The sequence below is a fragment of the Rhododendron vialii genome, chromosome 4a (genome assembly GCF_030253575.1).
Source record: "Rhododendron vialii isolate Sample 1 chromosome 4a, ASM3025357v1".
NCBI classification, from domain to species: domain Eukaryota; kingdom Viridiplantae; phylum Streptophyta; class Magnoliopsida; order Ericales; family Ericaceae; genus Rhododendron; species Rhododendron vialii.
Window position 1 is genome coordinate 27,415,844 of NC_080560.1, and position 144,179 is coordinate 27,560,022.

The following is a 144,179-nucleotide window of genomic DNA, read 5'->3' on the forward strand; positions in this document are numbered from 1 at the left end:
CGTACCACTTGTTCAAGCTCTATTTGAGTTTGTTCAGGAATACCGCCCTATAATTAAGTAACTAAGTGAAGTTAGTTTCCAAAAGTATTCACATCCCAACACATGAAGCATGCATGCTATTGTTCGGCATTTCAACCTGAAAAAGAATGATAGGTTGAGCTACATTAGCCCAGTAGGAAAATCTTTACCAATTCTATGTGCAAATATGATGATAAATGGAGAGGGAAGAAGACATGAAAGTATAGCTCAATCGATGGACAACAATCAACTCATAGGAATGCCAATCATTCATTACAATCATTCTACGATATCATTCTACGATATGCCACTATCACAAATTGACCACATTGTTCACCAGACTCAAGTGACTCTACGGTTTCGACATAACTCACTATCACTAATCTCCACAATCTATATTTCCACCCCTTACGTCACGAGAACCCAAACAACTTGGATCACCATATTACCACCCTTGCGTTACAAGACCTACTTGAGTCCCCGTATTACCACCCCTTATGTTACGAGACTCCCCATTCTAACTTTTGACCCAAACAACTACCTTCTTACTCCATATGCAAATTAGGACTTCCTCATGATCACATTCATGCATGAAACAATATACATTATACCAACTATACCATCAATATGCCACGAATACTCTCAAGTAATCCATCAATCAATAATTTTCATTTTAACGTGGTTTTAATCGAGTGAATTCCTATTTGTTCCTTACTAACGGAAGGCCAACGAATCAAGGATGACATCAAATAATCGAAGGAAGTCAATCGAACATGCTTAGAGTAGGTTAGAAGGTGTCTAAAAGGGTTTAGAAGTGATCGGGAGTCAAAACGGTTGAATTGTAGGCAACATGGGCAAAACTGCCCGAAAGCCAAGGACTATCGATACAATAATAATTGTATTGTATCGATATGGGAATGGTACGACAGATTCTGAAGCTACTAGAATTCAGATTTCTTCAGCGATACGGGAACGCTACAACAGATTTTGAAGCTACTAGAATTCAGATTTCTTCAGCGTATCGATACAATAATAATTGTACCGATACGGGGACAATACTAGCAACGATTTTGTGCAGAAATTTAAAGGCCAACACAACAAAACAACCAACAATCCAAGGTACGATTTCTACACTTAATCAACGTATAAATACATCAAAGAGGTAAAGAAGTCCCTACCTCGCAACAATAACAAAGATCCAAGCGATTTGGACGAGCCCTAGCTTCAAAGACTTCGAAATCCACCGAATGCTTTCCTTCGAGCTTAACCCAAGGAATTCCAAGCTCAAGAGCGTGATTGGAAGGTAGAAGAAAGGTTGATCTTTATGGTTTTGGTGAGATGGAGCAAGGTTTTGAGTGAGAGAATTGGCTGAGAGGGAGAGAGGGACAGATGAGAGAGAGGAAATGGGAGATACAATTATCTCCTACACCACACCCACCCACTATATATACCCCTATATCTTTATAGTACACCCACACTCCCTCAATCTTCTATTCTTTCACTTCAATCCTTAATCCAATTAACCACCAAATAAACCATATTTTCTCAATTAGACATTTAATAAGCATTTCAATAATTAAAATTATCCAGGTCTTTATAGTTATCATACGCTGAAATGTAGCCTCGATATTTTTTAGACTAAAGGGCATGATGAGATAACCGAAAATACCATGCGGGGTGAAGAAGGCTGTGTTTTCAACATCGCCTTCGCTCATCGCTATCTGATGATAGCCTCGATAGGCGTCCAGGAAATTGAGTCGGTCATGACTGGCGTTGGCTTCAACTAATTGATCGATCCGCAGAAGGGGGAAGAAGTCCTTCAAGCAAGCATCGTTGACATTGGAACAGTCGACGCACACACGCCACTTGCCGTTCTTTTTCTTAACCACGGTGTTGGCTAACCACCTGGGGTATTGAACTTCGCGGATGGCCTGAGCATTGAAGAGTAGGCCAACTTCTTTGATTATAGCCTCGGAATGGACCTGTAGACACCCCAATCTGGGCTTCCAGATTAGTTTACTTACGGTTTTTGATTCCCCGATGATGAAATGAATCAAGAACACCCCGGGAATGATAGCGTGTTTGAGCTTTGAGTGTTTGCAAAACCCTTGAACCTAACCTAGCCTAAGCCACTTCAAAAACCAAAAACTCTACTGATGCGCGCGAGGGCGCAACCATCCCACACCGGGGCGCACCATCGCGCGCCTGACTCACTCCATCGCGCGACAGAGCGCCAGGGCGCACCATCGCGCGACAGACTGACTCCGTCGCGCGACGGTCCAACCTACCACCAATCTTTCTGAAGGAGGACAGTTGGCCACCAATGCAACTCTCAGCCAGCCTCATGGACTGACTGAACTCTTTTCCTGGCACTAACCAGATCCACCATCTCCCCCTATATATACCCCCCATGGTTATGCTTTCAAAGGGTTCCAAGTTTTGAGGTCCAAAGGAGAATTACACACACCATCCTCCATACAAACCCAAATACCAAGCAACAAGCTATCTTGTTCCTTGCTTCTACCACTCAAAAAGCTTCCAACAATCAAACCTCAAAGTTCAAACACTCTTTCAACCTCAACCAAAGGTATAACTTACCTTTGTTCTGCTTTCTGTTCTGATCCCTGAGGGGGGCTGGCAGGGCCAAGGCCGGTAATCAATACCAGTTCTGGTCCTAAAGCTAGCAAGGTTTCAAAAACCGTCATGGTAGGAACCAGTGCGCGATGGTCCCACTCTCTCGCGCGACACTCTGGTGCTGCATGCGATGGACCGCGTGGGGATTGGTGTCCTACTGTTCATGCTTTATTTTGTATATAGATCACTGTTAAGCATGTTAAAAACCAGTTTACTGCTTTCCTTCGTTAGAAATTGCTAGCCGTAGTTCAATTTGCATGTCTCCTGTTTTGGAGTACCCCTTGGATCATTCTAGACCTGTCCCAGAACCCAGAAATGTGTAAACCAAACACTAGTCCGTGCCAGGGCGCACCCTCGCGCGCCAGACTCACTCTGTCGTGCGACAGAGCGCCAGGGCGCACCATAGCGCGCCAGACTGACTCCGTCCCGCGATAGTCTGCCTCTGACCAGTGAGTGGCCTTGCACAGGTAACTTGGATTGAGGCTGTTATTCTATCCCCACACTGTTTATGGGGTGCTTCATTCATTTGCATTGCTTTTAGCCTTTAACATTACTTAGGACTGTATATTATGCTGCTATATGAACTGCGTGGTTTGTCCTGGGTGTGCACTCGTCCTTCCAGAGCCCAGAGGGTTTGAGAATAAGAGCTGTGGGTTTGAGCTCACCGGCGCGCGCGTGTCTTGGAGTTGTGCGCGCCGGAGTGAACAGCATGCAGTGACTTGTTCAATGCATGCTGGTTTCTTCCTGCGCACGTCACTCCAAAATCGGGCCTTCCAGTTTGTTTAAACTCCCACAGCAGTCTGTTCTCATCCTATACTAGTTTCTCATCTGTGCTATCTTTTCACATCCTGCAAACTGTTACAGTTTTAATCCCCGATTAACTGTTCCCCCGCCCTAATTGGCTAAAAATTGATTAATGAAACAGAATCGCAAATAAACATTTTTCGCAAATGCCTAAGGAGAGACCGATCTCCGGATTGGGCGAGAGGGGTGCCATAAAACCCTTCCCCTCTCATAACCTGGCTCCCGAACCCAGATATGGTTATGACAGACTGGTTCCTTAACTTTTTCAAATCAAACAGCGCGGCAAATGCTTCGAAATATGGTTCCTTGGGTGTCGGACCTTCAAACCCGAGTGGCGACTCTGTATTTTCGCTCGCGCTTGCTTCCCCGCTCGCGCTCCCTCGATCTGGGCCCTTGCATTTTGGAATCCAAAAATTCCAAGGGCACGCTACCCACAGTGGCAATTCTACTAGGGATACAAATCAATATTGGTCTATACTTAGATTTTAATACGCTCGAGAACAATCCCACAAAAGTCTGTCAAAATAGTGAGCTTCGCCCTGCTAAAGAAAGGATTGGTGATTTAACAGGACCTCGTGTCCGGCCATCCGATCTGGGACTTTTCCGATTGTTCTCTCGTGTAGTTTTCTCTAAGTATTGATCAATAAAGAGAGCCAAATTTGAAAAGTCATTTGCGAATTTGCGATTCTATTTCATTAATCAATTTCTTTAGCATTCTCATTTGCATCGATGTGGGATAAGCCTCGTTGGATCGTTTTGGCAATCCGGCACGGTTTACCGGAGCCCGGGGACCCGAATGACCAACAACCTCCGACGATGATGGGTCATTCTACTGTTCGACTGTTGCTCTGCGGTTACGCGGGCAATGGGAGGAATATCTTTGGCCCTAGTCCGAGGAACCCGTTATAAGCCAAAACCAGCCTTTGCATATACAAAGCATTAGAACTCTTCAAACTAGGACAGGTACCTACAAGGTAAGATTACTTGCATCTAACTCCCATATACTGTCTACGTGTTACTACTTTCCCTATCGCATGTACTGTACATACACTATTTTGCATAGGAGCATGCTTAAGGTTGTTTTGTCTTTCAAGTTTGTCATGCGCTGTCTAAGACGTTGTTGGACCCGATGAGGAGTCGTTCATTCTGTTGAATGTTCGTTATCAATCGCAAAGTCTTTAGTTCAATGAGACTTTGAGAAATCAAAATTTACTACATCCTTGGCCCATGCCCAATTGAGGATTCAACCGAAAATATGGAACAACAAAAGTAGTGATGCCATGTCATTGACGCCACCCAGGTTGAAGCGCGAAGTCACTATACACCGCCTGTTCAAGGTTAAGGTGCCATGTCATCATTACCGAGTTGTTCCAAATTCAAAGTTGAACCTTTAAATGGGACTAGTCGAAGATTTAGTCTATTTTGACATCTTTTAGGATCTATCGATCTACTCAGGGACACATCGCCAAAAAGAATTCTGAGGATTCTGGCAACGTCTGAAATTCGTGAGGCAAACTCGTCTCTGTTTTTGTACATACATATCGTTTTGCGTAGGAGTATGTTTAGGGCGGCTTCTAGGTAGTCTCTCTTTTGAGTCTGTCTTATGCTTACTAGGATATTGTCATGACCCGATGAAGAGTCGTGCATCTCGATGGTGCACGTTGTCAATTTTCAAAGTCCTTAGATCAGCAAGACTTTGGGAAATCAAACCTTTTTAAGTCGTTGGCTCATGCCCGATTGAAGTTTCAACCAAAAATAAGGAACCACAAAGTATGGATGTCGTGTCACTGGCACTACCCAGGTTGAAGTGCGAAGTCACTATACACCGCGGTGTTCAAGGTTAAGGTGTCATGTCATCAATACCGAGTTGTTTTGATTCCAAAGTTGAAACTTCAAGAATGGAATAGTCAAAGGCTTAGACTGTTTTGACAACTCTTAGTGTTAGTCGATTCAAATAAAGATACACCCTCGAAAAGATTTCTGAGGATTCTGGCAGCGTTCAGACGTCATGAGACAGACTCATTTTTAATTGTAGAGTCTAGGAGGACACGGACAACAACGACGTGTACATTGCATTATTCTTGTACATAGTTTGCTGCAGGAATGTCACTGAGTTTTCAATTACTTTGCTATCTAGTTTGTAACCATTGCACTGAACAAGAGAGTACCGAAAGGAAGAGCCAAACCTACTTGGGAACGTCTTCAGAATCCGGTTCAAAGACTTGTCAGGCTAGATTCCTAGTCAGTCACAACGGAGGCTTCTCCAGGTTCACTGTTGGCTGCCCTACAGTCGGGTTCGCCATCGATTTTGCAAAAAGCCACACCGCCGGCTTCCCCATCTTCAGCTTCTTCATCAAGCTCCTCTGAAAAACTTGCGATGACAGATCAGCCACAGCCGCTCACTCTGGAAGCCATGCTCATGAACCTCTAGGATAGTATCACTGCTATGCAACAGAGGGCCACTCAGACTGATGCTTCCATCACTCGCTTGAGTGACCTTATCAACACTCGTCTTCCACCAGCACCAGAAGAGGAAGGCAAGGACGATGAGGATGTTCATACAGAACCTGTCTTTGTCGAGGATCCAAATCATGCAGGGTGTCTCATTGTTCAGCCCACTCCTACAGAGGCTCGTGCGCCTGCTTCAAACCCGAACCTTGTTGCTGTTAGGCCTGTTCAAAAACCCTGACATGGACGCTCTTATAGCCAAGATGGCTAAGCTAGAAGAAGTTGTTTCAAAATCTAAGAAGATCAGCGCAAGAGGAATTGACCTGGATCGTCTCTGCCTGTACCCTAATGCAAGGCTTCCTGACAAATTCAAGATGCCTGACTTGGTTAAGTTCGACGGGAGCGGTGATCCCAAGACTCATCTCGTTGGCTACCATGCTGCAATTTAACTGTTGGGTGTGGAAAGCGAGGCTATGTCTCAGCTATTCCCTCAAACTCTCTCTGGTCCTACTTTCCATTGGTTTCTGTCGCTTGACATCTCCAAAAGAAGAACTTGGGAGGATATTGGGGTTGCCTTTGTTGTACAGTACAACTACAACTCTCTGCTCAAGATGACTACTCGGGAGTTGGAGTCCACCAAAATGGAAGCAAAGGAGTCCTTTGCTGATTTTGTTAAGAGGTGGAGAGCCAAAGCCGCTCTAATGACTGAGCGCCCGAGCGAGAGGGATCAACTTCGTATCATCTCCCGCAATCTTCAGCCTGACTTCGCCAAGCACCTTGTGTTGGTTCAAGCATTTGCAAACTTTGAGACTTTCTTCGAATCTGGTTTGGCCATTGAGGATGCACTGCAGAGTGGAATTATGCCTAAGAGAGAGTCTTCCTCACAGAAAGCGAAGCCGCGACCCTACTCTAGAAATAGTAGCACGTTGTTCGGTAACAACAACTACTCTAATACTGCTGCAAGTGGGAGCGATGCTCCGGCTTTCGACTCCAATCGTGTTGCCGATGTCAACCAGGTTCAAAATGCCCAAAGCTACCGGGCCCGAACCCAGCCTTGAAATTTCTCTGTCTTCGAGGCATCTCTGTCCGCAGTGATGGAAAAACTCGTCAAGTCTGGGCATCTCAAACCCTTGACCCCAACTTCCCCGCCAAAAGTCCTACCTTCTAGTTACAAACCTCACCTCTTCTGTGCATTCCACCAAATGCCTGGCCATCCCACTGGCGCATGTTATCGTCTTCGACATGAGATTCAAGATCTCATTGACAATGGCACGGTTCAAGTTCCACCAAAGCCTAACGTCATTTCCAACTCCTTGCCTCAACACCACTCTGACCCTCTGGTTGGTCAGATATCTATCACCTCCACTCAAATCAACCCGAGCTCCACCATATTCAACCCTAGCCACTATATCGTCCCAGAAAGTCAACCTAAACCAATTGTATCCATCCCGTTTGAGCTAGAGATTAACATGATGGCTGTAGGTTGGGCAATTGAGGTCTTCACTGCCGACACCTGGATTGACAGTAATGAGGAGCTTACAAAGGAGCGGACTGACGGGCTGAGGTCCATTGTTCATGGGAGCACCGAGTAGGTTTGGTCAAAGAAGCTGAGGAAGCCAAAGTGTTGTTGCTTGGGCCTAACACCTGCTGGATCCCACCTCTTTTTTAGAAAGCCAAGGGTAGCTATCAAAATTGCATTTTCAAATCGCGTCTAGTTTGCATTGGTGTTTTGTCTGAGTCTAACACAAAGTCTTTTGAGTCGTCTAAGTCTAGCTCTGAGTCGGAGGTTGTGCCTCTTGGCCCTCCACATCGTAGCATTTGTTTCAAGTTTTGAGTCTGCTGTATTTGGCAACCCCGAGGGGCTTTCTTTTAAAGTATGTTCTATCTTGCTTCTACAGTACTTTGCTGGCTTTTGAATAAACTGTGTCGACTTTGACGACAAAGGGATAGATTTCGATGGGATCATCCCCAAGGAAATGTGTTCCCTCGCCGAAAGGGAAGATGAAAGGCATGCTCAGCCTTTAATTGAAATAGTAGTTTTCAAATAAAACTTGAAAGATGAAGTAAACCTCAAATGGTTCAAACTAGTTCAACACAGTCCCCAGAGGAGCATTGCGCCCGGTCAGGCAGGCTCAAAGAGTTCATCAATGTTTTGGCATGGTCTTTCAAATGACATGCCTAACATAGACCCTAAGATAAAGGAACATCAAATCTTGTTGCTATTAGGTGCCAAACCATGTAAAGCAAAGCTCAGAAGGTTCAACGCCTCATACCATGTTCAAGTTTGCAGGAACAGCGTTCCGCCAATCGTAAGTTCGAAAAATTAAAAAGTGGTCTGGAGCAGGGCATGTCAACCGAAGCACTATTGACCCTTCATCATCAAAGCCATTGTATCAGGGGCTGCGGCCATTTCATCAACCTCGGCGGCAATAAATTCAATACCTTGGTCAACCTAGATCATTTCAAAAGCCTTTTCCCTGAGAGAAGCTCGTTGGGCTGAAAACCCCAAGGGTGGGCAGTTCCAAGCAAAAGTTAGAGCAGCTTGCTAGACCAAGAACCTATGAAGGAGGTCTAGGCAAAAGTAAAGGCAACATTTGAAAGCTCGCTAGACCAAAAACCCAAATGGGCGGTTCTAGGCAAAAGTTAGAGCGTAAAAGGTAAGGTAAAATACTCGAGTGAACCTTGGCCTGAACTACGTTTTGACCTGATTCCCTCGCTTGGGATACGTAGGCAGTCTCTCTTTGAGACTCGGTCACCATCTATCAATTTGATCCAAGGTTTTAGTACATCACCATGGTCGAGAAGAAGACAAGCTTCATCTGTGCAAAAAGGGGAAAACCTTTTGTCTTTCAATTTTTATTGCAAACTACTTCTTCAATTTCAAAGCTGAGCAAAAGCCTTAAAAGATTTTAAGCATAAAAAATAGAATGAAATGCTGGCGAGGCCTAACGGCTCACAGTTTGTTCTAAGTTCAGCGAAGTCTGGTTTTAGCAGCTGCAGCAGCTTTGCAGTCAAACGCTTTACTTTGAGGTTTGCGCGCGTTTGTTCAAAGTTATACGCGTTGGTCTCAAACCTACGCACGCTTCTTTGATTCGAGTAGCAAATCTATAGCAGTTAGCTACTGCCTTCAAGTCCTGTTCAAGGGGCTTTTGTCGAGTTTTGTCATACCGTGCAAACCTAATGTGACTGCACGGGGGTGTCGGTTTCAGTCCAAGCCTATATGTGTCATCATTTGCGTCTTATGTCCCTTTTTGTGACACTTTTCTAGTTTTCAGTCCATTGTCGTTTCGGGATGTTTTTCCCAAATTTGTCTGTTCATGCAGGTCTTGGTACCTTTTGCATTTTTCGCAAGTGTCGGTTTCACCTGTTTAGGAATATTGTGAGTTTTGGCACGTTAATGTCCAAAATTTCATTCCATGTGTCTAAGGATCTGCATCGTATCCTGAAGATCTTTCTTCCTTTTTCGTTCGAGCTAGGCGAGTCGGTACATATTTGTGTCTGTGTGTCGACTCAATTCGCTTGTCAATGCAAATTAGATATTAGCGGTCAGTTTACGTCAATAAACTGGAAAAATGCAATTTTTACATTGCTAACCTAGTATCTATAATCCACAAGCTGTGAAATCTTATGGACGGCAAGGGCACCTCAGCCCAAGGCCAAGCAAAGCATATCTCTGGGGCTTATCTGCCCAAGCATCGAAGAAAGGGCATGCAGGCCCAATGCCACACCGCTATATGTCAACTAGGCACGCCAGCCCACTCAATGTCTCTTTGTCTGGATGCGCATCTCAGAAGCAAAAGACAGTAAAGTACTGCAGCTCAGTGATAGTCCTTAAGCATTGTTGTCCTCCTAGGAGCCGCCCTTAGCTTGCATCTACATTTTCAATTTGTGCATTTTCTTAGTATGCATCTTTGCATATTGTATATCAAATGTTTAAAGCAGGAAAATTCTATGACGGAATCGCTTCTGTGGGTTAGTGCAAGTATGGGGGAATGCCACACACCACTTTCCTTGTCTCATTTGCCATGGTAACCATCAAGCACACAACCTCGCTGTCCTGCTCTGTTGGCACTTAGAATGCACTTTAGGGAATCAGAATTCAATCCAAATCAACGACAGCCGGTCCTGTCCAATGTTCAATGGCTCGATCATTTTGTGTAGTGATCCGCCTTTTCAAATCAACGACAGCCGGTCCTGTCCAATCTCTAATGGCTCAATCATTTAGTATAGTGATTTGCCCATCCAAATCAATGACAGCTGGTCCTGTCCAAATCTCAACGGCTCGATCATTCTGCACACTGATCCGCCCATCTCAAATCAACGACAGCCGGTCCTATCCAATGTTCAATGGCTCGATCATTTATACTGATGATCCTCTCATCCTGTCTGTAATGGTTCGATCATTTATACTGATGATCCTCCCATCCAGACTGCAACGGCTCGATCATTTATACTGATGATCCTCCCATCCTGTCTGTAACGACTCGGTCATTTATACTGATGATCCTCCCATCCAGACTTCAACGACTTGATCATTTATACTAATGATCCTCCCATCCTGTCAACAGTTTGATCACTCAGCACATTGATCTCTCCATCCAATTCAACGACAGTCGGCCATATCGTCCGACTCAGTCATTCCCGATGGTCAACCATATCATCAACGACGGTCAGCCATATCGTCCTTCTCAATTTAGCGATGGTTAGCCATATCATCAACGACTGTCAGCCATATCGTCCTTCTCAATTCAGCAATGATCAGCGATATCATCGATGACAACCACATTGCCTGTCTCTGTCCATTCAGCGATGACAACCAGCCACGTCGCCTGTCTCTGCCCATTCAGCGACGACAACCATATTGCCTGTCTCTGTCCATTCAGCGATGACAACTAGCCACGTCGCCTGTCTCTGCCCATTCAGTGACAACAACCATATCGCCTGTCTCTGTCCATTCAGCGATGACAACCTACCACGTCGCCTATCTCTACCCATTCAGCGACGACAACCATATCGCCTGTCTCTGTCCATTCAGCGATGATAACCAGCCACGTCACCTGTCTCTGCCCATTCAGCGACGACAACCATATCGCCTGTCTCTGTCCATTCAGCGATGACAACCTACCACATCGCCTGTCTCTGCCCATTCAGTGACGACAACCACATCGCCCGTCTCCATCCATTCAGCGACGACAATCACCCATCGCCTGTCTCAGTCCATTCAGCGATGACAATCAGCCATATCGACCTTTCAGGCCCCAACAACGATCAGAATATCGTTCGATGGTCCGCCCATTCGCAACTAGTTGTTCCCCAGGAGAGTCCGCCTCGGTGTGCCCCAAACGACTACCTCTACATCAGTCTAACTTCACGCGCATCTTCCAGCAGGCTTATTGCTCTATCTCGGATGGTCTTTCATAAGGAGATTGGCTCTGATTCCCGACAGATGGAATTCAACCTGCCTGACACGACTTACCCGTGTTTGTTGGAATGCTTCGTGCCGAGGATAGCTTGATCCCCAGCAACGACAGCCTGTCCTGTCCACATTTGCAACGACAGCCAGTCCTGTCCAAATTCGATCAACAAAGCGGCGATTCGCTCGTCCACTTCTACTTCCATCCCCAGCAATGGACTTGCCTGTCCATTCCACCAATCAGGTTCCTTAAGTTTACTTGTCTACTTTGCTAGTATGCTTTGCTCTGGATTGCCTTGAGGGGTGTCTAGAATTCTTTGATGTTACTTGTACCAAGTCCATGGTGCTTCAAGTGCCGTCAAAGACGGGCTACTATAGACACCCCAATCTGGGCTTCCAAATTAGTTTACTTACGGTTTTTGATTCCCCGATGATGAAATAGATCAAGAACACCCCGGGAATGATAATGTGTTTGAGCTTTGAGTGTTTGCAAAACCCTTGAACCTAACCTAGCCTAAGCCACTTCAAAAACCAAAAACTCTTCTGATGAGCGCCAGGGCGCAACCATCTCGCACCGGGGCGCACCATCGCGCGCCTGACTCACTCCATCGCGCGACAGAGCGCCAGGGCGCACCATCGCGCGACAGACTGACTTCATCGCGCGACGGTCCAACCTACCACCAATCTTTCTGAAGGAGGACAGTTGGCCACCAATGCAACTCTCAGCTAGCCTCGTGGACTGACTGAACTCCTTTCCTGGCACCAACCAGATCCACCATCTCCCCCTATATATACCCCCCATGGTTATTCTTTCAAAGGGTTCCAAGTTTTGAAGTCCAAAGGAGAATTACACACACCATCCTCCATACAAACCCAAATACCAAGCAACAAGCTATCTTGTTCCTTGCTTCTACCACTCAAAAAGCTTCCAACAATCAAACCTCAAAGTTCAAACACTCTTTCAACCTCAACCAAAGGTATAGCTTACCTTTGTTCTGCTTTCTGTTCTGATCCCTGAGGGGGGCTGGCAGGGCCAAGGCTGGTAATCAATACCAGTTCTGGGCCTAAAGCTGGCAAGGTTTCAAAAACTGTCATGGTAGGAACCAGCGCGCGATGGTCCCACTCTCTCACGCGACACTCTGGTGCTGCATGCGATGGACCGCGTGGGGATTGGTGTCCTACTGTTTCATGCTTTATTTTGTATATAGATCATTGTTAAGCATGTTAAAAACCAGTTTACTGCTTTCCTTCGTTAGAAATTGCTAGCCATAGTTCAATTTGCATATCTCCTGTTTTGGAGTACCCATGGGATCATTCTGGACCTGTCCCAGAACCCAGAACCCAGAAATGTGTAAACCAAACACTGGTCCGCGCCAGGGCGCACCATCGCGTGCAAGATTCACTTTGTCGCGCGACAGAGCGCCAGGGCGCACCCTCGCATGCTAGACTGACGCCGTCGCGCGATAGTCTGCCTCTGACCAGTGAGTGGCCTTGCACAGGTAACTTGGATTGAGGCTGTTATTCTATCCCCACACTGTTTATGGGGTGCTTCATTCATTTGCAGGGCTTTTAGCCTTTAACATTACTTAGGACTGTATATTATGCTGCTATATGAACTGCGTGGTTTGTCCTGAGTGTGCACTGGTCCTTCCAGAGCCCAGAGGGTTTGAGAATAAGAGCTGTGGGTTTGAGCTCACCAGCGCGCGCGTGTCTTGGAGTTGTGCGCGCAGGAGTGAACAGCATGCAGTGACTTGTTCAATGCATGCTGGTTTCTTCCTGCGCACGTCACTCCAAAACAGGGGCCTTCCAGTTTGTTTAAACTCCCACAGCAGTCTGTTCTCATCCTATACTAATTGCTCATCCATGCTATCTTTTCACATCCTGCAAACTGTTACAGTTTTAATCCCCGATTAACTGTTCCCCCGCCCTAATTGGCTAAAAATTGATTAATGAAATAGAATCGCAAACAAACATTTTTTCGCAAATGCCTAAGTAGAGACCGATCTCCGGATTGGGTGAGAGGGGTGCCATAAAACCCTTCCCCTCTCGTAACCTGGCTCCCGAACCCAGATATGGTTATGACAGACTGGTTCCTTAACTTTTTCAAATCAAACAGCGCGGCAAGTGCTTCGAAATATGGTTCCTTGGGTGTCCGACCTTCAAACCCGAGCGGCGACTCTGTATTTTCGCGAGCGCTTGCTTCCCCCATCGCGCTCCCTCGATCTAGGCCCTTGTATTTTGGAATCCGAAAATTTCAAGGGCACGCTGCCCACAGGACCGAAGAGGATTGCCTTGCCCACTGCACAACCAGACGTCTGCTTTTGTCGATGTTGAGCTCGTGGCAGATGAACGAGGGGTCAATCCCGGGTATCTCATATGGGGTCCAGGCAAATACCTCGATGTTATGCTTTAGGAAATCAACTATCTGGTCCCTCTCGGCATCATTGAGGGAGGATCCGACAAGGAAGAAATGGGAGCCATCCTCGTTGATGGGGACGGTGACGAGGTCTTCGATTGCCTTTTTATCGGTCCTTCTGCTGACGTCTTCAAGAATGGGAGTGTCGAGGACCTCGATGAGGTTGACCCGGGACGTCAGTTTACTTCTTCGAATAGTGTTGACATAGCACCTTTTAGCAGCGGTCTGATCTTTGTAAGGTCTTCCTAACGTCTATAAGCGCTAATGAACCAAATCACCTGGTGATAAGTAGAGGCAATAGCCTTCATCTTGTGAAGCCAAGTGCGCCCGACGATGGCGTTGTAAAGGCTAGGTATATCCACCACGACAAACTCCATAACGTGCGTCACTGACCCGACGCTTAATGGGAAGGGTAATCATGCAAAGGGGCCATACTAGAGCCCCGCTGGAACTAATTAGGGGAACCTCGGTGGGACGGAGGTCGGACTCAGGCTGCTTCAGATATTTGAATAGAGAATAATACATAATCTCTGCAAAATTTCCCTAGTCAACGAGGACGCGCCGAACGTTAAAGTTTCTGATGTGAAGAATGACCACGAGGGTGTCATTGTGTGGGAGCTGGACGTGGTCTAGATCTTTCTCAGTGAACAAGATAGTCCATTTGGAGTCGTCGTCGGTTCGGGCCCGCTTTGGCTCGGGACCCACTAACATGACTTGTTTGGATGAAGAAGCATTATTGAACTCGGCACGGATGATGTGCGCAACCTCGATATTTATGGATAACGTGGATCGTTTGGACATCATCTTCATTTTGGGTCTTAGCTCGCTCTGCACGAGCCCTGGACTTTTTGTGGTCGATGAGATTATCAAGGTGGCCACCTACGACAAACTACTCCAAGAAAGCCTTGAAGGGTTTTTAAGTGGTGGTGAAGCGACCTTGCTCGTTATGGTAGCTACATTGGACGATCGAATTCTTAATCTTCCTGTTCTTAGTGTCAAGCTTTTGGTTCGGGAAGGAGAAGTAGGGCTAGTTCTTAACCTGATCAATAATCCAATAGATGGGGACGGTGAAGACGATTTCTATGGCGTTGAAATCGCTCGGCTTTGGTCCTTTCTTCGAAGATTGCTTAATGTTGTTAACCTGCTATTTAGGGGTCAAGACGTGCGTGGCGGCTGAGATAGCTGCCAAAACTGTGACGCCCCTGAATTTTGGTCAGTAAAAATTTCGTTAAATATTTGAATTTTATTTGAATTACTTATTTTCTCTTGAGTGGCTATATGATTTCTTGTTAATTTTCGTCGTAGTTAGATTTTGGTCATTGGTTAAACCCTAGACTAGAAACCCTACTTGACCAATTTAGTTAGTTTCTAACCAACTAGTTGGAGGAACCGAGCAACCAACTCACCTAGTTACTAGATGAACCTTTTGAACCTCTTGAACCTTTTGCCTTTACCCATTGGTCAATAGATGTTAGGATAATCTTTGTCTATTGGACAATAGGCCTCTCATTAAAATATTTTAATAGGTACAAGATATAATATTTTAATGGGGTATGTTCACATGTGCAAAGTACATATATTCTTTGTTTATTGGGGATTCTCCCACCCCTCATTTGTCCATTGGTTATTAACCACAAGGGGAATTATTATCCATTGGGTAATAGCCATAATCTTCCAACAAGGTACAAGATTTTATTTAAATAATCAAGATTTGGATTCTCATATACTTTTATGCATTAAAATATTAGGGTATATCTAAACCCCAGATTTCTAAAGTACTTTATTGATTAAACTAGTACTTGTACTCTATTATATTCTAATGGGGAGAATCCTAGCCTTTTTATTTAATTGGGGTACTTGGTACCACACCTATATTTAAATATAGGGCTTTTGTCACATGCTTTAAAGGACAACTTTAATTATTTTAATATAAAAGTTCCCTAGTTACTATTGTCCATTGGACAATAAAAGTTAGGGGATTTATTATCCATTGGGTAATAGAGTTATTCTTTCAACTAGTACTAAGGTTTATTAAACTAGTCTTTTTCCTAATTGCCCATGTGATGCTATACCTTTATTTTATTAAGTATGTACTTTTGACTTAATAGACCTAAGATTCTTAAAGTACTCTTTTATTATTTTATATTGGGGTTTTGTACCCAATTGGATTAGTTTAATGGGGAGATGATCTCCCAAGATTGCTTAGTACCTAAGTATACATAGATGTAGGTACTTGGTTGAATATTTAATTGTCTTAAGTACACATGTGCCCATTTATTAGTTTAATGGGAAAATCTTGATCTTTAAGACTACTTTTGATCTTTAGTACTAAAAGTACCTATATTTTATTTGTATTCTTGCACATTGTAGTACATTATTATATATATAGTGTACTTGAGAGAGAGAGAGAGAGAGAGAGAAACCCGAGAGAAAGAGAGAGAGGGTGAGCCGAGAGAGAGAGGGAGGGAGAGAGAGAGAGAGAGAAGAAGAAGAAGAAAGGAGAGAGATTTTGTGGTACCTTGACTTGATCTTCCTCATCCTTTCAAATCCTTGCCCATGAATATCCTTCCTAGCCAAAATCTATCTCCCATTGTACTTCTAGGATTGTTTAATACCCAAATCTTGTACCATTGTCTCCTTTCCTTCCAACAAATCTTCCAAAATCTCATCCTTGGTACAAATCTTAGCCATGCAAGCCTAGGGTTAGGCTTTGATCTTCCATGATTGCATGACAAGTGTCAAAATTTGAAGTATGGAGAGAGAAGAGGGGGCCGGCCTTGAGAGAGGAGAGAGAGCCAAGGTGTTTCCTATAAATAGCAAGCCAATCCAAGCATCCAACTCACACCTTCACTTCTTGCTCCAACTTCTCTCTAGAAATCTTGTTCTTTCTTTGTTCTTACTTTGTTCTTGAGTGTTCTTGAGTTCTTCAAGAAACTCATCCAAAGCCGCCACTAAACCGCCACCCGACCACCCTTCGATCCATAAAGTAGAGTAGTGTTAGTCAAGAAGAAGTTTCGAGAGAAACCATTCTCTTTCGAAGCTCCCGAAGGCATACCGTAGGAAGTTACTCCGTCCGACCACCGACTAACCTTCCGTAGCCGACTACCGCCAAGAAGTAAGGTAGGAATTCCTTATCTCTATTCCTAAGTATAATGTAGGTACCCATACATACTCGATGAATACGTAGGTTATTTACCATGTGAATCCAAGTATTCGTATTTTGATGTTTGAAAGAGTTATGAACGTGCTTACTTGAATTGCTAGCATTACTTGTGGTATATTATAGAATTGGATGATCTTGTTAGAATGTTTCATGATTACTTTTGTCCTACCGCGAAGTCTTTACATGTAAATGAGACACGAGAACCGAGAAAGTAGAAACATGACACCTAGGGTGTGGTTAATGAAAGAAAATGTTTTCCGAGGAAGGAAATATTTTGAAACTACATTATGACCGATTTTGGTTGCATAAAGTGAGTTGTGTGTGTGCGTAAGATTTGTGAAAAACCCATGGGAACCCGGAGTAGCGGAACCATGGTCAGGTATGGCTTGGTTATCCGCGGTACGGAGCCAATGCAATTGTGTGCCAATGGGAACCCGGCGCGGCGGAACCATTGTGAGGATACTCGGGAGACCAGCGCGGCGGAACCGAGGTTGGGTGTGTGGCTTGGTTATCTGCGGTACGAAGCCAATGCAATTGTGTGCCAATGGGAACCCGGCACGGCGGAACCATTGTAAGGATACTCGGGAACCCGGCACGGCGGAACCAAGGTTGGGTGTGTTAAACAAATGATTTTGGGAAATGATGATTTGGTTTATGAGAAACGGAAAATGGAGACATGGTCTACGATGAGTTGCGTAGGAGAAACTCGGAGAATCTTGGACACCAACGATAGTTATATAGCGATTGTGGATGTGTTATTGATATTATCTTTTGTAGCTGTGTATACACGTATCATGTGAAAATCGATGTTTTTTTTTTATATAACCTTTTGATTATAAGTTTAAGGTTGGTGGGTAAGATTTCCTATTGGGCGTTGTAGCTCACGGTGTTACCTTTTGGTGACCCTGACATATTATATGGGTGGCGACGCCAGTATAATGTGTCAGACTTCATAGATGAACAGGGTAAGATGTATACCTTGGAAGCTTTTGGAGCAGAGGAGCTTGCCAGAATGGAGGAGCAAGCGGAGCAGTAGTTAAGAACCCTAGCTATCTCCCATGTTGAGTAAATGTACCCTTTACTTATGATGTATTTATGATGTAATAATGAGCCAGACTCTCTTTATTATGTAATAAATGCCTCATTAACGTACCTAAAATTCGGGGCGTTACAAAAACAATAGGGACCTTCAGGCTCGCTAGCTTATCCATTCCCCACTCGGCCTTGGACTCGATTAGTTGGCACCATCATTCGATGCGGGTCATGAGCTCTCTCATGGATCCAAGTTTGTGTCGAGCCAGGTCGTCGTATACCTGCTCGTCTTGCGAGGTGAGACAGAGCTTAAATCCTCGGGCCAATATAACTCCGTCGCATCCATCGATTTTGTTAAAAAGCTCCCAATAACGACCGGCATATTGGCGGAGAGTCTCATCGCTTCATTTGCGTAGTGTGAGGAGAGAGTCGATTTCTTTTTCATGCTTGTTACTAGTGACGAACCGAGCCATGAAGGTGTTGCAAAAGGAATCGAACGTGAAGATGGACCGGGTAGGCACTTGGTTAAACAATGTGAGGCCCAGGTTCCCATGGCTTGTGGGAAATACTTTGCACAGGAAAGCGTCATCTGAGGGCTTGTTTCGGAGGAACAGAGACATAACATGCTTGTACTATACTAGGTGAGTGTATGCTTCGGACTTGCCATCGTACTTGGCAAACTTGGGTTGGGTGAATCCTTTTGGAGGGGGGGGTGACCGAATCATTCTCTCTTGTAAATGGAGAGGTCGTCAGTCTCTCAAGCCGGGCATTGCAATGAGGTCGGATCGAACGATCTAGACTCGGTCGCGGAACGCTTCTTTGGGATGGGATGGTCCAATCTTTCATAATCTTTTCTCTTCGGCAAAACGCTTCCCGACTTCTGGGGGAGTGTTCGTGCCGGTCCTTTTGCCTATTGGATCTATAGCTATCGCGAGGGTTGTACTCGAAGCGCTCGGTGACTAGGCATTTGTCATGACCATTTTTGGGGTGCTTGATGATCGGATTTTTTCACATCCATTTTTTAGGCATTTGCGGTACCCATTGGTTTGGATTTCCATGAAGCCGTTATCCTCCCTTATGATTTTCATGAAACTAGGGGTGGGCTCGATGTGCCCTTTGCCGTTTCAGAGAGAAAGGGTGGAAGAGGCAGAGACACTTCTGGCTTTAAGTCTCTCGAAGGCGGATCGCTTCCCAGGATGTCCATTGGGATTGGGGTTAGGGGAACGGGAGCGCTCTCTGTGCCGTGCACCCTTTTTAGTGCAGCATGCCTCCTCCGGTGGTTCGAGGCTATCTTTTGCTGAGGGCTGAGGTCGGTGCTCCACTAGAGGACCCCCTCCACGACTGCGAGGAGGGCTGCGCTGGCTCCTTCACCCGTCACGGCTTCCGATGGAGTGGGATAGGGAGATCTGGAGGAGGTGCTTGATCTCTGCCAGCTCATCCCTAACGTACCTGTCCTACTCCACGACCGTTGTGAGGTCATCGATCTTCCGCTCCAGGTGGCGGATGTAAGTATGGTGCTCAGAGGACGTCCCTGCATCTGGCATTGAGGTGCTGGCTCCAATGCTGATTGACATGTAATTTTTGCCCAGGACGTTAGCTCTGCCGGGGCCCAGGTGAAGGTCTCTGAGGAGGCCGAGTCCAAGGGTCGTATCGCTGGGATGTGGATCTTCAACCTCCACCATCTTGGTTCAGGAACTTTTTGAATGGAGTTTGGGAAAAAGAAGGAATCGGATGTTGAGAAGGTGGCTAGGTCCCCAGTAGAGTCGCCAATTGTAGGGGTTCGATTTATCGAGATATTGGCCGTGAGTCAGTTCTGATTTCTTCCTCCGTTGCTCCAAGCACCTGCCGCCAGACCTGCAGCAAGTCATTAGGGCCTCGGTAGCCTAGTGACCCTCCGACGATCAAGTTAGATGTAGGGAGAAGTATATAGGTCTAGGGTTAGGGTAGAATGACATACCTCTCTAGGTTAGAGTCCCTTTGTATTCATAGACCTTGGTTTGCTTGGCCTCCAACCTAGCGCGTGGAGGATACACTTAGGTAACCGCCTCGGGTGACATCATATGTGACAAATGGGATAAGGCAGTTAGGGAGCACATGGCCAGGTTAGCCCCCATTGATTATCCTTATGGTGTAACTATCTGGGGCCCTCCTGTTGTAATCGTCTTACTTCAAACGGCCTCGGGATATTAGGGTCGGGCACACTCGGTACCCTGAGATAGCGACAAAGCTCAGTCAGACTCCTCTTATCGAGTGATCTTTCGAGGGAACACCAACGGTCCCAGGGCCCTACGCAGAGCGAGGGGCGGGGGTCCTCTTGGTATCGCTCAGTGCACTGTGGCTTGGGGAATGGTCTGAGCCCCAGTTTTTAGAGCCACTACAACGGTCATAGGTTTTGATGTTAAACTATACATGACTGTCCATTTCCAAAAATCGAAAGTCAGTTTTTAATATACCTATTGACATCCGATAAATCTCATTTTTTGTGTGAATATACTATTTTGTGGACCCTACAAAATGGGCAGTTTAGATTATAACAAAAAAATGTCTTGTGGGGCCCGTAATGGGCCGTTGTGGAAAACCAATGGTTTCCTCCACAGGTGGAAAGAATTTTAACTCTTATTTATTTACATACAATTTTTTTTTGTCAATGTATTAACATACAAATTAAGCTTGTATTGTGTAGTATGTATAGGTGAGGTGATTAGATACATGAATGAAGGTGCTGTCACTATCATTAGATCACCAATAGGGGAAACGAGTGAATTTTCAATCACCGTAGGATTGCATCAAGGGTTAGCCTTGAGCCCGTACCTCTTTGCCTTAGTTATGCATGAATTGACTAGACAAATTTTGGAGGATATTTCCCATGGTGTATGATGTTTGCAGATGACATTGTCCTCGTAGATGAAACCACTAGAGGTGTTAATATGAAACTAGAAATTTGGAGGGAAGCATTAGAGCCAAAGGATTTTCGGATAAGCAAGAGTAAAACTGAGTATATGGTGTGCAAGTTTAGTGGTACCAGTAATGCACATGAAGAAAGAGTGATGATCCAAGACTAGGAGATACCAATGATTGATCATTTAGGTATTTAGGCTCTATTATTAGTAGAGATTGTAGGTGGACAAAATCCATTGGTGCTTTTACCGCATGTTGAATTTAACGACAATTCGTGCTGTCTTGACTGGAACCTTAATTCGTCGCCGGAACCCTAATCTGTAAAACAGACAAGGGGTGAGCGCACCTTTGCCTCTCCTGGCAAAGGCCCCTCCGATGCCTAAGTTAGTATCATGTACTGGAGAAAACCTTAATTATCAGTAGGAGATTGGTAAGAGTGCAATGTATTGCGTACCTTTTACCTCTAAGGTAACCTTGTTTATATGGGCATAAGTTTGCTTGCTGCCCAAGCATCCTTATTGCCCTAGGTTTCCTAGCACATATAGGAAACCCAGTATCCTCTGGATTCTCGTTCCCTTATCTATTTATTTCCTTAGTCCTTTTAGGAATCCTTTCCATGGCTGGCCGAACATTCCATTCTCGTCGGGTATCTTCCCTAGATCCTATTTTCTTGGGATCTTTATTCCTTACAGAATACTATTGTTCTAGATCCTTCTAGAGTACTCCTCTTGTTTTTAACACCCGAGGCTGCTTTCTTAAAAACTCTTGCTCTGTTCAGCCTTCTGTAGGGGGATGAAAACAATTGATGCCTCGGATCAACTGGACTGCGACGGCTTTCTCGGACCTCTTCACCGGAACCCTAATTCGTCGTCTGAACCCTAATCTGCAAAATAGACAGGGGGTGAGCGCACCTTTGCCTCTCGTGGCAAAGGCCCTCCGATGCAAAAGTTAGTATCACATACTAGCAGTTAAACCCTAATTCTCAGAAGGAAAGCAATAAGAATGCCCAGTATTGCGTACCTTTTACCTCTAGGTTTACCTCTTATTTTTAGATTTGCATATGCTTGCTGGCCAAGCATCCGTGTTGCCCTAGGATTCCTAACTCGTATAGGAATCCCAGGATATCAAGGATTCTCGTTTCCTTTATCAGTTCATTACCTTAACCCTTGTAGGACTCTTTTCCATAACAAGCCAAACATCCCATACTCGTTGGGTATCTTTCTCAGATCCTATATTCTCGGGATCTTATTCCTTAATGGAATACTATTGTTTCTGGATTCTTCCAGAATGTTTCTTATGCTCCAATACTTGACTGAAGTTCTTTCTTTTGTTCGGCCATATCATTGCCGAACAGACTTCCTGGACCAGTTACTTCACATGTAACTTGGTCCTAACATAATCAGAATGTCTCTATCTGCCGAACAGTTAGTTTACACCACTGACTTCTCATGTCATTGGCCTTTGATTAGCCGAATAAACTACATGGACCAAGGACTTCCCATATAATTGGTCCATATAGTTATTCACCGAACTGCCCGGCGGTAAGTCCTATCGTACTTACCACGTGCTTCCAAACATCTCGTGTTCGGCAACTAAATGTATGTGCTCGGGAATACTTCCCTACAATTGCTCCCCAGCTTCATCTTTTTACCACTGTTCGGGGGCAATATATGAAGCTTAGAAACAAAATTTTATTCAGACCAGACTCTTCTGATCCCATGCAGTCATAAATTCAATATTTCATTGATGCCTTTTGGCGCCTCCATCATTATACCATTTCGGGGTACGGGGTAATGACTCCACGTGGCACGTTTCGTATGCCTATCATTAATTTCGAACTGACGTTCTTTGAAACGGCGTCAGAATGGTCTTTGCTTTCCGTTACTTTAACCTATAACGGCGTGAGAGGAGACGTTTCGTCTTTGTCTCTTGCCCTTAAACCCCTGAAGGGGCTTCTTTTGGATTTTTACCCAAAACTTAAACTCGCTCCTTCTCTCTCTAAAAACCAGGCGAGAATATCCCATCATCCGCCATCTGCAAATTCGATTGCATTCCAGGAAACCGTCACAGTATCTTTGTAAGACTCTCGTTCTAACTCGATTTCTTCTGTTTAGGTTTCCATCTGAGATCTCATTCTCGGATTTTTAGGTCATTTCTAGGATTTCAGTCACGCCCATTCTTATTTTTACGTTTCCTTCGAGTATATCCATGGCGGATGAAAATGATAACCCTCCTAAACCCAGTAAGTTTAGGAAGCTCTGCGATACCCCTGCTGCCATGGTGGCATTTAGAGAAAAATATAACGTCCCTGAGAATGTAGGATTTGAACTCGCCCGTTTAGGTGCAGACAGGGATGGCGGTTCATGGGATAGGATGTGTATCCCAATTGTAGCCATTGTCGAAGGCGGGGTTCGTTTTCCCTTCACCCACTACTCCGCCAGATTCTAAGCTGGTACCGTCTTACACCCATGCAAGTTTCAACCAACGTTTTCAGACTGATAATGGGGACTATAGCCCTAAATGGGATTCTAGGGACCCAATTAGGAATCTGGGACATCCAATGGTGGTACAGTATAGTACTAAACCCCGAGTACAATACTTACTACTTCAAGGTTAGGAGGGCAGAGAAACGTTTCATACTCAATCTGCCAGATTCTGCTCGTGACCACGAGATCGACTTCCTCTATGTAACCGGAGCATTCGAGCCTTTAAGGGAAGATGGCCAAGTGCTAAGGCTCCATTGCCCCCACATATAGGGCTATCCACGTATGCTCTTGCTTTTATCTTTTGTAATTTCTTCATCTACTGCTTTCTCATAGCTTTTCTATATGTCTAACTTTGGTTGTTCAATTCGGATCTTGCAGCTGAAAACGCTAACCATCGTCCCAGACGTGTACCAAGCAACATCCGAACAGAGGACATTAACAAAGTCCTAAAATATACAGGCGAGCCTGGTACCCGAACAGCAGGTCGGGGTCGTGACGCCGACGTACTTCTGGGATATGATCCTGCGTACAGAGGTGTGATCGACAGGAGGCTTGCCCATCCCAACACGAGTGCCGCCTCTACTTCAACTGCTCCTCAACCAAGAAGTCAAAGAGCCAATACTGGAGTGACGGTGGCCGGACAGCTGGGTGAAGTCCCTATTTCAGAAGGTGTCCCATTACCCCGCTTGACACTCCGAAGACCCTCTCAAAGACAGGTCATTCATCATCAATCCGAACAGCCAGTATTAAATCTCGACACCAGCCAATCGTCCTCTTCTGGATATTCTCCTTCTCCAAACTTAGCAAGTATGTCTCGTCAACCTCTAAATTTAAGTTCTTTGCTTACCGTCTCAGCTAGAGGACGTGGTGCTGGCCGGGAAGCCTTTTCTGGTTTTGCTCCCCCACCACCCCGTCGTACCAGGGGTGGTTCTGCTTGGTCCTCCTCTTCTCCTCAAGAAGTGGACACCACTATAGAGGCTAGTGACGTTCATAGAGACAAACATCCTAGATCACAAGACCCAACTGGTACTGCTTCTCAAGCAGATACTGAAACACATCACCCTGTTTCACCAACTACTCAAGTACTTCTTCAAACATGGACTCCTCCATTCACTAGAGGCGACCGTCCCGTCCACGTTGGGGACAGTGCTGGTTCATCCGAAACAGCTCTTGCCCTAGCTTAAGGGTTGCTGCTCCCCGTTGACATGCAAAAGGAGTCCGGATCTGCACTTGACCGGCTTGTTTCCACTGGACTCGTCAGTGGTATCAAGGTAGTGTAATTTTGATCTTTCCTTCCAGTTACATGTGAGTTCGTATGTATATTTCGTATACTTCATATCACGAATTTGCTACACTCGTTACTTACTGTTCGGTGGTTTGCCAGTTTATTCAAAAAATGGTCACTTTGGGCAAAAAGTACCAAGATGCTGAGACCGAAAGGATCAAGCTGCTAAATGACAACACGCGGCTGCTTCGGACAGTTGCTCGTTTGGAAAGAGAGAGGGACAAAGCCAAAGCTAACTTTGAAGGAGCTAAAGGCAAGCTGGAGATTGCTGAGGAGGGCCTAAATCAGGCTTTGTTGGAGATTGATAACACCAAAAAAGCTTCTTATGAAGAAGGGTACCAGAAGGGTTTTGACGCCACAACAACAAATTACGTCGAACAGATGCCAGCTATACAGGACCAGATCTGGATTGCATGCTGGGAGGCATGTCTGACCAAATTAGGGGTTGCTGAGGATTCACCCTTCTGGGTTGACAATGATCTGCCGAGCACCCTTTCTCAAAACATTCAGGAACCAGGAGGACATCCAGAGGACGACATCGAACAGCAAATTGAAGAATTTGCAAATGCTGAGGAAGACACACCCACAGGCGTGCACCCTGCTCAATCTCTTGCTCGGGTTTCGACCCTTGAGCCCATAAACTTGGAGGAGAATGCAGTCGAAGATGGTGCTGATACTGAGATCAACACTAATACTCCAGAGGTCCAGAATGTGGACTGAGCTGGTGAGAATATGAACTGTTTTGGTTGCTGGTCCTGCATGACCATAAACTTTATTTTGGCCCTGTGAGGCATCAATACTTTGTTAACACAGGTATTCGGCCCTTCGTGGCATAACTTTCAAGTATTTCGTACTGTTGATCATTTTAATCATATAGGTTGCTTGTTTGCATAAGTATTTTGTACTTTTAGCAAATCCTACAAACATGATTACTTGTACTGAATCCAAGTTTCTCATACTTAAAATCATTTGCTTCTCAGTTTCTCGTACTGTTGACAAGTTATTTCATACTTGTATTTTTCACGTAAATACATACAAGTGTATTCATACTTGTTAAGTGTCTCGTACTGAAAATATGTTAAGTGTCTCGTAATATGGTAAGTGTCTCGTACTTAAAATTGTTGCAACAGACTGTTTACAAACAATCATACAGGTGTTAAGTTGCACGTACTCAACCAAATTTAAGTTTCACGTACTTGAATTAGTGTGGCTTAACATATATTCGTTATGCTTTAAGCCACACCAATAAACTTTTTACAAGTGTCTCGTACTGTAAATGCCATACAAGTGTTTTCATACATGTATTCGTTTAAGTTTCACGTACTTAAAGAATCATACTTGCGTTTAAGTTTCACGTACTTAAACAAGGCATACAAGTTTAAATTTCATGTTCGTAAATATATACCCTGCTCCCCAAAACGAATGAGGGAAACTAATCTCGTAGTTCGTATTTTTCAAACAAATACCAAGAACACAGTAGGTATACTAAAAAGTGATGTTATTCATAATCTGCAAAACTCAAGAGGGCGTTATTCGTACCCCTTGCAACTAGAATAATCAAAACTAGAACAAGGGAATTATATTCGTAATCCCCACACAAGTACGTAGTGCAAATCTAAAACAGAACTTAATGATTCTTTTAAACAAAGAATTTTCGTAGATTATGGACATTCCAAGGCCTCGGAAGTGGATTACCATCCAAATCTGCCAATTTGTAGGCCCCTATACCAACAATCTCGGTAACTCGATAAGGGCCTTCCCAATTGGCCCCCAACTTGCCTTCATTCGCCACCTTGGTGTTGCCGAGCACTTTTCGTAGTACGAGGTCCCCAACACCAAACTCTTGAGGGTGAACATGCTTGTTATAGCTCTTCATTAGCTGCTCCTGGTAGGAAGCCAGATGGACCAATGCCCTTTCTCTCTTCTCCTCGGCGAGATCAAGCTCGATTTTAAGGGCCCTGTCATTGCCTCCACTTTCAACCAAAACGGTCCTGTTGGTCAGCAAACCGACTTCCAAAGGTATGACAGCCTCTATTCCATAAGCTAATGAATAGGGGGTCTCACCCGTAGATCTCCTAGGCGTTGTTCGGTGTGCCCATAAAACCAATGGTAACTCGTCAGGCCATTTCCCTTTAGCTTTGTCCAGCCGTTTCTTGATCCCGTCAAGGATAGTTTTATTAGACGCATCTGCTTGCCCATTACTCTGAGGGTAGGCTGGGGTGGAATAATAATTTCATATTCCATACTGGGCACAAAAAGCCTTAAACTTCTTCTGAAATTGTGATCCATTGTCTGTGATAAAAGAGTAAGGGACCCCAAAGCGAGTGATAATACTCTTCCACACGAACCTTTCTATCATGGGTTCAGTGATTTTGGCCAATGGTTCTGCCTCAATCCACTTGGTAAAATAGTCAGTTGCCACAAGCAGGAATTTTCGATTCCCAGTCGCTTTGTGTAGTGGTCCCACGATGTCCATTCCCCATTGAGCAAACGGCCAAGGACTAGTCAAAGGCACCAGATCCTCGGCGGGTGTTCGAATCATTGGTGAGAATTTCAGACACTTCTCACAAATCTTCACATACACTTTTGCATCTTCCTGCATGTGTGGCCACCAATAGCCTTGGGTAATTGCTCGGTGGGCAATGGATCTGCCTCCAGCATGGCTCCCACATGTTCCCTCGTGGATTTCATGAAGAAATCTCTGCACCATCTCAGGGTGCACGCATAGCAAATATGGGCCTGTAAAGGATTTCCTGTATAACTTATCCTCTGGGGACAACCAGAACCGAGCAGATTTGATTCTAATCTTGTGAGCCTCCTTTTTGTCAGAAGGGAGTATCTCGTCTCGTAAGAACTCTATGATTGGGTCCATCCAACTTGGTCCTTGGTTCACGTCCAAGACCAAGTCTACGTTCCTCCCAATGCTCGGCTCATTCAAATATTCTACTGCCACCTTCCTTTTGAACTCAGTTGGAACAGCTGCAGCCAACCAAGCCAATGAATCTGCATGAGCATTCTGTCCAGAGCTTATTTGTTCGATATATACCCTTTCGAAGGTATCAAATAAGTCCTTGGCTGCCTACACGTAGGCCACCATTTTTTCATTTCGAGTTTCATATTCGCCGGACAGCTGGTTCACCACAAGCTGTGAATCACAATACACCCTAACCCGTCTTGCTTTTAGGGTTTTTGCACTCCTTAAGCCAGCTAAGAGTGCCTCGTACTCTGCCACATTATTTGACGCACTGAATCCTAGCCGAACAGATAGCTCCAACATTACTCCATCAGGGGGAAAAAGCACAACCCCAATCCCTGACCCTGAGTTACATGCTGATCCGTCGACATACAGTTTCCATTCTGAGGGATCCTGTTCGGCTGGGGGTTGAATCATTATGGGTGAAGTCTCTGTTGCCTGCTCCTTTCTCGTAGGAGGCAAGGGAGCTAAAGTGGGAGAAAACTCTGCCACAAAATTAGCCAATACTTGGCCTTTGATTGCCGTGCGTGGCTAATAATCGATATCGTACTGGCTCAATTCAACGGACCATGTCGAGATCCTTCCCGAGAAGTCTGCTTTTCGTAGCAGTGATTTCAATGGAAACTCAGTGTAAATCACAACCTTGTGGCTTTGGAAGTAGTGTGGCAGCTTCCTTGTGGCTGTCCTAAGTGCCAGGACAAGCTTTTCTAAAGGTAGATATCTCGTTTCCGCATCTAGCAATGTCTTGCTAACATAATAAATAGGGATTTGTTCCATCCCTAAGTCCCTCAACAGAACTGCACTTACTGCATGCTCGGAAACAGCTAAGTACAGAATTAAAGACTCACCTTGTTGCGGTGTTGACAAAAGCGGGGGTTCGGCCAGGTACTTCTTCAGGTCCTGGAAGGCTTGCTCACATTCTGCTCCCCATTCAAATCCCTCCCTCTTTTTCAATAACTGAAAAAAGGGTCTGCACTTGTCACTTGACCTGCTGATGAACCTATTAAGTGCTGCAGCCATTCCAGTCAGCCTCTGGACTTCTTTTGTGGTTTTGGGACTTTGTAGCCTCTGTAGGGCAGCAATCTGATCGGGATTAGCCTCTATCCCTCTCATTGTTACTAAATGACCCAGGAACTTTCCTGAACCAACTCCAAACGCACATTTCGAGGCGTTGAGTTTCAGTTTATATTCCCTTAAGATTTCGAAGACTTCTTTCAAATCAGCTATATGCCCCCGTTTCTCTTGACTTTTTACCACCATATCATCTATGTAGACTTCCATAGTCTTTCCAAGCAGCTTCTTGAACATGATGGTTGCAAATCTTTGGTATGTTGCCCCAGCATTCTTTAGCCCAAACGGCATAACACTATAGCAATACAACCCTCGTGGTGTGATAAATGAAGTCTTCTCTTGATCAGGCCCAAACATGGCAATCTGATGATACCCTCGATACGCGTCGAGAAAACTCATCCGCTCGTAACCAGCGGTTGCGTCAACCAATTGGTCAATCCTGGGCAGAGGAAAACTATCCTTTGGACATGCCTTGTTCAGGTCTGTGAAGTCTACGCATACACGCCACTTCCCATTCTTTTTCTTCACTACAACGGTGTTGGATAACCACTCTGGGTAGTAGACTTCACGTATTGCTTTAGCCTCCAATAAACGATCGACCTCCTCAATTACTGCATCCACATGCTGCACGGCTGCCCTCCGTTTTTTCTGAATGATCGGCTTGTGCTGAGGATCAATGTTTAAATGATGACAGATCACATCTGCATCCACTCCGGGCATCTCCTCTGGTACCCATGCAAATACATCAAGATATTCCTTCAGAAATCTTATTGATTTAGCTTTTTCCTCTGCTAGTAATGATTCCCCAATTAAAAAATATTTCTCAGCATCAGTCTCGTTGATCTGAATCTTTTCCAGGCCTTCAACCACCTTTTCAGCCGGGCTTCTTCCAACATCCTCGATAGTTGGTTGATCTGGTACTTCTCACGTATGAACATGGTGGACCTTTGGGGCTGTTTTAATGATGGAAATCAAACATTGTTGAGCCACTTTCTGATTGCCTCTGAGCACTTCAACCCCATTCGATCCTGGAAATTTTACCATCTGATGATAAGTCGAGGAAACTGCCCTCATCTTGTGCAACCATGTCCTTCCTATAATTGCGTTATAGGAAGAGGGAACATCGACTACTAAGAAATCTATCCTCAATACCACTGACCCAGCCCGAACAAGGAGTGTTACCTTTCCAAGGGGCCAAACTGCTCCTGCACCGAAGCCGATCAGAGGTGTTGTAGATTGCTCTAAATCTGTTTGGGCCAACCCTAGCTTCTTGAATGCATCGTAGTACAACACCTCTGTACAACTTCCTGAGTCCACAAGAATCCTCTCAATGTCATATTCCCCAACTCGTAGGGTTACGACCAATGCATCGTTGTGAGGTATTTGGACCTCTCCGAGGTCGTCATCTGTGAATGATATGCTCTTCTTGCACACATCATTCTCTCGTCCTCTTTTGCTTCCCAATCGCATCACGTGCTGACCGTGCTTGACTTGCCTTTGCAACAGCCTAACCTCATTTCTCGTATAAGGTGTGGCCAACCCATGTATCATATGGATTACTCCTTTAGGGTTTTGCTCGTAACCCAGCTCCTTAGCTTTCCCTTTCTCCTTAGGATCCTCCTGGATAAATTCCTTGAGATAGCCCCGAGAGACCAAATCATCAAGGTGCCTCTTGTACATCTCACAGTCCTCGGTCATATGGCCCTAATCTTTATGGTAACTGCAGTGCTGATTCGTAGCACGCTTTGCATCATTGTCTCCACCTAGACTTGGTGGCCATTTAAAATATGGCTGATTCTTTATTCGATAAAGAATCCTATAAATTGGCTCCTTCCAAACCGTAGTGATGGAAAAGAAAGATTTGGGGTCAGGAGCTTGCTTATCCTTTCACGGCTCTTTCTTAGCCTGCCTATACTCCCTTCTCTCTCTATAAGTCTTGGGCTCTGGCTTATCCACCTTTTTGGCGGATGCTTTCGGCTGTTCGGCAACCATCCTGCCATCCTCACGGAGTATGTCATCCTCCATTCTGGCATGTTGCTCTATTCGTTCCATCAATTTAGCCAGTGTGGCTACCGGATGTTTATTCAATGAATGACGCAACTCTCCCCGAACAGGCAAACCAGTCTTGAAGGTAGCAATTGCGTACTCCTCACTGTAACTTTCAATCTCGTTGAAAGTCTCCCAGTACTTCTTTGCATAATCCCTGATTTGCTCGTTCTCCTCATGTTTCATGGTGGAAAGACTCTCAAAGGTCTTTGGGGCTTTTCTGCTTGTCAAGAACCGAGCAGTGAATTCCTCGACCAACTGCCTCCATCCTCGTATGGATCGTGGGGCCAGTTTATGAAACCAGGATAAAGCCACCTTGCCAAGACTGGAGGGAAACATCTTGCACAAGATGGAATCATCCCCTTCATGCATAAACATAGCCTGTTGATAATGCTGTATGTGAGCCACGGGATCCGTATTTGTCTCGTAAAGTACGAACGCACCGTGCTTCACTCTGCTCGGCAACTTAGCCTCTTGTAACCTCTTTGTAAATGGGGAGGCCGCAATATTACTTAATGCCTTGCGTGCTGCTTCTCGTGCAGTCACTGTCCCATCCTCGAACTCCTTGGACTTGTGAGCCGTGGCTTTGGCCCAATCAGCATCAGGTCTCTCGTACCTGTCTCGATGGTGTTTCCTTGTTCCTTCCTCTTCGGGGGTGGAACTTCTGTCTCTGCTCCACCCTTTTCGTGAAGAAACCCTTCTCTCGGGTGTTCGGGTCTTGCTCCTCTCTTTACATGGAGAAGCCCTATGTCGCTTTGGGGTTGGACTTCTGTTTCTGCTCCTTCTTCCTTGTGAAGGAGCTTTTCTGTATTGTACCACAGCATACCCACTGCCTCTAGAATTTCTTCAAGATAGTCTGGAATCCTCCGGATGTTCCCTGATTCTTTCCAATTCTCTGATCTCATGCTCTCGTTTTTTAATCAGACGAGCGTACTCCTCGACTTCTTGCCTCTTTTTATCAAGAACGTCGTCACTACGGTGCACACTCCTGGAGTGCGCGATCGATTCATCCCTTCGATGGGATTTACTCCTTCTCGTGGATCTCGAAGCCGTCTCTCCATCTCTATTTTTGGAGTTATAATGGACGGTAAGGGGGCGGTCCTTACTCGTGGTCCTCCTATGCCCACCCTGGGGCTTTCTCGGAGCCCCAGGTGGTGATTTGTCTCTTCCTTCATCTAACACATCCTTTGGGTCGTGCGGTGTTGCTGGATTTACCCCCACCATGGTCGTATTTCAAAAGGGAACTCGTTCGTTTCCCACAGACGGCGCCAATTGTAGGGGGATGAAAACAATTGATGCCTCGGATCAACTGGACTGCAACGGCTTTCTCGGACCTCTTCACCGGAACCCTAATTCGTCGTCTGAACCCTAATCTGCAAAATAGACAAGGGGTGAGCGCACCTTTGCCGCTCGTGGCAAAGGCCCTCCGATACAAAAGTTAGTATCACGTACTAGCAGTTAAACCCTAATTCTCAATAGGAAAGCAATAAGAATGCCCAGTATTGCGTACCTTTTACCTCTAGGTTTACCTCTTATTTTTAGATTTGCATATGCTTGCTGGCCAAGCATCCGTGTTGCCCTAGGATTCCTAACTCGTATAGGAATCCCAGGATGTCAAGGATTCTCGTTTCCTTTATCAGTTCATTACCTTAACCCTTGTAGGACTCTTTTCCATAACAAGCCGAATATCCCATACTCGTTGGGTATCTTTCTCAGATCCTATATTCTCGGGATCTTATTCCTTAACGGAATACTATTGTTTTTGGATTCTTCCAGAATGTTCCTTATGCTCCAATACTTGACTGAAGTTCTTTCTTTTGTTTGGCCATATCGTTGCCGAACAAACTTCCTGGACCAGTTACTTCACATGTAACTTGGTCCTAACATAATCAGAATGTCTCTATCTGCCGAACAGTTAGTTTACACCACTGACTTCTCATGTCATTGGCCTTTGATTAGCCGAACAGACTACATGGACCAATGACTTCCCATATAATTGGTCCATATAGTTGTTCACCGAACTGCCCGGCGGTAAGTCCTATCGTATTTACCACGTGCTTCCAAACATCTCGTGTTCGGCAACTAAATGTATGTGCTTGAGAATACCTCCCTACACCTTCTCATTGCCGAACAGACTGCTTGGACCAATGACTTTTCATGTCTTTGGTCCTTATCTGCTAAACAGACTGCTTGGTCCAATGACTCCTCATGTCATAGGACCTCATCATCGACCACCGTCTTCCACGGCGGCTTAACTTATCTTATTTATTCTGTGATCCCACGTACCTCTTGTTCGGGCTCTTTTTGAGCCTATTCGAGAATACCTCCCTACAATTGCTCACCAGTTTTGCTTGTTAGTTTAACTCTAAATGATGGGCAAAGCTCCTAATAGCTGAGTGAAAATCATGTTGCTCCCTCTTTTATGCTGGTTAGTCTTTTCCTGCACTTACCTTTATACGTGGCATGCTTCGTATCGCCCTCGTTAAATGCGAATGGACATTCTTCGTGGAATGAGACACCCAAACGGCGTCTAGGGTGACGTTTCACTTACGCGACCCTACTCATTAAGGTATATTTGGGATTTCGTCCCATTTTGAGACCACATTCTCTCTCTAGACTCCCTCTACAGAAAAAAGATTTGTGCACACCCGCTATTGGAGCACTGTTCACCATCTCGAGGCCCCTTCTTTACTACATTAGGAACTCCAATCATTACTCCATAAGTCATTGCTCCCCTTTGCCCTATTTCTTTCATTGATTTAGCATTTTACTTTCGTCTAGGGTTTCTTCGCCCCCCTTACTCTCATCTGTACAACATTCCTTCCAACAACAGGGTGGTTTAGGCATCACTGCAATACCCCTCACGCTATGGCCAATTTCAAATCTCGTTATGAGATTCCTGAGGATATAGTCACTGTACTCGCCCCTGAGGACGTCGTCCGTGAGTGTCTTGATAACAACACTCTCCATATCCCAGTCGACGCCGTCGTAGAGGGCGGGGTTAGGTTTTCCCTGGCTCCTTTGCTCCGCCAGGTTCTGGCCCATTATAGGCTTTCCCCAATGCAGGTTTTAGCTAATTTATTTAGGGTTATTATGGGCATAAATGCCATCAATCAGATGCTAGGTACATCTCTAGGTCTACATGATATTCATCATCTTTATAGTATTTCCAAAACCAAGGATGCCCTTACTTACTATCTGAAGAGTAAGGATTCTAGGAAAAAACTTGTCCTTGAGCTTCCTAACTCTGCTCGGGGGGATGATGACAATTTTCTTATCATCATAGGGAATTTCGAGCCCAAAAATGAGGATGGCCAAGTGATAGGTTTCCATGCCCCTCACAGATTTGGGCGACCACATTAGTTTCTTTCACCTGTTTTGTTTTCAATACTTCAAAGTTTATTCATTCTTTGCTAATTTTATTCTGTTGCATGCTTCTTTGCAGCCACAAATGTCAATCAGGGTCACGATATCATCACCCCACAAGTTCATGTGACAGACATCAATCGTGCCTTGGCTTTCAACGGACAAGGAACACATCTCGCGGGCCGAGCCAAAGCAGCGCAAGTGCTCCTTAGCTACAAGGCTTCGTACAACGGATTCATTGACCATTGTACCCGTGCAACGGATAACCCGGAGCTCCTAGGCCCTTCCTCCTCAAATCTCGTTCAAGAAAGAAACAATCGATCTCGCACTCCCCTAATACCCTACGAGCCCATTCAACTTACCGAGGAAGCTTCCACTTCATCTTCCAACGGTTACACCCCTTCTCCTCCCCCATAAGAAATGAATCAGCCGATCAACCTTAGTAACCTACTCACCCTTCCCGGACACGGCCGTGGTCGTGGCACTATTCATGGCCATGACGGTTCTCAAGGCCATGGTCGTCGGGCCTTTGTTCAAACTAACGCTCCATTAGGGTTTTCTCCAAGTGAGGTTGCTGAGGGTCATCGTGACAAACATCCATGCCTTGATTCCTCTCCAACAGGGACTACTCCACCCGATGGTACCCTTACCACTCATTGATCTACTGCCACTTTTCTAGTATGGGCCCCTCAACTGTCCCACAGAAATCGTCCCGTAAGTGTTCGAGACAGTGCAGAGTCTGAGGACACTGCATTGGCTATATCTCATCCTTTCCTTGTGCCTGGGGACATGCAGAGGGAGGTGGAGAATTCTCCTGACAAGCTGCTCAGCTTTTGCATGGTCAACAGTGTTAAGGTTTTCCCCTTTTTCCTTGTTTTTCATGTCTTAGAACTTAATACATGTATGCTTGTCCAGTCCGTATAGAAAATGGTGGCAATGGCTTAAAAACTCGGCCAAGTAGAGCCTCAGCGTGCTATGCTGGCTAGTGAAAATACTAAATTGTAATGCACCATCATCAGACTCAAAAGCGAGAGAGACTAACCAGGTGGAATGGTGGATGAACTGAAGGGCAAATTGGACGGAGCCAAGGATAGTCTAAACAGAACTCTCACAGAGCTTGAGTCAAGCAAGAATGAAGCCAAAGCAGCGTATCAATAGGGTTACAATGAATAAATCAACATAGCTAAAAAGAGCTATAAGACCCAGATGCCCACAATTCAAGATGAAATCTGGGTTGTTGCTTGGGCAGCATGCCGTAAAAAGGTTGGTGTTGCTGAGTCATCTCCTCTCTAGACCGAAAATGACCTTCCAAGCACTGTTGTCATTCCAAATGAGGAATTTGCTGAGAAGGAGGAGGATAGCCTTGATAGGGAGCTAAATGCCAGTGTCTCAGAGCAGCAAGTTGCGGATGCCGATCAAGTTGAAGATACGACCAACCATAGCCAAAAAGAAGCCAGTGGTGGTCTAAATGATGAGAGCACTAGCTGCTGCACAATTTACTCCTCCCCGTGTTCTGAACCTGACTATTAATGAGTAAATATGATACCATTTCCCTAAGACAGTTAGCAGGCCCTGCGTGGGCATAGTTGCAGCCCTGCGTGGCAATAAATACATTTCTAAACAATAGTTTAACATAGGTATTTGGCCCTTTATGGCATAACACTGCTTTCATGCTTTTGGCACTGTGTTGGTTTTGCTCGACCCTTGGTTGGTGGCCCTTAATCTGTATAAGTACCATATTGCTTTTACTGAGCATTGTTCTTTGCTCCAGTCATGTCAGAGTCGAGTTAGTGACTTTGTGCACGTATTCATATGCTGTTCCAAAATATGTACTCATATGCCTCTAAGTGTGTTCATACTTTAGACGTAATCCTAAGTGTTTCGTACTTAGACAGTTTTGCATGTTCACGTATGCAACCCAAGTATCCTTAGACTTGGATAAATGCCTAAGTGTATTCGTACTATAGACAAACGCTCAAGTATTTCGTACTTGGATAAAATTGCATGCTCACGATGCTCCTCAATTTGTCATACTTAGTCAATTTGTGCGTGTATTTGTATGCACTAGGGTAAACGTACCCAATCTCTGCTCCCCAATTCGAAGGGCGAAAAGAAAGTACTCATGTTTGACTTCGTATTCAGATAATGATAATAAAAAGGGTGGAACAAAAAATTGCTAAAACAGAATGTTCTCTAAAAGCAAAATTTTATTCATAATCTGAGACTCAATGGGGCATTACGCGTACCCCTTGCAACTAACAAATAATAAAAACAAGGGAATTTTATTTATAACTCCCACATTATCACATATGCACCCTAAAACAGAATGAAAATAACTGAAGTCTTTCAAACAAAGAACGTCCTCAAATTGTGGACATTCCAAGGCCTTGGCAATGGGTTTTTGTCCAGGTCTGCCAATCTATAAGCCTCTATGCCTACAATCTCAATTACTCAATATGGGCCTTCCTAGTTAGCCCCTAACTTGCCTTCTTTCGCCACCTTGGTATTGCCGAGCACCTTTCGAAGTACAAGGTTCCCAATACCAAATTCTTGTGGGTGAACATGTTTGTTATAGCTCTTCATGAGTTGCTCCTGATAAGAGGCCAAATGCACCAGAGCTCTCTCTCTCCATTCCTTGGTAAAATCCAACTCAATTTCTAGGGCTCTGTCATTGCCTCCACTCTCGACCAAAGCGGTCTTGTTGGTCGTCAGACCCACCTTCAGTGGTATAATGACCTCTGTCACATATGCCAATGAATAGAGGTCTCTCCCATAGACCTTTTAGGCATTGTTCGGTGCACCCATAGGACTAGTGGTAGCTCATCGGGCCACTTCCCCTTTGCCATATCTATCTCTTCTTGATCCCATCAAGGATGGTTTAGTTAGATGCTTCTGCCTACCCATTACTCTGTTATAAGGAGGTATTCCCGAATAGATACAAATAAGGCCCGAACACGTGGTACGTGGGACCATGGTATAAATACAATAGGGACACTCGCCATGCAAGACGGTGTTCGGGGATGTGGACCGGTAACATGAGACGTTATTAGACCAAGAAACTAATAAAGGAACAGTGACACATGAAGTCACTGGTCCAAGTATCTTGCGCGGCAGTAAGAAGGCCGAACAGGAGGAAAGCTCCTAAAAAGACATTGGTCCGAGTAATTGATAAAAGACCAGATGCATGTGAAGTGACTGGTCCCGGCAGTCTGTTCGGCGCTGAGATAGCTGAACAAGGAAAGAACTCCAATCAAATGTTAAAGCAAAGGGAACACTCTGGAAAGGTCCAGAAACAGTGGTATTCTGTTAAAAAAACAAGATCCCGAGAATGTAGGATCTGGAAAAGATACCCAATGATAATGGGATGTTTGGCCAACTATGGAAACGAGTCCTAAAAGGACTAAGGTAGTGAACTGATAAGGGAACGAGAATCCAAGATATCTTGGGTTTCCTATACGAGATAGGAATCCTAGGGTGACAGGGATGCTTGGGCAGCAAGCATCTATGATTCTATAAATATGAGGTAATCTTAGAGGTAAAAGGTACGCAATACGTAGCATTATTCGATACTTCCTACTGTTATTTATGGTTTACTCCAGTAAGTGATACTAACTTAGGCATCGGAAGGCCTTTGCCATGAGAGGCAAAGGTGCGCTCACCCCTTGTCTATTTTGCAGATTAGGGTTCCGGCGAATGCATTAGGGTTTTGGTGAAGAGGCACGAGTAAGCTGTTGCAATCTAGTGCTGTTCTAAGCACCAATCGTTTTTCTCCACCTACAATTGGCGCCGTCTGTGGGGAACGATAGAGTTCTCTTTAAAAAAAACGACCATAGTGGAAGAAAATCCAACAACATCGCTCGATCCAAAGAATCTGCTAAATGGAGGAAGAGATAAATCTCCACCAGTGGCTTCAAGAAAGCTCGAAGGCGGACATAGGAGGATCACGAGTAAGGGCCACCCCCTTACTGTTCATAACAACTCCAAGAGTAGGGAAGGAAGGATGGCCACAGGGTCCACGAAAAGGAGTAAATCCCACCGAAGGGAAGAGTCGGTTGCACACTCAAAAAGTGTGCACTATGGTGAAGATCTCCTCAACAGGAAGAGGCAAAAAATCGAAGAATATGCTCGTCTAATCAAAAAACGAAAGCATGAGATCCGGGAGTTGGAATGGATCCGGGAACACCCAGAGGACTCTGGACTTTCACAAAGAAACTCCAGGGAAAATTGGTATGCTATGGTGAAACACAAAAAGGCTCATTCACGAGGAAGAAAGAGCAGGAGCAGAAGTCCCACCCTAAGGCAATATAGAGCTTCTCCACGAAAAAGGAGGAGCCGAACACCAGAGCGGCAGAGGGCTTCTTCACGAAAAAGAAGGAGCATGAGCAGAAGTCCCATCCCTGAGGAGGGGGAGATTAGGAAACACCACAGGGAAACGTATGAGAGACCTGAATCCGATTGGAACAGGGCTGGGGCCCATAAGACCAAGGAACGAGAAGATGGGACCATGTATGCACGAGAAGTAGCAAGGCAAGCCCTGAGTAACATAGCGGCTTCCCCCTTTGCAAGGAGGTTACAAGATGCACGGTTACCAAGCAGAGTGAAGCACGGTGCGTTCATCCTTTATGAGATGAATGCGGACCCCGTTACTCATATACAACATTACCAACATGCTTTGTTTATGCATGTTAGGGATGATGCCATCATGTGTAAGATATTCCCTTCAAGCTTGGGGAAGGTAGCCCTATCTTGGTTCCATAAGTTGGGACCACACTCCACACGAGGATGGACGCAGCTCGCCGAAGAGTTTACTGCTCGGTTTCTGACAAGTAGGAAAGCCCCTAAAACATTTGAAAGCATCTCCATGATGAAACAGGGGGAAAGCGAGCCAATCAGAGATTACGCTAAGAAATATTGGGAAACTTTCAATGAGATTGAAAGTTGCAGTGAAGAATATGCGATTGCTACGTTCAAAACTGGCTGCCTATTCGGGGAGAGCTACGCCGGTCATTAAATATGCATCCGGTAGCAACGTTGGCAAGGCTAATAGAGCGAATTGAGCAACATGCTAGAATGGAGGATGACATACTCTGAGAAGATGGCAAGTTGGCTATCGAACAAGCCAAGGGGCTGCAAAGAAGGCAGACAAACCACAGCCCAAGACCTATAGGGAAAGGAAAGAATACGGGCAAGCTAAGAAAGACCCATACAAAGAAAAGCAAGCACCTGATCCTAAGTCCTTCTTTTCAATAAATATAGTTTGGAAAGAACCAATTTATAGGATTCTTTATCGAATAAAGAATCAGTCCTACTTCAAGTCACCCCTAACCCTGGGAGGAAATAAAGATGCAAAGCAGGCTACAAATCAGCACTGCAGAGGATTGGGGCCACATGACTGAAGACTGCGAGATGTTTAAAAAGCACCTTCATGATATGGTCTCTCAGGGCTACCTTAAAAAATTTATCCAGGAAGGTCCCAAGGATAAAGAGAAAGCAATGGAGTTGGATGACGAACAAAATCCAAGGGGCATAATCCATATGATACATGGATTGGCCGACCTTATACGAGAAATGAGGTGAGATTGCTCCAGAGGCAGATTAAGCATGACCAACGTGTGATGCGGTTCGGGAAAAAAAGAGGACGTGATGAAGAAGCATGCAACGAGGGCATAGTTTTCACGAATGAGGATCTGGGAAGAGTCCAAGTACCACACAACGATGCTTTGGTCATAACCCTACGAATTGGGGAATATGATAAGGAAAGAATCTTGGTGGACTCAAGGAGCTGCACCGAGGTGTTGTACTATGATGCATTTAAAAAGTTGGGGCTAACACAGGCAGATCTGGTACAGTCAGTGACCCCCTTGGTCGGATTCAGTGCAGGAGCAGTTTGGCCATTGGGCAAGGTAACTCTGCTTGTTCGGGCAGGGACAGTAGTACTGTGAACTGACTTCCTAGTAGTAGATGTGCCATCTTCCTATAACGTGATTATAGGAAGAACGTGGTTACACAAAATGAGGGCAGTTTCTTCCACTTACCATCAGATGATAAAATTTCCTGGGTCCAATAGGGTTGAAAAAATCCAAGGCAATCAGAAGATAGCGCAACAGTGCTTAATTTCCACCATCAAAAGAGTCCCAAAGGCCCATCATATTCATAAGGTAGAAGTACCGGATCAACCAAATATAGAGGATGTCAGAAGAAACCCAGCAGAAAGAGTGGTTGAAGGCTTGAAGAAAATACAGATCAACGAGACCGATCCTGATAGGTATTTCCTAATTGGGGAATCGCTACTAGTAGAGGAAGAGGCTGAGTTGGTAAGTTTCTTAAAAGAACATGTTGATGTGTTTGCATGGGTACCAGAAGAGATGCCCGGAGTAAATGCGGATGTGATCTGCCACCATTTGAACGTTGATCCACAACATAAGCCAATCATTCAGAAGAAGAGAAGGGCAGTTGTACAGCATGTTGTCGTTGTTATCGAAAAGGTAGATCGTTTGCTGGAAGCCAAAGCAATACGGGAGGTTTACTATCCAGAATGGTTATCCAATACTGTGGTGGTAAAGAAGAAGAATGGAAAGTGGCGTGTCTGTGTGGATTTCACAGACTTGAATAAAGTGTGCCCAAAAGACAGCTTCCCTCTTCCCAGAATTGACCAGTTGGTAAATGCCACTACTGGATATGAGCGGATGAGTTTTCTCGATGCATATCGGGGATATCATCAGATTGCCATGTTTCGGCCTAATCAGGAAAAGGCTTCCTTCATTACACCATGAGAATTATATTGTTATAGTGTTATGCCCTTCGGGTTAAAGACCGCAGGGGCAACATATCAAAGACTCGCAACCATCATGGTCAAAAGGCTCCTAGGCAAAACCATGGAGGTTTACATTGATGATATGGTGGTAAAAAGTAAGACCAGACAGGGACACATAGTGGACTTGAAGGAGACCTTCGAAATCTTGAGGAAATATAAACTGAAACTCAACGCCTCGAAGTGTGTGTTTGGAGTTGGTTTTGGGAAGTTCCTAGGCCACCTAGTGACCCTAAGAGGGATTAAAGCAAATCCTGATCAAATAATAGCCTTACAGAGGCTATAGAGCCCTAGGACAACGAAGGAGGTCTAGAGGTTAACTGGAATGGCAGCAGCCCTCAATAGATTCATCAGCTGGTCAAGTGATAAGTGTAGACCCTTCTTTCAGCTGTTAAAGAAAAGGGAAGGATTTGAATGGGGAGCAGAGTGCAAGCAAAGCCTTCTAGGATCTAAAGAAGTATCTGGCTGAGGCTCCACTCTTGTCAACTCCAGAGCCAGGTGAGTCTTTAGTTTTGTATCTGGCTATTTCTGAACATGCTGTAAGTGCAGTGTTGTTAAGAGATAAGGGATCCGAGCAAATCCCTGTCTATTATGTGAGTAAAACAATACTAGATGCAGAAACAAGATATCTGACCCTTGAGAAGTTGGTCCTGGCATTAGGACAGCAACAAGAAAATTGCCACATTATTTCCATAGCCGTAGGGTTGTGGTTTATACTGAGTTCCCATTGAAATCACTGCTATGAAAAGCAGACTTCTCGGGAAGAATCTCAACTTGGTCCAATATGACATTGACTATCAGCCGCGAACGGCAATCAAAGGCCAAGTTTTGGTTGATTTTATGGCGGAGTTCTCACCGGCAATAGCACCCTTGCCTCCTACAAGAAAGGAGCAGGTGACTGGGCCACCATTTAAGAAGGAGAAAGCCCCAACCGAACAGGATAACCTGGAATGGAAATTGTTTGTTGACGGATCAACATGTAATACTGGTTCAGGAATTGGGGTTGTACTTTTTCCTCCTGAAGGAGTAATGTTGGAGCTATCTGTTCGGCTTGATTTTAGTGCATCAAATAACATAGCAGAGTACGAGGCACTCTTAGCTGGGTTAAGGAGTGAAAAGACCCTAAAGGTAACAAGAATTAGGGTATATTGTGATTCACAACTTGTGGTGAATCAACTATCCTAGAAGTACGAAGCCCGGAGTGAGAAAATGGCAGCCTTTGTGGAAGCAACCAGGGATCTGCTTGATACTTTCGAAAAGGTGTACATCGAGCAGATAAGCTCTGGATAGAATGGCCCATGCAGATTCACTAGCCTGGTTGGCCGCAGCTATACAAACAGAGCTCAAGAGAAGGGTGGCGGTAGATTATCTTATCGAGCCGACCATTGGAAGGAGCGTGGAATTGGTCTTGGACGCGAACCAAGGACCAAGTTGGATGGATCTGATTGTGGAGTTTTTACGAGATGATACACTACCCTTTGATAAAAAGGAGGCTCACAAAATAAAAACTAAGTCTGCACGGTTTTGGCTATCACCAGAATGTAAGCTGTACAGAAAATCCTTCACCAGTCCATATTTATTTTGTGTGCACCCCGAGATGGTGCAGAAATTCCTCCATGAAATCCATGAGGGGACGTGTGGAAGCTATGCTGGGGGTAGGTCCATTGCCTACCGAGCAATTACCCAAGGTTATTGGTGGCCACACATGCAAGAAGACGCAAAGGTGTATGTGAAAATTTGTGAGAAGTGTCAGAAATTCTCACCAATGATTCGAACACCAGCAGAAGATTTGGTGCCATTGACGAGTCCTTGGCCGTTTGCTCAATAGGGAATGGACATCGTGGGTCCACTCCACAAGGCAACTGGCAACAGGAAATTTCTATTGGTAGAAATGGATTATTTCACCAAATGGATTGAGGTAGAATCATTGGCCAAAATCACTGAACCTATGATAGAAAGGTTCGTGTGGAAGAGCATTATTTCTCGGTTTGGGGTCCCTTATTCGTTGATTACAGATAACGGATCCCAATTTCAAAAAAAGTTTAAGGCCTTTTGTGCCCAATATGGTATAAGAAATTATTACTCGACCTCAGCCTACCCTCAAAGCAATGGGCAGGCAGAGGCATCCAATAAAACCATTCTTGATGGGATTAAGAAGAGGTTGGATAAGGCAAAGGGAAAATGGCCAGATGAGCTGCCCTGGTCCTATGGGCGCATCGAACAACGCCTAGGATGTCTACAGAAGAGACCCCCTATTCTTTGGCATATGGAACAGAGGCAGTAATACCTTTGGAAATTGGTCTACCGACCAACAGGACAGTATTGGTTGAGAGTGGGGGAAATGATAGGGCCCTAGAAATTGAGCTCGACCTTGCCGAAGAGAGGAGAGAGAGGGCTCTGGTGCATTTGGCTTCCTATCAGGAACAGCTGATGAAAAGCTACAACAAGCATGTCAAACCACAAGAATTTGGTGTTGGGACCTGTACTACGAAAGGTGCTCGGCAATACCAAGGTAGCAAACAAAGGCAAGTTGGGAGCCAATTGGGAAGGCCCATATCGAGTAATTGAGATTGTAGGCATATGAGCTTATAGATTGGCAAATCTAGACGGAAACCCAGAGCCAAGGCCTTGGAATGTCTACAATCTGAGAAAATTCTTTGTTTAAAAGAATTTAGTTTTATTTTATTCTGTTTTTAGGACGCACTACATGATTGTGTGGGAGTTATGAATAAAACTCCTTTGTTTTTTATTACTTGCTAGTTGCAAGGGGTACAAATAACACCCCCTTGAGTTCAAAGGATTATGAATAAAATCATCTTTTTGCAATATATCAATCTTTCAGAAATTTTGTTTCCCGTTCTACCTACCTCTAGTTCTTTTTTCTGTAAATACAAACTTCGGACTTGTATTCCTTTTTTTTTTTGTATTGTGGAGCAGGGAATAGGCAGGAATGCTTATATACGTACGAATATATGTATCATGTGGCTGAAGTACGAGAACATTTAGGCTTCTATCTAAAGTATGATAAACTTAGACTGTACAAGTATGAAAAAACTTGTATTACCTATGCATATATGCATAGATTGCTAATTACGACAAAAACTTGTAAGCAACTCATAAGCAAGTACGAAACACTTGGCTAAGTATGAAATACTTAGGGTTCAGTTTAAGTATGAGAAACTTATACACATATGAAATACATGTTTCCAAGTAAGAAATACTTGGGCACAGACACAATGAAAAATGGAGGTATGAGATACCAGACAACATTTCAAAACAAGAGTTTTTGGCCATGAGGGGCCAAGCAAAACGCATTGTCATGCCATAAAGGGGCCGAATACCTGTATTATCCAAAAGTACTAGTACCACGCAGGGCTAAAAGAAAACTGCGGTCGCACAGGACCTACAAACCTGACTAGAATGTTTGAGAGGTTACACCATGAACTTACCATTCAGTCCAAATTTTGGACTTCTAAAGGAGTTTCGGATGGAACCTCTGTGTTGATTTTAGCCGTAGAATCACCTCCAACAGCATTCTCCTCCAGATTGATAGGTTCATTAGTTGTTTCTCAAACAGGTGATTGAACAGGATGAGCATCATGAGAGCCAGTTCGTGTATCCTCTTCGGCATCAGCAAAGTCATCAATCTATTGCTTCACATCACCCTCATGCTGCCCCATGGAATCTTGAGTATTAGGAAACTGGCTGCTCAGAAGAGCATTATTCACCCAAATGGGAGAATCTTCTGGGACACCAACCTTTGTTAGGCACGCTTCCCAACATGCCGCCCAGATTTGATCCTGAATTGCTGGCATTTGATCAACATAACTTGCCGTTGCCGCATCAAAACCCCTCTGACATCCATCGTCATAAGCAGCCGTTAATTTCAGACAAAGTTTGGTTGAGACTCTCCTCAACAGTTTCAAGCTTCGCCTTAGTTCCATCCGCCTCTAGTTTTGCCTTCTCTCTCTCTCTCTCTCTCTCTCTCTCTCTCTCTCTCTCTCTCTCTCTCCAGCCTTGTTATTGTTTGAAGTAGCGTTGTGTTATCCTTTAGAAGCCTGTTCCGTTCAGGTTCGATCTCCTGCAGCTTTTGGCCTAGTGTAACCATCTTTTGGATAAACTGAGGAAATCCAAGTATAATGGGAAGCATTCAAATAATAACACGAGATGTTAGGATTCGACTAAAAGTTATCGAAATACTTTACCTTTATCCTACTGACGAGACCAGTGGAGATAAGCCGATCAGGTGGAGATCCAGATTCCTTTTGCATGTCTACTGGAAGCAGTAGCTCTTGAGCAAGTGCAAGTGTCGTTTCTGAGGAACTGGCACTTTCTCCAACATGAACGGAACGATCCCCCCTAATGAGTAAGGGAGCCCATGTTTGGGGAAGAACTTGAGTGGATGGTGATTGGGGCTGATGGGTGTCTATATCAGTTTGTGCGGCGGAAGTAGTCAGGTCCTCGGTCCTAAACGCTTATCTCGGTGGGCATCTCCGGCCTCGAGAAGTATCGGACCCACGAGGAGATGAGGTGGACTGATCAGAGCCCCCCTGTTACGACGAGTTGGCGGGGGGGTGTGCCCAGTTGAAGCCGCACGATCGGTACCACGCCCTCGTGCAGACACAGTGAGGAGAGAACTTAGATTCACGGGTTGAAGAGTCATTGTACCTGAATTTGGTGGGGATGGGGAATATCTAGACGAGGAGGATTGGCTAGTGTCACGCCCGGAAGCTAGCTGTTCGGCTTGTCGTTGGGAGGCCCTTCTAAGAATCAAACGAGGCAATGGAATGCCCTCAGAGATGGGTACTTCACCTGGTTGCCCAGCTACTGTTACTCCAGCCCCGGATCTAAGGTTTCTTGACTGGGGAGCAAATGAGGTTGAAACAGCATTGGTGTTAAAGTTGCTGAGCCTTCTTTAAATAAAGCCTTTGTAGGCAGGGTCGTAGCCGAATAAAACGTTCGCGTCACGACCCCGACCAGCTGTCGAAGTACCAGGCTCTCTCGTGTACTTTAAGATCCTGTTGATCTCCGATGTTCGAACATAGCTGGGTTCTCGTCTTAGACGTTTATTAGCGTTCGTAGCTCAAAATTTAAGAGCCAAATAAAGGATAGAAGGTACAAAGAAATGGTAAAACGAAGATTTGAAAGCATATGAAACAAAATCAGGAGCATACGTGGGTAGCCTCATACGTGGGGGCAATGAAAGCCCACCACTTGACCATCTTCCCCCATTGGCTCGAAGCCTCCAGTGACGTAGAGAAAATCAATTTCATGATCACGAGCAGAATCTGGCAAATTAAGCACGAAACGCTTCTCTGCTTTCCTAACATTGAAGTAATAAGTGTTGTACTCAGGGTTTAACACGATGCTATCCTACCACTGGATATCCCAAATCCTAAGTTGAGTTCTCAGGATCCTATTCAGGGCTACAACCCCCATTACTAATCGAAAAACATTGGTAGATACTAGCATAGGTGTAAGTCGATACCAGTTTAGAACATGATGAAGCAATGGGTGGAGGGGGAAACAAATTCCTCCCTCTACGATAGCTACAATTGGGATACACATTCTATCCCAGGAACCCGAATCTTTATCTGCATCTAGAGGGGCGAGTTCAAGCCTTACATTCTCTGGAACATTATACTTGGTCCTAAAAGCAGCCATGGCTGCAGAGGTTTCACAGAGTTTCCTAAATTTACCGGGTTTCGGGGAACTATCGTTTTCATCCGCCATGGGTTTTGTTAAGGAAACTACTAGCACAGAACGAAAAATCTGACAATGAGGGTGATCAAAATAAACCAAAACCTGGAGGTGGGATCGAACGAAACCCTAAGTACATAAAGATTTGAGAATGAAATCTCAAAACAAAATGGAAAAAGAAAAGAGAATGAGCAACTTACGAGGATGTTGCAGAAGTCGCCCGGAATATAGTCGGGCTTACAGATGGCGGCAATGGTGGAGATGAGGTGAGCTCTTTTCATTGATTTTTACATAGAGAAAGACAAGATTTGGTTTTTTGAGTAAAAACCCAAAAGATCTAATTTTTAGGGGTTCAAAGGGAACGGATAGAGGCGAAACGACGCCTCAGATCCCATTACATGAAAAGTAATGGAGTAAGGACTTGAGAGAGAGCCATAGTAACGCCATTCTGATAGGACGTCAGTCGAAATTAAATGCAAAGTGTACAAAACACGCCATGTGGAGTCATTACCTCGAGAAAAGTAATGACCAAGCCCCAAAAAATAGCATCAGGTATAGATACTATATCTATATAGACCCTGAGGAGTTCAACCTAAAAATTTATTTCTAAGCTTTACCAGTTGCTCCCGAACAGTGGCAAAGGGCAAAACTGGGGAGCAATTATAGGGAGGTATTCCCGAACAGATACAAATAAGGCCTAAACACTTGATACGTGGGACCATGGTATAAATACAATAGGGACACTTGCTGTGCAAAACGGTGTTCGGGGATGTGGATCGGTAACATGAGATGTTATTGGACCAAGAGACTAATAAAGGAACAGTGACACGTGAAGTCACTGGTCCAAGTATCTTGCTCGGCAGTAAAAAGGCCGAACAAGAGGAAAGCCCCTAAGAAGACATTGGTCCAAGTAATTGATAAAAGACCAGATGCATGCGAAGTGACTGATCCAGGCAATTTGTTCAGCGCTGAGATAGCCGAACAAGGAAAGAACTCCAATCAAATCTTAGAGCAAAGGGAACACTCTGGAAGGGTCCAAAAATAGTGGTATTCCGTTAAAAAAACAAGATCTTGAGAATGTAGGATCTAGAAAAGATATACAACGATAATGGGATGTTCGGCCAGCTATGGAAAAGAGTCCTAAAAGGACTAAGGTAGTGAACTGATAAAGGAACAAGAATCCAAGATATCATGGGTTTCCTATATGAGATAGGAATCCTAGGGCAACAGGGATGCTTGGGCAGCAAGCATCTATGAATCTATAAATATGAGGTAAACCTAGAGGTAAAACATACGCAATACGTAGTATTATTCGATACTTCCTACTGTTATTTAGGGATTACTCTAGTAAGTGATACTAACTTAGGCATCGGACGGCCTTAGCCACAAGAGGCAAAGGTGCGCTCACCCCTTATCTATTTTGCAGATTAGGGTTCCGGTGAAGAGGCATGAGTAAGTCGTTGCAATCTAGTGATGTTCTAAGCACCAATCGTTTTTCTCCACCTACATCTGCGGGTAAGCTAGGGTGGAATAATAATTTCTTATCCCATATTGGGAACAGAAAGCTTTGAATTTCTTCTAGAATTGTGCCCCATTATCCGTAATCAACAAGTAGGGAACCCCAAACTGAGTAATAATACTCTTCTAGACGAACCTTTCTATCATAGGCTTTGTTATTTTGGCCAAAGGCTCTGCCTCAATCCACTTCGTGAAATAATCTATTCCTACCAATAGGAATTTTCGATTTCCAGTTTCTTTATGGAGTGGGCCCACGATGTCCATCCCCCATTGAGCAAATGGCCAAGGGCTTGTCAATGGCACCAAATCTTCAGCTGGTGTTTTGATCATAGGTGAAAACTTCTGGCACTTTTCACAGATTTTCACATAAACTTTTGCATCTTCTTGCATATGCGGCCACCAATAACCTTGGGTTATTGCTTGGTAGGCAATGGACCTGCCCTCAGCATGGCTTCCACATGTTCCCTCATGAATCTCATGGAGGAACTTCTGCACCATCTCGGGGTGCACACAAAGTAAGTATGGACCTGTGAAGGACTTTTTGTACAATTTTCCTTCAAGGAATAACCAAAACCGTGCAGACTTTGCTTTTATCTTATGAGCCTCCTTTTTGTCAATGGGGAGTGTCCCATCTCTTAAGAATTCCACAATTGAATCCATCCAACATGGCTCTCGGTTCACGTGCAAGACCGATTCCACACTTCTTCCAATACTAGGCTCATCAAGATAATCTACTGCCATCCTTCGTTTGAGTTCGGTTGGGACAATCGCTGCTAACCAAGCTAGTGAGTCCGCATGGGAATTCTGCCTAGAACATATTTGCTCGATATAAACCTTCTCGAAAGTATGAAGTAAGTCCTTGGCAGCCTCCATGTAAGCTGCCATCTTTTCATTTCGGGCTTTCCGGGTTTCGTATTCCCCGGACAACTGGTTCACCACGAGCTATGAATCACAATGTACCCTTACCCTTTTCACTTTTAGAGTCTTTGCACTCCTTAGGCCTACTAGGAGTGCCTCATACTCCGCTACGTTGTTCGATACACTGAAACCCAACCGAATAGATAGCTCTAAAATTACTCTCTTTGGAGGAAAGAGCACAACTCCAATCCCAAAGCCGGTATTACATGTTGAACCGTCAACGAACAATTTCCACTCTAGGGGATCATGCTCGGCTAGTGCCTTACCCTTTTCGGCCGGTGGTCCAGGTGCCTGCTCCTTTCTCGTAGGACGCTGGGGAGCTACTGAAGGCAAAAATTCTGCTACAAAGTCTGCCAATACTTGTCCTTTGATCGCGGTGCAAGGCTGATAGTCAATATCGTACTGACTTAGCTCCACCGACCAAGTCAAGATTCGTCCTGAGAAATTTGCCTTTCGTAGCAGTGACTTCAATGGAAATTCAGTGTAAACCACAATCTTGTGGCTTTGGAAGTAGTGTGGCAACTTCCTTGCCGCTGTCCTTAATCCCAAGACCAGTTTCTCGAGGGCCAACTATTTCGTCTCTGCGTCTAGCCATGTCTTGCTCACATAATACACGGGTATTTGCTCGGACCCCTTGTTCCTCAACAATACTACACTTACAGCATGCTTAGAAATTGCTAAATATAAACTTAAAGACTTACTCGGATCAGGAGTGGACAAGAGTGGGGCTGCTGCCAAGTACTTTTTCAAGTCATGAAATGCCTGTTTGCATTCTGCTCCCCATTCGTATCCTTCCCTTTTCTTTAGCAACTAAAAGAAAGGCCTACACTTGTCACTTGACCGGCTGATAAATCTGTTGAGGGCCGCAGCCATTCTAGTTAGCCTTTGGACCTCCTTCATGGTCCTGGGACTTTGCAGCCTTTGCAAAGCCGTTATCTGATCGGGATTTGCCTCTATCCCCCTTATGGTCACAAGGTGGCCCAAGAACTTACCCGAGCTAACTCCAAACGCACACTTCGAGGCGTTGAGTTTCAGTTTGTACTTCCTCAGAATCTCAAACACCTCCTTTAGATCAACTATTTGGTCTCGCTTTTCTTTTCTTTTGACCACCATATCATCGATGTACACCTCCATGGTTTTACCAAGCAACTTCTTAAGCATAATCGTTGCCAACCTCTGGTATGTTGCTCTGGCATTCCTTAAACCAAAGGGCATAACGCTGTAGCATTACAACCCTCTTGGTGTAATAAAAAAAGTCTTCTCTTTATTGGGCCCGAACATGGCAATTTGATGATACCCTCGATATGCATCGAGGAAACTCATTCGTCCATACTCAATAGTCACATCAACTAATTGATCTATTCTTGGGAGGGGGAAACTGTCTTTTCGGCATGCCTTGTTTAAGTCTGTAAAATCCCTACAGACTCACCATTTTCCATTCTTCTTTTTCAACATCACAGTGTTAGACAACCATTCTGGGTAGTAAACTTCTCGTATGGCTTTGGCTTTTAGCAAATGGTCAACCTCCTCGATTACTGCATCTACATGTTGTACGGCTTATCTTCTCTTTTTCTGCATTATTGGTTTGTGTTGTGGATCCACATTTAAGTGGTGACAACTCACGTTTGCGTCCACCCCAGGCATCTCTTCGGGGACCTAAGCAACACATCAATGTGCTCTTTTAGGAACCCTACCAACTCTTCTTCCTCTTTTTTGCTCAAGTTTTTCCCAATTGGGAAATACCTCTCTGGATCAGTCTCACTGATCTGTATCCTCTTCAAAACTTCGACCACCTTCTCAGCGGGGTTCCCTCCGACATCCTCAATGGTCGGCTGATCCGGGATCTCCATAGCTTGGACCAACTTAGCCTTTGGTGCTTTCTTGATTATGGAAATCAAACATTGTTGCGCCACCTTTTGCTTACCTCTAATCTTTTCAACTCCACTTGATCCCGGGAACTTAACCATCTGGTGGTAGATTGAGGATATGGCCCTCATTTTGTACAACCATGTCCTCCCTATAATTGCATTGTAGGAGGACGGTACATCCACTACCAAAAAGTCGGTTCATAGCACCACTATTCCTACCCGAACAGGCAGTGTTACCTTTCCCAATGGCCACACTGCCCCTGCACTGAATCTGACCAACGGTGTTGTTGACTATACCAGATCCGCCTGGATCAGTCCTAACTTTTTGAACGCGTCATAGTATTGCACCTCTGTGCAACTTCCTGAGTCCACCAGGATCCTCTCAATATCGTACTCCCCAATTCGTAGGGTTATGACCAATGCATCATTGTACGGTACTTGGACTCGTCCTAAGTCCTCGTCCGTGAAGATTATACCTTCGTCATATAATTCACCTTCAAGCCCTCTTTTCTTTCCAAGGTGCATGACATATTGGTCATGCTTGACTTGTCTTTGGAGCAACCTCACCTCATTTCTCGTAGAAGGTGTAGCCAATCCATGTATCATATTGGATTATGCCCCTTGGATTTTGTTCGTAATCCAACTCCATTGCTTTCCCATTCTCTTTGGGTCCCTCCTGGATAAACTCCTTGAGGTATCCTTGAGCCACCAAATCATCAAGGTGCCTCTTGAACATCTTAGATTGTGACCCCAATCCATGTGATAGCTGCAATGCTGACTCATAGCTCTCTTTGCATCATTTTCTCCTTCCAATCTCGGGGGCCACTTGAAGTAGGGGCGATTCTTTATTCGATAAAGAATTCTATAAATTGGCTCATTCCAAACCGTGGTTACGAAAAAGAAAGACTTAGGGTCCGAAGCTTGCCTCTCCTTGTATGGCTCCTTCTTAGCCTGTCCATAATCCTTTCTTTTCCTGTAAGTCTTGGGTTCTGGCTTGTCTGCTTTCTTTGCGGGCCCCTTGGCCTATTTGTCTACAACCTTGTCGTCCACCCGGAGTACGTCGTCCTCCATTCTAGCATGTTGCTCAATCCGCTCCATCAATTTTGCAAGCATATCTACTGGACTCATGTTCAATGACCAACGCAGCTTCCCCTGAATAGGCAGTCTTATCTTGAACGTGGCTATTGCATACTCCTCGCTGCAACTTTTAATTTTGTTGAAAGTTTCCCAGTACTTCTTCGCGTAGTCCCTGATCGGCTCATTCTCTCTCTGCTCATAGTGGAGAGGCTTTCAAAGGTTTTTGGTGCCCTTTTGCTCGTCAAAAACCAAGCAATGAATTCCTCGGCTAGTTGCCTCCATCCTCGTATGGAGTGCGGTCCCAACTTATGGAACCAAGACCTTTACCTTTCCCAAACTCGATGGAAAATCTTGCACATAATTGCATCATCCCCGTCATGCATGAACATAGCTTGCTAGTAATGTTATATGTGTGCCACGGGATCTGCATTTGTCTCGTATGGGATGAACGTGTCATGTTTTACCCTGCTCAGCAACCTTGCTTCTTGCAGCTTCCTCGCAAAGGGGGAGGACACCATATTACTGAGGGTCTTCCGTGCTGCACCATGGCCCACCTATCTCCTCTAGAATTCCTTCGTGAAAGTCTAGAGTCCTCAGGGTGCTCTCAGATCCGCTTTATCTCTCGAATCTCGTGTTCTCATTTTTTAATCAAACGAGCAAATTTGTTAATTTCCTGCCTCTTTTTATCGCGGATATCTTCATTGTTGTGCACACTTTTTGAGTGTGTAACTGAATCCCCTTCACCGTGGGATTTACTCCTCTGTGTGGACCCTGTGGCCATCCTACCCTCCCTGGTCTTGGAGCCATCCAAGACAATCAGGGGGTTGCCCTTGCATGTCGTCTTCTTCCCATGTCTGCCTTCGGGCTTTCTCGAAGCACCTGGTGGGGACTTATCTCCTACCCCACCTAGCAGGCTCTTTGGGTCGAGCAGTGTCTTTGGATTTTCTCTCACCATGGTCATTTTTTCAAAGAGAACTCTTTCGTTTCTCATAGATGACGCCAATTGTAGGTGGACAAAATCGATTGGTGCTTTTATAGCATGTTGAATTTAATGGCTACTCGTGCCATCTTGATTGGAACCCTAATTCGTCGCCGAAACCCTAATACGCAAAACAGATAAGGGGTGAGAGCACCTTTGCCGCTCCTGGCAAAGGCCCTCCGATGCCTAAGTTAGTATCACATGCTGGAGAAAACCCTAATTATCAATAGGAGATTGGTAAGAGTGCAATGTATTGCGTACCTTTTACCTCTAAGGTAACCTTGTTTATGTAGGCATACATTTGCTTATCGCCCAAGCATCCTTATTGCCCTAGGTTTCCTAGCATATATAGGAAACCCAGGATCCTCTGGATTCTCGTTCCCTCATCTATTTATTTCCTTAGTCCTTTTAGTACTCCTTTCCATGGCTAGCTGAACATCCCATTCCTGTCGGGTATCTTCCCTAGATCCTATTTTCTTAGGATCTTTTTTCCTTACAGAATACTACTGTTCTGGATCCTTCTAAAGTACTCCTCTTATTTTTAACACCCAAGGCTGCTTTCTTAAGAACTCTTGCTCTATTCGGCCTTCTCATTGTCGAACAGACTGCTTGGACCAATGACTTCTCATGTCTTCAGTCCTTATCTGCCGAACAAATTGTTTGGTCCAATGACTCCTCATGTCATCGGACCTCATCATCGACCATCATCTTCCACAGCGGCTTAACTTATCTTATTTATTCTGTGATCCTAAGTACCACTTATTCAGGCTCTTTTTGAGCCTATTCGAAAATACCTCCCTACAAAGATGGAGAGATTGCCGATGATGTGACCTATAGGATTCAAGTGGGGTGGCTCAAGTGGAGGAGCACTACTGGTGTACTAGGTGACAAGAGGGTACCCACAAAATTGAAGGAAAAATTCTATGGAACTGTCATAAGACCAGCAATGCTTTACGGGACAGAATGTTGGCCTATTAAGAAATAATAGGTGAGTAAAATGAGTGTAGCAGAAATGAGAATGTTAAGGTTGATGTGTGGTAAGACTATATGAGACAAGATTAGAAATGAAACGATCATGAGATGGTAGGTGTAGCACCTATAGAGGAGAAGTTGAGGAAAAATAGGTTAAGGTGGTTTTGGCATGTCTACCGTAGACCAAAACATGCAGTAGTTAAGAGAGCAGATAGGATAGTTTTGGGTAGCAATGCTACTGGGAGGGGTAGACCTAAATTGATGCGCAAAGATATGAGTATAATGGGTTTGTGCAAATAATTGGCCCTTGACAGAGCTCAATAGAGGAAAATGATTCATGTAGCCGACCCCAAGTGATTGGAACATAAGGTTCGGTTTGGTTTTGTTTGGTTTGATTTGTGTAGTATATGTAGGTAGTTACTTCAAGTTTTTTTTTTTTTTTTCTTCTTTTTCCTTTGAATGACAGTGGGTACTCCAAGTAATGATTAATAATTGTAGGGGTAGAAATATAAATTCTTAAAAAATGAATTTTTGTTCAGCAAAGTCTTGAGCCAAAAATAGAATGAGACCCAAATACCTTGTTGAGAAACAATTCCCAGATCTCAATAATGATGCGTACAAATTAGACAACAAAAAAATGCAAAATCTTACAAGGCGGAATTAGGATTTTACCACAACTCCCGCGTTACGAACGTTGGTTAAACTTGTTACAGCACACCTTGCTGTATGCCACGAATACTGCTCAATTGTACCTTATGGTCTTCTACCGTATTCCCAGCACGTCTAGAACACGAGCCAAGTGTAGACTCTATCGAGATTTGTTTGCTCTCTAGGTCTCTCTCTATTTCTTGAATAATAGAAAAAAACGTGTTTTTGACCTAGAGAGCATAACGTGTATATATAGGGCAACGATAGGGACCTAAGGAGTAATAAGTCCCGGCACCCAGTGTAAATAAGAAACCCTAATCCCACAAGGATTCTATTTCTTATTTCACTAATTATAATTCACCACACTACAGAATTATAATTGCACTCGTTCTTGTCTCAATTATATTACGAGCTCCATGATATTAAATACTTAAATATTTCTCCACGTTAAGATTATAGATACCCGCGTTGATTAAAATAAATTACTAACAATCTCTCACATAATTAACATCTTAAAAATACCATGAGACTATCCGCTTAACTTATTTGATATGTCGGATACAAACCTGCAGGGATTGACATAATCGAAACTTATAAGATTACTCAAGGGGTATCATCAATCCCTCCCTACTGGGACATGGATTTCATCAATAATTAATAACTGTCATATATATAATGTTGTGACCCAACTCACTGAGACTATTGACCATATAAAAATCTCACACTTTAATGAATGAAAGTCAACAACATTAAATATATACCTCTAATAATTATCTTTGGATTAAGAACATAAGCATTCATAATAACCATGAGGTCCTTATTGTCTTATGAAGTCAGTACAAAGATAATTACCTCAAAACGATCACGTTCAATACACACAAAATGTATTAGCACAATGAGTTGAACTAGTACCATATTCCATGTAATCAAGACAGACCTACTAAAACATTGTGCTTCAGTCCTACTGATGATGTGTTAAATTTCATCTAAGACTGTGAACCATAACTTATATTTCACAAGAACTGATGATCCAATCTTTTGTGTGTAAGCCGTACTCTACACACTGGATCATCTACTATGTAGAATAAAAGACACACCTACACAACATATAATAATATCATGCAAAGATTGTCCATAAAAGATTCTCATAAAAAATGGATAAAACTGATTAATAAATAACAATCAAATATTAATCAATTACATAAAAGCATGACTTTTAGTATAATTTTCTAAGGATTTCTCACTTAGACTTAAAGTCATGCTGCCAAACATCTCACTCTCATTTCCACTATGTTACCGAAAAAAAAGTCTTTGAGCCAAACGGTCTCTTTGGCTGCTTCAGAAGATGCCACATACTTGGCCTCCATGGTAGAATCAGCAATGCAAGATTGTTTGATACTCCTCCAACTAATAGCTCCACCTTTTAGGGTAACACATATCTCGAGGTAGATTTTTTGAAATCCTTATTTGTCATAAAATCTGAGTCTGTATACCCATAAGGTACCAGACTCTCGGACTGGAACACCAACATATGATCTCTAGTTCTTTTCAGATACTTGAGTATATGTTTCACTGCAGTCCAATGCTCTTGCCCTAGATGAAAACTTAAATCTGCTAACCATGCCAATGGCAAAGCAAATATCAAGTCTAGTACACAGCATAGCATATATAGACTTCCTACTGCCGAGGCATAAGAAACTACCTTCATTTTCTCCATCTCCTCAGGTTTCTTAAGACACTGATCATTGGATAGGTTGATTCTAGTTTAGATACTACGTAAGGGGTCTTGGTGGTTGGCTTTTGAATGTACAAAACCAACAAGTAATTGAGAAAATGAATTGTTCTTCAATAAAAGTTTTTTTTGTAACCGTGTACAAAAAGACTGTAGAAGAGGCCCGTTCAAGTATCTAATTCATCAATTCGTACTTTTTGCTGCCAAAACAACTAACGTCAACAACCTTAGCCAATTTATCTTTTGACCTCTGTTTGTCCAATCCAAACAACTACAACCGGAGTACCATGTTTGTTGACCTCTCTATTGAGTTAAAGTCTTTAGTTTATTGGAGAAATGTGGAAAAATCATTGCTTCTGTTGAAGTAGTTACCCCTACTTCTGCTGACTATATTCCTCCCACGGTTTAATTTGGTGCATCTGAATCAACAGTCCTCCCTCTTGAAACTTTCTAGATTTTTGGGGTTCAATCTTATTCTGTCCTTGCGAATTCTGCTCTTGCGATGGACCGGGAAAATAAAGAACGGAAATTAAAAGAATATCTCTTGTTATTTTGTTACATGATAGACAAGTCTGTGATGCTATTTCACTAACTTAACACTTCAACAAGTGCGTCAATTTTTCCGTCTAGGAATTAAAACTACATATCACTGTATTTACGGGCAGTTGCCTTATATTTGGATTAAAGGTCTCAATTTTAAATAAAATATTGTTAATTAATTTAAGAAAAAGGTGTCATATTTAGGTCTTCCCTTAAAAATATTCGCCTAAAAGTCCAAGACAAATGCAATATGATCAAACACATCAATCCTCGTGCTTTCTGTTGATTTTTTTTCTTTTGAATACACAAATTGGGATAGTCTTTCTGGATGCACCTATGGTAGTTCTAAGAATACGACATGAATCGAGCACACCTAAATAAGTGCATATTAAAATCAAGTGGCTTAATTAGTTCTAAGAATTCAACAGCAAATAAGAAGAAAATTAAAAAAAGAATAAAAAAGAATGCAATCAGAGAAAAATGGGACGCATGATCTTGATCTCTGAGCCGGCCAGGTGAAGCTCAATTTGGCAAAGCTACCACAAATAGTCTTACGTCGGCATGATGTAAGTTTGGAATTTGCGGATCTGCTAACACCAACCCCCTAATTCCTCTCTTGTAGTTGTAGATAGATCACCTTCCCAATCTGGGCGGGCCCCACAAAACTAAACCTATATAAATGGGTAATCTAGTCTCTCTCTATGAACATAAAAACACAGACAGACACATACTAATACCATTCCAAGGGCTACAGAGCCCATCACCATGGCTACGACAACTGAAGATTGTTGTCTAAAGCCCAGAGAAACCATATCATCAGATGCCTGCGACACGAAAAAAGAACAAGATGAGGAAGACGAGGAGCTTTTCGAGATCGATTTTGAGGTTTGTAGCAGCATCCCTCCACCTCATTATAACTGGGAGAGCTACGTCACTTCAACCAACAATATTGCCCTTATGGCCAACTGTTTGCTACCCATATCCGACCTCTCCAACGCTGTTCCGATGGTCTCTAAATCTCGCCATGCTTTCCCCTTGACAGAAAAGCCTGGTGTCCTCGTCTTCGCAGAGTCCATGGCAGGAGATTTTCTTGGGCTCCCGTCTTCTTTGGGTGCAATGAGTATGATATTGAATTGAACAGCATCCCCGCGAAAAAGCAAAAATATAAAAACAAAACAAAGAAACTGGTATTTAAGGACTCATGTTCTGCTTTTCTCTAGGATTTCTCTGATAACTAAAAATTAAAATGTTGCTTTGCTGGTATTTGTTTCTTCTTTTAGTGTTTCTTAAGACTGGGTAGTACATCTTCAAAAAATATATAAATGAAAGTGCATGGTGCAAAACTTATTATATGCGTCGGAGTGGTGAGAAAAGTTTGTTGAAGCTATACGTATAGCTACCGGTGTTCATTGCGAGACGTGTTTCTTGTGCTAATTTATTTTATTTTTTTTCCTTAATGGGATTTTTTTTGGCTAAGCGAAGTGTTATTGGATGAAGAGTAGGCAATTATAGATATGCAATTATACATTTAGTGATACACATCAGCTTTTGCCCATTGGTGTAAGGTTTTTTCATTACGAAAGATGGTATGTATTGTTTGGAGATTGTACAAAAGTATTCGAAGGAGCAATTAGATATTGTTTATCTTTTGAGGTGATTTTTGTGGAATTAGTTCTTTGGTTTCGAATTGGTGTGTCGTGGAAGTGGAAACTGTGGACACCTCTCCGAAAGGGCATCACCACACAATGATTATCACTACACGTTTTATCCTTATATGCCAAAATCATGGATACTCTCATAGCTAAGAATATCACCACACGATAATGGTTGCATTAGAAAGAGTCACCACTTAGTTTAATAAAATTAAAAAAACAAATAGAGATTCTGGGAACGGAAACCAAAAGTACGATACGGGAAAAATATTAGGTACCCTTCTTCGCCCGGTCGCAAGACCGGCCCATATTCATTTAACATACAATTATTCTTTGCTTTATTCAATCTTACAAATAATTGATTATTAGGGAAAAATTTCAAAATGGCCCCTGAACTTTGGATCAAATGTCTCATAAACACCTGAACTTTATTTTATTTCAATTAGGCACCTGTGCTTTACAAAACCACAAATTCAAACACCTGGCCTCATATTCCGTCCATTGTGTGACAGAAATTGCTTATGTGGCATTTATCTCCTGTTAAGTGCCCTTTGGCACACAAGAGCAGCCCCAATAGTTGTAGAGAATCAATTCCTTCATTTGTAGGGAGGGAGGGAGAGAGAGAGAGAGAGAGAGAGAGAGCAAACCTTTACCAACATAGCACAAGCTGAACCAGTCCGGTGACATCCACCAGCAGCTATGGTTGCAATTCCACCAGCAGCTATGGTTGCAATTAAAATCCTTTTCCTTCTGTAACATCGTCTTTTGGATTCTGTACTAGGGCTTTCTCCTTCAATTTTGTTGAACATTTCAAAATAGGTACTGAGCGTGGTAAAACCTAATCTATCTTGATCACAGTTATTTTTTCCCCTGATAAAAAACTGCTTTTGAGGTTAGAATTTCCCTTTAATCAGGTCGATCATATATGTTCACAAGCACACAAACATATATTTATGTGCCATGAAGCTTATGTAGTCGTGTATCGGTTTGTATTAATCACCAAACATGCTGGATTACGAAGTGAAGGGGAAACATGACGTACAGTGGATGTTGTCGGATCGGCTATGGTCGCCTGCTTCCCCACTCCACCACCTCTCCTCCTCCCTCCGCTCCACCCCGCCTGCCTCCGCTTCGACATCTCTCTCCCCCACCGCCAGATCCAGCTTAAAACCGTAACCCTAGACAACCTCCACTGGACCACCGTCCTCCTCGGTTTCACCACCTGCCTCTCCGGCAAGCTCCGCAAGGTTATGGATGTTGATGAGACTCTGGATCTCGCGAAGGCCGCCCAGTTTCTAGCATTCGTCTCTATTTTGAGCTCAAAAACAGAGCAGAAGCGGCAACAGCGCCGGCGAGCCAATTAATTATGTTCAAAACGTGAAGTAAAGTGTGGGGTTTTTGATTGGGTGCATCTTCCCCACTTCCTATCATGTACAGTGAGGACAATTAATGGGTAAAAGATGCCACATCGGCACTATTGTGAACAAAATAAACAGAGTATAACGGTAGGTGCCTGAATTTGGGGGTTTTTTAAAGCACGAGTGCTTGATTGAAATAAAGTGAAGTTCAAGTGTTTATGGGACATTAGGTTCAAAATTCAAGTGCTATTTTGAAATTTTTTCGATTATTAAACCTTTAAACAGCTAATAGGTGAATCAAGACAGTAAGTAAACCACATGCAACAAATTATAAAAAAAACGGACCTTATCCCAACAAATAAATTTCGCAGCTGGCAGATCCCACTGGATCGATGTATCGGCCGGCCAATCGTAGTGGCAACCGGTGTTCGTCTTCACACCAGAATACGAACAGTCATAGTAAAATAAAAATACGAGATTACAAATTAAAATACAAGATCACAAAGAGAGTACAATCACAAAGAAGGGATATGATCAAGAGATACACAAACACTAGAAATATTATTGCTTAAGTTTGAGTACATATATGGGGGTGTCTTCTTTTACAGACCAGGAGGAAACTCCCTTACATAAGATGACAAACACCACACCACCTTCCCAGCACCTTCCTAGGCATTATCATTTCTTCTGGGAAAGTTACAAGCATCATATTAATAAACCGAACCACATGCCCTTTGGCCTCACTATCTTGATCCCTCCAAATTTCTATAAATACCACCCTCTACCTCCTCCGAAATCACCACAGCAACACACCTCTCCCCTCTGAGTTTAGAACTAGCAGAAAGGTAGGAGAGTGAGAGCTTAAAGCACCGGCCATGGAGGATTAGAGAGAGAAAAATGGATTTTGCTCTTACACCGACCCAAACTCCAAATTGATATTACCAACGTTCCATACCCATCTCTAGCACCTCAGAACCACCACCAATTACCCCAGAACCGAGCCTAGCTGCCGTTCTCCGATTGTCTTCTTCGACGAACCGTTTTTACTGGAAACTTTTTTTTTAGCTAAATCGATTGGAGGAGAGGTAGATATCCTTTTCTTCATTAAATCCAAGTATATTTATCAAGTTTTGGCCTTAGGAGAGGATCTAAATCGATCCCTAATGTCAAAACTCAGTTTCGGAGGAAACTGTGCAAAACTAGAAACAACCTTGCAGCCGCAAGGTCGAATCTTTCGAGGCGCAACCTTTTTGGCTATCGGAGTTTGCGGCCGCTAACTTTAAAAAAAAATTTACTCGTTTTAATTAAATCTAAAATCTGATATTTTTAGTTTATTTAAATTATGTTTTGTTTGGAAAATATGATTGTTTGAAGCTCCAAATTTATTGTTATTGATTGATTATTATTGTGGGAAATTGATGGATTAATATTATGATGTGGTTTGATGATATTGAGATTCGAGATCGGGGAATAAGAAAGTTTTGAAAATAAGAAAGTTTTGAAAAAAAAATATTATTGATTATTTGTTTTATTTAGTAAAACTTAAAGAAGGGGAATTAGTTGATAAAAAAAAGTATTTGTATTATTATTACACTTAGTATATCATAAGCTAAGTAAAACTTTTAAGTTCTTTATTAAAGTATGGAATCAAGTAATTAAAAAATTTAAGGGTGATAACATATTAAAAAAAATAGACTTAAGACTAAAGTTTCAAAATTTTCTATTAAAATATACTCCCTCCGTTCCTAATTGATAGTCCCTTATTCTATTCTGGGATGTTCCAAAATGATTGTTCCTTTCCAAAAATAGAATTAGAAATTTGATAAAATTCCAAAAGTGCCCTCATGTGAATACAAATGGTGCAAAATAGGTAGAATATAGGGGTAATTGTGGAAAGTAGGTGTAATGATTACATGTCCCCTAAAAAAGTTGAAATTCCTAGGAGGGACTCTCATTTAGGAACGGAGGGAGTAGCACTTGGCACACTAACAGGAAAAAAAAATGTATTAAAGAAGTTCTAATTTTAGTGTATATACTTAAGGTAATTATTATCTAAATTTTTTTTAAATATATATACAATTATATTTTTAGTATAAAAAAGATACCTCTAAAAAGAAATTAAACTACTACGAAATTGGTTTCAAAAGAAATTAATTTTGTCAAATGAATTACTTAGTAATAGATATTTCATACCACAAAATGGTGAAATTACTATTTTGTCACTAGGATTAATAAATTGGTTATCTAGCTTTTGACGATTAAATTATTTATGGATTCTAATAAGGAGACGACTAATCAAATTAAAACGTCAAGGTTGCGACTATGGATTTTATGGATGTGTTTCTAGAATTCTGATAAATTGTTATGTCGTTGATATTCTACTATTATTGCTATGTAAACGTAGAAATTAGACAATAGGCTCTTTGGGGTTTTCGAGGCCAAATTGAAAATGTTTAAACGTTAATAAGGCAAGAGAAATAAAAGGACTTGACCATGTGGAGAGTAGCCTAAACGGAGTCCCTGAAATGAAGGGCGGCCGGCAGGTCAAACCTAAACGGAGTCCCAAAATGAAGGGCGGCCGGAAGGTCTTTGACAGAGAAATGAATGATTTAGTTCCTAAATAGAGTCTCTGGATAAAGGGCGGCTGGAAGGATTCTAGCCGAAAGAACGTGGTTTGGAAATTCTGATTATGACATGTCATGAATAACTTCGGTGGGACCTTTACCTGTTGCTATGGTAGTAGGTGAGTCCACTAGGTAGATAAATTAGATGTACTCACTTAAGACCCCATTGCAGGACAAAAAGAGAGAAGTTAATCATGGGATGGTCATAATTGGAGTTTTGGGAGGAGAGATTCTCGAAGGAGGAGAATCGTAGAAATTAAAGATAAGAAAGATTCAAAAAAGGCTAATTGCTCTTATGCTGACTATAAATGTTCATTTTTGTTTCTTGTCATGTTATTGTTTGTATGTTATGAATTAATGGGGTAGGGATATCTATTGGGTGAATCTCATCACTCACGGTATAGAGTACCTTGGCATCTGTGCCAAGACTTTTTGCAGAGAGAATGTAAGACGAACAAGTCCGAAGTTGTTTCTATCGCAGGAGGGTTTACAGGAATGGAGACCGAGCAAGAGTTCGCTTGTGATCCGTATCAGACTTAAAGTCAGCTCTATTGTTTAAAAAAAAAGTTAGACTTTAATCATTTTGTTAATTCAGTACTTCAAATTTAGATTTGTAATAACTTAAATCGCTATTTTGTAATAATCCTGGTTAATTAAGTTACTATCTTCTAAAGAAATTATTTATTAATGCTTCCAAAATTTCTTGAAAAATCGGGGCATTACAAGCACAATGATCTAATAGCCAGCAGATCAATTTTAACTTAGAAATTGTATTTATGTCTAAAAAGGCTTTTTGGCTCAGTATCGGGGCACTCTAAGTGGCTGCAAGAGGTGGTGGGTCAAACCTTCCCAGGCGGAAATGCTCAATACCCGTCCAAGCAATCATTTGATGTAGTACAAGATTCAAGAAAATTTTCTATTCTTATTTTTATTACTCTAGAACTATATTTTGGCTAGGAATATTTTTATTAGGTTAAAATTGTGTCTTTTCGTATTCGGTTTGATTTTGATTTCCAATTTTATTAGAATTTTGATCTAAAAGAATTCGAATTTTATTTTAATTAGGAATTATTTTTTCTTTAATGCCGTTTGTTTTGGCATGATTTAAGATTTTTTCTAGAAATTTTATTTCCTTTCCTTTTAGGATTTTATTAATTTTTTATTTAATTTTCTTTATAATTTCTTGACTACCGTGAAATTGTTTTATTAGATTCCTACCTAAGATAGAGGTATAAATAAAGGCAGTAACCTATTGAGTTTCACTGAGTTTCTCTCTCTTCTTGTGGATTCAAGAATTGCTTGTGGCTACGAGTACCTATCTCGTTTCGAATAGTACGTACATGTGGCGAGATAAAAGAGAAAACACCTCACCCTTGCAGGCGTGATAAAAAACTTTAGCACAGAAAAAAGTGAGATAAATGATCTCACTCTTGCGGCGAGAGAGAAAGCCTACCCATTTAGGTGCGCGGTCTGAATTTTCACATGGGCGGGCTGGTACTCATTTATGCGGACTTTGAAAAGTTATGTGAGGAAAACGATGTAACGCCCCGATTTTTCGGATATATTAATTAAATCCTTTTCAATTGATTTAATAATTCATAAAACTAATATATAAGAAATGAATTTTATTAAACAGATTTTAGCAACGAAAACCTCAAATACCAAATTCAAACCAATTTAATTGTCTTACAAACCAACAAAATGAAATAGAGTTTGAAAAATGTGATAACACTTATGGAAATTTAATTAAAAATACGTCAAATTAACAAAGCTTCTAAGGGTATGGGCTCTAAGGCTCAACAAATTCTCCTTCCTTAGTTGGGAGGTCCTCACCCTAATATTGATCATCATGAAGAAGATTATGTTCTTCGGTCTTCTGATTACCTGACATGAAATGCCAGCCCAATGACACTATAATGAGTTTTGAAACTCATTATATAATCTCAACCCTACTAACCCCTTACTTTACAGTTAGTAGTTCAATAATATAACAATTGATAATATACAGATGATACAGAATAATAGCACATCATTTTTTTCTTTATTATCCATCATCTTACATGAAATCTAAGGATCCTCTCATGGGTCCACCCTTCCTTTTGCTTATCCTGTACCAGGGTCCTAGGTGAGCGCACCTAAATTATGTACTTAGCACTACAAGAAAAATTGCATTGAGTGACGAATGAAAATCGTCACAAATTGTATGTTTTTCGTCACAAATAATATAGGTGACGAAAAAAAATTGTCGACTAAAAGTTGTCGAGGATTCCTACCTGGTGACGAAATCTATTTTTCGTCACCTATAGTGCCTTTTGGCAACGAAAATTTTCGTCACGGAAAAATGACTTGGTGATGAAATTTTTTTCGTCACCTATTGTGCTTTTTTTACGACAAAAAATTTCATCACAAATTATTCCCTTTGCCTTGTCAAAGGTGACCCACCGATGACGAAATTTTTCGTCGCAAAAGACATTCTTATATGTAAAAATGAATCTCACTTTCTTGCTCCTTTTGGGTTTCGAACCTGAGTCTCCTAGGTTTTGCAGGCAAGGTTTAACCAACTACACCACACAAACTTTTCAACAAATATTTGAAATATCTAATATATAATACATACATTTAACATTAAAATATATTTTGAACGACATTTTGAACCATTAAACATTAAAATTAGCAATTTTGATAAACATTAAAGTCGTAGCTCTTTATGTTATTGTTCAAACCCAATTTAAATTATCTCAATTGGAGTTCTAAGCAAAGAGTTATGCCCGAAATATATTTGGTGACAAAGCGTAATTCATAAATTTCGTCAACAAATGATAAATTTTTCGTCACTGAAAACATATAGAGTAGACGAAAATATTTTTCGTCGCCAAATTTGTTCATTTGGCGACAAAATATTTTTTTCGTCACCGAATAGTTATCTTTGGTGACAAAAAATAATTTCATCTCCTTTTTTACTCTTTTAGAGACGAAAATTTTATTTCGTTGCCAAATAGGTGCCTTTGGTGACAAAAATATCTTTTTCGTCGCTAAATAGTTATAATTGGTGACGAAATAATTTCGTCGCGGAAGGTATCAAAACAGTGACGAATTTATTTTTTCGTCGCCAAATATACTCATTTAGCGACAAAATTAAATTTTGTCGCCACTTTTTCGTCACTAAACATATTTTTTCTTGTAGTGTAGCATGTTCTCACTTAAGACCATAAAAAGAGGATTGAGTCCTCCCATGACGTATCGTACATTATGGTCAGACATCCACCACCCCACGCTAACTATAACTGTCTCATGGGACCCATTCTCTTCCCCAAAGAGAAACTTCCGAAGATGTATCATACATTAATGTCTCACTAACTACAACCATCTCATGGGACCCATTCCCTTCCTTGAAGAGAAATTTCTCATGACGTATCGTACATTAGTGTCACAACATATTTCATCACCGGGCCCCGCAAGTAACCCTTTTTCAACACTGGGCCCTATTGGTTACCCTAGCCATAGTAACACTTTATCAATTTTTCAATTAATTAACATCGTCTATGTAAATCAGTACTCGTAACCATTCCGTGAGTCTAAGTCAATTCTAACACATACAACATGATACAATCAATAACAGCTCAATTCATAACATAATATATTTCAATGATATAAAAAGTACATATCAAATAATATTGTGTGAGTAAGTAAAACACATAGTGTTTTATGAATGGGCCGATGCTGTTAAGTTATTTAAAGTTTTATCGCATGTAAGTTTATTAGTAATTATCTCCCTAAAAACATATCATCGTACTACTTTTTTTTTTGTTCATACTACCTATGGGCCGAACATTACACTTAATCATTTCCGGGGTATTGGTTGTAATTTATAATACCTGCATTATTAACATGCTAGAACATAAACTTAATTACTTTGAGGGCCAATTTTAACAAGTTATCCATGCATGAGGGCAAACTTAATACACCTAATAAAATAAAAGACTAAAGTGTAATTTATTTAAAAAAATTTGAAAACCCAAGTCGGATAAGCTACTGTACACACCGGAAAAACAAAGAAAAACGACCGGTTCCGGCCACGCTACATCGGAATCGATTTCTTTCATTCTAGAATATAAAATCAATACGCAATTACTTATAGGGGAGTGATTATTCTACCTCTGTCGGACAAAAAGCTTGACTGTGGAGTCCGGTGGTTAACATATTAGCGGTAAAAGTCTGTTTTCCATCGGCAATTTTAGACTGAATTATCCCAATCAAACGTCAACCGTTTTGGGCGATTATTGAGTCTAACGCGAAGCACTTGAAACGCTCTACAACTTTTGTGAAGAAGTTCAAGCCCAGAAACCACTCGAACTAGGAGAAAAGTGGGGGTTTCCATAAGTCCTGTCTGCTGTCTGGAAACAGAAATCTGAAAATTTCACTGAACTTTGGACGGCAATAACTCTATCAATCGTTGACCATTTTGGGTGATTCTTAGGTTGAAATCGAAGCTCTCAATGCTCTCTACAACATTCATGGTGAAACTCAGGCCTAAAAACATCATCAACAAGGAAGAACAGGCCATGAACAGAGGTACATGATACAGATGAAAAACGAAATGGTGTGATCCCTCTTTTCTTTTACTTCTCTTCTTCTTTTTCCATATTTCTTCTCTCGCTCTCTCTCTGGCCTTAACAGAGGTGCATGATACCGATGAAAAACGAAATGGTGTGATCCCTATTTTCTTTTACTTCTCATCTTCTTTTTCCAGATTTCTTCTCTCTCTCTCTCTCTCTCTCTCTCTCTCTCAGCTAAATAAAATGGAATGGGAAAGATGAGTTTGGTTTTGTAGTAGACGTGGAGTAATAAAGAGGGAGTAGTGGAGGAAGATGGGAGAGCGGGATGTTATAGAGATTACAAAGAGATATAGTTTAGGGAGAGTTTGAAGGGGAGTGGAAGGTTGATTTTGATAGAATTTTGGTTAGATATGATAAGAGATGAGTATGGATCCTTGTATATCTAAAGTATAAATATATATACTATACAAGTGTGTAAATAATATCAATTATACACATAATAATGTATTTTAATTATTCAATCTAATTAATTATTGAATTAAGAATTTAAAATTATAAATTTGTAAAAAATAAGGCAAAAATCCGGGTCATTACAACCTATCCCCCTAAAACAATTTCGTCCTCGAAATTAAATCGTATCTCTTGTGTTGAACATTCATTGATCGTTATCGCAAATGATATCCTGTTGCTTTCGGCTTGCTCACTTTTTGCTGAGGTTGGCTAAGAATTAAAACTATGTGAATAGTCTTGTCTTGTATGTTCTTCTCTTCACGATGGAATCTATGCTAGTGTCTTTCAAAATTATGTCGTTGTCCAGGATAACATCTTTGCAATTCGTGGCTGTAGTTTTAATCAATGAGTCACCTCTTCTCCTCTTTGCAAAATTTTGGCCTATCCAATGTATGACAACGGCATCTTCCCTTTTCTTTCCAAAATGAATGATATCTAGTCACCGCTTAATCTATATATATATATATATATATATATATATATATATATATATATATATCGCGTCAAAACTCAACGATAAGGTCCCTTTGTCGATATAGCTCATTAATTGGTCGAGTCTAAGTGGTTAGAAGTCATTGTCGTATCACCTTCACTTTCTCGGTCATCTCTTGAAATTTGGGTCCATATTGCTAAAACAAAGCGAAGAGTCCTCAACTTGAAAGCACTTTGATGTGAAATTTTTGAAGGCTAGACCATTAGTGCAAGGTGAACAAATTCTCTTCCGAAGAGTGCAGTAGGATTAGTATATTCAAGATTGAGTTGGAAACCGATAATTTAAAGGTGGCTATGATCAAGTTAATAAAAGACAACTGAATTGAAAGTTACATGACCATTATAGTGATTTCTCAAGGGTAGATATATGAATGAGGTAGTGACACCTTTGCTTGGAAGAACTCGACACTTTTGTAAGCAAAGGTTCACATTAAAGGAGCGAGTCTATTCCAACAAGATTTTGCAAATGGTTAAAGAGGTTAAGCAAATGAAAATTCGAAGACATGGTAATATTGAACAACATCGGCCAAGGGTTTCAGAACAAGTATCAAATTTTGGGTATCTGTAAAATGGTTTCAAATGTAGTGCTATGTAGGATACCAGCCCTTCAAAAGTAGTACAAGCCATAGTTATTTCAAAGGTCGAATCCCGCCAATCAAGAGTGGTCACACAACTCAAAAGGGGAGGGGCATCACCAAAATATAAGTATTCTGATAATTGAAAACTCCAACGAATGAAATTGGTTCGGGCTTACTAAGTTATGGTTTTGAATGGCATAGAGATATTTAAAGGTGCTGGCTTGCAAGAGAGTTAAGAGGAATGGGGAAAAAAGAAGAAGAAGAGTGTTCTCATGCAACACTTAATTGAGCAAACAAGAATCACCAAAATTGGTGCTAGTATTATAAATCATCGAAGAATTATGAAGTACACAAACATACGAGTGATTATGAATGTTATTAACATACCCAAATGGGCCAATAAGATCGTCACCATGTAATCTTATCTATAACAGAAAATTTGAAAGGGTTAAATATATACTTGCCCCCTAAACTATTCCGAAATTTTTTACTTCCCTTCAACTACCAATTGAACACTCTTGCCCCTTCAACTAAAAAAATGTTACACAGTGAGGACAATCTCTTCCTTTTGGACGGAAAACTTGACCCCCTCTCCTAAATGGGTTAGTTGAAGGATATAAATGTCTTTTTGCCTACCATATATGTATATGTATCCATCCTCTTCTTCCTCTATCTCACAATCTGGTCTACCATAACTTGGACTCTATTCTGTCCCTCTCTGCCCGACTCTCTCTCTCTCTCTCTCTCTCTCTCTCTCTCACTCTGTTCATCTCTCTCTCTATCTCTCTCTCTCTCTCTCTCTCTCTCTCTCTCTCACACACACACACACACACGGTAATGAGAGGCAAACAGCAGTGAGGATTTCTTCCGCAATTTCCTCCCCTTGTACAGATACAATGACAGTCATTCATTGGAGACAATATGAAAACCAAATGCATTCTTTTCTTCGGTCACAACAATCATAGCACAATCACAACATCTGAAAATGGAAAAATGCAGCACAATCACAAGCATGCATTATTCTCTCCAATTGCAAAAAAAAAAAAGAAAAGAGGCATTACCAGTAGCAACAACCACAAAAGTAGAACAAGGCATAACAGTACCAACAAATGTCTCCATTAACAGAATAAGGTCTTTCCTTAGGTTCAGCCCTAATAGTGCACAAGCCAAAAAAGGCATCAAGAGCCATCCCAAAAGCAGAATAAGCATCAATAGCTATGCCAAACAAGGCACCAAAAGCCAGGGCAATACATAACACCATAACAGTAGATAAAATTTGGTCTTAAACTTAGATAAAGACATTTAAAGATAGAAACTTAAGGGACACCTCCCCTTCTAGCTACACCTCCCCTTTTAGTTGGGGCCTTCGGAGCTTTTATGATTGTGGTTGTGGGCTGTGATGGCTGACTGAATGTTGGTTGTGTGATTACTTGACTGCATTGCTTTTCTTTGGTTCCATCTTCACATTGCTTTTCTTTAGTTCCACCTCCCTTTTTATCAGATGGGCAAGTCCTCACATTGTGCCCTTTTGCCCCACATCTTCTACAGCTCAATTTCTTAAGATACCTCCTCATTTTCTTGGTTCCATCTTCACTTTGAGCAGGTGGCTCATCTGCTTCCCTCCTCTTGCATTTCTTGGGTCTCCCAGACTTTCTAGTGCAATGTGGTGGCTGAATTGGCGATTTATCTATCTTCTCCCACCTGTCCATTCCATTCATAGGGTATATCACATGCTTATAGGTGTTGATGTATGCTAGCTTCTAGTAGTAGTCATGCACAATGCCTTGAACTTTCTGTTTTGATTCCCTAAAGATGGCAATTGCATGTGCACAAGGGATGCCTGTCAAACATGTAATGAGTTTGATTAGAAGAGCATGGATAAATGTAACTTAAAATGTAACTTAAAATGAAAAAAAGAATACCTGTCAACTCCCATCTTCTACAAAAGCATGTTTGGGCATTCATGTCAATGTAGAACTGGTTGTTCCCAGAAAAACCCCTAGCTTCATATTGGTTGTCCCTGTACACACCCTATTCTGAACTGTCCAGATTAGTTTACTTACAGTCTTTGATTCCCCAATGATGATTACGGTCAAGAACATTCTAAGTTATTGGTGTGTTTGAGCTTTGAGCGTCCTGAATCTCATTCAACCTAGTCGAACCCAATTTCAAACCCTTCAAGCCAGAACCAAATGGCCTCAGCAAAACCATACTTGCTTACGCAAGTATTGTGCTGGCGTGCGCTGGTAAACTGTCACGTGTCAGTCATCGACCGTTGACTCAGTTACCACTGGCGCACGCAAGTGTAATGTGGGCGTATGCTAGTCAAAGTCAGTCAAATGTCACATTCAACCACGTGCTTGAGACTTTTGTGGCCATCCTGACGTAGTCTACAGTCCCCTGATGATTACAATTGTGCAGCCGTCTCCCCCTCTCTCCTACACCACCTTTCAACCCAAGTCCCATGCATTTAATGCATGGAGACCTCTCTTCTTAACCTAACCAGCCCTTAACCAGCAGGTTACTGGCCCTCTCTCAGTCATTCTTTGCCTATAAATACCCCCCTTGCATTCATATGTAAGGGGTTCACATGTTTAAGATCATAAAAAGCATTCAAGCTCTCTTTCTCCTTGTTTTTGCTTTCTTACTTCCCGCATCAGTTGGAAGAGGAAGCAAACACTTCTCCTTACACTCACCACACCCCCACACTCATCATCCATCCCTTAAACTTCAAGTTCAAGCTCAAACCTTCCATCAAAACCCATCATAAAAAGGTATACCACCTTTTATTCTGCAACCTGTTCTAACCCCTGAGGGGTGTTAGCAGGGTCAAGGCTGGTAATCAATACCAGTCCTGACCCTAAAGCTGGTAGTATTTCAAGGATCGAGTATGGTCATTAATGGCACACGCCAGTAATAATGAGCCGTACGCCAATCATGGTGATACGTGCAGTACTGGCATGGGGATCATTGACTATCCATCATTCTGCTTTCTTTTCACTTTATCACCTTTCAGCATGATAAGAACCAGTTTACTGCTTTCTTGTATTTTTAGAGCTATGTAGTTATCATTCATTATTTCTGTTTTAGAAGGCCTCTGGGATCCTTCTGGTCGTGTTCCAGAGCCCTGATCATGCAAAGCCAAACACTGACCAAATAGTGTATCTGGCGTACGGGGTCTTTGGACTGGCGTACGACAGTTGTAACGGGTCCAGTGGTTGGCCCTTGCATGATAGCTAAATCCTGGCCTCTGTTTGTTTCCCCCACACTGTTTATGGGGTATGTTTGTCTATTTTGTTTCCTTAGATTCATTTATGCTGTCTGTAACCATACATATGCTACTAAACTAACTGTGTGGTTTGTCCTGGGTGTGTACTGGTCCTTCCAGAGCCCAAAGGGTTGAGAAATAGGAGCTGTGAGTTTAGATTCACCGGCGCACGCCAGTGGTCCTATGGTGCATGCAAGTAGTCTCTGTATGCAGTGGCCTGGCCAGTGCATACAGCTTCCTCTTGCGTGCCTCCTTCTGGATTGGTGTGTCCCCAATTTGTCTAAAATGCTCATAGGTGCTTATTCTCAATCTATATTTATTGCTTCAATCAATCATCCATCATACTTTGCAATAAATGTAAACTTGTTATAGTTTTAATCCCCTTTAATTGTTCCCCTGCCCTAACTGGCTTAAAAAATGATTAATGAGAGAAAAATGCAAATGTTTTACAAAATGCCCTAGTAGAGACCGATCTTCGGATTGGGCGAGAGGGGTTTCATAAAACCCTTCCTCTCTCGTAACCTGGCTCCCAAACCTCAGATATCGAAGGTGACGACGGTCTAGTCTACAAGCCTTTTTCAAATCAAACACGTAGCAAACGTTTCAAGTTCGGTTCCTTGGGTATTTTACCCCTAAAACCCGAGTGGCGACTCTGAATTGAAAGCATTTCGCCGCGCTTCCTAAAAAGGACGCATCCAATTTTATGCACACAAAAATAGAATTTTTGGGGCATGTGCCCACAGTGGCGACTCCGCTGGAGACTCATTGCGTTAATCAAAATTTGGCGATTAATACATAAATGAACAATCTTTCAAAAGTCTGTCAAAACAATACGCTCCGCGCTGCTGAAGAACGGAATGGTAATGTAACAAGATCTCTGCATCCGACCAATCCAAACTGGGGCTTTTACTATCGTTCGCTTGTGTAGTCTTCTCCAAGTGTTGGTTAATAGAAATGAGCCAAACTTCAAAAGGGATTTTTCAAACATTACGTTTCTCTCTCATTTAATCATTTTTCGGCATTCTTCCATTCGCATCAATGTTGGTCAGCCCCGTTGAGGTGTTTTGGGTAACCGACACAATTTATTGGAGCCCGGGGTCCTCAAACACCCAACAACCTTGGACGATGATCAGTCGTACTACCGTTCGACCATTGCTTTGCTCTACACGTTGCAATGGGAGGTATATCGCGACTCTAGTCAGAGGAACCCCCTAAACCAAAACTGGCCTCTACATGCGTACAAAGCACTAGAACCTTTCAACCTATAACAGGAACCCGCAGGGTAGGATTATTTGCATCTAACCCCCATGTGCTGTCTATATGTTACCACTTTCCCTATTGCATGCCTATACATACATACCGTTTTGCGTAGGAGCATGCTAGGGCTGCTTTTAGGATGCCTTTTGTCGAGTCTGTTTTATGCTTGTTCGACGTTGCCTTGGCCCGATGATGAGTCATGCATCCTGATGTTGCATGTTATCAATTTTCAAAGTCCTTGGATCAACGAGACTTTGGGAAATCAATACTTTCTAAGTCCTTGTCTAAAGCCCGATCAAAGTTTCAAACAGAATACAAGGAACAACGAAAAGAATGCCGTGATACTCACACCATTCAGGTTAAAAGTGCTAATCACTTACACCACTCAGGCTCCGGCACAGTGCTGCTTATGTCGCATAGGTTAAAAGTATCACGTAATCTATACCGAGTTGTTCCGATTCCAAAAGTTGAAACTTCGAGAGTGGAATAGTCAAAGGCTTAGTCTATTTTGATATCTCTTAGCACGAGTCGATTCAAATAAGGATACATTATCGAAAAGATTATCTGAGGATCCTCGGCAATGTCCAAATGTCATGAGATGGACTCTCTTTAGTTATGGAGTCCAGGAGGACACCGACGACGTTGACATGTACATTTTCCATCCTGACAATTCTTTTGAAATAAATTGCTGCAGGCTGTCACTAAGCTCTTATACTTTGTTGTCTAGCCATGCCACTATCAAAGCAGGGGTCTGAAATCAAGAGCCAAACCTACTTGGGATCGTCCGCCGGGTCCGTTTGAAGATTTGATTTGGGGTTCATCGCTCAGTCAGTCACAATGGAAACTTTGGCATGCACTTTGTTAAGGGAGGATTCGCCACCGACCACTCCACACAAGTCCCCTCCATCTACTCCGTCTCCGCCTGCATCACCGAAGCTTGTTAAAATAGAAGCTCTAGCCATGGCAGATGTTCCACCTCCGAATCTCGCTACTATTTTGGCAAATCACTAGCACAATCTAGCCATCATGCAACAAAGGGCCGACCAGGCCAATGCCTCTGTGGCCAATCTTCGCACCCTAATCGATGAGCGACTTCCTCTTGCAGCAGGAGGGGGAGGCGGTGAAAGGCGCGAGCGGGAAGTCGTGGCCGAAGAAGTTCCTTTGGTCGAAAACCCTGCTCCGAAACCCAGAAATGGCTTAGTTGATCGCCAAAATGGCAAAACTGGAAGAAGTAGTCTCTAAATCTAAAAAGAAAAGAGCAGGAGGGCTAGACATGGATCGCCTTTGCCCATTCCCGAATGCAAGGTTTCCCGAAAGATTCAAGATACCCGACTTTGAGAAATTCGATGGAACCGAAGATCCAAAAACTCACCTTCTGGCTTATCATGGTGCAATGAAATTACACGGGGTCAAGGAAGACACGATGGCTTAACTGTTTTCGCAAACCTTCGCTGGGCCCGCTTTCCAGTGGTGCTTGTCGCTTGATATTGCCAAAAGAAGAACATGGGAAGATATTGACACTGCCTTTAATGCTCAGTACAGTTACAATGCTCAGCTCAAGATGACCACCCAGGAATTGGAATCAACTAAGATAAATTCAAAGGAGTCTTTTGCGGACTTTATAAAGAGGTGGAGGGGCAAGGCAGTTCTCATGACCGATCGCCCGAGCGAAAAGGACCAAATTCGCATCATCTCCTGCAACCTGCAGCTGGATTTTGCTAAAAACCTTGTATTGGTTCAGGGGGCTAACTTCGAGACTTTCTTTGACTCTGGCCTAGCCATCAAAGAAGCTCTCCAAATAGGTGTTCTACCCAGAAGTGACACCTCATCCTCTACCTCAGCTCCAAAGCCAAAACCCCGTGTGTACACTGGAAACAGCACTGCTCTATTTGGCGGTAACAATTATGCCAACGCAACCTCTGCCAATAACAACGCCTCTGCCCAAAGCTCCAATCACATCGTCGATGTCAACCAAGTTCAAACCCTTCAAAAACCCCGAAACCGCAACCAACCCCGTAGCTTCGCCAATTTGGAGGCACCACTTTCCTCGGTATTGGAGAAGTTAGTCAAAATCGGACATCTCAGGCCTCTAGCCCCGACTCCACTTACTCAAAATCCACCCCCCAGCCATAACCCTAATGCTTTCTGTGTTTACCACCAAATGCCCGGCCATTACACTGACTCTTGCTATCACCTTCGTCATGCGATACAAGATTTGGTGGACAATGGTACCCTTCCAACTCCACCTACTAAACCCAATCTCATCACCAATTCCTTGCCCAAACACGACTCTAACCCTCAAGTGAACCAGATAACTTTCAGCTCCACCATATTCAACCCCATCGACCATATTACCTCAGCCAACAACCCTAGATCAATCGTACCATTTCCCTCTGAGTCAAGCATAAACATGATGGTAGCCGGATGGGCCATGGAGGACAGAGCTAAGAAATGGGAGGAGCTTTGTACCGATTGGATTGAGCAATACAACATGGGATTCCCTGCCCACCCTCAGGTCAATCAGGTATGGTTAGACCAATGGGAAGGTGAATGGAATGTAGCACAGGCTGACCCTTGGATGGTCTCTCCTTATTCATGCTTTTCTACCAACCTGAACTAGACCAAGTCGAGTTAGAAGCTGAAGAATCCATATGGGATCCGCAGCCTGATGCATGGCAAATGGGTCAAGGTCTTAAGGCTGATTTGGATCAGAGTGATATCAGCGAAGAGTACTGGGGCTACTATCAAGAAGGGGAAGTTATACCTGACGTCCGTCGCCCACTCGGTGACATGCTATCTCAGGTAAATTCCATCGCAGGCACGGTCGATCGCCGTATCCATGAGTTTGACCTTACACTTGACATCGTTTCTATGGAACAACCTCGCCCTATCGTTTTCGCTCCTGGGGATGATTGCTCGATCATGGTTTTGGATGCACCTTCCGATGATCTGTGGGATGCAAATGAGACTGTCAAAATTCCATCGCCTGCCGATATTTGGGATGTGGACAACATTGTCGATTTGAACATGGGAAGCGAGGTGTGGACTATCAACACCACTCTTGTCGATGGAGGATTTTGGGACGTTCCATTTGTCACCAATCCAGGAACACCCTTTGAAGAAGATGCTGCACAAGATCCTACTTTTTGGGAGGGATTAGTGATGGAAGATTTGGAGTGAAACTCAGCTCTGGGACCAGACTCGTCCGCAGCGGTTGCATCGATTAACAAAGGGAATTGCAAGTTGGAGGATGCGCCAGCTGATCTATGGGATTTTGTTGATTCGTCTTCCTGGTGGGATGTTGCCAACGTCACGAGGAGTGGCCGAGTATTCCAGCCATCTAATCTGTAGGCCGGAAGCTCGTCCAACCCATTTGCTCAGAAGACCACCACTCCCGCTGCTTAGAGGAGTGATCCAGTTGTTCCAAGTGGGGCTCCCGAAGAAGACATTATTCTGAAACAGCTCGAACGGATCCCTGCTGTTGTGTCTATCTAGGGGTTGATATCGTCATCAAAGGAGCATCGCGAAAAGCTGTCCTCAGCATTGGCCTGGCTCATGGTACCAACCGACATTACCCTCGAAGCCATGATCGCTCTTGTACTACCGCTTCTCTCCAAACACTCCATCACGTTTAATGCAAAGGACCTACCTGTCGAAGGAACCGCTCATAATCGCCCCCTGCACATCACCGTCAAGTGCCGGGGGCATTGGGTGCTAACTTTGCTAATTGACAATGGCTCTACCATTAATGTTTGCCCAATCAGGGTTGCCTACCGCTTGGGACTTACAAAGAATGATTTGACACCTTCTAGTCTGGCAGTCAAAGCATATGACAGCACTCGCCGTGTGGTGGAAGGGACTCTGATTCTCAAACTCGATGCTGAGGGCTTTGAAATGGACGTAGAATTCCACGTGGTCGATGTCTCTGCTACCTTTAATCTGCTGCTGGGCAGGCTGTGGCTTCATAGGGCCGACATCATGGCTGTACCTATCTTTCCTTTCACCGAAGGCCGCTTTGGTTTAGGTTACATTCCACCGGCCAAAGGCTCCAAAAAGAGAAAAGATACGGGAAAACCTCGAACCCTTTATGGTAATCCTGACAGCTACTTTGTTCGGGAAGGAGGAGGCTCCGCTTACTCGGGACAGAAAGAGCCGTTCTGGGATTCGGAAACTTGCACTTGGCTACCAGGTTTAGAGATCTTTGCTGCAGATATCTGGTCTGACGACGAAGAAGAGATAGCCAAAGAGAAGCTCGCTAAGGGGGAGTTTAAGAAACAGCCGGCTCGGATCAAGGAAAAGGTTGACTGGATGAAGGCTTTCGATCAGGGAAATTTGGAGATGCTGTTCTCCCAAGTAGGTTTGGTTGGCGAAGGCAAAGAGGCTGAAGTGCTGATGCTTAGGCCCAACTCATCGGACGTTTTCGAGGATCTTACTTCTCTCATCGCGGAGGCGAAGGGAAGTATTAATAACTGCATTTTCACTCCATGCCTGACATGCATTGATGATATGTCTGAATCTGACATATAGTTTGTCAAGTCTAGGTCTAGCTCAGAGTCGGAGTTTGTGCTTCTCGGCCCTCCACGTCATAGCTTTTACTTCGAATTCGAGTCAACTGTACTTGGCAACCCTGTTGGGCTTTATGAAATGCATGATCCTGCTTCTGATTACTTTGCTAGCTTCTATATATACTGTGTCGACCCTGACGATGAAGGAACAGACTTTGACGGGAACATCCCGACTGAGTTGCGTTCCCTCATCGAAAAGGAAGACAAAAGGCATGCTTAGCCTCTAAAAGTAGAAGTAATTTTTGTAAACTTGAAAGACGAGGATGACCCCCGCGTGATGCAAATTGGTTCAAATCTGTCCCCATATAATCACGCTGGAACAATCGAGTTGCTCAAAGAATTCCCCGAGGTCTTCGCATGGTCTCATAAGGATATGCCCGGCATTGATCCTGAAATGATACAGCATTGAATTCCACTAGAGCTCGGGGCTATTCCTGTCAAACAGAAGCTTCGCAGAATGAGGCTGGACTGGGTTCAGAAAATCAAAGAGGAAGTTACCAAGCAGTTTGATTCAGGATTCTTGAGGGTCGCAGAGTATCCCAAATGGGTCGCCAACATCGTGCCCATTCCTAAGAAGGACATGGAAGAATCCGAGTCTGCTTCGAATTCAGGGACTTGAACAAGGCAAGCTCTAAAGACAGTTTTCCCTTGCCACACATCGACGTGCTCGTGGACAACACGGCGGGGCATGCCTTACTCTCTTTTGTCGACGGATTCTCAGGATACAACCAGATCTCTGTGGCACCCGAGGACCAAAAGAAAATGACGTTTGTTACAGAATGAGGCACCTATTGCTATGTGAAGATGTCATTTGGGCTGAAGAACGCCGGATGCATTTTTCAAAGGGCCCAAACGACCTTGTTTCATGATTTTATCCACAAAACTGTTGAGATCTACGTCGATGACATGATTGTGAAGGCAAAGGAGGAAAAAGATTATCTTCCTTCACTCAGGCAGTTTCTTGAAAGGCTTCGCAAATACAACGTACGTTTGAACCCATAAAAGTGCACATTTGGGGTCACAGCAGGCAAAATGTTGGGGTTTCTGATCACTGCGAGAGGTATCGAAGTAGATCCTTCCAAAATCAAGGCGATTCTCGAGATGGAGCCATCGAAGTCTGAGAAAGGCGTGTGAAGCTTTCTGGGGAAGGTTTAGTTTATCAGCAGGGTTATCGCCAAGCTAACCCTGACTTATGAGCCGCTTTTCCGTTTTCTCAAAAAGGGTGTCCCGTTCGAGTGGACAAATAAGTGCCAGGCCGCTTTCGAGTCTATTCAAAGATACTTGCAGAATCCACCTGTACTAATGCCGCCTACACCGGGTCAACTGTTGATTCTTTACCTGTTGGTCACTCCAACGGCCATGGGATGTCTACTGGCGCAAGAAGGGAATAATGGGGTCGAGAAAGCTGTTTATTATCTGAGCAAGAAGATGGTGGGGTCTGAGGAGCGCTATACCTGTAGAGACCCAGAAATTTTGTTAATTATTGAAATGTTTGTAGAAAAGGGAAAATTTGGAAAGCATGGTTTATTTGGTGGATATTTGATTTGAGGACCGAAGTGAAAGAGGTGAGATTTGAGGGTGTGTTGATGTAATATAAAGATATATGGGTATAAATATGTGGGTGTGTGTGTAGAGAATCATTTTGATCCCCTCATTTCTCTCTCTCCCTCACGTCTCTCTCTATCTCTCCACCGATCTCTCTCTCTTGCTCCTTCACTCAATCACTCAAGAAATCCAAGAACCAACCTCCCTCTGGCCTTGCAATCTCATTCCTAAGCTTGAAAATCCTTGGGTTTCACCGTGTAAGGCTCGAATCGAAGTTTTGAGGTTCGAAGAAGCTTGGGCTTGCTCAAATCTCGTAGATCTTGGTGTTCGTCGCGAGGTAGGTATTTCTTTACCTCTTTTATGTGTTTATATGTTGATTTGATGCAAGAATCGATCATTGTTTGTCTCCCTTGGTTCATTCGAAAGTTGTCAGAAATCTGTAGAAAATTGCCCAAATCGCGTAGGGATCGATCCCCCCTTTCATTTCTGGTCCAGCAAGCCCAGGGATCGATCCTTGGTGATGGGGGGATCGATCCCTCCCTTCTCTGGAATTTCTGCTCGTCTTTTGGGTTTCAGCCCAACTTCAAACGGCCATAACTTTCTCATCTGATGTCGGAATCATGCAAACTTTATATCGATTCGAAGGCCTTGAAGTTAGCTTTTCATTGCTACCAAAATCATCTTAAAACTCTTAGTACACAAAAAGTTATGACTGTTAGAGTGGGAGTGTGTTAGTCTCCTAACATCCATTGGCTACTCCTACGATTCTTGTTTTGTCATTTTGACTTCCTATGATTAGTGGATGTTATTTTTGACTCATTGGCCTTCCTTTAGTAAGGAATAAATAATAGTTTACTTCGTTAAAATGTCAATAAGATGCAACCTGCGAATGAATGATTGCTTGTGAACGTTTGTGGCATATTTGTGATATTGTTTGCATGTCGTGACATGTTTCATGAATGGATGAGGTTCTGAGAAAGTATTAACTTGTATGTTGAGTGAGGGAATAGTCATTCGAGTCGGTGGTCGATTTAGGAAGTCTCGTAACGCAAGGGGTGGTAATACGAAGACTTAGATGGTCTCGTAACACAAGGGGTGGTAATATGGAGATCCTAGATGTGGTGCACACCATAACGCTAGGGGTGGTAATACGGTGACTCTTGTAATGCTATACGGTAACGCAAGGGGTGGAAATACTGATGGTGGAGATTAGTGATAGAGAGTCGTGTCGAACCGTAGAGTTTGTCGAGTCTTATGAACAATGTGGTTAATTGGTGATAGTGGCAAGTCTTAAAATGATTGTTATGAATGATTGGCATCCCTTTGAAATGATTCCTATCTATCAATTGAGTTATACCTTTATGTCTTCATCTCTCTGCACTCATCTTCATGTTTGCACATAGAATTGGTAAAGATTTTCCTACTGGGCTTGTAGCTCAACCTAATCTTTCTTTTCAGGTTCAAATGCTGGTTAATAGCTCGCATGCATTGTATGCTTGGAAGTGAAAGACTTTTTGGAAGCTATTTGTATTGAGTTACTTAACCATCTTTGTGATTGATTTTTTTTTTGATAAAGATGGGTTTGTAACTATTTATTCAAGAATTTCCTTTTGACTAAACAGTTTGTAACTTAACAACTTGTTCGTACTTGTTTTAAGCTTATTTGGGCCGGAGTGCCAATGTTGTATTTCCTTAAAATTGGGGACTTGTTTGTAAAATTAAATAGGTGGGGACTCTTTTGAGATATTACTAATGATATGCGATGACCTTTTATTGAAATGGCATATTTATTTATGTTGAAAATCGAGGGCGTGACAATACCCCTCTAGAAAAGACATGTAGGGCGCTGGTTTGGGCTACCAAAAAGCTTAGACACTACATGCTAGCCTATTTGGTGAGACTGATTTCTCGGATGGATCCTATCAAGTATCTGTTCGAGAAACCGGCGCTCACCCATAAGCTAGCACGTTGGTTGCTTCTGCTGGCTCAGTTTGATCTCCTACACGTCACGAGGAAGTCTGTGAAGGGCCATGCTGTGGCAGAATTCTTGGCTGATCACCCGATCAATGGCCCGGAGGACGTGGACTTCACTTTCCCTGATGAGAACGTGCTAACTGTAGTCGAGGAAGTTTGGACACTCTATTTTGATAGGGCTGCTAATCAAAAAGGGTTCGGGATTGGAGTGTTGCTAATCACACCTGCCTGCGCTCAGATTCCACTTGCCTTCAAATTAAACTTCGATGTTACCAATAATCAAGCTGAGTATGAGGCCTGCATTGTCGGAATGGAAGCTGCTATTGCTCTAGGGGTCATGAAACTCAAAGTAATCGGAGATTCAAACCTGGTTGTCTCTCAAGCCAATAGAGATTGGAAGGTTCGTGAGGAAAAGCTGAAGCCTTATCACCAAGATTTGGAAGAACTGATTCCTCGCTTCAATAAGGTGACTTTGACCCATAATCCACGCTTGAAGAATCAATTCGCCGATGCTTTGGTGACTTTCGCTTCAATGATCGAACTTCCAATAGGTGTTAGGCTGCGGTCGATTGTGATTGAGCAGAGGGATTTGCCTGCTTATGAGTACGTCAACGCCATTGATGATGTCGATGATGGCCTGCCCTAATACCATGACATTTGGAGCTTTATGGAACGTGGGGAATTTCCTGCTGAGGCCACGAAGAAAGATCGGATTGCTTTGCAAAGGTTGGCTTCTCAGTACATTATCTGTGGAGGGAAACTCTATCGAAGGTCTCATTGTGGGATGCACAAGCTTTGCGTCAACGGTGCCGAAGCAACAAGGATAATGGAAGAAATTCATGAAGGAGTCTGCGGACCTCACATGAGTGGTGTCATGCTCGCTAGGAAAATCCTCAGACAAGGTTATTACTGGTCTACGATGGAATCACAGTGCATCGATTACGTGCGGCGCTGTTACAAATGTCAAATCCATGCAAATCTGCAGCATGTTCCTCCGTCTGAATTGTATGACATGACCTCACCATGGCCTTTCTCTGTTTGGGGCATCGATGTTATCGGCATGATCAGACCGTTCGCTTCAAATGGCCATAAGTTCATACTGGTGGCGATAGACTACTTTACCAAGTGGGTCGAGGCTGAGTAAGTGGGTCGAGGTTGAGTCCTACAAAACCCTGACAACGGTTCAAGTTGCTCGGTTCATTCGAAAGAACATCATCTATCGGTACGGTGTTCCTCAGGCATATGTATCGGATAATGGAAGTCATTTCAAAGGAAGGGTTCTGGAGCTCTTTGAGGAATTCGGCATCGAAATCGATCGTTCAATGACCTATCGTCCACAAACAAATGGAGCAGTCGAGGCCGCAAACAAGAATGTCAAGATGATCATCAAGAAAACTGTTGAGTCTGCAAGGGATTGGCACGAGTAGCTACCTCTCGCCCTTTGGGGATACCGAACGTCGATCCGCACTTCAGCTGGTGCAACTCCCTTTTCCTTGGTCTATGTGATGAAGGCAGTACTCCCTATCGAGCTTGAGGTTCCATCGCTGAGAATCATGGCTGAAAGTGGTCTCGAGGAATCTGAATGGTTAAGTAGAAGGTTTGTCGAACTGATGTTGTTTGATGAGAGAAGGCTCTGAGCTTTGTATCATGTTCAGGGGTATCAACATCGAATTGCTCGCGCGTTCAATAAAAAGGTCAAGTCCAGAGGCTTAGTTGAAAGGGACATGGTTACAAAGGAAATCCACGCCCCAGTGTTTGATCCTCGCGGGAAGTTCAGACCGAAGTGATCTAGGCCTTACATTATTAAGACCATCCTATCTGGGGGTGCTGCTAAGCTCATCGATCTCGACGGCAATGAATTCAACACCCTGGTCAACCGGGATCAACTCAAGCGTTACTATCCCTGAGAGATGCTCGTTGGATCGAAAACCACAAGGGTGGGCGATGCCAAGCAAAAGTTAGAGCAGCTTGCTAGACCAAAAACCTAAAGAGGCGGTTTAGGCAAAAATAAATGGGCAAAAGTCGAAAGCTCGCTAGACCGAAAACCTGAAAAGGCAGTTCTAGGCAAAAGTTAGAGCGTAAAAGGAGAGGTAAAATACACGAGTGAACCTTTGCCTAAACTACGTTCTGACCTGATTCCTTGAAAAGGGATACGTAGGCAATCTCACTTTGAGATTCGGTCATATTCTATCAACTTGATCCAGGGTTGACATTTTTGGGTCCACATCACAAGTCGAAGAGGTCAAGCGCGAGTCGAAGCTGTATTGAAGGAAATCAAAAAAGGGGAAACCCATCGTCTTTCGATTTTATTACAAATTACTACTTCTGATACATAAGCTAAGCATAAAAGCCTTAAAACAGTTAAAGCATGAAAAACAGAACAAAATGCTTGAGAAGCCTAACGGCTCACAGCTTATTTTAAGCATAGCAAAGTGGTCCGGAGTCAGCCAATATTTTCTCTTGTGTTTACATCTGCTCTTAACCACTGTTAGTAGCGATTCCCCAGCCCAGTGGTAAAATCTGGCATTTCCGCCTGAAGGACTCTGAGGCCCCAATGCCCTTGATAACCATTAAGTGTTTGAGCATTGAAATTGGGGACATGGAAGTTCCCAATACTAATACGGTTTTTCTCTTGAGAAACGCCCAGTTGACAAAGGATGCGGCCGGGAATGTAGAAAGTGAAACTTGTCAATCCTGCAATCACCATTCTATCAAATCCATCAGAATGAATAGCCATGTCCGGGAGGTCCAGCCAGGAACACCTCCAGACGATCTCGTCAGGCTGCATTTGCTGCATGAATTCATACCAGCCTTCTATATCCATGTTAGGATACCGCATATCCCTTTGGTGAATCCTTTTTGGAAAGAGATTCCAACCTTCTATCGGCGGGTGCAGCGACCCAAGCTAGTCGGATAGCCACAACTACATGAGCGAAAAGACAAGTGAGAGACCAGATATAGCCTGAGCAAAAAAACAAGCGAGAACTAGGAAGCGACCTCAGCCGAGTGTCGAGGTAAAATGAGAAAGTGCAAAAAGCCAGAAAAAGGTGAGCTGAGTGAGTTTACCTGAAGTAGAAGCGGACTCCCACTAAAGGTGTTCGTTTGACCCGTGTACACCAAGTCCAAACCTAGGAGCGTCTCCGCTAAGACAAGGGGCACCACATTCCTCCGTGCCCCCATTTGAGCAGCAACGCTCACCAACGAGGGACACACCTGCCCATCGGCAGGAATGAGCAAGTAAGCAGCTAATAGGCAGATTACCAAGGCAAACCGGCGTCGAGCCTGCACAACATCGTCATCCAAATTGCCATCTGGGCTGTAGCGCTCGATCAAGCACATGATGTTGATTTGGCCACCTTCAAGCAAAGTATTGGCCAAACCCCTGGAAATGTTGAGTGAGGACACCAAAAGGCCTGGCATGCTAACCTGATAAGGAGGAACAACGAGTGTCGGGGACGCGAATGTCCAGAGATATGCCTGAAATTCCTCAACGGTCGGACATATCTCATCGTTGCCAAAGCGGAAGACATGGACATCAGGATCCCAAAATCGAAGAGCGGCTCTTAAAAGTGCTGGCCGGAGCGGCACGTGACGAAGATACCGGAACGAGGCGAGGCCGTGGTATTGGAAGTTTAACCAGTCAATGCTCAAAAATTGTGCTAGCCAAGGCCTGAGCAAGGTAGGGAGTGGGTTTTCCATTTGGAAATACAGTGGGATGCAGAATGTTGAAATGGGAATGGTGTGTGGATGGAGCATACGTGCATCTCCTCTTTATTGGCTAATGAATCATCTTGTTTCCTGTGTCACATTCAAAGCTAACCACTAAAAGTCTAAACATCCTTACAAGCAAGGACTCTGCCTCCTGAAAGCCCAGAAACCATGTTCAAAACGTGTGAAAATGAAGGCAGGGAGCTCCCAGAAAAAGGACAGTTGGTCAGACAAGTGGATCTGCATTAGAACTGACCGGCACACGCCAGTTATCTACTGGCGTATACGTGTCCCTCAATTTTGGCATATGCCATCTCAATAGTGGCGCACGCCAGTTAGAATACCAGAAACAAGTTCTGCAGCAGCTACTATCGTCGAGGGCTCGTTTTCGATCCCGGGGCCTGTTTTGCAAGTTTGATGGTTCACACAAGTCATAAAAGGTATATGGGGCTATGTCAAAGCACCGGATACCAAACGTCGCGTTTAACGAAGATTTTAGGCTTCCAGCGGCTCATTCCAAGTTCAAATCAAGGTTTCGGGAGGTCGAAATCCGTTCCAGGGACTTTTGACAAGTTTTGTCATATCGTGCATGTCATATGAGCCTAATGTGACTGTACGGGGGTGTCAGTTTCGGTCCAGGGCTATCAAGTCATCCTTTGTGTCTTATGTCCATTTTTGTGACATCTTAGCATTTTTTTTGGTGGATTTCTCCCCTCGGAGCATCTTTGCCGGTTTTGTCGATTCGTGCAAGTCATTGTACATCTATAGGGTCTTATAGAAGTGTCAGTTGCCCTTGTTTAGGAGAATTTTGAGTTTTAGCTTCATTAATGCCCAAAATTTCACTATTTCCCGTGTGTCTTAAGGTGCGTATCGTATCCTGTGGCTCTCTTATCCTTTTTCTTTCGAGCTAGGTCAGTCTATACATATGCGAACGTTTGTTTGTCGATTCAGATCATTCATCAATGCATGTTAGCTATTAGTGGATGGTTTACTCTTTCCCTTTGCCAAATGCTCATCAAAAGGAAGCCAATAAACGGAAAACGCAGTTATTATATACTAGCAAGTCGATATCCACAAAACAAAAGGTGGAAATGTACTAAAGCGGCACAACGGCCTAAGCAGGACTAATATGTACTAGGCACATCTGCCCAAAAAGTCAAGAGGCACGCAGGCCCCATATCCAAAAATGAAGTATCAAATATCAAAGTCAAAAGACAGCAAAGTAACTGAAGCTCGGTGATAGCCCTCAGTCATCAAAAGGTCCTCATCGTCGTTGTCCTCTCTCTCCCTTAGGTCTCTCTTGTACCTAGGATCGTTGGCGGAGTCGTCAGAGCTGCTGCTGAAAGGCGAGTGCACCTTGTCTTCCTCCTCCTCCTTTTCTTCCTTTTCTTCCTCCTCTTCTCTTCTCTTCTCCTCTTCTGTGATGGCCCCTTAGCTGGCCTTTTCTCTGCAGGCCTCTTCCTCAGCTCTCTGCGGAACTGTGGCTCGTCGCTCCCTGAGGCAATCACAATTCCTCTGGTCCCTGGCCATGTAGCACTGGCCTGCCTCTGAATAGTGGCCGTAGTAGAAGAAGAGCCAGCCGTCTTCTTCTGTGCGAGAGGCCGCATGCTCTTTCTCCTAGGAGCCGCCCTAGTCTGTCCCTGCGTAGTCATAGTCATTAAGCATTTAGCATGCATTGTACATATTGTATATATTGAAATGCTGAAAGCAGGAAATATCAAGAGTAGTTCCATCAAGCATGTGGCCTATCTAAGTATCGAAAGCAAAACAGAGCAGAATTTGGGATATACCTGGGGCTGTAGAACAGGAGCCGGATCCGCTAGTGGGTAATGCAACTGCAGAGAAGCGCCGCCCGCTATCTTGTGGAATTCCTTCTCCATGGCCAGTATCAAGCGAACGGCCTCTCGCACCCATTCCATTGGCGCCTGTGTTTCATTTTAGGATCAAGATCAAGTCAGTTTCAAAAGCAGCTCAAGCAAAGTGTGAGGATAACAAGCATAACAAAAAGCAAATCATACCAGTCCTCTGATAGCCGCTGGCTCTGTCTTGGCGGGCTCAAATTGAACTGTGGCAGCCTCCCCCTGTGCGTCCCGCACTGCTAAGGTCCAAGAAAGCCGAGGTAGCCCAGTCGCTGTGGCACAGTCACTCCTTTCCTTTGAGCGAGCTGCCCTGCTCCCCCGGCTCCGCCTTTCCTCACTAGCCTCCAGCGCCTCGCCCTGCACGGCTATGTGCTCTAACACCCCAAGTGGCCTCGCCAAGTGTTGCCTCCGGTAAACGGCATAGTCATGCTTAGGCCTAAAGAAAGCAGTGAGGCCAGCCGGAACGGTGAAGCGTCACAGCTCAGCCAGAGTGTACCTATCTGTATGTGAAGCGTGAAGCAGAAGTGGCCCCGGAACCTGGTACTCAAGAAAGCCAAGTGACTGTCGCGTCACCCGGTCACCTAAGTACCACTGCCACCCAAAGGCCGACTCCAGCAGCACTCGGCTCACGGCCACCACCCTGCTCCTCGCTAAGTACTCAGGCTCAGGCTCTGCATTTCTCCATGGGTCCCACTCCACCTGCGAAACAATCAAAGGTTCAAAATCAGATAGACATCAGCGACAACATTAAAGCAATTCGAAAGGCAAAGTGATTGATTTAAGCGTTGTTTACCTAAACACCCGACAGCTCGTCGAGGTATGACCTGAAAGCTAGGAGGCTCCCTCTCGATTTCTTCTTTCTTCTATGCAAAGGGCCCTAAATCATGGCACGTGGAAGCATCCTCAAGTTCGGGCATTTATTCTCAGGCGGGTACATCTTCAACACTTCGTAAGCCCACAGCTATAAGTATTTAAACAATCAAAGCATCAGAATACGGTTCATATGAAAATCAGAGACAAGTGCAGAATGAAATGGGAAGTGAACTACAAGTTTTATTTCTTACCTCCCACACCCTCCAATAGCCGGCGGTCGCCTTCTTCCCTCGCGAGAACTCCCCCATAAAGCCATAGCACGTCCCTAGAGCTACTCCTTCTTAGTCAAAGCATGAAGCTGTGCGTAGGTCGCAGAGAGACGGCAAGTAGGATAGGTGTACTGTAGCTCGCTTGTTCGGATACAGCATAGCCCCAAACAAGCACAACAAGTAAGCCCTCGCCATCTCTTCCACCTCTTGCTCTGAGTCCGGTACCCTCCCCTGTAAGTACCTCTTGAACTGGTCGTTATGGATGGTCTCTACTTCACCTGCCGGTGCCTGCCCCAAGAACCACTCTAGTGCCCCGGTATCTCTATGAATCTTTGAGTCGAACAGGATAGGCTCTCCTCCTACCCTCAAGCTAGTGAAAGCTGCAAAGTCAGCAGGAGTCACCGTCATCTCCCCGAGTGGAAAGTGGAAGGTATTCGATGAGTCCCACCACCTCTCAGCTAGTGCAGTAAGTAGGGCATGGTCACTCTTCACTACCGTCAAAGTGAGGATGAACGACCGGAACCCTGCAGCATCCACCAAGGCTCTAACTCACTCAGGTAACCCTCTGTACAGCTCAAGCGAGCTTGCTGGACCGCCGTGACCCGAGTGCTGGCTACTCTTCTCTGCGTACAACAAAAAACAACACGTGAAGAGGCTTATCAATAAATGCAATTCAAATCCAAGAGACAGTCAAATCTAGAATCTTAAAGCAATATTGCGGTCGAGACAAGCATTATAGGAGTCGAGCAAGATACCAGGTTTTCGTTCACATGGCTATTACTTTCGATTCTACCACCAGTCGAATCAAATCAAAGGCATTTCTCAGTCGAGTTCCAAATTACAAGGCATTATTTTGAATAGGATACACTTTTCAGTCGATTGCAAGGGCATTCCACTCATCGGCTAGTTGGTTCAGGCCATTGGGCACGCTAGTCCAACATCTATTACATCGTGGCACCTTACCTAGTCGAATCCAAGTTCAAAAGACTATGTCATCAGTCGAGGTAGCCTACAATTGATTCAAGCTTGGCCTTAGCAATTTTCGTCGAAGTTATTGGTGCTCTACATTCCAATTCAGCTATACCAAGTGTTTTATCAAATCGAATCAAGTTCCAAGGTCGAGGTATATTATCAAATTCTATTTACTAAGTCGAGCCATAGTTCAAGGTTTTAGCCTACATGTATTGCAAGCTATACTATGTCAATTCAAGCTACGTGCAGTTACAATGATACAACATGAATATCAAGGCAAGTCCAAAAGTATACCTGTGCCCAGGCCACGGATAGGTGTCTCTCAGGATCCCTCAGAATGAGCTCTGCATCATAGCTATCTCACAGAGGCGTGTAGCTCTCAACCCTGAACGGTATGAACAGGTGTGGCTCTGGTAAGGCATACGTATCTGCAACAAACCTGGCATGGGGTGCCTGCCGTAAGGACTCAGCAAGTGTCACTACGTGCTCGTATGACCATATCTCCTCCCCCTGAGCCTTCTCAGTTGACTCGGTCTCTTGCACAAAGGCCTCCTCCTCCTGAGCTCTCTCAATTTGCCTTTGCCGATCCTCTCGCGCTGCTATCATTGCAGCCACCACCGTCGAATTCTCTCGGAGCAATCAGCCAAGCTCCTCCTCCGTCACAAACTCTGTGAAGTCTCCGCGCGTGATGGGAACGTGCGCCGAAGACCCCGCTGCTGGCCTGAACTCAACCTCCTCTGTTGGTACCCCTTGAGCAATCTCCTCCTCAACAATTGACGCTTCGGATCAACTGGATTGCAACGGCTTATTCGTGCCTCTTCACCGGAACCCTAGCTCGACGTCTGAACCCTAATCTGCAAAATAGACAGGGGGTGAGTGCACCTTTGCCCCTCGTGGCAAAGGCCCTCCGATGCCTTTGTTAGTATCACGTACTAGCAATTAAACCCTAATTATCAGTAGGAAAGCAATAATAATGCAACGTATTGCGTACCCTTTACCTCTAGGTTTACCTTTTATTTATAGATTCGCGTATGCTTGCTGGCCAAGCATCCGTGTTGCCCTAGGATTCCTAACTCGTATAGGAATCCCAGGATATCAAGGATTCTCGTTTCCTTTATCAGTTCATTACCTTAATCCTTGTAGGACTCTTTTCCATAACAAGCCGAACATCCCATACTCGTTGGGTATCTTTATCAGATCCTATATTCTCGGGATCTTTATCCCTATATGAGACATGACTATTCTGGAATCTTCCAGAGTATTCTCTCTGCTCCTACTCTCGATTGGAGTTCCTTCCTAGTTCGGCCGTCTCATAGCCGAACAGACGGCTTGGACCAGTTACCTCACATGTAACTGGTCCTTGAGCCCGTACAACCTTCCTGGACCATTGACTTCTCATGTCACTGGTCCATATTGCCGAACACTGGTTTAGCACGATGACTGTCCTGTCTATATTCAAACTATGGTCCCACGTACCATTTATTCGGATATCGATTGCATTGCTTTCAACCCGTGATCACTCGTATCACGTGCTAAGTTCTTTACATCATCTGTTCGGCTGTATCATAACCGAACAGTCTATTTATAGCCATGACTTCTCATATCACTGGTCCATATCGCTGTTCACCGAACTGCTCGGCGATAAGTCCAGTCGTATTTACCACGTGTTCCCAAACATCACGTGTTCGGTAACTAAATGTATCTGCTCGGGAATACCTCCCTACAATTGCTCCCCAGCTTCATATATTTACCACTGTTCGGGGGTAATATATGACGCTTAGAAACAGAATTCTATCTAGACCAAACTCTTTTGATCCCGTGCAGTCATAATTTCAATACTTCATTGATGCCTTTTGGCGCCTATGTCATTATACCATTTCGAGGTAAACGACTCCACGTGGCACGTTTTCGTATGCCTAGCATTAACTTCGAACTGACGTTCTATGAAACGGCGTTAGAACGGTTTCTGCTTTCCGTTACTTTTTCCTGTAACGGTGTGAGAGGAGACGTTTCGTCTCCGTCTCTTACCCTTAAACCCCTGAAAGGGCTCTCTTTGGTTTTTCATCCAAAACATTCAAACTTTCAGTTTTTCTCTTTAAAGCTTTCCGCCATTGCCGCCGCCTGCAAACTCGATTGCACTCCAGGGAATCGTCACAATATTCTCGTAAGATTCTTGCTCTCATTCCCCTTCTTCTTCTTAGGTTTCTGTCTGAGATCTCATTCTCAGATTTGGTGGGTCGTTTCTAGGGTTTCAATTCGTACCCATTTCCATCTTTTCCTCTTTTCTGAATATACTCATGGCGGATGACAACCCTCCTAGACCCAGTAAGTTTAGGAAGCTTTGTGATACCCCTGCTGCCATGGCGGTATTTAGAGAAAAATACAATATCCCTGAAAACGTAGGGCTTGAACTCGCCCCATTAGGAGCGGATAGGGATGCTGGATCGTGGGATAGAATGTGTATCCCAATCGTGTCCATTGTCGAAGGCGGGGTCCGTTTCCCCCTTCATCCACTCCTCCGCCAGATTTTAAGCTGGTACCGTCTTACACCCATGCAAGTTTCTACGAACGTTTTCAGATTGATAATGGGGACTATAGCCTTAAATGAGATTCTAGAGACCAATTTAGGAATCTGGGACATCCAATGGTGGTATAGTATAGTACTAAACCCTGAGTACAATACTTACTACTTCAAAGTTAGGAGAGCAGAGAAGCGCTTCGTGCTCAATCTGCCAGATTCTGCTCGTGACCACGAAATCGACTTCCTCTATGTGACTGGAGCATTCGAGCCTTTAGGGGAAGATGGCCAAGTGCTGGGGCTCCATTGCCCCCACATATGGGGCTATCCACGTATGCTCTTGATTTTACCCTTTTACAATTCTTCATTTACTGCTTCCTCGTAGCCTTTCCATGTACTAAATTTGTTTTGTTGATTTGAATTTTGCAGCTGAAAACGTTAATCATCGTCCCAGACGCACCCCAAGCAACATCCGAACAGAGGACATTAACAAAGTCCTCAAATATAAAGGCGTGCCTGGTACCCGAACAGCTGGTCGGGGTCGTGACGCTGACGTGCTGCTGGGATACGATCCTGCGTACAGAGGTGTCATCGACAGGCGGCTTGCTCATCCTAGCACCAGTGCTGCCTCTACATCAACTGCTCCTCCGACCAGGAGCACAAGAGCTAACGCAGGAGTAACTGTAGCTGGTCAACTGGGTGAAATCCCAATTTCTGAAGGAATTCCATTACCACGAGTGAGAGTTCGAAGATCCTCACGAAGTCAGGCCTCCTCTCTTCAACCCGAACAGCCAGTAGTGAATCTTGACACCAGTCAATCATCCTCTTCAGGTTATTCTCAATTTTCTCCTAACTCTAGCACCATGACACGTCAGCCTTTAAACCTCAGCTCTCTCCTCACAGTCTCTTCTCGGGGACGGGGATCTGGTCGGGTAGCTTCCACAGGGAACGCCCCTCCTGCACCCCGTCGTAACAGAGGCGGTTCGAGCCGCTCCACTTCATCTCGTGAAGTGGAGACTACCATAGAGGCCAGTGATGCTCACAGAGACAAACGGCCTAGATCAGAAGACCCTACTGGTACTGCTTCTCAAGCAGACATCGAAACACATCACCCCGTTTCACCAACTACCCAAGTACTTCCTCAAACATGGACTCCTCTACTCACTAGAGGAGACCGTCCCGTTCACGTCGGGGATAGTGCTAGTTCGTCGGAGACAGCACTTGCTCTGGCCCAAGGGTTGCTACTCCCTGTTGACTTACAGAAAGAGTCTTTGTCTCCCCCTGATCGGCTTGTGTCCACTGGTCTCGTCAGTGGAATCAAGGTAATAAAAACTTCTCTTTTTTAAAGCTTCATCTTTGTAAGTTTTAAGAAAAAAGTTACTCACGTTTTGGTATTTGCTATAGTTTATCCAAAAAATGGTCGTACTGGGCCAAAAATTCCAGGAAGCTGAAGCCGAGAGGATCAGGCTTTTAAATGACAACACCAGGCTGATCCGAACAGTCACGAGATTAGAGAGAGAGAGAGATAAAGCTAAAGCTGATTTGTCTGAGACAAAGGGCAAGCTTGTGACCACGGAGGAGAGTCTGCATCAAGTTTTGGCCGAGATGGACAGTACCAAAAAGGCATCCTTTGAAGATGGTTATCAGAAGGGCTTCGACGCCACAACATCAAGTTACGTCGAGCAGATGCCTGATATTCAAGATCAAATCTGGGTTGCCTGCTGGGAGGCGTGCCTTACAAAGGCAGGAGTTGCTGAGGACTCTCCCCTATGGGTTGAGAATGATCTACCAAGTCGCCAAGTTGCAGCTCAAGCAGATGATGTTGATCAACAGATTGACAATTTTGCAGATGTTGATGAAGAAATACAAGTTGAATCACAAAATGACGTGCAACCATCTGTTCAGGAAATGACCACTGAGATAGTTATCCCAGAGGTACAAACTGCTGCTGCTGTTGCTGAGGCTGCCGTCCCTCCTGAGGTTCAGAACCTAGATTAAGATAAATCATCCGGCTGGTCTTGCATGACCATAGCTTTCTTTACCCTGCGTGGTACCAGTACTATCAATACTTTATTTTAAAACAGGTATTCGGCCCTTCGTGGCATAACTTTTTTTTTGCTCGGCTTCCATGTTTGCTGCATCTGTTCGTATGCAATTGCAATCTAAGTATTTCGTACTGTTTAAGCATCGTTTATGTGCATAAGTATTCGTACTTTAAGCAAATCCTACAAACATGACTATTGTGTACTGAGTCTAAGTTTCACGTACTTAAAAACATTTGTTTCCCAGTGTCTCGTACTGTTTTAAGTTCAGTACTTTACAAGTGTATTAAGTATCACGTACTCACACAAAATTGCCTAAGTATCACGTATTTAGAACATCACACAAGTGTTTCGTACTTGTGTTTAAGTTTCACGTACTTAACGTTTTGAAAATCTTACAAGTGTTTCATACTTGAAAATTTTACAAGTATACTTGTGTTTCAGTTTCACGTACTGAACTAAATGTGGCTTACATTTAAGTCAAGCCAATATAGGTTCTCAAGTATCACGTACTTAAAACACCATATAAGTATCTCGTACTTTGAACGTCCATACAAGTATTTCGTACTTGTATTTGTTAAAAGAAAACACACAAGTATTTTCATACTTGCTAAGTATCATGTACTTTAAGAAAATACATACAAGTGTGTTCATACTTGCATTCAAATGTATACCCAGGTTTCACATACTTGGGATTCTATACAAGTGTTTCGTACTTTAAGTGCCACGTACTTAAAAATGTATAAAACTTTTAAGTTTCACATACTCAAAAGGTATACCCTGCTCCCCAATACGAATAAGGAGAACCAAACTCGTAGTTCGTATTTAAATACCACAACAGTTATTCGAAAGAAGTGATTTTATTCATAATCTGCAAAACGCGAGAGGGCGTTACTCGTACTCTTTGCAAAAATAATCAAAACTAGAACAAAGGGATTATACTCGTAATCCCCACACAATCACGTAGTGTAAATCCAAAACAGATTTTAATACTTCTAAACAAAGAACTTTCGTAAATTATGAACATTCCAAGGCCTAGGAATTGGATCACCATCCAGATCTGCCAATCTATAGGCTCCTACGCCCACAATCTCAGTTACTCTATACGGGCCTTCCCAGTTGGCCCCCAGCTTGCCTTCATTGGCAACCTTGGTGTTGCCGAGCACTTTTCGTAGCACAAGGTCCCCAACACCAAATTCTCTAGGATGAACATGTTTGTTGTAGCTTTTCATCAGCTGTTCTTGGTATGAAGCAAGATGTACCAAGGCCTTTTCTCTCTTCTCCTCGGCAAGATCAAGCTCGATTTCAAGGGCCCTGTCATTGCCTCCACTTTCAACCAAAGCTGTCCTGTTGGTCGGCAGACCCACTTCCAGAGGTATGACAGCCTCTGTTCCAAATGCCAACGAATAGGGGGTCTCTCCCGTAGACCTCCTAGGCGTTGTTCGGTGAGCCCACAAAACTAATGGTAACTCATCAGGCCATTTTCCCTTTGCTTTGTCCAGCCTCTTCTTTATCCCATCTAGGATAGTTTTATTAGACGCCTCTGCTTGCCCATTACTCTGAGGGTAGGCTGGGGTGGAATAAAAATTTCTTATTCCATATTGGGCACAAAAAGCCTTGAATTTCTTCTGGAATTGGGATCCATTGTCTGTAATCAATGAATAAGGGACCCCAAAACGAGTGATGATGTTTTTCCACACGAACCTTTCTATCATAGGCTCAGTGATTTTGGCCAGTGGTTCTGCCTCAATCCACTTTGTAAAATAGTCAGTTGCAACAAGCAGGAATTTTCGATTCCCAGTTGCTTTGTGCAATGGACCCACGATATCCATCCCCCATTGAGCAAAAGGCCAGGGACTTGTTAATGGCACCAGATCTTCGGCGGGTGTTCGAATCATTGGTGAGAACTTTTGACACTTCTCACAAATCTTTACATACACCTTTGCATCTTCTTGCATGTGTGGCCACCAGTAGCCTTGAGTAATTGCTCGGTGGGCAATAGATCTGCCTCCAGCATGGCTCCCACATGTTCCCTCGTGGATTTCATGAAGGAACTTCTGTACCATCTCAGGATGTACGCATAGCAAATAGGGACCCGTAAAGGATTTCCTATACAACTTACCCTCTGGGGACAGCCAAAACCTAGCAGATTTGACTCTTATCTTGTGGGCCTCCTTTTTATCAGAAGGGAGTATCTCGTCTCGTAAGAACTCCATTATTGGGTCCATCCAACTTGGTCCTTGGTTCACGTCCAAGACCAAGTCTACACTCCTCCCAATGCTCGGCTCATTGAGGTATTCTACTGCCACCCTTCTTTTAAACTCTGTTGGTACTGCTGCAGCCAACCAAGCTAAAGAATCTGCATGAGCATTCTGTCCAGAACTTATTTGCTCAATATATACCCTCTCGAAGGTATCAAGCAAGTCTTTTGCTGCCTGCACGTAGGCTACCATCTTTTCATTCCGAGTCTCGTACTCTCCGGACAGTTGATTCACAACAAGCTGGGAATCACAATACACCCTGACCCGTTCTGCTTTAAGGGTCTTCGCACTTCTTAACCCAGCCAAGAGTGCTTCATATTCAGCCACATTATTCGATGCACTGAATCCAAGCCGAACAGAGAGTTCTATGAGAACTCCTTGAGGAGGAAAGAGGACAACTCCAATTCCAGAACCAGTATTGCACACTGATCCATCAACGAATAACTTCCATTCTTTGGGATCCTGTTCGGCTACGGGTTGATCCTTCAAGGATGATGTCTTAGCTGCCTGTTCCTTTCTCGTAGGAGGCAAAGGAGCAACAGTGGGGGAAAACTCTGCCACAAAATCAGCCAATACCTGGCCTTTAATTGCTGTACGTGGCTGATACTCGAGATCATACTGACTTAACTCTACGGACCATGTCGAGATCCGTCCCGAGAAATCTGCCTTTCGAAGCAGTGATTTTAATGGATACTCAGTATAAACCACAACCTTATGGCTTTGGAAGTAGTGTGGCAATTTCCTGGTTGCTGTCCTAAGTGCCAGGACAAGTTTTTCTAAGGGCAGATATCTCGTCTCTGCATTCAACAACGTCTTGCTAACATAATAGATGGGGATTTGTTCGATCCCCAAGTCCCTCAACAAGACTGCACTCACTGCATGCTCGGAAACAGCTAAGTACAGAATTAAAGACTCACCTGGCCGTGGAGTTGACAACAGTGGGGGCTCAGCCAGGTACTTCTTCAGGTCCTGGAAAGCTTGCTCACATTCTGCTCCCCATTCAAATCCCTCCCTCTCTTTCAGTAGCTGAAAAAAGGGTCTGCATTTATCACTTGACCTGCTGATGAATCTGTTTAGTGCTGCTGCCATCCCAGTCAGCCTTTGGACTTCCTTGGTAGTTTTGGGACTCTGTAATCTCTGCAAAGCATCAATCTGATCGGGATTTGCCTCTATCCCTCTCAAAGTTACCAAATGGCCCAGGAATTTTTCTGAACCAACTCCAAACGCACACTTCGAGGCGTTGAGTTTTAATTTAGATTTCCTCAGGATTTCAAACACTTCCTTCAGATCAGAAATATGCCCTCCCTTTTCTCGACTCTTTACCACCATATCATCTATGTAAACTTCCAAAGTCTTCCCGATGAGCTTCTTGAACATAATGGTTGCAAGTCTTTGGTATGTAGCCCCAGCATTCCTCAGTCCAAAGGGCATAACACTGTAACAGTATAACCCTCGTGGTGTGATGAACGAAGTCTTCTCTTGATCAGGTTCAAACATAGCAATCTGATGATATCCTCGATATGCATCGAGAAAACTCATTCGCTCGTAACCAGAGGTTGCATCAACCAATTGGTCGATCCTAGGCAAAGGAAAACTGTCCTTAGGACATGCTTTGTTCAGATCTGTGAAGTCCACACAGACACGCCACTTCCCATTCTTCTTCTTTACCACAACAGTGTTGGATAACCACTCTGGGTAATAGACCTCACGTATTGCCTTGGCCTCCAATAAACGATCGACCTCTTCGATCACAGCATCTACATGTTGTACGGCAGCCCTTCGTTTCTTCTGAATGATCGGCTTATGCAGAGGATCAATGTTTAAATGGTGACAGATCACATCTGCATCCACCCCAGGCATTTCCTCAGGTACCCATGCAAAAACATCAATATATTCTTTCAGAAATCTTATCGACTCAGCCTTTTCGTTTGCTGGTAATGATTCCCCAATCAAAAAATACCTTTCAGGATCAATTTCGTTGATCTGAATCTTGTCCAGGCCCTCAACCACTTTTTCAGCCGGGCTCCTTCCAACATCCTCGATGGTTGGTTGGTCTGGTACTTCCAATGTGTGAACATGGTGGACCTTCGGGGCTGTTTTAATGATGGAAATCAAGCATTGCTGTGCCACCTTCTGGTTTCCTTTAAGGATTTCAATCCCATTTGAACCTGGGAATTTTACCATCTGGTGATAAGTCGAGGAGACTGCTCTCATTTTGTGCAACCACGTCCTCCCTATAATCGCGTTGTAGGAAGATGGGACATCAACCACCAAAAAGTCCGTTCTCAACACCACAGATCCAGCCCGAACAGGTAAAGTCACCTTTCCTAGGGGCCAGACTGCTCCTGCACCGAACCCAATTAGAGGTGTTGTTGATTGTTCTAAGTCTGATTGGGCCAGGCCCAGCTTCTTGAATGCATCATAGTACAACACCTCTGTACAGCTCCCCGAGTCTACTAGAATTCTTTCGATGTCGTATTCCCCAACTCGTAGGGTTACGACCAATGCATCATTGTGGGGTATTTGGACCTCCGCCAAATCATCGTCACTGAATGCCATGCTCTCGTTGCATGCATTAGTCTCTCGCCCTCTCTTGTTTCCCAACCGCATCACGTGCTGATCATGCTTGACCTGTCTTTGCAACAGCCTCACCTCACTCCTTGTATAAGGTGCAGCCAACCCATGTATCATATGGATCACGCCTTTAGGGTGTTGCTCGTAACCCAGTTCCATGGCCTTCCCTTTCTCTTTAGGGTCCTCCTGGATAAACTTTTTGAGATAGCCCCGAGAGACCAAATCATCAAGGTGCCTCTTGTATACCTCACAATCCTCGGTCAAATGGCCCCAATCTTTGTGATAACTGCAGTGCTGATTCGTAGCACGTTTTGCATCTTTGTCTCCACCTAGACTTGGGGGCCACTTAAAATAAGGCTGATTCTTTATTCGATAAAGAATCCTGTATATTGGCTCTTTCCAAACCGTAGTGATAGAAAAAAAAGACTTAGGGTCAGGAGCTTGCTTGTCCTTGTATGCCTCCTTCTTAGCCTGCCCGTACTCCCTTCTGTCTTTGTAAGACTTGGGTTCAGGCTTATCCACCTTTTTGGCAGGTGCCTTCTGCTGCTCAGCAATCGTCCTGCCATCCTCTCGGAGTATATCATCCTCCATTCTGGCGTGTTGCTCTATCCGTTCCATCAATTTAGCCAAGGTGGCTACTGGATGTTTATTCAATGAAAGGCGCAGCTCTCCCCGAACAGGCAAACCAGTTTTGAACGTAGCAATTGCATACTCTTCACTGCAACTTTCAATCTCGTTGAAAGTTTCCCAGTACTTCTTTGCATAATCCCTGATCTGCTCGTTCTCCTCCTGCTTCATGGTGGAAAGACTCTCAAAAGTCTTTGGGGCCTTTCTGCTCGTTAAGAACCGAGCAGTGAATTCCTCGGCCAACTGCCTCCATCCTCGTATGGATCGTGGGGCCAACTTATGAAACCAAGATAAAGCCATTTTGCCAAGACTGGAGGGAAACATCTTGCACAAGATGGAATCATCCCCCTCATGCATAAACATGGCCTGTTGGTAATGCTGTATGTGAGTTACGGGATCCGTATTTGTCTCGTAAAGTACGAACGCACCGTGCTTCACTCTGCTCGGCAACCTTGCTTCTTGTAGCCTCTTAGTAAAGGGAGAGGCTGCAATATTACTCAGGGCCTTACGTGCTGCTTCTCGTGCAGTCACTGTCCCATCCTCTTGCTCCTTTGACCTGTGGGCCGAAGCCTTGACCCAATCAGCATCAGGTCTCTCGTACCTGTCTCGATGATGCTTTCTCATGTCCTCTTCCTCGGGGGTAGAACTCCGGTCTCTGCTCCTCCTTTTTCGTGAAGAAGTTTTTCTCTCCGGTGTTCGGCTTCTACTTGTTCTTCCCCTTTTTCGTGGAGAAGCTTCGTGACGCCCTCTAACAGGACTTCTGCTCCTTCTTCCTCGTGAAGGATCTTTTCTGTATTGTACCATAGCATACCTACTGCCTCTAGAATTTCCTCGAGATAGGCCAGAATCCTCCGGATGCTCCCTAATTCTCTCCAATTCTCTGATCTCATGCTCTCGTTTTTTAATCAGACGAGCATACTCCTCGACTTCCTGTCTCTTCCTATCAAGAACGTCGTCACTATGGTGCACACTCCTGGAGTGCGTGATTGATTCATCCCTTTGATGGGATTTACTCCTTCTCGTGGATCTTGAAGCCGTCTCTCCATCTCCTCTATTTTTGGAGTTATGATGCACGGTAAGGGGGCGGTCCTTACTCGTGTTCCTTCTGTGCCCACCCTGGGGCTTTCTCGGAGCCCCGGGTGGTGATTTGTCCCTTCCCTCGTCTAACACATCTTTTGGCTCATGCGGTGTTACTGGAGTTACTTCCACCATGGTCGTATTTCAAAAGGGAATTCTTTCGTTTCCCACAGACGGCGCCAATTGTAGGGGGATGAAAACAATTGACGCTTCGGATCAACTGGATTGCAACGGCTTATTCGTGCCTCTTCACCGGAACCCTAGCTCGACGTCTGAACCCTAATCTGCAAAATAGACAGGGGGTGAGTGCACCTTTGCCCCTCGTGGCAAAGGCCCTCCGATGCCTTTGTTAGTATCACGTACTAGCAATTAAACCCTAATTATCAGTAGGAAAGCAATAATAATGCAACGTATTGCGTACCCTTTACCTCTAGGTTTACCTTTTATTTATAGATTCGCGTATGCTTGCTGGCCAAGCATCCGTGTTGCCCTAGGATTCCTAACTCGTATAGGAATCCCAGGATATCAAGGATTCTCGTTTCCTTTATCAGTTCATTACCTTAATCCTTGTAGGACTCTTTTCCATAACAAGCCGAACATCCCATACTCGTTGGGTATCTTTATCAGATCCTATATTCTCGGGATCTTTATCCCTATATGAGACATGACTATTCTGGAATCTTCCAGAGTATTCTCTCTGCTCATACTCTCGATTGGAGTTCCTTCCTAGTTCGGCCGTCTCATAGCCGAACAGACGGCTTGGACCAGTTACCTCACATGTAACTGGTCCTTGAGCCCGTACAACCTTCCTGGACCATTGACTTCTCATGTCACTGGTCCATATTGCCGAACACTGGTTTAGCACGATGACTGTCCTGTCTATATTCAAACTATGGTCCCACGTACCATTTATTCGGATATCGATTGCATTGCTTTCAACCCGTGATCACTCGTATCACGTGCTAAGTTCTTTACATCATCTGTTCGGCTGTATCATAACCGAACAGTCTATTTATAGCCATGACTTCTCATATCACTGGTCCATATCGCTGTTCACCGAACTGCTCGGCGATAAGTCCAGTCGTATTTACCACGTGTTCCCAAACATCACGTGTTCGGTAACTAAATGTATCTGCTCGGGAATACCTCCCTACACTGTGCCCAGGCCACGGATAGGTGTCTCTCAGGATCCCTCAGAATGAGCTCTGCATCATAGCTATCTCACAGAGGCGTGTAGCTCTCAACCCTGAACGGTATGAACAGGTGTGGCTCTGGTAAGGCATACGTATCTGCAACAAACCTGGCATGGGGTGCCTGCCGTAAGGACTCAGCAAGTGTCACTACGTGCTCGTATGACCATATCTCCTCCCCCTGAGCCTTCTCAGTTGACTCGGTCTCTTGCACAAAGGCCTCCTCCTCCTGAGCTCTCTCAATTTGCCTTTGCCGATCCTCTCGCGCTGCTATCATTGCAGCCACCACCGTCGAATTCTCTCGGAGCAATCAGCCAAGCTCCTCCTCCGTCACAAACTCTGTGAAGTCTCCGCGCGTGATGGGAACGTGCGCCGAAGACCCCGCTGCTGGCCTGAACTCAACCTCCTCTGTTGGTACCCCTTGAGCAATCTCCTCCTCAACCATTGGGTCTTTACCCCTTGCCAAATCTCTCGGTGGTGTCTCTGGTCGATCATCATCGCCACCACTACCGCTATTGCTACCGATGTCGGCTCCAACCGAGCCCAAACCAGTGACTACTAGGCCTTCTACACCGCTCCGGGAGTCCAACCGTCGAACCCGTGGACCCCCTGTACCGACGACAGTTGGCGTACGCCGCTCGCCGTCGCCACCAGCCTCCGCTGCATGGCCACCATCGCCGCCGCCGCTGCCGCTGCCAAAAACCTCTGCACCAGTAATCGACGACACTCTTGGAGTCGCTTGATCGTCGATGTGAGACCTCAGAGTCTCGATTTCGCCCCTTGGTTGGCTTTCCTTCTCTCTGACACCACCATTGCCACTGCCACCGCTGGATTCTGCCACGGATGAGTATGGGTGAATGAGTTTTGGTAGAATGGGGGTGAGATTGAAGAATTTGAGGGATTTTTGGAGTTTTTGGAGTTCAAAACTGAAGAATGGCGGTTTCAGAACTCGTGTAGGAGTTTATGCGACATGGGAGAGTGATTGGGCCAGATCTAGGCTGGATCTGGGCTCGGGTCTATTCAAATTTTGGCACACGCCAGTATTGTGGTGTCGTACGCCAGTAAATCCTGGGCCTGAGGCCCAAATCACTCCTTGCGACAGAATCCACTCTCGAATGGTGTCCTAAATTGCCATGGATCACATTGGTACCCGTGCTAAAATTATCCCCAAGCAGAGGCCCGTCCAATTTCAAATCAATGACGATGTATCCGTCCAATTTCAAATTAACGACAATCTATCCGTCCAATTTCGAATCAACGACGGTCCACCCATCCGATTTCGAATCAACGACGATCTATCCGTCCAATTTCAAATCAACGACGATCTATCCGTTCAATTTTGAATCAACGACCGTCCACCCGTCAAATTTCGAATCAACGACGGTCCACCCGTCCAATTTCAAATCAACGATGATCTATACGTCCAATTTCAAATCAACGACGATCTATCCGTCCAATAGTTCCTTCCCCAAAGGAGTCGATCTGCTTTCAACAGATTATTCCCCAGGAGAGTTCCCCTTTCTTCTGGGACAACCCGTTCTATCCTTTCTATTTTTAGCCCTACAGCAGTCTATATCAACCCCAGCAGCGATGATCACTCATAAACATTCAACTGAGCAGGTTCTTTAAATTTCATGTATGTCCTGTTCTAGGCAGCTCAAAAGGGTGTCTAGAAAACCTTTGACGTTACTTGTACCAAATCAATGATGTTTCAAGTGCCGTCAAAGGGGGGCTACTGTAGACACCCTATTCTGAAGTGTCCAGATTAGTTTACTTACGGTCTTCGATTCCCCAATGATGATTACGGTCAAGAACATTCCAAGGTTATTGGTGTGTTTGAGCTTTGAGCGTCCTGAACCTTATTCAACCTAGTCGAACCTAATTTCAAACCCTTCAAGCCAGAACCAAATGGCCTCAGCAAAACCATACTTGCTCACACCAGTATTGTGCTGGCGTGTGCTGGTAAACTGCCACGTGTCAGTCATCGACCGTTGACTCAGTTACCACAGGCGCACGCAGGTGTAATGTGGGCATACGCTAGTCAAAGTCAATCAAATGTCACTATTCAACCACGTGCTCGAGACTTTTGTGGCCACCCTGAAGTAGTCTACAGTCCCCTGATGATTACAATTGTGCAGTCGGCTTCCCCTCACTCCTACACCACCTTTCAACCCAAGTCCCATGCATTTAATGCATGGAGACCTCTCTTCTTAACCCAACCAACCCTTAACCAATAGGTTACTAGCCCTCTCTTAGTCATTCTTTGCCTATAAATACCCCCTTTGCATATAAATGCAAGGGGTTCACAAGTTTAAGACTCATAAAAAGCATTTAAGCTCTCTTTCTCCTTGTTTTTGCTTTCTTACTTCTCCCATCAGTTGGAAGAGGAAGCAAACACTTCTCTTTACACTCACCACACCCCCACACTCATCATCCATCCCTTAAACTTAAAGTTCAAGCTCAAACCTTCCATCAAACCCCATCATAAAAAGGTTTATCACCTTTTGTTCTGTAACCTGTTCTGACCCCTGAAGGGTGTTAGCAGGGTCAAGGCTGGTAATCAATACCAGTCCTGACCCTAAAGCTGGCAGTATTTCAAGGATCGAGTATGGTCATCAATGGCGCACGCCAGTAATAATGAGCCATACGTGAGTCATGGTGATACGTGCAGTACTGGCGTGGGGATCATTGATTATCCATCATTCTGCTTTCTTTTCACTTTATCACCTTTCAGCATGATAAGAACCAATTTACTACTTTTCTGTATTTTTAGAGTTGTGTAGTTATCATTCGTTATTTCTGTTTTATAAGGCCTCTGGGATCCTTCTGGTCGTGTTCCAGAGCCTAGATCATGCAAAGCCAAGCACTGACCAAATAGTATATCTGGCGTACAGGGTCTTTGGACTAGCGTACGACAGTTGCAACGGGTCCAGTGGCTGGCCCTTGCATGATAGCTAAATCCTGGCCTCTGTTTGTTTCCCCACACTGTTTATGGGGTGTGTTTGTCTATTTTGTTTCCTTAGATTCACTTACGCTGTCTGTAACCATACATATGCTGCTAAACTAACTGTGTGGTTTGTCCTGGGTGTGCACTGGTCCTTCCAGAGCCCAAAGGGTTAAGAAACAGGAGCTGTGAGTTTAGATTTACCGGCGCACGCCAGTGGTCCTCTGCGCACACAAGTAGTCTTTATATGCAATGGCCTGGCCAGTGCATACAGCTTCCTCTTGCGTGCCTCCTTCTGGATTGGTGTGTCCCCAGTTTGTCTAAAATGCTCACAGGTGCTTGTTCTCAATCTATATTTATTGCTTCAATCAATCATCCATCATACTCTGCCATAATCGCAAACTTGTTACAGTTTTAATCCCCTTTAACTGTTCCCCCGCCCTAACTAGCTTAAAAAATGATTAATGAGGGAAAAATGCAAATGTTTTACAAAATGCCTGAGTAGAGACCGATCTTCGAATTGGACGAGAGGGATGCCATAAAACCCTTCCTCTCTTGTAACCTGGCTCCCGAACCTCAGATATCGAAGGTGACGACGGTCCAGTCTACAAGCCTTTTTCAAATCAAACACGTCGCAAACGTTTCAAGTTCGGTTCCTTGGGTATTTTACCGCTAAAACCCGAGTGGCGACTCTGAATTGTAAGCATTTCGCCGTGCTTCCCAAAAAGGGCGCACCAGATTTTATGCACACAAAAATTGAATTTTCGGGGCGTGTGCCTACAGTCCCTAGTTAAGACAACAATTTACTAGCTCTTTGCACAGTGCAATGTTCTTGTCCAATAACTTCACTATCTTTGGAGCTATCTGACCAGGCCATTTCTCAACAGAAGCCCTCCTCCTCACTAAATGCCTTATCAAATAAACCCTAATCCTCTCTAGCATGGTTAGTATTGGCTTATCCCTAGCATCTAGTATGGCAGTATTAAAAGACTCACATAGGTTATTCAAGAGCATGTCACATTTGGGAGCCTCACTGAAATGAGACCTAGACCAGTGGTGGGCATCATGCTTAGCAAGCCACTTGAATGCTACCCTCATCCTCTTTCTTGAACTCTTCCATTAGGCTTTTAAACCTCCCCATATAGGTGGCTCTTGCAAGACTCCACAACCTATCTTTAACTGCTTGACCGGTATATCCAGCTCTCTTCATATTGCTGTGTAGAAGCCTAACACAATGTCTGTGTTCCACACAAGGCAACAAGTTATTGATTGCATTGATTAGGCACTGCAAGAAACAGAGTAAAATCCATTTACAGCAGTAGTTTACACTAGCAGAAAAGCAATAAGAGAATAAAAAGATTGAATACCAATGGAAATTAGAGTAACAGAAATATTGGAACTCAAATTTACCTTTTGTTTATTTGAAATGATTGTGAATGTTGGTTCATTTGGTATCTCAAGATCATTCTTCAAATGCTCCAAGAACCAACTCCAACTTGCCTCATCTTCAACCTCAACCATTGTATAAGCCATTGGATATATCTGGTTATTCCCATATATGGCAACTGTAGCCAACAATTGCCCACAATGGGGGCCTTTCAAATGACAACCATCTACTCCAATGATAGGCCTACAACCCTCAATGAACCCCTTCTTTAATGCAATCCAGCAAATGTACATCCTTTCAAACTTATAAGTGGTTATTCCATTCATATCTTTCTTAAAATGCAAGTATACAGAGGTCCCTAGATTTGTTCTAACCATCTCTCCACAATAATCCCATAACTTCCCACATTACTCAACATAAGAACCCTCCATTTTCTTTGTTGCCTTCCTCCTAGCATTGAAATCCCTGATGATATTTTCACATTAAAATCCCCCATTACTTGTTCCACAATTTCATTGAGAGGCCATGAGGCTTGATCTTGAACTCCTTAAAATAAGCGTTTGCCAACCAACTTGAATTTAGTAGCTTGTTAGTCCACATCTAGCCACAATCATGGTTGGGGTTATATGTCTTAACTTGCAGGGTTATTCTATCAGTGGTGATGCTTGAGGCTAGTATCTTCCATGGGCAATTAGTAGCACAATGAGCTCTAACTCTGTCTGTGTCATTCTTTTCAAATGTGATTTCTTTTCCATTGACAATTGCATGTTGCCTGATTGCTTCTACACATTGAGCTCTATTCTTAAAAATCATTTTTCCTTTATAATAGGTTGTACCTTCCCCAGTACAGGCCTGTATTTCCTAAACTTTGGCTTTTTTCCCCGTCTTCATCAGAAGAAGCTGAGTCAAAACTCATGAAACCATCTGAGGAATCCCCCTCCTCAAACTCTATTTCAGACAAACAATCATGGAGGATATCACTTCTAACAACCCTTTTCTGCCTTACACCAGTTCACTCTATTCTTTATCCATATTGGCATCAAACAAGGCATCATCATCTTCACTGAGGTCATAATCACTATCTATAAAGACATCAAAATTAGAATCAGATTCTGAATTAGAGTCATGGTCAAGATGCCTTCTTCTTCCTCTAGTGGTGGGTGGTTCGTTTTGTTTAGAGGTGGGTTATGGTTCATTGGTGGGAGGTGGTCCTTTGGTGAGTGGTGGGTTTTGTCTAGTGGAAGGTATGTGAGTTGACAAATCCAGACAAGTATAATTATCCTGGGAAAATGAGCCACAATTCCATTCCCAACTGGTGATGTCAATATCTAGTAGGGCCATCCTCCACATCCACATATTTATTGTGTTCAACACTAGTGGACCCCTCTAAATGACTATTAACTAAGTACAATTCCAATAAGTCATTATTAAGGGACTGAACCATGCTTGTAACATCACTATCTATTTGGATAATGTTAAAAACCCATTTCCCATCTAAATGACAAACCTTGTAGTACAAAGACACTTCTTCCATGTAACCAACTTCCTTACACATTGCTCGCAACTCAGTTATAGAAATTCTACCATTATCACAGAAGTCAAAGTAGTTCACAGTACCCCTACATAATACTCCAGCATATCTTCCTTAACTAAATTTCCATCATGATTCAACTTAATAGTAAAATACTCATGACTGGAATCTGCAAAACTATGTCATAAACAAAACAAAAAAGAAATAAACAACCAGTTTGTGTTGACCAAACAAACAAATTGGATAGTTGAAGGGACAAGTATACAAAAAAAAAATGGTCTTGTATTCACCAAACAAAACGGACATACAAAAACATACAAAATAGGACCACTTTATACTTAAAAAAAATGAAAAACGCCAAAATTGGTAGGGTATACTTGCCCCTTTGACAGCAACAAACCACAGTTATCACTTTGCAAACCCATATTTTAATCTGTAAACGGTAGGATTAGTATATAGCAAGTAATTATTATATACAAAGTGGATCAGTTGCAATAAAAAACTCATATTCAATAAGAGAAAACGACTTACATTTCGGCTTGAATCCATTTAGTGCTCTCAAGATCCATGCCATTCCAGTCGTGCGCAATGGAGCGCGCTCTCTCTCTCTCTGGTTCAGGAGTAATCCAGTCGTGAGTTGAGGAGTTGAGGTTAGGGTTTGCGGCTCAAGTGAGAAAACATGGATTGAGTAGGTTTGGGAGTAAATTGACTAATGTACCCTTCTGTTGGCGCCGAAATAAAAAGGGTTGGGTTGAGTGTTAAGTTTTCCTTCCATGGTTTGGATGGAATGGAGAGATTGCCCTCACCGTGTAACATTTTTTCAGTTGAAGGGGCAAGAGTGTTCAATTGGTAGTTGAAGGGGGAAGAAAAAAATTTCAGAATAGTTTAAGGGGCAAGTATATATTTTACCCAAATTTGAAACATGAAAATTGTGAGGGATACTCGACTTACCAAAGCGATGTGTCACAAAGAATTTAGTATTTGGAATATATAAAAATCTCAATAATTTATGTTCTAGTTGGATTCGTAGCTCTAGAAATGAAGGGTCACTACAAAGGTGATTTTGAAAAGAATCCAGCGAGGTTGAAAATCGTGATCGATTTGAATAGGGTCAATTGAGTGAGGATTAAGAATTATACAATCTTCGGTTAGCAGTCGCTTCTATCCCCCTTAAATGAGTAAGACCTCACTTGCGGAAAATAATTCTTCGCTTCTCTGGTTACAATTATTAATAGCGCGATAGGCTAATAGCCGATCCTTGACATGAAAGTCAATTCTTTTTATGACCTAAGAGACACAAGCCAAATGTAGGCCTAAGACTCCTTCTCCCGTGGTCTATCCGTTCTCAGGCAGAGGCATTCGGAGCTTGAGGTTGGAGTGTCAAATAGTTGTGGTAGCGATGCTCGTAGTAGTTGTTAATCTTACGAATTCTTGATGCACGTTAACTGTAACATCGATGACAACATTGTTGTAAGGGTGGCAGCATTCCGGTCAACGTTGGCGTCTTAGCCATTGATTTGAGCACAAATTCTTATGGCGAGGGGGTTTCTAACTCTTTGGTTCTCCAAAGGTATTGCGTGCAAGGATTTTGAAATCGAAATGGTGAAGTTTTGGTTTCACGTCTAATGACAAGTAATGATTTCCAAAAATTAAGAAAATAATAAAAAAATAATTAGTACAAGTAGTCAAATCCTATTTAGCACAAATATACAATAGGCACATAACACGTAAAGCCTAAGAGTTAGTCAACATGTAGAGCCTATGTTTTCTCACGATACGTTCTCACAATGAACCTACCTTATTCGACCTATTTTCAATCAATATCTACTCAGTAGAGACCCGTATTTTCAGAAAATATTTAAAGGTTTTATAAATGTCGAAATTGAGGATAATATGAAAAGAGTGTGATTATTTGGATTGAGGATTGAAGTAAAAGAATAGAGACTTGAGGGAGTGTGTGTGTGATTTAAAGATATAGGGGTATATATATATAGGGTGTGTGTGTGTGTAAAAGATCAAAATATCTCCTAATCTCTCTCTCTCTCTCGGCTCAATCTCTCTCTCTCTCTTCTCCTCTCACTCAAAACTTCTCTAAGACCTCAAGAACTTCAAGAAGCAACCTCCCTCCGGCCTTCTAATCACGTGTTCGAGCTTGAAGTTTCGTGGGTCAAGCTTGGAGGGAGGCTCTCGTCGATTTCAGAGTTTGTGAAGGCTAGGCCTCAACCAAATCATTTGAATCTCGGCCATTGTTGCGAGGTATGGATTTCTTCATTTCTTTTATGTGTATAAGTGTTGTTTTGATGTAAAAAGTAGGCTCTTGGTTGTAGTTTTTTGTCTTGTTGAAATCTGTCAAAAATCTACAAATCGCCTGCTGTAATGCATTGGGACCGATACCAACTTTTTGAGGTATCGATACCTTAGTACTGATACCTACTTTTTGAGGTATTGGTACCTTGATTCCTGATTGATCTCTAGATTGATTTGGTACAGATACATATGTTTTGTGGTATCGGTACCCTGAACTCAGAAAATAGTTTGAACTTTGCTGATCTCTCATTGATTGTTTTGAACCCCGGATACTTCTAGCATCTCTTTGACACCTCCTAACTTATTTCAAGCATGCTTGGTTGACCCTCTATGATTAATCGATATTATCCTTGCTCCGTTGACTTTTCGTTAGTGAGAAATGAACAGGAAATTACTTGGTTAAAGCTGTGTTAATATGCGTCTTGTTAATTGGTTGGTTATTTGAGAATATTCGTGGCATATTGGTGGCATTGTTAGCATAATGTATGTTGCTTCATGTATGAATATGATCATGGGAAGCCTTAACTTGCATATTGAATAAGAAAGCCGGTGTTTGGGTTAGAAGTTAGGATAGGGAGTCTCGTAACGCAAAGGGTGGTAATATGGGGACTCAAGCAGGTCTCGTAACGCAAGGGGTGGTAATACGGTGATTCGAGTTGTTAGGGTTCACTTTAACGCAAGGGGTGGCAATACGGTAACCCTCGAGGTTTTATACTGTAACACAAGGGGTGAAAATACAGACAGTGAAGATTCGTGAAGGTGAGTTATGTAAAAACCATTAGAGTTGCATGAGTCTTGTGAACTATGCACCAAATTGCGATAATGGCATGTCTTAGAACGATCATCGTGAATGTTGGCTTACCTATGAGTTGAATGCAATCCATCTTTATATATATATATATATATAAAGGGGGTTTCCCTCGCATGTTGATTTCATATTTTCGAACATGAGAGTGCTTTGACATGAAAATTCAAGTTGCAAAAAGACAAATGGGGAACATTATAACAAGTATGCATGTTTAATGATCTAGTATTGTCTGAAGTGTTTATTATGAATATGTGTTCTTTATATCTCACAGATGAGTGTTATTCTGTCCTAGTGAGAAACTGCAAGGTTTACAAAATAAATTGGAGAGAGAAATTGTCAATACAGACTTTTAGAAGTTTGACTCAATATTAGGACTTTTTGTAAAGTGTTACATCTCTAAGTTAAAGGAACTCAATCATTCTTTTTCTTAAAGATTAGTTACTCTAAAGGTTTTAGTTAAGTAGGTGTTGATTTTGAAGGGCAGTGTTAGTGCTGAAGGGGCCTAGTGCTTACTAGGAACTAAACTAGAGTTAGTTGATAGATTGGTGGATTATTTAAAAAATAGGAGATGCTTTTAAAAATCACCTTGTCTATTTACCTTTACGAAATCGAAAAAATAGTAGGATAAATTACTTTTATGATAACAAGGATCCTTTGAACATCTCTAGTCTTGAACCTTGAGAGGAGAGGACTTGGTCTCTATTGTATGTCCTGTTAAATGTTTGACTGACACCTGTCTTTGTAAGTAATGTGCTTATATGCCGTTTGCTGAACTCATACATGCTTCGTGCTATGTAGATTATATGTTTATATGATCTTACTTGCTTGAGAGTGAATCAGCACCCCTAGGTGCTGCATGCTATTAGATCTAGACCTAGGCATAAAGTGAGTTGTTATAGTGCTATGACAAGTGATCTGGGCCCGAGTCAGAAATTTTATGAGGTCGATAAGCATACCAAAGTTTGTAAGATGAAATGCAAGGAGGCTTGGGGTTATAAAAAAAAAAGGTGGAAATTTCAATTGTCTAGCTTATTGTTTTGGGTGACTACACCTAGAGGGTGGCCAGGAGCACCTTAAGTTTTACTTGTTAACCCATTTTATATAGGCGATTAAGGCTATAGTGTTGTTGTCAGTTGAGCGCCTTGTGTAGTCTTGGGACATTCAAATGCATCTATTCTTCTTAAGTTATTTGACTAAGTGTGGTTAAATTATAGTGTTGGATAACTCATTTATTTATGTGAAAGCAATGTGTGATAACTATATGGACCTTAAAATGCAGGTAGATGAATGTGAAATGGTTCTATGTCACTTTTATATGATTTGTGTTCGAGAAATGAGATGTTGTTTTTTCTTATGTCCTGTAGAAAGACAAGAGGGTTTAATTGGTGGAGGGTTATTATCTATTGTGGAGTTTGCAGTTTAAAGAAGTATAAGGGAGGTTGCTATTGCAATAAGAGATAGAGTTCTCCAATGGGTTGAGTCATAGTGACTATTAGAGTGGGCAACCTTGACTAAGAGTAAAGGATTTGGGTCAATCATAATGTATGAGTCAGGTTCAAAATATCAGAATGTGTTATATTGTTATCGTAAAGGTTTAGAAGAGAACACTTATGAAGCATTAAAGTTGTTATTACTCACATGAAGGAACCAGTGAGTGACAAATGTTGAAATCGTAACTTACAGTTTTCTGGATTAGCTTGTAACACGAGACGAGATTAAAAAAAAAACTCCAAGAATATGATTTGATGGTAAAATTTTGTAGATCTAGACAATAATTAAGTTGGTTTCGAGCTTAGAGGATGATTGTTTGGGGATATACAAATTACTTTGTAAATTATCGTGACGGTGGACGTGTATCGCATAAAGGTGAGTGGGGTTAGGTTACTTTTCAAATTTTGAAGATAAGTTGGTTACATAACCAGTTGTGGAGAATAAAGATAAACTACCTGGTTTAGAATATTTTAGCTTTTGGTACTAGTAGTCGAGAATGGTGACGAACTGAGGGAGTAGTAATGAGAATTAGCGGTTGGAGGAGTCTTATTATTGTTGTTGTTGTTGTTGTTATTGTTTCTTCTGATATTATCTTACAATAGGGCTCTTGTGACATGTCTTAAGGGGTTATGGAAGCATCTACTTGATTACCTCATTGTGGTGTTTATGTGTCATTCAAAAAAAAATTCAGTAACCCTATCCTGTAAGGAATTTGTATTTGTATTTGTATTTGCAACAATGGATTGAGCATATGTGAAACCTAGGCCCTAACGTGATTAAGATGAACTATGTCATGAGGAAGAGGGAAGGAGTTCATAGTTTAGTTGAAAACTTTTATGATGATTGAGGATACTTGCGAGTTTCGTACAGTAATCGACAAGGACCTTGTGTGTGATAGATTTGGGGTTGTTCTTGGGATTTGAGAAAAGTGGATTTCGGAATCCTAGAATTGAATAATGAGTTAGATTTCAAAACCTGAGGTAGGATAGTTGAAATTGGTGGCCAGAAGTTCCTAATTAACTCTTTATGTGTTGAAAACAATTATTCAAATGTAGTTATTGTGCTAAAACAACCTGTGTAGCTACCGTGATTGATTGTTAGGTGCTAATGCATGGGCAGAACCTATATTTTCAGAACTATATATAGATATATTTTAAGTATGTAGAGTTATTGATTATGCGCTAGAGTTAATGGTATTTGCTGGAAATATGAGCTAGGTTGCTGGGAATGTGGTTTAGAAACATCAATCACCCCGTAGGCGCTGAAATTAAACTCTTAGGGCTGGAAACCAAAGTTTTGTAGCAGGAAATGGTTTTAGAATGTAGACAATGGGTGCTTTAAGTGCATAAACTAAGTAGTGCACGCTAGAGATTGATTGTATGGGCTGAAATTTGGTAAATAGACGCTTAATCTGGTCTTATTACGGATAATGTGATCTAATGTATTAATATAATGGTTGAAAGTAAAATCTAGCTGGTGAATTGGACTGACTTGGATGTTACACAGTTGAAAATTCGATCAAGAGGGATGTTGGAAGTTGTAGTGGTATTTAGTGCGATTATTCGTTTCTTTGTACTAGGATTTTTTTTTATGGATTCCTATTTTCAAGAAATTTCAAATTCTTAGATTGTGTATTTGGTTCCACTTTGTTTGTGAGATTTGAAGTCACTCTCAGCTTGTCTTTGTAATACTTGAATTCCTTAATTTCATTGAGGATTGTGTGACAATGCGTGATTGGATAATTGGTAGTTTTCTTAACAGAATTATATTTGAGGCTAGAATTAATGGGTAAGAAGGCACGTTACGAAGAAAATGAAATGTAGAAGAGGCTCAGAGGTAGATGTTATGAGTTATGACCAAGGATGGTTAGATTCATGTTCTTAAACTTGTTGGGAAAGTTGAAAACTTGGTAATCAACCACAGAAAGTTGCTTGAAAGGTAGGGTACAAGTTTTGGAGCTCAATATTGACATGATTGACTCGGGTATCATAGTTAAAATATTCAAACGGTTTTGTGTATGAAATTCAAGAGAGTGGGTCAAAGATGAAAACTTGTACACTTATATATATATATATATATATATATATATATATATATTGAAAAAAAAGGGTTGAAGTATTTTTTGTGTTTTCTCCATGAATGATAGGAGCATGAGTTTGATTACCTATTTTTCTTCCTAAATTGATTCTAGGAGAATTCGTTGGTTTGAGATCGAGATTAAGAGTTGAAGTATGATGCACATTCGTAGACCTTGGATTTGATTATTGTTAAGGATTTAAAATTTGCTTAGTTGTACCCTTGTTGTGTTTTCTTGGATCAAGGTGGTTGTAGGCTCTTTGTGTCTACTTGACTAATGTGTCATTGGTGTATCTTAGCATTGCGTCATTAGAATGGTTTAGTTCAAAAAAAATTTGGGACGAAATTTCTTTAAAGAGGATAGGATGTAGAGACCCGTATTTTCAAAAAATATTTAAAGGTTTTATAAATGTTGAAATTGAGGATAATATGAAAAGAGTGTGATTATTTGGATTGAGGATAGAAGTGAAAGAATAGAAACTTGAGGGAGTGTGTGTGATTTAAAGATATAGGGGTATATATATAGGGTGGGTGGGTGTGTAGGAGATCAAAATATCTCCTAATCTATCTCTCTCCAGCCAATCTCTCTCTCTTTCTCAGCTCAATCTCTCTCTCTCTCTCTCAAAACTTCTCCAAGACCTCAAAAACTTCAAGAATCAACCTCCTTCTGACCTTCTAATCACATGTTCGAGCTCAAAGTTTCGTGGGTCAAGCTTGAAGGGAAGCTCTCGTAGATTTCAGAGTTTGTGGAGGCTAGGGCTCGACCAAATCGTTTGAATCTCTGCCATTGTTGCGAGGTAGGGATTTCTTTGTTTCTTTTATGTGTATATGTGTTGATTTGGTGTAAAAAGTTGGCTATTGGTTGTAGTTTTTATTCCTGTTGAAATCTGTCAAAAATCTGCAAATCGCCTGCTATAATGCATTGGTACCGATACCAACTTTTTGAGGTATCGATACCTTAGTACCGATACCTACTTTTTGAGGTATTGGTACCTTGATTCCTGATTGCTCTTTGGATTGATTTGGTACCGATACCTATGTTTTGTGGTATCGGTACCCTGTGCTCAGAAAATAGTTTGAACTTTGTTGATCTCTCATTGATTGTTTTGAACCCCGGACACTTCTAGCATCTCTTTGACACCTCCTAACTTATTTCAAGCATGTTTGGTTGACCCTCTATGATTAATCGATATTATCCTTGCTCCATTGACTTTTCGTTAGTGAGGAATGAACAGGAAATTACTTGGTTAAAGCCGTGTTAATATGCGTCTTGTTAATTGGTTGGTTATTTGAGAATATTCGTGGCATATTGGTGAAATTGTTAGCATAATGTGTGTTGCTTCATGTATGAATATGATCATGGGAAGTCTTATCTTGCATATTGAATAAAAAAGCCGTTGTTTGGTGTGAAGTTAGGATAGGGAGTCTCGTAACGTAAGGGGTCGTAATATGGGGACTCAAGCGGGTCTTGAAATGTAAGGGGAGGTAATACAGTGATCCGTGTTGTTAGGGTTCCCTGTAACGCAAGGGGTGGCAATACGGTAATCCTCGAGGTTTTATACAATAACGCACGGGATGGAAATACAAACAGTGGAGATTCGTGAAGGTGAGTTGTGTAAAAACCATTAGAGTTGCATGAGTCTTGTGAACTATGCGCCTAATTGCGATAATGGCATGTCTTAGAATGATCGTCATGAATGTTGGCTTACCTATGAGTTGAATGCTATCCATCCAATGAGCTATATTTTTGGTCTTCTTTCCTTTGCACTTATCATCACTTTTGCACATAAAATTGGTAAAGATTTTCCTACTAGGCTAGTGTAGCTCAACCTAATCTTTCTTTTCAGGTTTAAATATTGTACAGTAGCTTGCATGCTTTGTGTGCTTGGAAGTGAAGAATTTTTTTGGAAGCTAACTTCATTAGTTACTTAGTCCTCTTTGTAATTGACTTTTCTTGATAAAAATGGGTTTGTAACTATTTATTATAGAATCTCCTTTTGACTAAGTGTTTGTAATATCCTAAACATGTCCGTACTTGTATCTAAGTTGATCTGGGCCGTAGTGCCAAGATTGTAATTCTATAATTTGGGAACTCTTTTGGGTACTATCAAATATGCGAGGATCTTTTATTGAAAATGATTATTTATTTATGTTGAAAATCGAGGGTGTAACAATCTACTCACGGAAGGAATTTTTTTTCACATGTACTTTATTTACTAAGTAGTCTCCTCCAACAGTACCTTCTCTTTCATTGGTGTTTGCCTCTTCGTCTTCAGACTTTGAAAAAAAAATTTCTCAGTTGATCGGTTAGCCAAATACAATAGGAGCGGTTCTTCTATCGCTTTCTTTGGATCGGGGTCAACGTTGATTGCATACCTCCTCAGAGTCTAAATCACAACAACTAATAAAATTTGTATATGCTATAGTTAGCTAGGTATGATGTTGCAGAGTTACAAAAGTAATAACTAAGATAAACATTTAACTATCCAACTTTACGCTCTCAGAAAGTGATCTACCCAATCTACCCAAGGCCAAGGGTTTGATCCTATGTCACGCCCTCATTTTTCGACAAAATATTAATAATCTTTTCATAATTAAAAGGTCATCCTCACATACATACATACATACCCAAAATGTTATGTCAAACATCATCTCATAAACCAATATCCTCACCTATTAAAGTTCCAAAGAGAAAAAATATATACATCTTTTACAATCTTCCATAATTAAAAACGTTATAACGAAATTACATCTTTCTTTAGCTCAAAACACATTTTACATAAAACGATAACATAACTAAATACAAGATTTTTAAAATGACTTCCGACTTGTACTCCAAGCTCTCCACACTATATGCCAAGGTGGGTACCTAAAAATGAAGGGTTGAGCATACACTTGCCCAGTAGGAAAATCTCTACAAACTTTATGTGCAAATGGGATGACCGGTCATAAAGAAAAATATTCATTTAACATTGTAACATGCGATAAGGTACCACCCTATGGTAGAAGAAACGAGTTCACACTTCACACTTTTATTTAACTCATCATTGCTTATCAAATCCCTCGTTATTCAAAGTTACGCCTCACATCGATCCTTATCAGCAAATCGTCTATCGCAAACTCAACAAGCACCCACACACACACATTCTCCTAAGACTCTCGGCTTACCATCACTTATAACAATTTTGTCTCCACTTCTCCATACAACGGCTTATACTCACTAAACTCTTTAACGACCATCTTCTCGTTCCTATCCTATTTCACTAACCCACTTATCATTGGATTACTATGCATATTATGCTACTACAATTTAACACCAAAGAAGTAACACGCATACCTAAATCCATCTTTCCAATCTGCGATTAACAACTATCGTATCCTCCTCCGTGTCCCCTTTATGACTTTTACATGTTAAAGCCAACGTTTCAACGTCTACTCATTTTCACACTCACATGCCCTTTATCCTATCCCCATGTTCTTTAAGTTTTCATTTTAACTCCTCGAGCAAATATTAATCTAAACCTCCTAGAACCACTATCGCACCTCAAGTATCAACATGTCTCCATACCAAACAAATCACCAAGCTGACATAGAATTATTGAACCAGAGTAATTGGAAAGGTTGTAAGAAGAAAAGAAGACACGCATAGACATTTCAAACGATCTAACATACCGACCCAAGTTCATTGTTCATAGTTCTCATTTTCCATCAATGGTTACCAAAACCATTCTCATATAAAACTTCAATTTTTCCAATTCCTTTTCATAAACCACAACTCCATGTTTTATAGTAAACAAAATATAACAACTCTAGCCGAAAATGACTATAACTCTTTGAATTTCCTCAAAAGTGACCAATAAAGTTATCGGTGTTCCACATTAATTGTTCCTCATTCATAATCGTCTTTCATTCTCAAATTCTCATTTATGTTCTCGTGAGCGAATGCTCCTGCCGGGCGTTATGGGACCTGCTTCCCCTGCCCTAGTACCACACCCGTTGGTGGGCCTAGTCGGTGTCATGAGCGAGTGCTCCTGCCAGGCATTATGGGACCCGCTTCCCCTGCCCTAGCACCACACCCGTTGGTGGGCCTAGTCGGTGTCATGAGCGAGTGCTCCTGCCGGGCATTATGGGACCCGCTTCCCCTGCCCTAGCACCACACCCGTTGGTGGGCTTAGTCTATGTCATGAGCGAGTGCTCCTACCGGACATTATGGGACTCGCTTCCCCACTAGTACCGCCCTCCTAGAAGGAGCTAATTCAAATCACACATCATAAGTCACCATACCACAATTCCTCAGATACACTTTATAATTTAGTCATTCATCTCAATCACGTATAGTGAAATCACAACGAAAGCATATTCGCATAGTAGTAGTATAGATAAATTCCACTTTAATCAACTCGCTATCATTACGCCGTTAGTTTCTCATATTACCATTTAAGCTTGTACACATTATACATAAAAGGGCACTTACTCACAACGATTCTTAGATTTCATCATAGCAACACTTTAAACCGTACATGCTACACAAGAGATGTACCACACATCAATCGTGAGGTAATGTCTCTCGCATTTACACCTAATGTTGTTCAATTTAACAGAGTGTTCCACATGTTCGTCTTTCACCTCGCAAGTTAGCACACACAACCTTCGCCCACCCATATTCGTTATGTTCTCTAAAATCTTGTTTCGGTGTCAAAAGACTCATATGGAACCCAACAACCACTACAAAGCCTTAAGTATACCACTAGCCTCGTCAAACCATTCAATGAAGTACTCGGGAGGACTTAAGAACATCCGTGTATCACCCACATGATTCTAAGGAAAGGGATTTCGCAACATATACGAACGTATCTATCTTATTTTGGCTACCAAACCTTATTGGTTAAGAATTAGGAGATGAGACCACCACCATTGGATAGTAGACTTCCGGTACATGAATTTCGATATAAAATTTGCCCAAAACGGAGTTCGGATGAAAAAATTATGCATGTTCGAAGTTTTTCCAAAAATGCAGATTTTTCATTTCCTACCGGTAGGACACATTCTCCTACCGGTAGGAAACCAAAATTTCACGAAAATGGCATTACTGGACAACTTTTCTACCGGTAGGGGCAAAACTCCTACCGGTAGGACCAGTTTTTCAGTGCCCGATTTTCAGACTCCACTAGATCATTTCTAACAACAAAAGCAACGATCTAGGGCACGGTTCAAACACCAAATCAACACATAAACACATAATAGAAGTGAGAAATCCCTACCTTAAAGTCGAAGAACGAAATCCAAGCTCAATCAGGCAAGCCCTTGCTCCGAAAACCTTGAATCAACCGAATACTCCTCTCCGAGTAAAACCCAACGAAAATACGAGCTCTAGATCGCATGTGGAAGGTGGAATGAAGGTTAAATTTCGTGGGTCTCAAGTTTATAGGCTTGATTTCGAGAGAGATAGAGGGCCAAGTGAGAGAGAGAGAGAGGACCGAGAGAGAGAGAGAGAGAGAGAGAGAGAGAGAGAGAGACGTGAGAGTATAGAGAGAAAGGAAATGAGAAATTTATTCTCCACCCACACACCCTTACATATATATATATATACACTCATACACATATGCCTAACACTCACACCCCAAACTTCCAAATTCGATCACATTCAACCCAAATCACATTCTCCACATTATCTTTCTCATTATTTCATAATTCTAACTTTTATTTGAACATTAAAATTATTGAAATTAAACATGGGTCTCTACAACCTAAAGCTCTGATACCATGTTGTAACGCCCCGATTTTTCGAACACGTTAATTAAATCCTTTTCATTTGATTTAATAATTCATAAAACTAATATATAAGAAATAAAATTTTATTAAAGAAATTTTAGCAACGGAAAACCTCAAATACCAAATTCAAACCTACTTAATTGTCTTACAAACTAACAAAATGAAATAGAGTTTGGCAATGTGATAACGCTTATGGAAATTTAATTAAAAATACGTCAAATTAACAGAGCTTCTAAGGGTATGGCCTCTAAGGCTCAACAACCTCCCCTTCCTCAGTTGGGAGGTCCTCATCCTGATACTGATCATCTTGAAGAAGATTCTGTTCTTCAGTCTCTTGATTACCCGGCATGAAATGCCAGCCAACGGCACTATAATGAGTTTTGAAACTCAATAGATAATCCCAACCCTATTAACCCCTTACTTTACGATTACCAGTTCAACAATATAACAATTGATAATAGACAGATGATACAAAATAATAGCACATCATCTTTTTCTTTACTATCCATCATCTTACATATGAAATCTAAGGATCCTCTCTTCGAGATCCTTTCCTCCCACATCCACTAACTACAACCATCTCATGGGTCCACCCTTCCTCTTGTTTATCCTGTACCAGAGTTCTAGGTGTGCGCACCTAAATTATGTACTTAGCATGTTCTCACTTAAGACCATAACAGGAGGATCGAGTCCTCCCATGACGTATCGTACATTATGGTCGGACATCCACTACCCCATGCTAACTATGACCGTCTCATGAGACCCATTTACTTCCCCAAAGAAAAACTTTCCATGACGTATCATACATTAACGTCTCACTCACTACAACCGTCTCATGGGACCCATTCCCTTCCTTGAAGAGAAACTTCTCATGACGTATCATGCATTAGTGTCACAATATATTTCATCACCGGGCCCCGCAGGCAACCCTTTTCAACACAGGGCCCCATTGGTTACCCTAGCCATAGCCATGGCTCAAATCACAATCCACAACCTCACAATTCAACACTTTATTAGTTTTTCAATTACTTAACATTGTCTACATAAATCACTACTCATTACCATCCAGTGAGTCTAAGACCATTCTAGCACGTACAACATGATACAATCAATAATAGCCCAATTCATAACATAATACATTTCAATGAGATAAAAAGTACATATCAAATAATATTGTGTGAGTAAGTAAAACACATAGTGTTTTATGAATGGGCCGATGCCCTTAAGTTATTTAAAGTTTTATCACAAGTAAGTTTATCAGTAATTATCTCCCAAAAAAAATATCATCGTACTACTTTTTTTTTTTTGCATACTACCTATGGGCCGAACATTACACTTAATCATTTCCGGGGTATTCGTTGTAATTTATAATGTCCGTACTACTAACATGCTAGAATATAAACTTAATAACTTTGGGGGCCAATTTTAACAAATTATCCATGCATGAGGGCCAACTTAATACACCTAATAAACTAAAATGCTAAAGTGTAATTTATTTACAAAATTTTGAAAACCCAAGTTGTATAAGCTACTGTACAAGCTGGAAAAATAGAGGAAAACGGCCGGTTCTGGCCATGCTACATTGGGATCGATTTCTTTCATTCCGGAATATAAAATCAATACGCAATTACTTAATATACTTAGGAGGAAGTAGAGGAGTGATTATTCTACTTCTGTCGGACAAAAAGCTCAACTGTGGAGTCCGGTGGTTAACCGATTGGCGGTAAATGTCTGTTTTCCATCAGCAAATTTCGATTGAATTATCCTAATCAAAACTCAACCATTTTGGGCGATTATTGAGTCGAACGCGAAGCTCTTGAAAAGCTCTACAACTTTTGTGAAGAAGTCCAAGCCCGGAAACCATTCGAACTAGGAGAAAAGTGGGGATTTTCATAAGTCCTGTGTGGTGTCTGGAAACAGAAATCCGAAAATTTCAATGAACTTTGGACGGCGATAACCCTATCAATCCTTGGCCATTTAGGGTGATTCACTGGTTGAAATCGAAGCTCTCGACGCTCTCTACAACATTCGTGATGAAACTCAAGCCTAAAAACGTCATCAACAAGGAAGAACAGGCCATGAATAGAGGGACGTGATACAGATGAAAAATAAAATGGTGTGATCTCTCTTTTCTTTTTCTTCTCTTCTTCTTTTTCCAGATTCTCTCTCTCTCTCTCTGCCGAATAAAATGGAATGGGAAAGATGGGTTTGGTTTTGCTGTAGACGTGGAGTAATATAGAGGGAGTAGTGGAGGAAGGTGGGAGAGTGGATGTTATAGAGATTAGAGAGAGATATCGTTTAAGGAGAGTTTGAAAGGGAGTGGAAGATTGGTTTTGATAGAATTTTGGTTAGATATGATAAGTGATGAGTATGGATCCTTGTATATCTGAAGTATAAATATATATCCAATACAAGTGTGTAAATAATATCAATTATACACATAATAATATATTTTAATTATTCAATCTAATTAATTATTGAATTAAGAATTTGACATTATAAATTTGTAAAAAATACGGCAAAAATCAGGGCCATTACAACCTATCCCCTTAAAACAATTCCATACTTGAAATTAGATTGTATCTCTTGTGTTGAACAATCGTTGATCGTTAGCGCAGATGATATCCTGTTGCTTTCAGGCTTGCTCCCTTTTGCTGAGGTTGGCTGAGAATTCAAACTATGTGAATAGTCTTGTTCGTGTGTTCTTTACTTCACAATGGAATCTATGCTAGTGGCTTTCAAAATTATGTCATTGTCCAGGATAACGTCTTTGCAATTCGTGGCTGTATTTTTAATCAACGAGTCAACTCTCCTCCTCTTTGCAAAATTTTGAACTATCCAATTCCCTTTATTTCCAAAATGAATGATATCTAGTCACCACTTAATCTAATATATATATCGCGTCAAAAGTCAATGATATGGTCCTTTTGTCGATAAAGCTCATTAATTGGTCAAGTTTGAGTGGTTAGAAGTCATTGTCATATCACCTTCGCTTTCTTAGTCATCTCTTGAAATTTGGGTCCCTATTTCTAAAACAAAGCGAAGAGTCCTCAACTTGAAAGCACTTTGATGTGAAACTTTTGAAGGCTACACCATTAGTGCAAGGTGAACAAATTCTCTTCCGAAGAGTGCAGTAGGATTAGTATATTCAAGATTGAGTTGGAAATCGAGAATTTAAAGGTGGCTATGATCATGTTAATAAAAGACAACGGAATTGAATGTTACATGACCATAATAGTGATTTCTCAAGGATATATATACGAATGAGATAGTGACACCTTTGCTTGGAAGAACGCGACACTTTGTAAGCAAAGGTTCACATTAAAGGAGTGAATCTATTCCAACAAGATTCTGCAAATGATTAATGAGGTTAAGCAGATGAAAAATGGAAGACATGGTAATGTTGAACAACGTCAGCCAAGGGTTTTAAAACAAGTATCGAATTTTGGGTTTCTGTAAAATGGTTTCAAATGTAGAGCTATGTAGGATACCAGCCCTTCAAAAATAGTACAAGCCATAGTTATTTCAAAGGTCGAATCCCGCCAATCAAGAGTGGTCACACAACTCAAATAGGGAGGGGCATCACCAAAATATAAGTATTTTGATAATTGAAAACTCCAACAAATGAAATTGGTTCGGGCTTACAAAGTTATGGTTTTGAATGAAGAGAGATATTTAAAGGTGATGGGTTGCAAGAGAGTCAAGAGGAATGTGAAAAAAAAAAAGGAGTGTTCTCATGCAACACTTAATTGAGCAAACAAGAATCACCAAAATTGGTGCTAGTATTATAAATCGTCGAAGAATTATGAAGTACACAAACATACGAGTGATTATGAATGTTATTAACATACCCAAATGGGCCAATAAGATCGTCACCATGTAATCTTATCTATAACAAAGAATTTGAAACATGAAAATTGTGAGGGATACTCGACTTACCAAAGAGATGTGTCACAACGAATTTAGTATTTGGAATATATAAAAATCTCAATAATTTACGTTCTAGTTGGATTTCGTAGCTCTAGAAATGAAGAGTCACTACGAAGGTGATTTTGAAAAGAATCCAGCGAGATTGAAAACTGTGATCGATTTGAATAGGGTTAGTTTAGTGAGGATTGAGAATTATACAATCTTCGGTTAGCAGTCTCTTCTATCCCCCTTAAATGAGTAAGACCTCGATCACTTCCGAAAAATGATTCTTCGCTTCTCTGATTACAATTGTTAATAGCGCGATGGGCTACTAGCCGATCCTTGACATCAAAGTCAATTCTTTTTATGACCTAAGAGTCACAAGCCAAACGTAGGCCTAAGACTCCTTCTCCCATGGTCTTTCCATTCTTAGGGAGGAGCGTTCGGAGCTTAAGGCTGGAGTGTCAAAATAGTTGTGGTAGCGATTGCTCGTAGTAGTTGTTAATCTTACGAATTCCTGATGCATGTTAACTCTGACATCAATGTTAACATTGTTGTAAGGGTGGCAGCATTCCAGTCAGAGTTGGCGTCTTGGTCATTGATTTGAGCACAAATTCTTATGGCGAGGGGGTTTCTAACTCTTGGTTCTCCAAAGGTATCGCGTGCAAGGATTTTGAAATCAAAATGGTAAAGTTTTGGTTTCACGTCTAATGACAAGTAATTATTTCCAAAAATAAAAAATAATTAGTACAACTAGTCAAATCCTATTAGCACAAATATACAATAAGCACAAAACACGTAAAGCCTAGGAGTTAGTCAACATGTAGAGCCTATGTTTTCTCACGATACGTTCCCATAATGAACCTACCTTATTCGACCTATTTTCAATCAGTATCTACTCACGGAAGGAATTTTTTTTTTACATGTACTTTATTTACTAAGTAGTCTCCTCCAACAGTACTTTCTCTTTCATTGGGGTTTGCCTCTTCATCTTCAGACTATGAATTTTTTTTTTCTCGGTTGATTGGTTAGCCAAATACAATAGGAGCGGTTCCTCTATCACTTTTTTCGAATCAAAGTCAACGTTGATTCCATACCTCCTCAGAGTCTAAATCATAACAACTAATAAAATATTTATATGTTGTAGTTAGCTAGGTATGATGTTGCGGAGTTACAAAAGTAATAAATAAGATAAACATTTAACTATCCAACTTTAAGCTCTCGGAAAGTGATCTACCCAATCTATCCAAGGCCGAGGGTTTGAACCTAAAGCTCTGATACCATGTTGTAACGCCCCGATTTTTCGGACACGTTAATTAAATCTTTTTCGTTTGATTTAATAATTTATAAAACTAATATATAAGAAATAAAATTTTATTAAACAGATTTTAGCAACGCAAACCATAAATACCAAATTCAAACCTACTTAATTGCCTTACAAACTAACAAAATGAAATTGTAACGACTTTAATTTTTATTAAATAAAAATTTCATTTAAATGTGGTTATTTCTTTTAATCACTTGTCATTACTTTAAAATTTTCTTTTAATCCCGTTAATTCGTCATAATTAAGTTTTAGTCCTTTTAAAATTCTTTTCTTTGATTAAGAGCTTACTTGGCTAGTAGAGTTAATTTCCAATTGACTAGTTGGACAAACCAAACTACCATTTCTCCTAGTTACACTTTCCGAACCCTAATTGGACCTTTTTGACCGTCTTGGAGCCTTTTGAACCCCCCGAACCCTAATTGAACCCTTAGACTTTTAGGGGTAATCATTATACCACATGACAAGTCATTTCAAACCCTAATTATAACCCATATTCCTTTACCCTTTGGTCCATGAATGCTAGGGAAATTTTTGACCATTGGTCATTGGTTATCAAGTTACCAATAAGGCTTTGATTTGACCATACAAAATCATGGGCCAAGGAATCTCATCATTTTACTTCCAAAACTAGTTAACCTAGCCATGCATGCATGCAACCCTAGGATTTTAGCCTTAAAAACCTATTAATCCTAGACTTTCTTTCCTAGACACACATATATATACATGTACACACACACACATATATATATATATATATATATATATATATATATATATGTACCAAAGAGAGAGAGGGAGAGAGAGAGAGAGAGGGGGGAGGCCGAATGGAGAGAGAGGGGGAGAGTGTGTGTGTGTGTGCAAAATTTGGACACTTACACAAGCTACTTATTGTACACTCAACCTAGATTCTACTTGACAACCCTTGACTAGACCACTTTAAGTATAATCCTAGCCAATGATGTTATTCTTTCTTACAAGCCAACCCATTCTAGGATTTGACAAGCCATAGAACCTTCATTATAACCTAGGATTTGGCCTATTATTGGATTGGCAAGTGAGGAAAGGCTAGGACTTTGACTAAAGTCTTGAAATGACAAGACTATGGAGCAAAATCCATGGGGAAAAGAGAGGAGAGGGAGGCCGGCCATGGGGGAGAAGGAAGAGCCCAAGTTTTGCTATAAATAGCACCTCCCATTCACCCTTTCAACTCACACCCTCACTCACTTCTCTCTAGAAACCATTTCCACTTTCAGACAGCTTACTGCCCTCCACAAATCTTCATTTTTCTCCTGCTTAAATTAGTTTTTGGAACCAACTCCCTTCGGAAAAGTTGTAGAGCACTTCGAAACCTTCAAGTTAGACCCAAGAACCATCCAAATCGGTGAAGAAATGACAAAGATATTGGCATCCGAAGTTCAGTAAAAATCTCGGATTTCTATTTCCAAACAGCATACTGTCATCTCCTTTATCACCATTTTTCTCCTACCTAAAGTAGTTTCTAGGATCAACTTCCTTCACGAAAGTTCTAGAGCACTTCGAGGGCTTCAATTTCAACCCAAGAACGATCATATTCGGCCAAATATTGACCGAGTTACTGCCATCCAAAGTTTGGTCCAGATTTGCAAGTTTCACCGCCCGTAGAAATCTTCCAACTAGCTTATTCGGCCCCGACTAGTTTCGGATCAAGGTAGATTTTCTCTACTCACTTCCCTAAGTATAAGTAGAACCCTAGTCCAATAACTCTACGTATAGTATAGAATCTACATTAGAAAGTAGCATGTTCTTGATTCAAAGTATCAATATCATAGATAAGATTATCTATTGTTTGGTTTCAAGTAGATAAGCTTATCGTTTAAAATGCATGATTGTCAATAAGTTTATCTCACTAATGGAGGTATGAGCATGTTAGATAAATGACTTGTCTTAAATAAACATATGTTGTATTGAATTTCTCAAAAAGTAAGATAGAACGATTTTCGAAAGATAAGATTTTAACGCTTGATTTGAAGTATTCATATTTTGATCTTTTCGAGCATGCTTAGTAATATTGAGTTGAATTATCTTGCTAGTATAGTTTCAATGAATGAGTTATGCTTATTTTTGTGAAAAGTCCTACCGCGGAGTCTATGCATGAAAACGTGACACGGAAATCGAGAAAGTTAGAAACATGACACCTAGGGTGTGGTTAACGAAAAGGCGTGTTTTGAAAAGGTGAAATGTTTTGGAAACCGCAATGTGGCCGGACAAGGTAGCCCATTGTGTGGTGTGTGTTTTGTGTGCCAATGGGAACCCGGTGCGGCGGAACCATTGTGAGGATACTCGGGAGACCGGAATGGCGGAACCGAGGTCCGGTGTGTGGCTTGGTTATCCGCGGAGAGGAGCCAATGTAAAGTGTGCCAATGGGAACCCGGTGCGGCGGGACCATTGTGAGGATACTCAATAGACCGGAACGGCGGAACCGAGGTTGGGTGTGTTAGAAACAGATTTTGAAAATGTTGATTTGGTTATGAAAAGTGAAAATGGAGACACGGTCTACGATGAGTCGCGTAGGAGAAATACAGAAAAACATGGACACCAACGATACTTGAATAGTGAATGTGGATGTGTGATTGTTACTATTTGTCGTTATAATTTACTGTTTGTAAGTTATGAGTCAGTGGGTAGGGTTTATTCTATTGAGCTTTTGTAAGCTCACGGTGTTACCTTTGGTGACCCTGACATATTATATTGGTGGCGACGCCGGTATAATGTGTCAGACCTCATAGATGAACAGGGTGAACACTATACCTTGGAAGCTTTCGGAGCTGAGGAGCTGGCCAGAATGGAAGAAGAGGCAGAGCAGTAGATAGCAACCCTAGTCTACCCTCCTTTTGTTTAATAAAGTACTCTTGGGAGAATTATGTTGTAATATTGAGCTAGACTCTATTTAGATTTTCAATGAAATTGCCTTCTTTAACATACCCAAAATTGGGGGCGTTATAACTTGGTATCAGAGCTTTAGGTTCAAAACCTCAGCCATGGGTAGAATGGGTAGAACTAGAAGATAGTTGGACCATTGCACAAACGAGAATTGAGTTTAAGTTTACCGTCCCAAATTGGGTGGAATTCTGTCAAAACAATCTTCGGATTGAAGCAAGGCGAGGAATTGGCAGTACAGCCGAGCTGGGAATTCCCGAACAATTGGATGATGACTTAAATCAAGAATCGAATGTGGAACTAAAGATTCAAAGTATTTCGTTAGGAATTAGTAAACCTTCCCCTAAGATGTTACTAATTGAGGCTAAACTTTTTCTTGTAGATGAATCCCTACGAAATCAACCTCCTAGCTGAAGCTCACCAACTTGCAAGCACCATGCGATCAATGACGAACCAACTCGTAGGGGATCCTTATTTCCCCTATGTTTTCCCTTACACCTATGATCACTACCAAGAGCATGGCACCCTCATACTCCCCGTAAATGAGGAGGACGACGCCGAGGCAATACCCGTCCTAGTCCAAATAGCACCCCCCAATGACGTGGAGTTCCTAATTGAGGGAGACGATGCTGAAGTAGCACTTGCTCCCGCTCCAATAGCACCCCCCGACAACATGATTGAGGAAGTTGAGGAGGATCCCGAGGAAGAAGATCCCGATGAGGAGGATCCAATAGAGTGGGAATCGGACAATGAACTAGAAATTCTAGAGGAGGATCCAGCATGGGTCATGCCCGACTTCATGGACATAATCGCTGACTCGGGAGATGTACCACCCCCACCTTTTGAAACCGACATAGGTGCAATTAGGGTTGAATTTCCAGACACCTTCTAGGCTTGTTTAGAAGGTTTAGCATGTGGATTAGGCCTTTTTTTTGTAATCGAAATGATGTAAGAAGTTTAGGCTATTACAAGCCAACTATGTTGTACTCGTTTCCCTAAGTAATGAAAATCGCATATTTTTTCTACCATGTGCTTATGTGTACTTGTTTCTCTTGTTTATATGTCATCTACTCGATATACCGTTAAGTCTAATATATAACTTTCCTTATTGATAGATGTCGAGTAGACCACAAGGAGGATGCCCACCTTTCGCCCCACGAGTCTTGGCCAACTATCGGTCACTGCTAGCACCAGAGTACCCGGGACCAACACCCCCACCGGAGGATGACATGGAACTCTATGAGGTCCCAATCACTTGGGAGATACCCCCATCAGTTGCAGCTCCCAAGAACCCTCCACCTGCCCAAGTTCCTGCACCACCTGTGCAAGTTCCTGCACCACCCATACAGCACTTCGAACAACCATACGACTACTTCACATCTGATCCCGAATTACAGGCTGTAATGCTGAACCTCTCCCAGTACTACCCAGAGCCAGTGGAGGAACCAACCATCCCGACCATGGAAGAACTGCCCGCACAAGAACGTGAGCGTCTTCTAAGAGAGGAGACCGCTGCTAAGAGGAGCTACAAGATGTGGCTGAGAGAAGTCTTTGGAATCAGCCCACCCTAGAAATCAAGGCCGCGAAGTAGAATAAAGCTTTGTAAGCTGTAAGGCCGTGTAGTAGAAGCCTTGTAGGATCGTTTCATCTTCTGTTAGGGAAATCTTGTCTTAAGTCTGCTTGCTTTATAGTAGAACTCTATGCTCTTGAATGTAACCTTTTGTTTATCTATGAAAAAGTTGTTTTTAGCAAAAGAGTACCGTTGCATACTATGTGATAAATTGCTTTTAACTTTGTACTAGATATACCTTTGCAAAAAAAAAAATGTTAACGTAGACTAAACTCCCTTTTTCAATTTTTACTCCTAGATGGTGAACACACGCAACGGAGTAGGACATGAAAACGGAGGACCCTCAAACGCCAACCCCGACCTAGCCCAGATCATGTAAGCGTTCATAACTGCCCTGAACGCCAACCGACAAAACCAAAATCATAACGACGGACCAATGAACAGAACTCAAGCAATGAACGAGTTCTGCAAGCGACGACCCCCGACTTTCCATGGAGACACCAACCCTGTCATAGCCGAGACATGGCTCAATGAGGTCAAGATGATCCTCAGAACCCTAGGGATCACCCGGGATGGAGACCGTGTGGCCTTGGCCACCTACCAGTTAAAGGGAGAAGCCCGATACTGGTGGGATCTGATGGAGGCAACTCATGATGTTGACACCATGACGTTTGCCGAGTTTGAAGCTCTGTTCCTTGACAAGTACTTCCCCACGCCCCTTCGTCTGGCCAAGGAACAAGAGTTCCTAAATCTAAAACAGGGAACGATGACCGTTACCCAGTACGCGGCCAAATTCGAGGAACTATCCCGTTACGCCCAAACTGCCATCGCAACCGAGGACAAGAAAGCAAGAAGGTTCGAATGGGGGCTGACCACCGCTAGAAGAGCTGTGGTGGCTCAAGCTTTCCCCACCTATGCCGATGTCGTGAAGTGTGCTCTTCGGCTGGAAAGTGAGGAGAATGACTTCAAGACCCGATGGAGGAAGGCGACAGGCAACGTTGGCGGACCAATCTGAACCCAACCATCCAGCAACAACCATGGGCCCTACCCTACTAAGCCCTTTACCCCGATTCAGAACAACCAACCTTGGAGGGCTACTACACCAAGGCGTGGTGAGCCGCAGAGAGTCAGCCAAAACAAAGAATCGGTTCAATGCTTCAACTGCCAGGCCATGGGCCACTACAAGCGTGAATGCCCCCAGCCTCCGAGAGAAAGGAATGGGAGCTTTGGAAATCAGAGAGCTCAACAACCTGGATAGGCGGGGTTTGTGAAACCAAACCCTGGAGGCCCAGCACTGCAGCAGAATGGGCAGAACAAAGGGAAGCAGCCCGTGGGAGCACCGCAGGGTACTGGAGGGCGGATCTTTGTGCTACAGACTGAGGAGCAGGAACAGGATCCCTCTGTGATCCAAGGTACGCTATTACTGTACAGTACCTGTGTGCAAGCCTTGTTTGACTCTGGTGCATCACATTCATTCATATCTTCTGCTTGCTTAACTGCTTTAGCACTAGAAACAGAACCCCTAGGTACGAGTACGAAAGTCACATCACCGTTGGGGGGGAGTATAACTGTCAGTCTAGTGTGTAGAGGGTGCGAGTTAGAAGTAGCCAACTTACATCTGACCTGCAACCTCAGAGTGATCGACATGGCGGATTTCGACGTAATCCTAGGAATGGACTGGCTATCAGCTCACCGAGCAGTCATAGACTGCCATCAGAAGACAGTGATGGCTTATACCCTAGAAGGGACTCGTTTCCGTTTTAAGGGGGATAGACAAACCACGAGTTCGATGACGGGAAGATCAAGGTGGCAGAATCAGCTATTTGGATGGCTAGCTAGTCTCCAAATGGACGAAACCGACAGAATGGAATTGGGATTACCACACATCGTGTGCGAATATGTCGATGTATTTCCCGAAGAACTTCCTGGCTTACCACCTCAAAGAGAGATAGACTTCTCTATAGAACTCCAACCAAGAACAGCACCAATTTCAATGGCACCATACCGTATGGCTCCTGCAGAACTGAAAGAGCTCAAGACCCAATTGCAGGAATTGTTGGACAAGGGATTTATCAGGCCAAGTACGTCACCATGGGGAGTGCCTGCATTGTTCGTAAAGAAGAAAGAGGGAACACTTCGACTGTGTATTGACTATAGGAAGTTAAACCAAGTCACAATCAAGAACCGATATCCGTTGCCTAGGATCGATGACCTATTTGATCAATTAAGAGGAGCAACCTGCTTTTCAAAAATCGATCTTCGATCAGGCTATCATCAGCTACGGATCCGGGAGGAAGACATTGCCAAAACAGCCTTTCGCACCAGATACGGACACTATGAGTTTGTAGTTATGCCGTCCAGATTGACCAACGCTCCGGCAGTATTCATGTGTCTCATGAACAAGATTTTCCAACCCTACTTAGACAAGTTCGTAGTGGTGTTCATTGATGACATCTTGATATACTCCGCCAACAAGGAGGAGCATGAGAAACACCTGCGGATAGTACTACAAGTACTCTGAGATAGCCAACTCTATGCCAAGGCAAGTAAATGCGAGTTTTGGCTGGAAGTGGTTAAGTTCTTGGGACACGTAGTATCCAAAGACGGGATTGCAGTGGACGAAAGTAAGGTTGAAGCAGTACTGAATTGGAAACAGCCAACCTCGGTATTCGAAATTAGGAGTTTCCTAGGATTAGCTGGATACTACCGAAGATTCACACAGGATTTCTCAACCCTAGCCAAACCAATGACTAGGCTAACTCAGAAAGGAGTGAAGCTGGATTGGAATGAAGCTTGCGAAAAGTCTTTCCAGGAACTGAAAAAGAGGATGACCAGTGCACCAATACTCATCATTCCCGAGCGAGGTGTAGATTATACAGTCTACTGTGACGCGTCAAGAGATGGCTTGGGATGTGTGTTGATGCAAAATGGAAAGGTTGTAGCCTACGGATCACGACAGCTTCGACCCCACGAGAGGAATTACCCCACGCACGACCTAGAATTGGCTGCAGTAGTATTCGCCCTCAAATCTTGGCGTTACTATTTGTGGGGAGAAAAATTCGAAGTCTTCATTGACCACAAGAGCCTCAAATACCTTTTCACTCAGAAGGAGTTGAACCTGAGGCAGCGTCGATGGATGGAATACTTGGAGGACTACAAGTTTACACTTCAGTATCACCCTGGCAAGGCCAATGTGGTAGCTGACGCTCTAAGCCAAAAGGATAGGGCACAGAAGGTCAAGACAGCCATAAAGGAATGGGAGATGGTGGACACCCTTAACGAATTCAATCTGCAACCATCATCTGAAAATGGGAACGCACGTCTGTATGCTCTCATCGCGGAACCAGCACTTCACCGAGAAATTCTCCTAGCCCAAACCTTTGAACAGGATTGTGAATTCATTAAGTATCGAATCTGAGATGGAAAGGCGCTACCAGGATGGACAATCGAAAAAGATAACAGCCTGAGGTTCAAGGGAAAAGTGTTCGTACCAAACATTGGGACCCTCCGAGAAGCTATACTCCGAGAAAAGCACCATTCAAACTTTGCAGTTCACCCCGGCGGTACAAAGATGTATCATGATCTGCGAAGAACGTACTGGTGGGAAGGAATGAAAAAGGACGTAGCTCAATTTGTATCAACCTGCCTAGTGTGTCAGCAAGTCAAGGCAGAACATCAGAAACCAGGAGGAGACCTCCAACCCCTACCAATACCGACTTGGAAGTGGGAGCTCATTTCGATGGACTTCGTAACTGGATTACCAAGATCCGCCAAGTCCAACACAGCCATTTGGGTGATCGTGGATCGACTCACCAAATCTGCGCATTTTCTACCCGTTAAGATGACAGAAAACGTGGAACAGTTGAGCCTGCTATACATTCGAGAGATTGTACGTCTACATGGAGTACCTATCTCGATTGTATCCGACAGGGATCCACGTTTCGTGTCACACTTTTGGAAAGGATTGCAGAAGGCATTGGGAACGGACGTGAGGCTTAGCACGGCCTTCCATCCACAAACAGATGGACAAACGGAGAGGACTATTCAGACATTGGAAGACATGCTGAGAGCCTGTACTTTGGATTTTTCTGGGAGTTGGGAACAACACTTACCATTGGTGGAGTTTGCCTACAACAACAACTACCAAGCAAGTATCAAGATGGCACCGTACGAAGCTCTATATGGTCGACCCTGTCGATCCCCGGTCTGTTGGACAGATGCTGGGGAAACAGGATTAATCGGACCCGACTTATTACGGGATACCACGGAAAAGATCAAGACCATCAGGCAAAGAATCCAAACCGCTCAGAACCGATAGAAGAGTTACGCAGATAAAAGGAACCGACCATTGGCCTTCGCAGTTGGAGATCATGTATTCCTGAAAATCAGACCAAAGAAAGGAGTCATCAGATTTGGGAAAAAGGGAAAGTTGTCGCCACGCTATATTGGACCTTTCGACATCGTGGAGAAAATTGGGAAGGTTGCGTATCGTCTAGCGCTGCCACCACAGCTAGATAAAGTACATAATGTGTTCCACGTTTCCATGCTCCGCAAGTATCTTGCATTGCCCACGCATGTCCTTAATTGGGAAGACCTCACCATCGAAGAAAATGCGACGTACGAAGAAGAACCAACAGAAATCCAGGACCGAAGCGAGAAGACAATCCGAAACAAGATCGTAAAGTTGGTACGAGTTTTGTGGAAGCATCGCGGTTCCGAAGAAACCACTTGGGAGAGAGAAGAAACCATGAAGATGAACTACCCTCACCTGTTCGAATCCGAGCGTGCACCTAATTTCGAGGACGAAATTGTTTAAGGGGGATAGTTTGTAACGACTCTAATCTTTATTAAATAAAAATTTCATTTAAATGTGATTATTTCTTTTAATCACTTGTCATTACTTTAAAATTTTCTTTTAATCCCGTTAATTTGTCATAATTAAGTTTTAGTCCTTTTAAAATTCTTTTCTTTGATTAAGAGCTTACTTGGCTAGTAGAGTTAATTTCCAACCGACTAGTTGGACAAACCAAACTACCATTTCTCCTAGTTACACTTTCCGAACCCTAATTGGACCTTTTTGACCGTCTTGGAGCCTTTTGAACCCCCCGAACCCTAATTGAACCCTTAGACTTTTAGGGGTAATCATTATACCACATGACAAGTCATTTCAAACCCTAATTATAACCCATATTCCTTTACCCTTTGGTCCATGAATGCTAGGGAAATTTTTGACCATTGGTCATTGGTTATCAAGTTACCAATAAGGCTTTGATTTGACCATACAAAATCATGGGCCAAGGAATCTCATCATTTTACTTCCAAAACTAGTTAACCTAGCCATGCATGCATGCAACCCTAGGATTTTAGCCTTAAAAACCTATTAATCCTAGACTTTCTTTCCTAGACACACATATATATACATGTACACACACACACATATATATATATATATGTACCAAAGAGAGAGAGGGAGAGAGAGAGAGAGAGGGGGGAGGCCGAATGGAGAGAGAGGGGGAGAGTGTGTGTGTGTGTGCAAAATTTGGACACTTACACAAGCTACTTATTGTACACTCAACCTAGATTCTACTTGACAACCCTTGACTAGACCACTTTAAGTATAATCCTAGCCAATGATGTTATTCTTTCTTACAAGCCAACCCATTCTAGGATTTGACAAGCCATAGAACCTTCATTATAACCTAGGATTTGGCCTATTATTGGATTGACAAGTGAGGAAAGGCTAGGATTTTGACTAAAGTCTTGAAATGACAAGACTATGGAGCAAAATCCATGGGGAAACGAGAGGAGAGGGAGGCCGGCCATGGGGGAGAAGGAAGAGCCCAAGTTTTGCTATAAATAGCACCTCCCATTCACCCTTTCAACTCACACCCTCACTCACTTCTCTCTAGAAACCATTTCCACTTTCAGACAGCTTACTGCCCTCCACAAATCTTCATTTTTCTCCTGCTTAAAGTAGTTTTTGGAACCAACTCCCTTCGGAAACGTTGTAGAGCACTTCGAAACCTTCAAGTTAAACCCAAGAACCATCCAAATCGGTGAAGAAATGACAAAGATATTGGCATCCGAAGTTCAGTAAAAATCTCGGATTTCTATTTCCAGACAGCATACTGTCTTCTCCTTTATCACCAATTTTCTCCTACCTAAAGTAGTTTCTAGGATCAACTTTCTTCACGAAAGTTGTAGAGCACTTCGAGAGCTTCAATTTCAACCCAAGAACGATCATATTCGGCCAAATATTGACCGAGTTAATGCCATCCAAAGTTTGGTCCAGATTTGCAAGTTTCACCGCCCGTAGAAATCTTCCAACTAGCTTATTCGGCCCCGACTAGTTTCGGATCAAGGTAGATTTTCTCTACTCACTTCCCTAAGTATAAGTAAAACCCTAGTCCAATAACTCTACGTATAGTAGAGAATCTACGTTAGAAAGTAGCATGTTCTTGATTCAAAGTATCAATATCATAGATAAGATTATCTATTGTTTGGTTTCAAGTAGATAAGCTTATCGTTTAAAATGCATGATTGTCAATAAGTTTATCTCACTAATGGAGGTATGAGCATGTTAGATAAATGACTTGTCTTAAATAAACATATGTTGTATTGAATTTCTCAAAAAGTAAGATAGAACGATTTTCGAAAGATAAGATTTTAACGCTTGATTTGAAGTATTCATATTTTGATCTTTTCGAGCATGCTTAGTAATATTGAGTTGAATTATCTTGCTAGTATAGTTTCAATGAATGAGTTATGCTTATTTTTGTGAAAAGTCCTACCGCGGAGTCTATGCATGAAAATGTGACACGGAAATTGAGAAAGTTAGAAACATGACACCTAGGGTGTGGTTAACGAAAAGGCGTGTTTTGAAAAGGTGAAATATTTTGGAAACCGCAATGTGGCCGGACATGGTAGCCCATTGTGTGGTGTGTGTTTTGTGTGCCAATGGGAACCCGGTGCGGCGGAACCATTGTGAGGATACTCGGGAGACCGGAACGGCGGAACCGAGGTCGGGTGTGTGGCTTGGTTATCCGCGGAGAAGAGCCAATGTAAAGTGTGCCAATGGGAACCCGGTGCGGCGGAACCATTGTGAGGATACTCGGGAGACCGGAACGGCGGAACCGAGGTTGGGTGTGTTAGAAACAGATTTTGAAAATGTTGATTTGGTTATGAAAAGTAAAAATGGAGACACGGTCTACGATGAGTCGCGTAGGAGAAATACAGAAAAACATGGACACCAACGATACTTGAATAGTGAATGTGGATGTGTGATTGTTACTATTTGTCGTTATAATTTACTGTTTGTAAGTTATGAGTCAGTGGGTAGGGTTTATTCTATTGAGCTTTTGTAAGCTCACGGTGTTATCTTTGGTGACCCTGACATATTATATTGGTGGCGACGCCGGTATAATGTGTCAGACCTCATAGATGAACAGGGTGAACACTATACCTTGGAAGCTTTCGGAGCCGAGGAGCTGGCCAGAATGGAAGAAGAGGCGGAGCAGTAGATAGCAACCCTAGTCTACCCTCCTTTTGTTTAATAAAGTACTCTTGGGAGAATTATGTTGTAATATTGAGCTAGACTCTATTTAGATTTTCAATGAAATTGCCTTCTTTAACGTACCCAAAATTGGGGGCGTTATAGAAATAGAGTTTGACAATGTGATAACACTTAAGGAAATTTAATTAAAAATACATCAAATTAACAAAGCTTCTAAGGGTATGGCCTCTAAGGTTCAACAAACTCCCCTTCCTCAGCTGGGAGGTCCTCACCCTGATACTGATCATCTTGAAGAGGATTCTGTTCTTCGGTCTCCTGATTACCTGGCATGAAACGCCAGCCCAATGATACTATAATGAGTTTTGAAACTCAATAGATAATCCTAACCCTACTAACCCCTTACTTTACAGTTAGCAGTTCAACAATATAATAATTGATAATATACAGATGATAAAGAATAATAGCACATCATCTTTTTCTTTACTATCCACCGTCTTACATGAAATCTAAGGATCCTTTCCTTCCACATCCACTAACTATAACCGTCTCATGGGTCCACCCTTCCTCATGCTTATCCTGTACCAGGGTCCTTGGTGAGCAAACCTAAATTATGTACTTAGCATGTTCTCACTTAAGACCATAACAGGAGGATCGAGTCCTCCCATGACGTATCGTACATTGTGGTCGGACATTCACTACTCCACACTAACTATAACCGTCTCATGGGACCCATTCTCTTCCCCAAAGAGAAACTTTCCATGACGTATCATACATTAACGTCTCACTAACTACATCCGTCTCATGGGACCCATTCCCTTCCTTGAAGAGAAACTTCCCATGACATATCATAAGTTAGTGTCACAACATGTTTCATCTCCAGGCCCCGCAGGTAATCCTTTTCAACACAAGGCCCCATTGGTTACCCTAGCCATAGCCATTGCTCAAATCACAATCCACATCCTCACACCTCTACACTTATATCAGTTTTTCAATTACTTAACATTGTCTATATAAATCAGTCCTTGTAACCATCCCGTGAGTCTAAATCCATTCTAACACGTACAACATGATACAATCAATAACAACTCAATTCATAACATGATACATTTCAATGAGATAAAAAGTACATATCAAATAATATTGTGCGAGTAAGTAAAACACAGTGTTTTATGAATGGCCGATGCCCTTAAGTTATTTAAAGTTTTATCACAAGTAAGTTTATTAGTAATTATCTCCCAAAAAAAAATATCAAACATTACACTTAATCATTTCCGCGGTATTGGTTGTAATTTATAATACCCGTATTACTAACATGCTAGAACGTAAACTTAATAACTTCGAGGACCAATTTTGACAAGTTATCCATGCTTGAGGGCCAACTTAATACACCTAATAAACTAAAAGGCTAAAGTGTAAGTTATTTACAAAATTTTGAAAATCTAGGTCGTATAAGCTATTGTACACGGTGGAAAAACAAAGGAAAATGGCCGGTTCCGGCCACGCTACATTGGGATCGATTTCTTTCATTCCGGAATATAAAATCAATATGTAATTACTTTATATACTTAGGAGGAAGTAGGGGAGTGATTATTCTACCTTTGTCGGACAAAAAGCTCGAATGTGGAGTACGGTGGTTAACCGATTTGCGGTAAAAGTCTGTTTTCCATCAGCAACTTTAGACTGAATTATCCCAATCAAACCTCAACCATTTTGGGAGATTATTGAGTCGAACGCGAAGCTCTTGAAACACTCTACTACTTTTGTGAAGAAGTCCAAGCCCGGAAACCATTCGAACTTGGAGAAAAGTAGGGGTTTTCATAAATCCTATGTGCTGTCTAGAAACAGAAATCCAAAAATTTCACTGAACTTTGGACAGCAATAACTCTATCATTCCTTGACCGTTTTGGGTGATTGTTGGGTTGAAATCGAAGCTCTCGACGCTCTCTACAACATTCGTGATCAAACTCAGGCCTAAAAACGTCATCAACAAGGAAGAATAGGCCATGAACAGAGGTACGTGATATAGATGAAAAACGAAATGGTGTGATCTCTCTTTTCTTTTCTTCTCTTCTTTTTCCAAATTTGTTCTCTCTCTCTCTCTCTCTCTCTCTCTCAGCCGAATAAAATGGAATGGGAAAGATAGGTTTGGTTTCGTAGTAGACGTGGAGTAATATAGAGGGAGTAGTAGAGGAAGGTGGGAGAGTGGAATGTTATAGAGATTAGAGGGAGATATTGTTTAGGGAGAGTTTGAAGGGGAGTGGAAGATTGGTTTTGATACAATTTTGGTTATATATAATTAGATATGAGTATGGATCCTTGTATATCTAAAGTATAAATATATATTCTATACAAGTGTGTAAATAATATTAATTATACACATAATAATGTATTTTAATTATTCAATCTAATTAATTATTGAATTAAGAATTTAACATTATTAATTTGTATAAAATAAGACAAAAATCCGAATTTAGGTGCGCAGTCTGAATTTTCATGTGGGCGGACTGGTACTCATTTAGGCGGGCTTTGAAAAGTTATGTGAGGAAAACGATGCCGTTTAAGGACGTTGAAAAGTTCTTTTTTTTTTTTTTACGAAAGGTAAGAAGATAAGCCCCAATTACACTGACCCCAAAAAATCTTTACATTTCATCTTCATCTTCATGCCCAAAAAGAGAGAGAGAAAGAGAGCCGGGGGGGGGGGGTGTTGAAATCCTACGATTGGGTTGTACTTGTGGCCAATTATTCCTTTAACAACGGGCGGGCTATTCCACTAGTGCCTAATTTTCACGTGGGCGAGTTGTAATCTTTATGGTTTATTGTAGTAGTGAAACTTAGTTATTTCGGATGTCTTCCAAGTGTTTAACAGATTAGGTAAAAAAACGATTATATTATTATGGCTTAGCCTTGTCTTAAAAGGATTAAAATCCAATTGGGAACCCACCATTGAAATTGAAATTCAATATAAACACAAAATCCATATGCAATGGTTAGTTTATAAAAAATAAAAAATTTAAAGTTTGTCCATAATATTACAATCTGCAGGTAGTGTTAATTTTCATAAAAATACAAAGCGCACACTACAACAAAAAACACTATTGTCCACTAAATTTACTGGCTAAAACTAAATTTTTCGCCCCAAGAAAATCTTTTGGTGACCAACAAATAATTTTGATTGGCAAAAGATCTGTTGTCATATTTTTTAAAAATTTTAAAAAATGTTTATATATGTATTTTAATATCATGTTAATTGCATTTCAAAAAATATAGCAAATTTTAAGGGGGAAAAAAAAAGTTTTCTCAATTTAGGAAGTAAGTTTAAATATATTTTTTTTCTTGATGTAACAGAAGTTCTTGGCTAGTTTAGTGGTAAGGGCTTGGGAAATCAACCAAGGATGCGTGGGTTCGAAACTTGGCAATGACAAAAAAAGATGATCTAGTAGATACAAAAAAAAGATCACGCACAATGTTTTTCATCTCAGTTTATGATGTGATCATTTTGAACTTTTAATCACGGTTATAGACCGTAATCTACAGTGACATACAATCACACTTAACAATTGTGATCATTTTGAACTTTTAATCACGTTTATTACCATGATCTAAAGTATTGGACTTACAATCACACTCATAAAAGAGAAACGATCACGCCCAAGAGAAACAATCATGGCTTATGACTGTGATAAAAGAGAAACGATCACGCCTTTTGACCGTGATTGTTTCTCTCTTTCAATCACGGTTAAAAAAAGAGTGACTTACAATCACACCCAGATCCACCACGGTAGCAGGAGCGTGATGAAAAACTTACAATCACAGCTAATAGTTGTGATCTTTATGGTTTATTGTAGTAGTGTACGCAAACTATTCGCTTTGTGAATTCCGTTGTGTCATCATTACGCCTAGGCAGGGAAGAACAAGATGTTAGTCTTCCGACGGGGGCAAGCAGGGCATACCAAGAAGCAACACTGAATTACTACATGTCTAGCCAACTATCTCAAGTTTCTAGTTTTCTTACACTCCAACCATAGATGTCAAGGTCCCTATCACAATAGAAACTCTGTTCTTTTCTATATCTCTTTTGATTTGATTAGTCATCTTCATCAAGGTTCCATCAAGAGGCCCCCATTCACAACTTCATTGCAACAACGTGACAAACCACAACAAATTACAGAATAACGCACCATTGTCAGTACAAAGGCTATGAGGAGGGCACACAAGTTCCAACCCCTCTTCTTGTGATGTAGGGCGTAATACGAATCAAGATCGAATGTGGAAAAAAGACAATCACAAACGAGATAGATTTAGAAAAACTTTTTCTAGACTCTTTGTCATTCAATAATAATCAAAAACTAACTATTTAGCCCTAAGGCTTACAACTTATTATAAAGGCAGCAAGCCCCAACCCTAGTAGGAAAATGAAAAAACAATAATTGTGAAAAAACCCAAAACTATTAAATATTCAGAAAATAAAGGAAAAAATAAGATTTCTCCAAAAAGAACGGACAGAATTGGAGTTTCCTACTAAAAGTTATAAGCAAACAGAATATTTTTCAAAATGACAGATTAGGCCCAATCAAGCCTAGCCCATAAGGGCTAACCCTGACAACTTGGCCCTAGGTAGGCGTCAGCTCAGGAGCTCAGCTCACAAGGTGAGCTCGACAAGGGTGAGCTTGGCAAGGTTCAACTGACAAGGTTAGCTCGTCACGATTATGCCATTCGATGCCTTAACTAGTACTCCTCCTCTAGGTGCACTGCATCATCTTGACAACCTGAGCCCTTACATACTGGTTTGATGCAACACCTCCACTTGCAAAAGGTATCAGAAAGACCCAAAACAGTCAAGAGAATGAGAAAAGACAAAAGACAGTCGATAAGACAAAATGGCAAAATTGCATATACATTACCAAATATTTGATGGAGGGCTCAATCTTCAATGCCGATTCAATCACTTGTTCACACCTTTCCTCCAGATGTAACACTGCAACTCACAGCAACAAGTTTTCATGGTACATGGGTGGAAAACACAAGTAAAAAAGATAGGAACTATTATGATTAATATAGTCTATGATGCACAGAGGCATGCATACAAAGGAATATCATAACCTGGAAAGACGTGGCAATATTGTAAGTGAACGAAAACAAATGGTGTTTTGAACAATTCAAGATTGCAACGGCTACTAGTGCCTTTTGACCGGAACCCTAGTTCGTCATCTGAACCCTAATCTGCAAAATAGACAGGGGTGAGCGCACTTTTGCCTCTTGTGGCAAAGGCCCTCCGATGCCTAAGGTAGTATCACGAACTAGAGAAAAACCCTAATTATCAGTAGGAGAATAGTAAGAATGCAATGTATTGCATACGTTTTACCTCTAGGTTAACCTCGTTTGTATAGGCATACGTTTGCTTGCTGCCCAAGCGTCTTTGTTGCCGTAGGTTTCTTAGCACGTACAGGAAACCCAGGATACTCTAGATTTTTGTTCCCTTATCAATTTATTTCCTTAGTCCTTTTAGGACTCCATTTCTTGGCTGGCCGAATATCCCATTCCCATTAGGTATCTTAATAAGATTTTTTATTCTCGGGATCTTATCCTTATAAAACCCCACTATATTGGAACCTTCTAGAGTGTTCCTTCTGTTTTAGCACTTGAGATTGTTTTCTCAAGAGTTCTTTCCCTGTTCGGCCACCTCATTGCCGAATAGGCCACCTGGACCAGTGACTTCACATGTCACTGGTCTCTATCAATTACTTGGACCAATGACTTTTCATGTCTTTTGTCCTTATCTGCCGGATAGACTGCCTGGACTAATGACTTCACATGTCACTGGTCCGTATTGCCAATCACCGCCTTTCACGACTGTTTATCTTATCTTATTTATTCTGTGGCCCCACGTTCCACTTGTTCAGGCTCTATTTGAGCTTGTTCGGGATTACCTCCCTACAATTGCTCCCCATCTTTACTTGTAATTTTAACTCAAATGACGAGCAAAGCTCCCAATATGCCGAGCAAAATCGCATTGCTCTTTGTTTGCTCCACAGAATTGGTGCAACTTTCATCATTAAGCCAAGCAAAACATCTCATCGCTTGGGCTGGACAGACTTTTCCTATAATTGCCTTTACACGTGGCTAGCTTTGTAACGCCCTTATTAAATGCGAATGGACATCTTTTGTGGAATGGGACACCAAAACGGCGTTTGGGGTGACGTTTCACATACGCCACCCCCTTTGCTTAAGGTATATGTGGGATTTCATCCCATTTTTTAAACCTCATTCTCTCTCTAGATTCCCTCTACAAAATGAAGAGTTGTGCACAACCACCATTGGAGCAATGTTCACCATCTCAAGACCCTTTTCTCTCTGCACTAGGGACTTCGACCGTTAATTCGTAAGTCATCGCTCCCCATTCTACCCTGTTTCTTTCGTTGATTTAGCGTTTTCCCATCGTTTAGGGTTTCTTCGCCCCCTTTTACTTTCATCTAAAAAAAAAACTCTACTTCCCATCAATGGGGAGGTTTAGGCGTCATTGCAATTCCCCTCAGACCATGGCTAATTTTAGATCTCGCTACGAGATCCCTGACAAAATAGCCACCGTACTTGCTTCTGAGGACGCCATCAGCGAGTGTCCTGATAATGACACCCTCCATATCCCCATTGTCGCCGTCGTAAAAGGCAGAGTTAGATTCCCTTTGGCTCCTTTGCTCCATCAGGTTCTGGCCCACTATAGGCTTTCGCCAATGCAAGTCTCAGCCAATTTCTTTCATGTTGTTATGGGCATAAATGCCTAAATCAAATGCTAGGCACATCTCTAGGTTTGCAAGACATTCACCATCTTTATAGCATTTCTAGAACAAAAGATGCCCTTACGTACTATTTGAAGAGGAGGGACTGTAGACACCCCAATTTGGCCTAACGATTATTTCAAGTCCCACCTTGGGGACCATCCCGATGATGATATGGATATAATGATTGCTGATTGACTTCCTATGAACCTTAAGACTTATGGTGAGAACTTCTAGCCACTTAAAGGACCCAATCCAGAGCCATATAGCCTTTCAGACAGAAATACAATATCCTAGGAAATTCAATCTTTCGGCCGTAACATCGATCTCACGGCCTCAACATCATTTCTTCACCCTTGAAACTTGTTGCTTGAAAATCTCTCTGAGATATTGATCTTTCAACCGCCAGGTCCATCCTTTGGCTGCTTAATCATTCACTCGGCCGCCAGATCGTCTATTTTCCAAATTCTGGAATATTCTATCAATTGTTTGATCCGTTCACAAAACCCTAGCAGCCAAATCCCGATGCGTTCGAGCTACGTAAAGAGATTACCATAAGGAGTTCGTGCTACCTTATAACTCCAATTCAATCGATCGATTTTGATTGGTTGAGGTGTGTCATCCCTATGCCTATATAAAAGAGCCCTTGGGTTCCGAAATTAATATACCAACACATCCTCTCAAGCCACGAAACTCTGTTAATATACAATCTTAAATCCCCTTTTAAAAATCCTCAATCTTCCAAAGGC

The 144,179-nt window shown here is 42.6% G+C and overlaps 2 protein-coding genes and 1 long non-coding RNA gene across 4 annotated transcripts; 2 read left to right on the top strand and 1 right to left on the bottom strand.

Moving 5' to 3' along the window:
- The first annotated feature begins 57,504 nt into the window (after positions 1-57,504).
- On the top strand, positions 57,505-59,947 carry LOC131322293 (uncharacterized). Its single transcript, XM_058353559.1, has one exon. The coding sequence runs from the start codon at positions 57,583-57,585 to the stop codon at positions 57,952-57,954; it is 372 nt and encodes a 123-aa protein (XP_058209542.1). The 5' UTR covers positions 57,505-57,582; the 3' UTR covers positions 57,955-59,947.
- Positions 59,948-60,625: 678 nt separating this feature from the next.
- Positions 60,626-63,128, top strand: LOC131322294 (uncharacterized). The gene is made up of 2 exons (XR_009198801.1): positions 60,626-60,912; positions 62,879-63,128. It is a non-coding gene; the product is annotated as an uncharacterized LOC131322294 (long non-coding RNA).
- Positions 63,129-69,692: 6,564 nt separating this feature from the next.
- Positions 69,693-105,862, bottom strand: LOC131322295 (uncharacterized). Of its 2 annotated transcripts, XR_009198802.1 has the most exons (3): positions 105,461-105,862; positions 105,046-105,335; positions 69,693-70,427 (listed from the first exon to the last, which is right to left on the bottom strand). XR_009198802.1 is itself a non-coding variant. In XM_058353561.1 (2 exons), the coding sequence occupies exons 1-2, from the start codon at positions 105,812-105,814 to the stop codon at positions 105,120-105,122; spliced, it is 570 nt and encodes a 189-aa protein (XP_058209544.1). In that variant the 5' UTR covers positions 105,815-105,862; the 3' UTR covers positions 104,867-105,119. The 2 variants fall into 2 exon arrangements, 1 of the variants encoding a protein (XP_058209544.1); XM_058353561.1 differs by lacking the exon at positions 69,693-70,427 and having other exon boundaries at positions 104,867-105,335.
- Between the last annotated feature and the right edge of the window lie 38,317 nt (positions 105,863-144,179).

What these genes read in the sequence shown, in the direction of transcription:
- LOC131322293 (XM_058353559.1), top strand. Translation starts at nt 57,583, where the DNA reads ATGGCTACGACAACTGAAGATTGTTGTCTAAAGCCCAGAGAAACCATA.
- LOC131322295 (XM_058353561.1), bottom strand. Translation starts at nt 105,814, where the DNA reads ATGGTTAGAACAAATCTAGGGACCTCTGTATACTTGCATTTTAAGAAA. An exon ending in TCATTTCAAATAAACAAAAG is followed by an intron (nt 105,336 to 105,460) that starts GTAAATTTGAGT and finishes TGTTTCTTGCAG; the next exon opens with TGCCTAATCAATGCAATCAA.